Here is a 144,179-nt window from a genome sequence, read left to right as displayed (position 1 = left end):
CGTGTATATATTTACAAAGCTCTTTGTTTCTTTTTTGATTTGTAAATGTTTTAATGCAGGGGTATAGCATACACAGACGTTTCGGCTAACAAGTCTCTTCAGTGTGTAGGTTCAGTAGTAGTTTGGTAAAAACAACACATTTGATATAGACTACTAGTGAACAACAGGTGAGCAACATGTGCTTCAGTTAGCTGATTTAATTAGGATTAGGTCCTGTATGACATACAGTATTACAGATAAAACACAAAATACAACAAAAGGATACTGTGAAAAGAAATGACCAAAGCCAGCACAGTTTGGTTCAGGTTGTCACACTGGTTTGGAAAGGGTGTGATTAGCATTATTAAAATAATGGAAAAAATAGGGGAGATTATTATGAATATGATAATCAAGGCAATGATTAGGGCTGTGATTATACATTTTGAAACGTGTTTCTCAGGGCTCAATTCCGGGTAGGTTTGAATATTATGGACTCACTAAGTTTCGTGGTAAAGTGCTACCAATCATTTTTTACCACTGGAACAGATCATCTTTAGTAGTCGGGATTCGTAACCTCACTATCCAGCTTGAAATGTCTCCATCTGTGCTATGGAATTGCTATCGTTTTGGTGGCGCAGCTGGCTAGTGGCTAAATTAGTGATATTAAATTAGTAGTTACAGTCTTGTCCCATGCTGCAACTCCCGTATGGACTCGGGAGAGGCAAAGGTTGAGAGCCATGCGTCCTTCTTGACACACTGCTCGCTTAACCCGGAAGCCAGACGCACCAATGTGTCTGGAGGAAACATCGTACAGCTGCCCCCTGAAGTCAGCATCCATGCGCCCAGCCGCCACAAGGAGTCGCTAGAGCGCGATGGGACATCCTAGCCGGCAAAACCCTCCCCTGACCCGGATGAGGCTGGACCTGTGTCGCGGCCGGCAGCAACACAGCCCGGGCTCGAACCCGGATCTGTAGTTATGCCTCTAGCGCTGCGATGCAGTGCCTTAGACTGCTACACCACTTTTCGCCAGGCATAATGGGACCCATGTCATCCAAAAAGTTCTACTTTTTACTCATCTGTCCATAGAACGTTCTTCCAAGAGTCTTGATGATCATCCAGATGCTTTTTGTCAAGCTTGAGTCAACTTTTTGGATGAAATGGGTCCCAGTATGTCTGCCAAAATCAAACATTGCATTCCACAGTAAGAACCTCATATCAATGTTCAAGCATGGTGGTGGTAGTGGGATGGTTTGGGGATGTTTTTCTAACTCATGACCTGGACGACTTGCCTTAATAGAAGGAACCATGAAATCTGCTCTGTATCAGAGAATTCTACAGGAGAATTTCAAGCGCAGCTGGGTCATGCAGCAAGACAAACGATCCAAAACACACAATTAAGTCTACATGAAAATGGTTAAAAACTAACAAATTTGAGGTTTTGCAATGGTCTAGTCAAAGTCCAGACCTAATCCCAATTGAGATGTTGTGGCAGGACTTGAAACGAGCAGTTCATGCTTGAAAATGTTGCTGAGTTAAAGCAGTTCTGAATGCAAGAGTGGGCCAAAATTCCTCCACAGCGATGTGAGAGACAGATCAACAACTACAGGAAGCATTTGGTTGCAGTCATTGCAGCTAAAGGTGGCACAACCAGTTATTAAATGTAAGGGGGCAATTACTTTTTCCCACAGAGAAATTGGGTGTTGCTATAACTTTGTTAATTAAATAAATAAAATTAGTATCAATTGTTTTTGTTATTTGTATACTCAGGTTCCCTTTATCTAATATTAGGTTTTGGTTGAAGATTGGATAACATTAAGCATAAAAATATGCAAAAATAAAGAAAATCAGAAAGGGGGCAATGCTTTTATACACGGCACTGTAAATGATGTGCTCTTCTGGCACGAGACAGTAAAGATACAGTACATGCATATTTCATATATTAGTTCAATTATATTAATATGTTTTATGTTTGATACACACCCTAACATTTGTTTTAGGTACCTGTGACCAACAGATGCATATCTGTATTCTAAGTCATGTGAAATCAATAGATTAGGGCCGAATGAAGGTATTTAAATGTCCTGATTTCCTTATATGAACTGTAACTCGGTAAAATCTTTGAAATTGTTGCATGTTGCTTTTACATTTTTGTTCAGTGTATATATATTTTATAAACAGAACAGATCTAATGGGTGTACGTGCCCCTGTGCCCCTTGGGGCATGACACCTCTGCCTTGGCCATTATGCCAATAGATCTGAACCTCATGACGATGTCACTCGGTGTTGGGTTAAGGTTGCAACAATATCCAAACCTCTTGATCAGTGTTGCCCCTCACCTTGTTATGTATATTTTTGTTTTAGAAACAAACAAGAAATACACCGAATTAATTCAAAGAACTGAATTTTGGCATCTGGGCCCATTCACATCTTTTGGCGCATGACGCCACTGGGTTTAACATTCCTAAAGGAACAATTACGTACTCACAAAGTTAACGGCTCTAGTTAATTGCAGAAATTTCATAGGCGCAAAGATTTTTGTGAAACTAATGTGAAGTTCTAGATTAGAGAAACTTCATACTCGAATGTGGAGGACAACACCAACTCATTCAAGGGTTTTTCTTCATTTTTACTATTTTATACATTGTAGAATAATAGTGAAGACATCAAAACTATGAAATAACACATATGAAATCAAGTAGTGACCAAAAACGTGTTAAACAAATCAAAATATATTTTAGATTTGAGATTCTTTAAGGTAACCACCCTTTGCACTGATGACAGCTTTGCACACTCTTTTTTATCAGGTTTTTCAGGGGGTGATGCAGCTTTGCTAGTAGATTGGGGAGCAGTTTTGTATCAGAAAGCCAGTCAGTATCTGGTGTGACCACCATTTGCCTCATGCAGCATGATACATCTCCTTCACATAGAGTTGATCAGGCTTTTGATTGTGGCCTGTGGAATGTTGTTCCAATCCTCTTTAAATGGCTGTGCAACGTTGCTGGATATTGGCAGAGACTGGAACACACGGTCGTGCATGTCGACCCAGAACATCCCAAAAAACATACTCAATGGGTGACATGTCTGGTGAGTATGCAGTCCTTAAAAGAACTGGGACATTTTCAGCTTCCAGGAATTGTGTACAGATCCTTGCAACATGGGGCTGTGTATTATCATGCTGAAACATGAGGATGGCGGCAGATGAATGGGCCTCAGGATCTCATCACAGTATCTCTGTGCATTCAAATTGCCATCGATAAAATGCAATTGTGTTCGTTGTCCGTAGCTTATGCCTGCCCATACCATAACCCCATTGCCACCATTGGGCACTCTGTTCACAATGTTGACATTAGCAAACCGCTCGCCCACAGGACACGATACACGGTCTGCCATCTGCCCGCCACAGTTGAAACTGGGATTCATCAGTGAGGAGCACACTTCTCCAGCATGCCAGTCGCCATCGAAGGTGAGCATTTGCCCACTGAAGTCGGTTACAACGCCAAACTGCAGTCAGGTCAAGACCCTGGTGAGACCCTGGTGAGGACAATGAGCACACATATGAACTTCCCGGAGATGCTTTCAGTTTGTGCAGAAATGTTTCAGTTGTGCAAACCCACATTTTCATCAGCTGGTCTCAGTCAATCCTGCAAGTGAAGAAGCCGGATGTGGAGGACCTTGGCTGGCATAGTTACACGTGCTCTGCCGTTGTGAGGCCGGTTGGACGAACTGTCAAATTATCTAAAACGACATTGGAGGTGGCTTCTTGATATGCCACAAGTGTCATTGTGGATTGTCTTGGCAAAGGAGAAAGGCTCACTAACAGGGATGTAAACAAATTTGTGCACAAAATGGTAGATATAGGCTTTTTGTGCGGAAGGAAAATTTGTAAGATCTTTTATTTCAGCTCATGAAACACTTTACATGTTCATATTTTTGTTCAGTATGTACAGTACATCACAAAGTGAGTACACCCCTCAGATTTTTGTAAATATTTGAGTATATCTTTTCATGTGACAACACTGAAGAAATGACACTTTGCTACAATATAAAGTAGTGAGTGTACAGTACATCACAAAGTGAGTACACCCCTCACATTTTTGTAAATATTTGAGTATATCTTTTCATGTGACAACACTGAAGAAATGACACTTTGCTACAATATACAGCTGTACAGCTTGTATAACAGTGTAAATTTGCTGTCCCCTCAAAATAACTCAACACACAGCCATTAATGTCTAAACCGCTGGCAACAAAAGTGAGTACACCCCTAAGTGAAAATGTCCAGAATACTTATTTAACAAGAGTCCTGGCCAAGAAGGGAGCTCAATAAAAAACACATAGATCAAACAGATTTCAGTGCATGCGCAACACCCAAAACATATTAAACTGTGAATTGAGTTGACAGTCCACTTGTCCGTCAAGTGTCTACATCCCATTTGGCCTTCGAATGGCCCCTTAGCACAACCGAGGCCACTCTGCTGCTTAGCTACAGGAAGCTAATTAAGGTTGAGAAAAACGGAAATGTTTGTATATCACAGGAATGCATTTCCTTCACTGTCTGCCTGGCTGCATGCCTCCGGTCAAACCCGCTGGGTTGTGGGTCAATTACTCAGGATTATTCCAACATCATCAAGAGGTCCAACAGAGCAGATATGGAAGGGGGGGGGGGTCACAAGGTTTGAGTGCACGTGATTAATATGATCTGGGTTCAAGTAGTTATTTGTTTTCTTTAAAATACATAGAGAGAGTTTCAATGAGCCTGCCTGTAGAGCCAGATGGGAGGGGTTTGCACTTTTGGGAGGATTCAACTGGTTCAATTGTCGGAGGCATGCTCAACCAAATGCAGATATAGTGTTTGAAAGATAACCAGAATGATTTGAATCCAGGTTTAGACAAATTACGGTTCTTTTCAATAATTTTGGTGTAATTTTTACAAGTATGTGATACATTTTCACAAATCTAAGCACAAAAATGGAAGCCAAATTCTAATCTTTTTTTCAATTATTGGCAAAAGATCTGATCTGATTGGTCAAAAGACCAATTAGTGAAAAATATATTTAAAAAACTGGGCTAGTTGTATCTGCTTTTCAAAATGCAATATTTACTTTACTTTCGATATGTTAACAATCGAATTAACTATAATTTAATCAAACTGCTCAAAATGTATAACTACTAAAGCAAAATGTAGTGCCTAGTTAACATATCTAGTTTGATAACTTATGAACACTATAAACGTCTATATTTTTACCATACCATGTATCAATTTGGCATAATTTATTTTGGAAGGTAAAACCAAATCATATATGGATATGGCAGTAAATACTACATCCATGCAGTATATGCCAGCAGCAAACCACCTGTAACGTACACGCAGGGAGTCAGGAAGCAGAAGGTAATAATAAACATGACGAAAATCCCAAACCCGAGAAGCGTACGGAACATAGCCAAAACCAATACTGCCTGATGACTGGATGGTGATAAAGTCCAGGTGTGCTTAATGATGGTGAGCAGGTGTGCGCAATGATGGTTGCCAGAACCTTTGGTTAGTAGACCGGCAACATCAAGCACCAGAGGGAGGGAGCAGGAGTAGGCTTGACACCACCCTGCATCCCCCTGCTGACTTCCCTCTGAAGCTTAACAGGTTTGATCCTGCTTGGTTCCTGGATGGGAGACCAGATGGTGTTGGAATTATAGTGTGGTGTACAATGCACTGCTGTAATGAATTTCAAGCAGAGAGACAGGCTATACTGCATCAGTTGACATGTAGAAATGGTAATATTGCACTATGTTGCACAGGGCAGAACTGGCATACAGCACTGTGTTATGTTTTTACAGTAGCCAACTGTTTTACAATACTCCTATTTCTGATGATTTGTCCAACATTCAGTGTGTATTGTTGGGTTCTGAGAATATGAAATATACGTTTTCATGTCACTGAGTGAGAGAGGGTAATGTATAACGTTTACATTATGTCAGGATATGTTATTGTTAGCCATCAGGGATCCTATGGGAGGGATCCTCTGGGAGGACACAGTCTGGTACCAGGCACCATGACAACCGTGAGTTGGGGAGGAGTGAGCACTTTGGGGCAGAAGTTAGGTCGGATGAAGTGAGGAAGAACAGATATCACTAAGGTTCTGTCTAGCAACAGAGACGAGTTGGCTGTTCAGATGTGTAGGAGGAGACTCATGAGGAAGGGTTAAATATCAGTGCTTGTGTGAAATGTCGTTGTCTAATGCAGCTGTATTGATCTTCTGGGAAGAATTAAACTTGGTTAAGCTTTCATAGTGTCTGTTGAGTTTTTTTACTCTGAGAATTAGAACCGTTTTGTATAAGGATAATAAAACTGTAAGAATAACATATTTCTCAAAATGCTCACAACCTGCCATTGGATACAAATTATTGAAAAGAAATTGCAAAAATATTAATTGTAAAAATTTATATTAAAAAAGGCAACACTGATCAGGAGGCTAAGGGATTATTGTATTATAGCAATCTTAGCCCAACACCTAGTGACCTTGTCAAGAGGTTCGGCTCTCTTGACATAATGGCTGAGGTGTTGGGTTGACAGTCGTTAGGCCCGGGTTCTTCCCACCCAAATTCGATATACAATATATAAAGGGAGGAGGGAACAAGGGATGTTCTAATGTCCACACTAGCATACCACTAAGTATGAAGCAATGTATGTATAGGTCTGCATAGGCAAGCATACTGAGTCCCATTGAGGTCAGAAGACCTCTTTTATGAGGAAGAGCTGGCTAAGAGGGCATCTCAATAAGAACACATACTGTAGATCAAACATACTACAGTGTATACACAGCACCCCACCCTTACGATAATTTTGTTTGCTGATTCACATGTCAAAATCCCATTTACATGACAGAAGCTTTCAAATGTGAAAATCTAACATTCACATGTGGAATTCCTAGTTCACGTGTGAAAAACAAACATATGTGTTTTTGTTGAAGTTTCCCATTCACATTTGAAAATCTAACTTCCACATGTGAAATTGCAAGTTTACATGTGGGGGTGAAATATTGTTGAATTGAATTTGAATTGAAGTAGTAAACAGGATACTGAATTGCAATTCAAAATTAAATTCAATGAAATATAATTAAAATTCAATGAATTTCAAATGCCTCTTCTATTGTATTTTAGGTGTAGTCTATACAGATATGCATCTTGTACATAAAACATATACGTTATATAAAATATTCGTTATATACGTTATATAAAATATTGTTGAAACAATTGATTTGCAGGACAAACTTAAAATTAATGTTCAAGGAAAACAAAATATGTATGCAAATATATTATATTTCATTAATCACTTGAATTTAGTTCAATATGGGGAACATACTACATTTCCCAGAATGCATTAGTTAACCCTCAAATTGACCCTGAGGCCTTCAAAAAGAAGCCAAACTAATTAAATAGTTAAATGGCTATTCTAAGAACTAAGGTTAAAAAAAATTATATGAATATTGTTTCCAAAGAATAGTGACATATTCTTTGGTATCTGGAAGTGTGACCTGTCAGATTCAATAAATGTTCTATGAGTGAAATTTATTTCAATTACCCTAAATAAAATTCTACTTCCTGTCACTCAAACTCAAATTCCTATTATAGAATTCCAAAATTCTGAATTGAGCCCAACCCTGGTAGCAATCTTTCCACATTCTGCAAATTCTGTAATGCCCTTCTGTTAAAAGGGAGACTGTTGTGAGGGCAAGAGAGTGGAGCGAGTTTGCAACTCAATGTTATGAATGTGTTCCTAATGTTTGGTGTACTTAGCGTTACGACTAGGAGGAGGCATTTGGAATGTTACTGCTGCGTGCGCACACGCCTCTCTTCATCATATGTTAGTCTGTGACCATTGGAAGAAGCGTATTGAAAAGAACAGAGAAGATGGCTCTCTGTATTTCCTTCATTTTGATCCTGTCTTCTGGTTTGTATGCATGGTTATATTTTCCAAATCTAGAGATTCCATGTTTAAATAAACTGTGATGAGTTTTCTGGTCATAAGATGTACTATTATATTGTTTTGACTGAGTGAAAAAATAGTGATATTTTCCCCTTTGCATGTGTAGCCAAGCTTGTGTATGCAAGTCAATGAAAACTATATGGCGTCTCGGATGATTTTTAAAATTTCCGTTATAAATGTTTTGGCTCATCAATGGTTTTATTTTTTACCAACAAGGGCTCATAGTGAGTGTATTTATTTGCATTTACACTCTTCTTATATATTTATTTTCGAAGGTTCATTTGATGGAATTTTTATCTAATGGTTGCATGCTAATTGCTAACCACTAGCTAGCCTGCCATGTTGTCGTAGCTAGCTTTTTTACCTTTTGATATTGTTAGCTGTCCATTGGTTTTAATGCACAGGCCTTTTTTGATGTATTTTAAAATGTATGAATGTGATTTCTATTGGAATTAATCTACAAGAAGATTAACTTGAATTGAACAGTCAATATTCTGAGCGAAATTGATATGTAATTTTTATTTGAATAATACATGTGAAAACCACACATTTTATTTATTTTTTTAAATCTGGAGATCTTTTTTTTAAAGTCTCACATGTGATGTTTAGTGTAAGGGCAAACACATTAAGCTCAAACTATGTGTTGAGTTGACAGTCCACCTGTCTGTCAAGTGTCAACATCCCAGTTGGCCTTCTATTGGCCCCTCACCCACAACACAACCAAGGTGACTCTGCTGCTTAGCTACTGGAGGCTAATTAAGGTTGAGAGTTAAAACACTGTATATAGACACATGACATTTCAAATGTCTTTATTCTTTTGGAACTTCTGTGAGTGTAATGTTTACTGATCATTTTTATTGTTTATTTCACTTTTGTTTTATCTACTTCACTTGCTTTGGCAATGTTAACATATGCTTCCCAAGCCAATAAAACCCTTGAATTGAATTGAAACGGAAATGTTTGTGTATCACAGGAATGCATTTCCTTCACTGTCTGCCTGGCTCCATGCCTCCGGTCAAACCCACTGGGATGTGGGTAAATTATTCAGCTTTACTCCAACATCATCATTAAGTCCAACAGAGCAGAGGGTTACTGATTTTTATGAATACAAGGTTTGAGTGCACGTGATGAATATGATCTGGGTTCAAGTAGTTATTTGTTTTCTTTTAAATACTTTGGGAGAGTTTCATTGAGCCTGCCTATAAAGCCAGATGGGTGGGGTTTGCACTTTTGGGATGATTGCATTGGTTCCACTGCACCAGGCAAACTCAATCAAGCACAGATAGTTCTTGTTCTTTTGAACACTATCTGAACCCAGGTTTAGACATAGTAATAGTTGATGCCAGAAGATTTGCTCATGATGTACTGACTCAATGAGGTTTTGCTGTTAAATTGCCTGATAATGAAACCCAAAATAACGCTTGATGGTGTGTGAATACTGAACACAAACTCAACCAAGAGTAATCCTTAGAGTAGTGCAACTATACCAGGTGAGGAATGTGTGCATTCATGTGCGAGTGTGCATGTGCGTGCATACGTGTGTGCATGTGAAGTTTCTGTAATCTGGTTTTGAAAGAGCAGAATCTTCTCTTATTGTGGATTTCAGTCACACTTCACATTAGTTTTCCAAAAACCTGTGGGCCTATGCAATGACTGCAATTAACTGGTGCAGTTAACTTAATTACATAATTGTTCCCACTGAAAACAGATAATGCATTTGTACTTTAGAATTACATAAGCTGTACACCAGTCCACAGTCCAGACACAGTATACACGCTTCTCCACTAAGTGAGTGTTATCTGTTCCTCTAGACAAAGTATATTACAGTACCATGCTGTGTACATTTACAATGAAAGTAATACTATTCCCTGTTAATACCTGAAATTTTATTTTTATTTCATCTTTATTTAACCAGGTAGGCTAGTTGAGAACGAGTTCTCATTTACAACTGTGACCTGGCCAAGATAAAGCATAGCAGTGTGAACAGACAACAACACAGTTACACATGTAGTAAACAATAAACAAGTCAATACACAGTAGAGAAAAAAAGGGGAAAAAAGAGTCTATATACATTGTGTGCAAAAGGCATGAGGAGGTAGGCAAATAATTACAATTAGATTAATACTGGAGTGATAAATGATCAGATGGTCATGTACAGGTAGAGATACTGGTGTGAAAAAGAGCAGACAAGTAAATAAATAAAAACAGTATGGGGATGAATTGGGTGGGCTATTTACCAATGTACAGCTGCAGCAATCGGTTAGCTGCTGAGATAGCAGATGTTTAAAGTTGGTGAGGGAAGTCTCCAACTTCAACGGTTTTTGCAATTCGTTCCAATCACAGGCAGCAGAGAACTGGAAGGAAAGGCTGCCAAATTAGGTGTTGGCTTTAGGGATGATCAGTGAGATACACCTACAGGAGCGCCTGCTACGGGTGGGTGTTGCCATCGTGACCAGTGAACTGAGATAAGGCGGAGCTTTACCTAGCATGGACTTGTAGATGACCTGGAGCCAGTGGGTCTGGCGACGAATATGTAGCGAGGGCCAGCCGACAAGAGCATACAGGTCACAGTGGTGGGTGGTATAAGGTGCTTTAGTAACAAAACGGATGGCACTGTGATAAACTGCATCCAGTTTGCTGAGCAGAGTATTGGAAGCTATTTTGTAGATTACATCGCCGAAGTCGAGGATCGGTAGGATAGTCAGTTTTACTAGGGTAAGTTTGGCGGCGTGAGTGAAGAAGGCTTTGTTGCGAAATAGAAAGCCAATTCTAGATTTGATTTTGGATTGGAGATGTTTGATATGAGTCTGGAAGGAGAGTTTACAGTCTAGCCAGACACCTAGGTACTTATAGATGTCCACATATTCTAGGTCGGAACCATCCAGGGTGGTGATGCTATTCGGGCGTGTGGGTGCAGGCAGCGAACGGTTGAAAAGCATGCATTTGGTTTTACTAGCGTTTAAGAGGCCACGGAAGGAGTGTTGTACATGTGAAAACCACACATTGTAATCTCCAGCTTCTCTCTCCTGCTTTTTGTACGACTTACTGTGACATTAAGGAGCATACCCCAGCAGCCTGAGAACAATAAAATATACAAATTCAAAGTACTACCAGCATACATATTCAAATGGCTTTCTCACTAACAGAAAAGGTACTAATCCAGAATTCTTTCAATGTGTGCGCAATTACAATGATAATTTAATGTGGTACATTTCTGAAAATGTGATATAACATAAACATGGTGTTGACAAGTAGGCTATGGTGTAATAAAATGTTTTGCCTTGTGTGCTAGGTTTAGTTGGATTTACACTCTTATTTAGGTGTCAGTACCAGCCATAAAACAATGCAATATATGTCACAACAGGCCAAAATATACAGTTGGAGTCGGAAGTTTACATACACCTTAGCCAACTAAATTTAAACTCAGTTTTTCACAATTCCTGACTTTTAATCCTAGTAAAAATGTCCTTTCTTAGGTTAGTTAGGATCACCACTTTATTTTAAGAATGTCAAATGTCAGAATAATAGTAGAGAGAATGATTTACTTCAGCTTGTATTTATTTCATCACATTCCCAATGGGTCAGAAGTCTACGTACTGTACACTCTATTAGTATTTGGTTGCATTGCCTTTAAATTGTTTAACTTCGGTCAAACGTTTTGGGCAGCTTTCCACAAGTTTCCCACAATAAATTGGGTGAATTTTGGCCCATTCCTCCTGACAGAGCTGGTGGAAAGGAGTCAGGTTTGTAGGCCTCCTTGCCTGCACATGCTTTTTCAGTTCTGCCCACATATTTTTGATGGGATTGAGGTCAGGGCTTTGTGATGGCCACTCCAATACCTTGACTTTGTTGTCCTTAAGCCATTTTGCCACAACTTTGGAAGTATGCTTGTGGTCATCGTCCATTTGGAAGACCCATTTGCAACCTAACTTTAACTGATGTCTTGAGATGTTGCTTCAATATATCCACATCATTTTCCTACCTCATGATGCCATCTATTTTGTGAAGTGCACCAGTCCCTCCTGCAGCAAAGCACCCCCACAACATGATACTGCTACCCCCGCCGTGCTTCACGGTTGGGATGGTGTTCTTCGGCTTTCAAGCCTCCCCCTTTTTCCTGCAAACATAATGATGGTCATTATGGCAAAACATTTTTATTTTTGTTTCATCAGACCAGAGGACATTTTTCCAAAGTATGATATTTTTCCCCATGTGCAGTTGCAAACCATAGTCTGGATTTTTTTATGGCGGTTTTGGAGCAGTGGCTTTTTCTTTGCTGAGCGGCCTCTCAGGTTATGTTGATATGGGGCTCGTTTTACTATGGATATACATACTTTTGTACCTGTTTCCTCCAGCATCTTCACAAAGTCCTTTGCTGTTGTTCTGGGATTGATTTGCACTTTTCGCACCAAAGTACGTTCATCTCTAGGAGACAGAACGCGTCTCCTTCCTGAGCTGTATGGCGGCTGCGTGCTCCCATGGTGTTTATACTTGCGTACTATTGTTTGTACAGATGAACGTGGTACCTTCAGGCATTTGGAAATTGCTCCCAAGGATGAACCAGACTTATGGAGGTCTACATTGTTTTTCTGAGGTCTTGGCTGATTTCTGTTGATTTTCCCATGATGTCAAGCAAAGAGGCACTGAGTTTGAAGGTAGGCCTTGAAATACATCCACAGGTACACCTCCAATTGAATCAAATGATGTCAATTAGCCTATCAGAAGCTTCTAAAGCCATGACATCATTTTCTGGAATTTTCCGAGCTGTTTAAAGGCACAGTCAACTTAGTGTATGTAAACATCTGACCCGCTGGAATTGTGATTAAGTGAAATAATCTGTAAACAATTGTTGGAAAAATTACTTGTGTAATTACTTGCACAAAGTAGATGTCCTAACCGACTTGCCAAAACTATAGTTTGTTAATTAACAAGAAGTTTGTGGAGTGGTTAAAAAACACATTTTAATGACTCCAACCTGAGTGTATGTAAACTTCCGACTTCAACTGAATGTGCCATGACAGTGTGATGACCAAAATATGACATGTTATGACCAGTTATGTCAGCTGTTATGACATATTAAGACATGGTTATGGCCGTGTCTTAACATGTTATGACACTGGGTGTCAAGTAAAGTGTCACCGAAAAGACAATTAGAAGAAAGTTGGTGAGCTAAGAATAAGAAGAAGAAGAAGACGCATAAGATGAGTTACAACAACACCTTTGGGGCTCCATTATCTAGGCAGTGGTAGGGGCTGTCTAATCAAAACATAAACCGGTTATGCATACACTACAGGCATATAGTGGTGAGATGTTTTACTCCGCCCAAAATCTGTCCACCAAAATAAGCCCACGAAGTGAGCAATTTTTGTATGGAGGTCAATGAGAGAGTTGTCACGTTCTGACCATAGTTCTGTTATTTTATTCTTTGTTTTAGTATGGTCAGGGCGTGAGTTGGGGTGGGCAGTCTATGTTTGTTTTTCTATGTTGGTTTTTGTGTTCGGCCTAGTATGGTTCTCAATCAGAGGCAGGTGTCGTTAGTTGCCTCTGATTGAGAATCATACTTAGGTAGCCTGGGTTTCACTTTAGGTTTGTGGGTGTTTGTTTCCGTGTGAGTGTTTGGGCCACGCGGTACTGTTTCGGTTTTGTAAATTCACGTCATCGTCATCATTGTTTTGATTCAGTGTTCAGTGCTTTCTTTAATTAATATCATCATGAACACTTACCACGCTGCGCTTTGGTCCTCCTCTCTTTCTCCCGACGACAACCCTTACAAGAGTGTCGAATTTGGTCAACAAAATGTTTTATTGCTAATTTGCTACGTGAGGCTCTTTTGGTCGAATAGAAGTTCCATAATGGTTAGATTGTTAGAAATGTACTGACATAAGTGGACTCACGTGGCATTTCGGCAACAATGAAAAAATGGATTTCATATCGAGGTTGTGCCTGTTGTCATAGAGATAGATAAGTTATATGCATGATGAGTCCTCTATCTTTATGACAACAGGTACACGCATTTTTTTGCATGGACATTGCCACTGAGGGCTTTCACCATTTTAAAGTAGTCAACTGGGTGGGGATTCTTATGAGTTGGGAGCAATGGGCTAATGAAGAAGAACATTGAATACTTTAAAATGAGATAGCATGGGCAGCGCTATTGAGGCAGTCACAGTATTTTCATCTGTTATCAAAATGAAAAGAAACCAATAAATACATGTAATGAATAAAATGTTATATTTTGTATATTTTGGCTCCCTCACTGCAGTTCCCCCACGACCCCAACTTTGAATACCACTGCCTTGGAGTGAAGCAATGTATTGGACCCTGCATTCTATGTGGTAGGTCTATGCAGGTATGGACATTATATTGTAGCCTGGAGGGCATCGGGTTTGGTAGGGAGTGAACATCATATTGCCTATGTATCCCTATCTGTATCTGAAGTCGAGCACATTAAGTTTTCCGTTACTTCCATCTCTTCTTCCTGCCTGCTCTCACCACCAATCAATCAGTCAATCAAATGTATTTATAAAGCCATTTTTACATCAGCAGTTGTCACAAAGTGCTTCCACAGAGACCGAGTCTCAAACCCCAGAGAGCAAGAAATGCAAATGTTGAAGCTCAGTGGTTAGGAAAAACTCCCTAGAAAGGCTGGAACCTAGGAAGAAACCTAGAGAGGAACCAGGCTCAAAGGGTTGGCAAAGTCCTCTTCTGACTGTGCTGGTTGGAGATTACAAGAGTACATGGTCATTAAGTACATGGTCATTAAATAAAGGTTAAATAAAACAATAAAAGGCTAGATTGCTCTTCAAGATGTTCAAACATTAATAGATGACCAGCAGGGTTAAATAATAATCACAGTAGTTGTAGAGGGTGCAACAGGTCAGAACCCATAAATTGATGAACAGAATAGGGTCTACCCACTTCACCTAAATCAAACTTAATGAATTCATAAAAAATGCATCAGCTGTTTTCTAATGCAATTACTGAGTAGCCTACCCTAATTACAATCTCACATTTAGCATACCAGGAGTGATGCTCACATAAATTGAATGATTACACAAGAGGGATCAATGTTTCACTGGCTCAAATGTCTTTTCGACCAGTTCGATGGTAATGATTTGAACAATAAGCTGTAAGAGGAAAACCAATCATCAAGCACTTCAGTAAAGCAGCGCACCTGCGCTGGCTGGGACTCGGTGGGTGGAAGGTTTAACGCCATGACGACCTGTGAGCAAAGGCTTATGCCGAGCAGGGCGCGGCGGGAACTTCCCGTCCTTTCAGAAACGCTCTGGTAAATGCAAGTGACAGGGGCATTGGAAGAGATTTCATGGCTGTCACTCGGGTTCTGATGAGGCGAAGAGTTTTCTCCCTCCCTGTCTCGTTCGTTACGCACTGACTGCCCAAAATGGATATTGCCAAAGTGGAGGGGAGTTAGGAGAATAATTGCTTAAATCCCCCTGATCTAATATCCACTTTGCTGCAGTGGCGCAGGCGGGTTTAAACCCATGCCTTCTGGGTCAATGTGTAGTCCATAAAGGACCAGGTCCCTTGGAAGAAGCCAGCCTGTACTTGCTTATAGCAGGGACATTACAATAATCTGATAAAAATCTGTTAATTTTTTCTGCAGTCTGAACAGCCAAAAAGCACATGGAATTAGATATTTCAAGCCACATTTCAAACCAACTCCGTAGTCCATGGCAGGCATTGTTGTCACCTTAGTTTGCTACATAACTTCTGCGTGATAGGAAGCATGAGCACCACCACCCATCAGCCTACACCACTGCGCAAACAAACGTTGTTACTATGACAACTAGCGTAGCCATGTCGGCAATGACTACAGTCTGAACACAGATTAATCTGATTTGGTCACTTGTAATTTGCTGTTTGGACAGTCAGTATTCCAAAATGTTTTTGAAAAACAAAACTTATTTGAGGCCTGCAGTGTGAAAAAAGCTTAAGTGGTCTTGAGATACCATCAAAACTACAGGTCATGCACCCCACTACAAAAGTCCGATTTTCAGTCCACTTTCCAAATGCTACGGCCATGTTATATTCATTCAATTCATTTAAGACTCCTAAGGCCATATTGTGCAGCAGTGTGTGTTAACTCTGGTTTTCTCACAGATATTTCAATACTGTGGTACTGCTCTAGACCCAACACCCAATCATATCCATACTGTAGGAGAACACAATTAGGTCTCCTTTGGGAAATCACCTCCTGATTTTATTTTGCATACCATTTATCCTATCCACACTCTAGAGAGGCCATGATTCTCTCACCATGTGTTGAATACATTTGTGTCTACAGGGGCATTTCTCAATATTACCTTTATTTAACAAGGCAAGTCAGTTAAGAACAAATTTTTATTTACAATCACGGCCTAGGAACAGTGGGTTAACTGCCTTGTTCAGGGAAAGAACACCAGATTTTTGCCTTGTCAGCTCAGGGATTCAATCTAGCAACCTTTCGGTTACTAGTCCAGCGCTCTAACCACAAGGCCACCTGCCGTCCCTATTACCAACACAAAGGCTACTATTCCTTTCCACGAAACAATGTTAGCTAACTAACCAACACACAAAATTAGTTAAATGGGTTGGGTCCTTTGCACCAAGGCAGAATTATAGGGATGAAAAAAAGTAGTTTATCGTGATGAGAGTAAGGGCCGAAGAATGGGCTAGAACAGAGCCAACTAATTACCTCTTTCTATATTGTGTGTACTTTATGTGGGCGTGTATACAGTATAGCCCAGTTGTAAGCCTACATACAGTATCTATGAGAGCCTTGGTTCTATATTAAAGAGGTAGTCAAGCATAACGGTTGTGTTCCTCAGGCACCAAACAGAAGAAAGCGGACTGAAATAGGGAGGGACTACCTGGACTAAGAAATCGTTTTTGTTCTTAAAAGGTTTTGCTACGGTGTGCTTTACTGAACACCACAATGTCTTCTGAACTGACATGCCTGGTTAAATAAAAAATGAAGTGGAGGCATATGGGTCTTCCAGGAACCACAAACACTCAATATAAAGGAGGCCTCTAGATGAACTCGTTTTCAAGGGATAATATGAATGTTAATGTTGAGCTTGAAAGGGAAAAAGACAAATAAGGAGGTCTGCATAACTTATACGTAAACTGACAATTTACGAGGAGATAGGAGCAGGTCAGGTCTTCCTAATGCATAGAATGAAAAGAATTAGGATAATGAATGAAAATAATTAGGATAATGACACTGGCATCCAATCCATACGGTTGAAATGTTCTTCCAATGTATTTTATTGTTAACTAAAATATAATTTGGACACAAAAGAAAATACAGATGAAGAATTAGTCTAGTCCGAGATAATAACTCTCTTCGAAATACAATTAATTCACATAACAAGCTACTGCAATCCACATCGATATGGCACCTCGGGGAACTATGTGAACCGCACTTGGCCCCAAATGAAACGTGCTTCTGATCTTAAGACTCCCTTCTAGGCTGCTTTTCATTTCGGGCTTCTGTGGTTATTACTGTGTCTCAAACGACCCCAAAACAATACATTAGTGGAATGAAATGAGTGTCCCTGTGTGTATGCTCCTTTTCCTGTCTGTTTCATTACCGTACCTTTAGCCCAGGCTAGCCTACTTCTCATTATGTCCTGCTGTGCTTAGTTATTAGGCCTACTGTGACTCAGTTAGGAAGCTAAAATGCTACATTGGTGAGTGAAGATTGTTGCATGCTCCCTCAGAGTCTGTCTCCTGTCTGTATCATTACGGCAATATGAGATATTTCAAAGCAAGAGCTAAAATGGTACTTTCAAACTACCTGTTTGACGTCACTATCACCAGTCGGATTGCTGCAGAGGGACTCTGTCGGTGGAGTCTCACTTTGAGCCACCGAGGAATCAGGGATGAATGTCCAAATAGGCTGTTAAATAGAATAGGCATTCTTTCCCTCATAGTCAATGCTCGGCTGCACTCACATCAGCCACCGTTATCTATGCTGAACAAAATTATAAACGCAACATGCAACAATTTCAAAGATTTTACAGTTCATATAAGGAAATCAGTCAATTTAAATCAAGTCATTAGGCCCTAGTCTATGGATTTCATATGACTGGGAATACAGATCTGCGTCTGTTGGATATTAACGGGAACTGGAACATGCTGTCGTACACGTCGATCCAGAGCATTCCAAACACGCTCAATGGGTGACATGTCTGGTGAGTATGCAGGCCATGGAAGAACTGGGACATTTTCAGTTTCCAGGAATTGTGTACAGATCCTAGCAACATGGGGCCGTGCATTATCACGAAATATAAGGTGATGGCGGCGGAGGAAGGGCACGACAATAGGCCTCAGGATCTCGTCACGGTTTCCCTGTGCAGTCAAATAACCATAGATAAAATGCAATTATGTTTATTGTCAATTTATGCTCTGTCGCCATCTGGTTTAGATTTTCGGTCCCATGGCTTGGATCTCCTGGGTAGACCCCCTGGCAGTGCAGCAGAGGTGTGATACCATCACTGATAAATTGTGTTTTTACCACAGTGGTGGTGGGAGATGTAATCACTATTTCTTGCTGTTTTCTATCATAGTCTTTGTCCTGAAGTTACCTACACATGTCTGTAACAAACTCAGTGTTGAAAATGTATTTTCCTACACTTGTCTAATGACAAAAGCAATGTACACATCTGCACAAATCTGCACAGATAACATATACCCACACTAAAATAAAACACGCACACACACATTTGGCCTGCACCAAGGCTAGAATAAACAATCAAATGTTTCCTTGAACAGGAAAGAATGCAGCCAGGGTGTCACCATGTAAAGCAATGTACTTGTACATGTTTTTTTTTGCTGGGGAAAATGGTTTTAAACATTCATGTGAAGTGCAAAATAATATACACGTACACACACACACACATGCATGCACACACCAGTTTTTCTCTTTCTTCAATACTACGTAAACTTTAACAAGACAATTATTTGAACCAAAGGGCTTTCTCTGGTTTCTATGAATAATGACAAGGCAATTGAGGAAGAATATAGATTCATTAATGAGATTCATACTGGGGCTTCCCACGAGATGTGAGACGGGACCTAATGCCCTGTGTTACGTCTGTCATCCTGGGTAATTGTTTAACTCCTCTCTTCTCTCCCACCTATCAGTTTTTGCCCCTAAACACATTAAAGTTAATGGCCAAATACGGCACGGCAGTAAAAGGATGTGGAGCTGAGGATAGTTACACTAACAATGGAAGCATTACCATAAGGTAGAGGTCCTTATACTATGTGATTTACAGTCAAATGTGAGGCTATTCGAGCAGCATATACAGTGCCTTCGGAAAGTATTCAGACCCCTTGACTTTTTCCACATTTTGTTGTTACAGCCTTATTCTAAAATGGATTAAATAAAATAAAATCCTCAGCCATCTACACAAAATAACCCACAATTACAAAGTGAAAACCATATTTTTTAATATTACCAAATGTACTAAAAATAATTAACAGAAATACATTACTTACATACGTATTCAGACCCTTTGCTTAGAGACTCGAAATTCAACTCAGGTGCATCCTGTTTCCATTGATCATCCTTTAGATGTTTCTACAACTTGATTGGAGTCCACCTGTGGTCAATTAAATTGATTGGACATGATTTGGAAAAGCACACACCTGTCTATATAAGGTCCCACAGTTGACAGTACATATCAGAGCAAAATCCAAGCCATGAGGTCAAAGGAATTGTATGTAGAGCTCCAAGAAAGGATTGTAACGAGGCACAGATCTGGGGAAGGGTAACAAAACATTTCTGCAGCATTGATGGTCCCCAAGAACACAGTAGTCTCCATCATTAAGTGGAAAAAGTTTGGAACCACCATGGCTCTTCCTAGAGCTGTCCGCTCAGCCAAACTGAGCAATCGGGGGAGTAGGGCCTTAATCAGGCAGGTGACCAAGAACCCGATGGTCACTCTGACAGAGCTCTAGAGTTCCTTTGTGGAGATGGGAGAAACTTCCAGAAGGGCAACCATCTCTGCAGCACTCACCAATCAGGCCTTTATTGTAGAATGGCCAGATGGAAGCAACTCCTCCTAAAAGGCACATGACATCCCGCCAAAAGGCACCTAAAGAACTCACAGACCATGAGAAACAAGATTCTCTGGTGTGATGAAACCAAGACTGAACTCTTTGGCCTGAATGCCAATCGTCACGTCTGGAGGAAACCAGGCACCATCCCCACGGTGAGCCATGGTGGTGGCAGCACCATGCTGTGGGGATGTTTTTAGTGGCAGGGACTAGAAGACTAGTCAGGGTCGAGGCAAAGATGAACGGAGCAACGTACAGTGAGATCCTTTATAAAAACCTGCTCCAGAGTGCTCAGGACAACGACCCTAAGAACACAGCCAAGACAAGGCAGGAGTGGCTTCGGTACAAGCTTGTTGCATCATACCCAAGAAGACTTGATTCTGTAATTGCTGCCAAAGGTGCATCAACAAAGTACTAAAGAGTAAAGGGTCTGAATACTTATGTTAATGTAATATTTCCAATTTTGTAATAAATTTGCAAAAATTTGGAAAAAACATATTTTTGCTGTGTCATTGCGGGGTATTGTGTGTAGATTGATGAGGGAAATAGCGATTGAATCAATTTTAGAATACAGCTGTAACGTTACAACATTTAGAAGAAGTCAAGGGGTCTGAATACTTTCCAAAGGAACTGTATATTATATTCAATAACATCAGCCCAGTTCACAATTATAAAAGGAAACCATTGGGAGGAGTTGAGATTAAAATCAGATTGAAAATGTGAGTTGAGGAGTTGTAGGATGTTGTTCAATCTAACACGCACACACAATAAGAATTCACTGGAAAACGCTTCAATATTAGCAAAATTATCAACTTAATTCTTAATTCTTATCAAAACATCATTAGACATGTAAATAATGTCATCTAAAATAAAAATACCAAAATACACAGTTATTTTCGGAAAATTCTGTCAAATGAATTCTGCCATGTTAAATATAGATTTTTCCTTTATATAATGTGCATCTTTTTTCCAAAGTAGAATCCACATAAGTACTATGAAGAAGATTTACCATAATTTCATTGTTGTATCATTTAGTTTTTAGAATTTATTTAAAAAAACACATTTTGTTATATTTACAGTGGGGCAAAAAAGTATTTAGTCAGCCACCAATTGTGCAAGTTCTCCCACTTAAAAAGATGAGAGGCCTGTACACTTCAACTATGACAGACAAAATGAGAAGAAAAAAAATCCAGAAAATCACATTGTAGGATTTTTAATGAATTTATTTGCAAATTATGGTGGAAAATAAGTATTTGATAAATAACAAAAGTTTATCTCAATACTTTGTTATATACCCTTTGTTGGCAATGACAGAAGTCAAACGGTGGAAAATAAGCATTTGGTCACCTACAAACAAGCAAGATTTCTGGCTCTCACAGACCTGTAACTTCTTATTTAAGATTAATACACACAGCACAGTTGTTCACAGGTCTACCAAGTATTCATGCCATTGACAGACATTTATGAGCTGTTTTTACTCCAACTAAGCATATATCTAAGGCAATTTAGATTTTTTTATGCGATCATACTTAGTTATAACCAAAGGTGAGTACATAACATGCTCCATCTTTGCAGGTGATCTGTCTATCAGGTAGAGATCACTCCAACAGACCCCCCCACTAACCACCCACCCTCTGAGGATATGTAGAACTTAATAATATGTCACCAAAGAAACCAAGATTCAAATAAATACATTTTTAGATTTGCCCAAGAATAACTTGTTTTCCGAGAATACACATCGATACAGGTCTCTGTGTAGATTCAGAGCGCATTCGAGTTCTGTATTGCAATTCTATCAATTATACAGTATATACCATTGGAAGACTTCGTATACCATTGTCAGTTTTTAATATGCACAAAAATACAATAATCTTGGTTTTGTACATGATATGTGGTATAGAAAAGTATGTTCTTAGATGAGTACATGGGGAGCTACATCACTGCAGATGATTTGTCTATCTGTTAAAAATCACTGATACAGGTCCCCCTCCAACCTCTGGTGTTATTGATAACTTGTTATTATATCTATAGATAAACCTAGATTCCAAACAAGGTCCTATCTATCAAATTACAATAGGTGGAATTAGTTGTTTTTGGCTGGGGTCGAAATTACCCCAAAATACTTGCCTTTTTTTAAAAAGTCCATATTGATTCCAAAACACTAACCAATGATATTGATGTATTAAAAAAACATTGATTGACAAAGTCATGAAACATTTGAAGAATTTAATAAACTAACTTTGGGCTATGCTAAAAAATATTGATAGTAGTTTGAGTAGTTTGAGGGTTAACTACAGCACAATAGTCAAGCTTGGGCAGTATTGCTTTCAGACTGGCAGTTTGCCAATTCATATCATATACTTTCTTCATGTGGTCAATTTGTGTGTTACACATGGGGTCTAAACATTTAAAAAAGACCCGTGTGAAAGTGGTACATGTAGTTTTATAGCCTCTGGTGCCCTCTAGTAGTTGAATTATCTTAATAAAAATAGTGTAATAAGTCTGTTACATCAGCTTTCAATAATCATAGATTTCCCAAAAGCTGAAAACCCTTCAACCAGAAAAAAATAGCCTTTTGTTTTAACCAATATTCAACCAGACTTCAATTCAAGCAGTTTGTATTTTTCTAATGGTCTATATCCAGTTAGCTCAAATTGGGTTAAGACCACACAAAAAAACGTTTTTTTTTTAATCTCACAAAAACTCTACTTCTTCTCCTCCTCCTCCTCCTCCTTCTCCTCCTCTTTCTTCTCTTCCTCCTCCTCCTCTTTCTTCTCCTCATCCTTCTTCTCTTCTGCCTCCCCTTCCTTTTTCTCCTCCTCCTCTCCCTCCTTCTCCTCCTCCCCTCCCTCCTTCTCCTCCTCATCTAGGTCCTCCTCTGCTACAACCTCTCCAGTCAGCCTCTCTATCTCAGCGATGCGTTCCCTCGTGGCCCTCTGGCTGGTGCTGTAGTCTCCCAGCAGCTTCTTCAGCTTGGTCTGCATCAACTCCAGGTTGCTGTACATGCGGTTCACCTTAATTTAAAAAAATAATAATAAAATGTCACATTTAGAATGCACTTTACGTTGTACAACATTTTTAAAGTCCTACAGTTTGTGCATTAAAATACTAAAAACAAGAAACAGATAACTGTACAAAAAGGCAGTTATGCAAAGGAAATGTATTTTAAGGTAAGTTTTAAAAGTTCCAACCTTTTCCTCGATTTCTGTGGTTTCGGGGATAATTTTGGAAGGGTCCAGTTCCAGCAGGCCGTCCTTCAGCAGGATCTGACGACCTTTCTCCTCCAGCATGCCCTTGGCTTCCGGGTACTCGGTCAATGACTCCATCAGGTCATCCTTGGACAGGCAGAAGAGATCTGAGTAGCCAATGCTGCGGATGTTGGCCGTCCTCCGGTTCCCTGCCTTAGAACCCTTTATCGCTAGGATACTAATCTCCCCAAAGTAGCTGCCGTCTCCCAGCACGCAGAACTGCTTGACGCCATCGTCAGCCACCACCGCCAGCTTCCCCTCCTTGACAATATACATCTCACGGCCGATGTCACCCTTCTTACAGATGTAGTCGCCAGGGCTGAAGACCTGAGGCTGCAACTTGAGCACCAGCTCAATAAGCAGGCCTGCTTCGCAGTCAGCGAAGATGCGGACCTTCTTGAGAGTATCCAGGTGGACGTTAATGGCGATTTCGGCCCTGAGCTTGTCGGGCAGGTACCGCAGCGTCTCCCTTTCGTCCTGAGCCTTGTCGTTGGTCCACAGGTAGTCGAACCACGTGATGACTCGCAGCTCCAGTTCCTTGTCCACCTTCCACTTCTGTAGAGGTGTTATAGGGAGAAATTGACTCGTATTCATGATATATAAGACCTACCGTTGTGACGCACCACTTGCCCTTCCAACCCCACAATGGGCGTTAAACATCATTTCTATAAAGTTTAATAGTGCACTAACATCCTTTACGAACCCCACACACGCACCTGCATGTACTGCTTGATGTTGTCGATGCGTGCCTGAAACTCGACCCGCGCGGCGCTTATGTTGGAGATCATGGAGCTGATGTTGCCCACCAGGGTGGCGAAGATAAGCACACCCACAAGGAAGTCCAGCACATGGAAGAAGAACTCTGAGTCCAGCTCCGGTGATGGCGTCTCGCCGATGGTGGTCAGCGTCAGCGTGGACCAGTAGAGGCTGAAGGAGTACTTCCTCCCCAGTTCCCCGAACTCTGGCTCTTCTGGGTCATTCAGGTCCGGGTAGACCCAGGGGTCAGAGCCGAAGCCGATGGACTAGATTAATTGATTAATTGATTACCCGATTTTTGTATAATAAATGTACACCATAAAAGCACAAAGAAATGAAAGCATTAAACAAGTACTATTGGGCATAGGACAAAACAGGTCTAAGAAATGCATATGAAAAGCAGACATTGACATCACAATAAATACATCCAGCAGCTGAGAAACTCAAAGACCTTAGAGAAGGAGTAGTAGAGGCAGGCGTTCCAGTGGATGATGATGATGATGTACATGACCAGGTTGGAGATGCGGAAGAGGTTGGTGTAGTTGGTCTTGGTCTCGGTGCGGGTGAAGAACTCCATCATACGCGTGATTCGGAGGAGCTTGTTGAGGCGGATCTCGGGGTAGTTGATCCCCAAGTAGATGTAAAACACATCGGTGGGCAGCATGGAGACGGCGTCCAGCTTGAACTGGAGGCTGCTGATATAACGCTCCAACAGCAGCTTCTTGTCTTTGACCAGCAGGCCTTGCTCCAGGTAGGCTGAGAAAATATATTGTAAGAAATAATAAAAGTAGCATGCGTAATAATAGAACTGCGACATGTGGTGTATCAATTTGAAAGAGCGGACATAAAACATTAAATGAAAGGAAATTAAAACACACACACACACACACCTGTCCTGGTCCTGAAGGCCATGTCAGCCAGGTAGAGGACATCAGAGATGTAATCCAGAATCATCCAGGTGACTAGGTGATTATGCTGCAGCTCCTCAAAGCAGGCCCTGACACACAGGACACAGAGCAGAGAAAACTGTTAGATGCTCAACCATGCTTTAATACAAGCATCTCTTAAACAAAATGTGACAGTCTTTAAAAGGAAATGCACTCGGTACTTCCAGTGGGAATTTACTTGCAGGTGAGTAAGAAGATAATGTGAAGTTACACAAAAGAAGAATTTACTGGAAAAGCTATTTTTGTCTTACACTTTGTTTATATAAAGTACCAGTCAAAATGTTGGACACATCTACTCAGTCAAGGGTTTTTCTTTATTTGTACTATTTTCTACATTGTAGAATAATAGTGAAGACATCAAAATGATGAAATAACACATTTGGAATCATGTAGTAAACAAAACAGTGTTAAACAAATCAAAGTATATTTTATATTTGAGATTCTTCAAAGTAGCCACCCTTTGCCTTGATGACAGCTTTGCACACTTGGCATTCTCTCAACCAGCTTCATGAGGTAGTCACCTGGAATGAATTTCAATTTACATGTGTGTCTTGTTAAAAGTTAATTTGAGGAATTTCTTTCCTTCTTAATTAACGCATTTGAGCATATCAGTTGCGGTAGGGGAGGTATACAGAAGATAACCCTATTTGGTAAAATACCAAATCCATATTATGGCAAGAACAACTCAAATAATCAAAGGGAAATGACAGTCCATCATTACTTTAAGACCTGACGATCAGTCAATGCGGAAAATGTAAAGAACTTTTAAAGTTTCTTCAAGTGCAGTTGCAAAAACCTTCAAGCGCTATGATGAAACTGGCTCTCATGAGGACCGCCACTGAGTTACCTCTGCTGCAGAGGATAAGTTCATTAGAGTTAAATGCACATCAGATTGCAGACCAAATAAATGCTTCACAGTGTTCAAGTAACAGACACATCTCAACATCAACTGTTCAGAGGAGACTGTGTGAATCAGGCCTTCATGGTCGAATTGCTGCAAAAAAAAACTACTACTAAAGGACACCAAAAAGAAGAAGAAACTTGCTTGGGCCAAGAAACATGATTAATGGACATTAGACCGGTGTAAATCTGTCCTTTGGTCCAAATGTGAGATTTTTGGTTCCAAACACTGTGTCTTTGTGAGACGCAGAGTAGGTGATCTCTGCATGTGTGGTTCCTACCGTGAAGCATGGAGGAGGATGTCTGATGGTGTGGGGGTGCTTTGCTGGTGACACTGTCAGTGATTTATTTACAACTCAAGTCACACTTAACCAGCATGGCTACCACAGCATTCTTCAGCAATACGCCATCCCATCTGGTTTGCGCTTAGTGGGACTATCATTTGTTTTTCAACAGGACAATGACTCAACACACCTCTATGCTGTGTAAGGGCTGTTTGACACTTACACAGAGAATGTGCGGTCCTCCACGGACACTTTGACCCATACTGGAGAAATGAGAAACTGCGACTCCGATGGCAGGAGGATGAAACTCGAGAAACGCTTTGAATTTGATACCATTGTGTAAAATATATCGAAATGTTACCTCTCACATATTATGAATGAAGGGTTCCCTGGAGTGCACAAAAAAAACATGATTTAGGACAATACATACAAACGGAGATATGTTTTTGAAAAATAACCCCTAATATGTTGTACAGTTTAATTGGGATCCATATGTAATTGGATATGTAATTATTTACCAATACTTGCATGTTATAAAATGCATTCTAATAAATAATAAGGTGAATAGTAGCACAAATTACGTTTAAACTGATGTCGGTGCAGATACGAGTGCACAGTTTCATATATTGTTTTCACATGTTTGTTGCGCAGAACTGTCAATGTGATAATGGCCCTGTCATTGTCAGTTACAATCAGGGTAATTACCACACCTGAATGTGTTACGCAATTGGGTAGCTTTGCCAATCAACTGAGTGGGTATTAAAAAGGCATGCAATTACAATGTGTAATGACGCATAATGGCTGCTTTGGCACTTTTGGAAGATTTGGCGAATGGAAGAATTCTGAGAGAGCGAATTTCCCGAGACCAAGATATACTGGCCAATGATGATGAGTGGCTTATGAGCCATTACCAAGCGCTGTTCTCTTGGATTTCTGTGCTGTAGTGGGCCAAGTTCTACAGAGAAGGACCCGCAGAAACCAAACCACGCCTGTCCCACTTCGACTCCTTGGCAACCTCATTAATAGCGTCGATGGTGACTCTTTTCCTTTGCAGGACTGCATCTGTGAGGACACGGCCTCTGGAGGGTTGTGACGCACGAGGTGCATTGGAGACACCGAGCCTGGGGGCACTCAGCTCCTGCTCAGCTGCAGCACCACCGACCCCACTGGAACACACAGTGACTCAATTTTGTTTGAAAATGTCACAATTGTTTGTGGAAATAAATATTTAAACACCAACTTCAATGCATTTGGTTTACTCTATTCAAATAAAAAAATGCTAATTGCATACCCGACTCATCCGGTGCATCTTGCCATGTCCCCCTCCATCTCCGTCACTTCTCCACTCAGGAGGGATTCCCCTATAATACTGGCAAGTCGCTCATTAAGGGGGTTGAGCTCCGGTGTCCCCTTTCCCACCCCTGTGGCACAAACACTTTGTCTGTGTAAGGCCTTTTGGCCTCCACTTTTATGTCGAACCACTTCTTATTTCGGAGAGGGTCTGACCTTCTGAGCCAGCAACGTTCATAGCGCCCGCCACATGCTACCACTCTAATGCAGTTTTGCCATTTGTAATGGCCACACCAAACAATGTATTTTTTCTTCACAATCAATGGGTGAAATATATATTTTTTGCCTTTCTGTCGGGATTTGCGTCATTGTCGTCATGCAGTCAGTATGGAAGAATATTAATTAGGGGTGTTTCACTGACTATTTATAGGCAACTATGGGCGTTAAAAGGGTGGGACAAGACGCTCGCCCACGTGCGCCAAATTTCGAGTTGATTGTGATTTATAAAGGGAAACCGGCGTGGGACGTGCGTGTGCACTATATTTTTGTGCATAGGCACATTCTATGTTTTGTCCATGCGCAATCTTTTGAAGTGAAATCTACGCTTAGTTTTATAAATGAGGCCCCTGGCCTCCACAATCATCAGACCTCAAGCCAATTGAGATGGTTTGGAATGATTTGGATTGCAGAGTGATACAAAAGCAGCCAACAAGTGCTCAGCATATGTGGGAACTCCTTCAAGACTGTTGGAAAAGCATCCCAGGAGAAGCTGGTTGAGAGAATACCAAGAGTGTGCAAAGCTGTCATCAACTACTACTTTGAAGAATCTCAAATATAAAACATATTTCAATTTGTTTAACACTTTTTTGGTTACTATATGATTTCATATGTGTTATTTCATGGTGTTGATGTCTTCATTATTATTCTAAAATGTAGAACATAGTAAAAATAAAGAAAACCCTTGAATGAGTAGGTGTGTCCAAACATTTGACTGGTACTGTATAAAAGGGGAAACTTTATAAAAAAATAAAAAAAATAACTTGTTTTATAGCCTCAGAATCCATTCCATGCCACTAACTAACCATATATTTTAAACAAACTACATATTTTAAACAGTAGATTTTTACCTGGCTATTATCATGGTCCAATTGTACATGACTGGTATTGTGATAATGAACAGCCAGTTGTAGTACAGACTGCCAGCTGGATTGATGAAAAACCCTTCTTTGGGCCTGCAAGGAAAGGAAGATGGAGAATGTAATACTTAATACTTAATAATATTTAATTTAAACATAGTCATATACAGATATCAATGCTGATATCAGTATATCGCTTCGGGTGAGATATTGCTATCATACACACCCCTCCTTTTTCTCTTTCTCCTTCTTCTCCTTTTCCTCTTTTTCCTTTTTTTCTTTCTCCTCCTTTTCTTTCTCCTCCTTTTCTTTCTCCTCCTTTTCTTTCTCCTCCTGCTCTTTCTGCTTCTTCTTTTCTTTCTTTTTCCTGAGAAAACCAATACAAGTTTTTGAAGCTTTTCTGCATGTAACCTCTCTTCTATCTAACTATGCAGCATTCATGGAAATGAGGGACAGAATAGGCGTTTACTCTTTTTTCTCTTTCTTTTCTTTCTTCTCCTTTTTCTTCTTTTTCTTCTCCTCCCTGGGGTAAAAGGACACATCTTATGACACACACACACACACTGAGAGTTGCCATGGCAGCCGTAATGGCTAGCAGACTGTGCTGCTGTCTCTGTAAATAATTTCTGATACATTGTAACAGGTAGGAATCCAAAAGGGTGGGCTTATTTCAGGCAAAGTGAGGGCTGCCCTTGGGGCCACCTGCTGTGGGGCCAATAAGCAAAGGCGCATATGGGTAGCCTATGCGGAGACAATATTTTCACCCACATTGGTCCCTCATCGTGGACATTTGCTAGGTAGCTACTAGCTAGCAAACTGACTATTTTTTTTTTTTTTTAATTTTACCTTTATTTAACCAGGCAAGTCAGTTAAGAACACATTCTTGTTTTCAATGACGGCCTGGGAACAGTGGGTTAACGACAGATTTGTGTCTTGTCAGCTTGAACTTACAACCTTCAAGGTTACTAGTCCAACGCTCTAACCACTAGGCTACCCTGCCGCCCCTAAGTAGCAGTGTTGTATTTTTAAATGCTGTGGCTTGAGGTTGAGGAGAAGACCGAAGCGGAAGGACAATTGAGATGGCTTGCGGTGATGGCAGAGGCTTGAGGACGGTAATAGCCTACTTTGCACTACTGATAAGGGGTGAGCTTTCTGGCGCCAGTGACATCACCCAGGTGGGTGCTACTTTTTGGTAGTGGAGGAGTAGCTGTCAAAGTCAAGTGGCTACGCTACGGGGTGCGCTGCTTAATGACTCTGAACCTATCTGACTTTGTCCCACGACCTCCCCCTGGCTGTGACCGCCATGCTTCATCCCTGTGACCGTGATGCTGCCTCCCACCACTCAGGAGGACATTTGACGCTACCAAAAACTAACTGCTTCAGCTCCCATCCTGACTTCGGGGCGGCAGCCTAGTGGTCAGAGCGTTGGACTATTAACCAAAAGGTTACAAGCTCAAATCTCAGAGCTGACAAGGTAAACATCTGTCTTTCTGACCCTGAACAAGACAGTTAACCCACTGTTCAAAGGCTGTCATTGTAAATAAGAATTTGTTCTTTACTGACTTGCCTAGTTAAATAAAGGTAAAATAACAAATAAACTTCCTGATTCATTTGACTGTTTTTGCTTACTTGTATGTGCTGTGTATGAATTTAGCTTTTTGTTGCCATTTATGGCCAACATGCAATGAAATAAAACTACTACTACCACCACTACACACACACAACACACAAACACACACACAGTATATGTGGACGGACTCACTCCTCATTGTTGTTACTGTTGTTCACATTGAACAGACGCCCTGGGCCAGGAGAGGTTTTATCTCTGGAAACAACAAACAATATTTAAAATAAAAACACGGCGACATCAAATTAAGTTCCGTATCAAACTACAATTGGACCAACAGGTAGCTATATACAGTTTTACAGAAGTTGGAAGTTTACATACACTTAGGTTGGAGTCATTGAAACTCGTTTTTCAACCACTCCACAAATTTCTTGTAACCAAACTATAGTTTTGGCAAGTCGGTTAGGACATCTACTTTGTGCATGACACAAGTAATTTTTCAAACAATTGTTTACAGACAGATAATTAACTTATAATTCACTGTATCACAATTCCAGTGGGTCAGAATTGTACATGCACTAAGCTGACTGTGCATTTAAACAGTTTGGAAAATTCCAGAAAATTATGTCATGGCTTTAGAAGCTTCTGATAGGCTAATTGACATAATATGAGTCAATTGGAGGTGTACCTGGGGATGTATTTCAAGGCCTACCTTCAAACTCAGTGCCTCTTTGCTTGACATCATGGGAAAATCAATAGAAATTAGCCAAGACCTCAGAAAATAAGAATTGTAGACCTCCACAAGTCTGGTTCATCTTTGGGAGCAATTTCCAAATCCCTGAAGGTACCATGTTCATCTGTACAAACAATAGTATGCAAGTATAAACAGCATGGGACCAAACAGCCGTCATACTGCTCAGGAAGGAGACGCGTTCTGTCTACCAGAGATGAACATACTTTAGTGCGAAAAGTGTAAATCAATCCCAGAACAACAGCAAAGGACCTTGTGAAGATGCTGGAGGAAACAGGTACAAAAGTATCTAAATCCACAGTAAAACGAGTCCTATATCAACATAACCTGAGAGGCCGCTGAGCAAAGAAGAAGCCACTGCTCCAAAACCTCCATAAAAAGGCCAGACTACGGTTTGCAACTGCACATGGGGACAAAGATTGTACTTTTTGGAGAAATGTCCTCTGGTCTGATGAAACAAAATTATAACTGTTTGGCCATAATGACCATCGTTGTGTTTGGAGGAAAAAGGTGGAGGCTGGCAAGCCGAAGAACACCATCCCAACCGTGAAGCACGGGGGTGGCAGCATCATGTTGTGGTGGTGCTTTGCTGCAAGAGGGACTGGTGCACTTCACAAAATAGATGGCATCATGAGAACGGAAAATTATGTGGCTATATTGAAGCAACGTCTCAAGACATCAGTCAGGAAGTTAAAGCTTGGTCGCAAATGGGTCTTCCAAATGGACAATGACCCCAAGAATACTTCCAAAGTTGTGGCAAAATGGCTTAAGGACAACAAAGTCAAGGTATTGGAGTGGCCATCAGAAATCCCTGACCTCAATCCCATAGAAGTTTTTTGGGCAGAACTGAAAAAGCGTGTGCGAGCAAGGAGGCCTTCAAACCTGACTCAGGTACACCAGCTCTGTCATGAGGAATGGGCCAACATTCACCCAATTTATTGTGGGAAGCTTGTGGATGTCTACCCAAAATGTTTGACCCAAGTTAAACAATTTAAAGGCAATGCTACCAAATACTAATTGAGTGTATGCAAACTTCTGACCCACTGGGAATTTGATGAAATAAATACAAGCTGAAATAAATCATTCTCTTTACTATTATTCTGACATTTCACATTCTTAAAATAAGGTGGTGATCTTAATTAACTGACCTAAGACAGGGGATTTTTACGAGGATTAAATGTCAGGAATTGTGAAAAACTGAGATTAAATGTATTTGGCTAAAGTGTATGTAAACTTCCGACTTCAACTGTATGTATTGTTTACATTTCATCCTGACTGTCCTCATCTGTGTCTGTGGCCATGTTTGGAGAAATGCGAGGCGCAACCGCCAGGAACGGACGAGTGCTTGATGTGCTGATCATGGCAGCCAATATGGGTAACCTGTCAAACACAAAGCAAATGGAGACATATTGTCCTTATGCCAAAAACACAAATGTTCTTGCATTGTGAAACTGCATGTTTAGATATAATGAATGTATTCAATACAACAGGGTTTACATAATGACAACAAAGTAGATAAAAAAATATATTTTGTGAATTACAGAGGTGTACTCGACATCCATATATTACTGCTAATGTTGTTATGGTTTTATCTTGACAGCAGATGAAAAAAATATCACAATTACAAGGACCACAACTTTGTTTACTGAATAAAATACTACATTCAGTTTCATGTAGCCTTACCCTTACCTCTAGTCAGCATAGTGCACTGTCCATAGTCATCACAGACCTCAAGATAAGCAGTCCTAGAGTTCCCACTCCACACAGACACTTAATCCAAGTGTAATGTAAATACAGATGAACAGCCTTTCAAGTTATATATCACACCGATGTACAGCTAATTTGATGAATGGATACAAAATAAGCATGGGTGCAGTAGTGGTGTCATTGAGTCCTCCTGACCCTGAGTGGGATTTGAGGATTATGGAGCTGGATGAAAGTGGCTGTGGTGGCAAAGTCTCAGGGCGGTCACCCTCCTCCACTCCCTTTCTATGTTTAGGGCCCTTTGCGGCACCACTCCAGAATGAATGCATTTTATTTGACAATAAATAATAAAATACATCAAGTTGCCTCGTCCATCCAACAATACACAAAACACAGAAATTGATCTTCCCTTTCACAGCTTCTCACGCTGTCATAACAAAACATCAGTGGGGGTGTGACACTTTGAAACTCTGGGATTGCTGCTGATACACAAGGGCCATCTCAATAGTCTAAAGTGGCTTCCTATCCCCGCCCTATTTCCTTTGTCTGAAAACACAGAGGGTAAATCTGCGTGTCGGATACCGTTGAGGAGCCTGTGCTTTTCACTCTCCCAGTTCATTTTAGGGCAGATGAAGGAAAGGAGTTAAGAGGAGGACACAAAAGTATTGAGATTAAACCACAGGCTTTACAAATGGTATAAACCAGACAGTTGGGTTGCTTTTGCATGCCTGCTACTATACCACACCTGTGTGTTGCTTAGCTCACCTTGAGTCCCTGAACAGTGGGGAACAGACAGTGGAGTAGGATTTAGTCTCAGGAGGGGCCAGCTTTAACCCTCTCTCCTGCTCTGCCAGCACTTTCTATTCTATCCCCCTGATCCTATTAAAACAAGCCAGCTGGGTCGAAGTTGCCTTCAACCACAGATCTAGGATCAGATGACTCGTCCTTAAATTCTAACATACACTGAGTGTACAAAACATTAGGAACACCTTCCTAATATTACATTTCACCCCCTTTTGCCCCCAGAACAGCCTCCTCTCTTCTCCAGACCATTTCCGGAGACCTTCTCCCTTACCTCACCTCGCTCATCAACTCATCCCTGACCGCTGGCTACGTCCCTTCCGTCTTCAAGAGAGCGAGAGTTGCACCCCTTCTGAAAAAACCTACACTCGATCCCTCCGATGTCAACAACTACAGACCAGTATCCCTTCTTTCTTTTCTCTCCAAAACTCTTGAACGTGCCGTCCTTGGCCAGCTCTCCCGCTATCTCTCTCAGAATGACCTTCTTGATCCAAATCAGTCAGGTTTCAAGACTAGTCATTCAACTGAGGCGCTCCGCACTGCTAAAGCTAACTCTCTCTCCTCTGCTCTCATCCTTCTAGACCTATCGGCTGCCTTCGATACTGTGAACCATCAGATCCTCCTCTCCACCCTCTCCGAGTTGGGCATCTCCGGCGCGGCCCACGCTTGGATTGCGTCCTACCTGACAGGTCGCTCCTACCAGGTGGCGTGGCGAGAATCTGTCTCCTCGCCACGCGCTCTCACCACTGGTGTCCCCCAGGGCTCTGTTCTAGGCCCTCTCCTATTCTCGCTATACACCAAGTCACTTGGCTCTGTCATAACCTCACATGGTCTCTCCTATCATTGCTATGCAGACGACACACAATTAATCTTCTCCTTTCCCCCTTCTGATGACCAGGTGGCGAATCGCATCTCTGCACGTCTGGCAGACATATCAGTGTGGATGACGGATCACCACCTCAAGCTGAACCTCGGCAAGACGGAGCTGCTCTTCCTCCCGGGGAAGGACTGCCCGTTCCATGATCTCGCCATCACGGTTGACAACTCCATTGTGTCCTCCTCCCAGAGCGCTAAGAACCTTGGCGTGATCCTGGACAACACCCTGTCGTTCTCAACCAACATCATGGCGGTGGCCCGTTCCTGTAGGTTCATGCTCTACAACATCCGCAGAGTACGACCCTGCCTCACACAGGAAGCGGCGCAGGTCCTAATCCAGGCACTTGTCATCTCCCGTCTGGATTACTGCAACTCGCTGTTGGCTGGGCTCCCTGCCTGTGCCATTAAACCCCTACAACTCATCCAGAACGCCGCAGCCCGTCTGGTGTTCAACCTTCCCAAGTTCTCTCACGTCACCCCGCTCCTCCGCTCTCTCCACTGGCTTCCAGTTGAAGCTCGCATCCGCTACAAGACCATGGTGCTTGCCTACGGAGCTGTGAGGGGAACGGCACCGCAGTACCTCCAGGCTCTGATCAGGCCCTACACCCAAGCAAGGGCACTGCGTTCATCCACCTCTGGCCTGCTCGCCTCCCTACCATTGAGGAAGTACAGTTCCCGCTCAGCCCAGTCAAAACTGTTCGCTGCTCTGGCCCCCCAATGGTGGAACAAACTCCCTCACGACGCCAGGACAGCGGAGTCAATCACCACCTTCCGGAGACACCTGAAACCCCACCTCTTCAAGGAATACCTAGGATATGACAAGTAATCCTTCTCACCCCCCCCCCTTAATGATTTAGATGCACTATTGTAAAGTGGCTGTTCCACTGGATGTCAGAAGGTGAATTCACCAATTTGTAAGTCGCTCTGGATAAGAGCGTCTGCTAAATGACTTAAATGTATGTAAATGTAATTAGCCGGTGCATGGACTACAAGATTGTAGCATCTACAGGGATGCTGGCCCATGTTGACTCAATGCTTCCCACAGTTGTGTCAAGTTGGCTATGTGTCTTTTGGGCGGTGGACCATTCTTGATACACAGGAAAATGTGGAGTGTGGAAAGACCCAGCAGTGTTGCAGTTCTTGACACAATCAAACCGGTGCGCCTGGCACCCACTAGCATACACCGTTCAAATGTTGTCTTGCCCATTCACCCTCTGCATGGCCCACATACACAATCCATGTCTCAATTTTCTCAAGGCTTGAAAATACTTCTTTAACCTGTCTCCTCTACACTGATTGAAGTGGATTTAAAAGGTGACATCAATAAGGGATCATATATTTCACCTAGATTCAACTGGTCAGTCAATGTAATGGAAAGAGCGAGTGTTCCTAATTTTTGTACACAAATTATAAGGGGTTGAAAATACATATAATCCTGGGTCAGTTTTTTTGGGCATCCTCTGAGTGCCTGTGAATGTGTACTAATTTATTTATTTTACCTTTATTTTACTAGGCAAGTCAGTTAAGAACAAATTCTTATTTTCAATGACGGCCTAGGAACAGTGGGTTAACTGCCTGTGCAGGTGACAGATTTTGATGACAGATTTTGTACCTTGTCAGCTTGGGGATTTGAACTTGCTCTAACCACTAGGCTACCCTGCTGCCCCATCCACTGTGGCCCTAGGACTCCTCTCGGTGGTCGTATTGGAGATTGATTTCCCTGTTTATTGACAGCAGGGTTTTACTACGGCCGGGGTTAAATACGATTAACAGTAAATCCACCTTAAATAGATCATGATTTGTAAATGCCATAATGTATTTATTTGTTTAGGTTCTTTTCCCAATTAGCTGAAATCATTATTTTTCAAAGCCATTTCAACTGTCACTCTAGCTGTTTGTTTCAAACAGATTCACAAATCATGGGACTTTGTCTCTCTATGCAGACCTAGTCTTCCTCCCAACCCGCCCAGACCAAAAGTTTGGACACACCTAATCATTGAAGGGTTTCCCTCTATTTTTCCTATTTTCTACATTGTAGAATAATAGTGAAGATCTCAAAACTATTAATTAACACATATGGAATCATGTAGTAACCAAAAAAGTGTTAAACAAATTGAAATATATTTTATATTTGAGATTCTTCAAAGTAGCCACAGCTTTGCACACTCTTGGCATTCTCTCAACCAGCTTCACCTGGAATACTTTTCCAACAGTCTTGAAGAAGTTCCCACATATGCATAGCACTTGTTGGCTGCCTTTCCTTCACTCTGTGGTCCAACACATCCCAAACCATCTCAATTGGGTTGAAGTCGGGTGATTGTGGAGGCCAGGTCATCTGATGCAGCACTCCATCACTCTCCTTCTTGGTCAAATAACCCTTACACAGCCTAGAGGTGTGTTGGGTCATTGTCCTGTTGAAAAACAAATGATAGTCCCACTAAGTGCAAACCAGATGGGATGGCGTATTATTGCAGAATGCTGTGGTAGCCATGCTGGTTAAGTGTGCCTTGAATTCTAAATAAATCACTGACAGTGTCACCAGCAAAGCACCCTCACACCATCCCAACTCTTTCTCCATGCTTCACGGTGGGAACTACACATGTGGAGATAATCCGTTCACTTACTCTGCGTTTCACAAAGTCCCAGTTGTTGGAACCAAAAATCTCAAATTTGCACTCATTAGACCATACAGATTTCCACTAGTCCATTGCTCGTATTTCTTAGCCCAAGCAAGTATTTTATTTTTATTGGTGTGGTTTCTTTGCAGCAATTCGATCATGAAGGCCTGATTCACGCAGTCTCTGAACAGTTGATGTTGAGATGTGTCTGTTACTTGAACTCTGTAAAGCATTTATTTTGGCTGCAATTTCTGATGCTGGTAACTCTAATGAACCTATCCTCTGCAACAGAGGTAACTCTGGGTCTTCCTTTCCTGTGGCGTTCCTCCTGAGAGCCAGTTTCAGCACTTGAAGGTTTTTGCACAGCACTTAACCTCTCTGGGATATGTGGGACGGTAGCGTCCACCTCGTCAACAGCCAGTGAAATTGCAGGGAGCCAAATTCAAAACAACAGAAATCCCATAAATAAAATTCCTCAAACATACAAGTATTTTACACCATTTTAAAGATAAACTTGTTGTAAATCCAGCCACAGTGTCTGATTTCAAAAAGGCTTTACGACGAAAGCACACCAAACGATTATGTTAGGTCAGAAAAACAGCCATTTTTCCAGCCAAAGAGAGGAGTCACAAAAAGCATAAATAGAGATAAAATTAATCACTACCCTTTGATGGTCATTCATCAGATGACACTCATAGGACTTCATGTTACACAATACATGTATGCTTTTTTTCGATAACGTTCATATTTATATCCAAAAATCTAAGTTTACTTTGGCACGTTACGTTCAGTAATGTTTTGCTTCCAAAACATTCAGTGATTTTGCAGAGAGCCACATCAATTTACAGAAATACTCATAATAAACAACTGTTACGCATGGAATTTTAGATCCACTTCTCCTTAATGCAACCGCTGTGTCAGATTTTTTTAAACTTTACGGAAAAGCATACCATGCAATAATCTGAGTACAGCGCTCAGACAACAAAACAAGCCATACAGATATCCACCATGTTGTGGAGCCAACAGAAGTCTAAGGCCTAGGAAGTGCAACACTGTGTATTCAATAGGGGCTGAAAATCGACCAACCTTAGATTTCCCACTTCCTGTTTGGATTTCTTCTCAGGTTTTTGCCTGCCATATGAGTTCTGTTATACTCACCGACATCATTCAAACATTTTTGGAAACTTCAGAGTGTGTTCTATCCATATATGCATATATTAGCAACTGGGCCTGAGTAGCAGGCAGTTTACTCTGGGCACCTTATTCATCCAAGCTACTCAATACTGCCCTCCAGTCCCAAAGAAGTTAAAGAAACTTTCAAAGTTCTTCAAATTTTCCAGATTGACTGATCTTCATGTCTTAAATAGACCTATATCCATAATGGTTATAGGCCTATTTCCATCCTGCCTCGCCTTTCTAAAAAATTTCGACAGCCAAGATAACAAACAGATCACGGACATTTTCGAATCCCACCGTACCTTCTCTACTATGCAATCTGGTTTCCGAGCTGGTTATGGGTGCACCTCAGCCACGCTAAAGGACCTAAACGATATCATAACAGCCATCAATAAAAGACAGTACTGTGCAGCCATCTTCATCAACCTGGCCAAGGCTTTTAACTCTGCCAATTCCCGCAGTCTTATCAGTAGACTCAATTGCCTTGGTTTCTCAAATAACTGCCTCGCCTGGTTCACCAACTACCTCTCAGATAGAGTTCACTGTGTCCTATCAGAGGGCCTCTGGCAGTTTCTATGGGGCTGCCACAGGGTTCAATTCTCGAGCCAACTCTTTTCTCTGTATATATCAATGACATCGCTCTTGCTGCTGTTGATCCACCTCTACGCAGACGACACCATTCTGTTTACATCTGTCCGTCTTTGGACACTGTGTTAACAAACCTCCAAACGAGCTTCAATGCCATACAACACTCCTTCCGTGGCCTCCAACTGCTCTTAAATGCTTGTAAAACTAAATGCATGCTCTTCAACCGATTGTTGCCCTCACCCGCCCGCCCGACTAGCATCACTACTCTGGACGGTTCTGACTTAGAATATGTGGACAACTACAATACCTAGGTGTCTGGTTAGACCGTAAACTCTCCTTACAGACTCACATTAGGCATCTCCAATCCAAAATTAAATCTAGAATCGGCTTCTTATTTTGCAACAAAGCCTCCTTCACTCATGCTGCCAACATACCCTTGTAAAAATGACTATCCTTCAGATCCTTGATTTCGGTAATGTCCTTTACAAAATAGCCTCCAACACTCTACTCAGCAAACTGGATGTAGTCTATCACAGTGCCATCCGTTTTATCACCAAAGCCCCATATACCACCCACCACTGCGACCTGTATGCTCTCGTTGGCTGGCCCTCTATACATATTTGTCGTCAAACCCACTGTCTCCAGGTCATCTATAAGTCTTTGCTAAGTAGAGCCCCGCCTTATCTCACTTCACTGGTCACCATAGCAACACCCATGAGTAGCACACTCTCCAGCAGGTGTAGTTCACTGGTCATCCCCAAAGCCAACACTTACTTTGGCTGCCTTTCCTTCCAGTTCTCTGCTGCCAATGACTTGAAGGAATTGCAGAAATCACTGAAGCTGGAGTCTTTTATCTCCCTGTCTAACTTTAATCATCAACTGTCAGAGCAGCTTACCTGTACCTGTTCACAGCCAATCTGGAAATAGCACACCCAACTACCTCATCCCCATATTGTTATTTATCCTCTTGCTCTTTTGCACCCCAGTATCTCTACATTTACATTTACATTTAAGTCATTTACTTGCACATCATCATTTGCACATCTATCACTCCAGTGTTAATGCTAAATTGTAATTATTCTGCCTCTATGGCCTATTTATTGCCAAACTTCCCTACTCTTATACATTTGCACACACTGTACATAGATTTTTCTATTGTGTTATTGACTGTACGTTTGTTTATGTGTAACTCTGTGTTGTTTTTGTCACACTGCTTTGCTTTATCTTGGCCAGGTCGCAGTTGTAAATGAGAACATGTTCTCAACTGGCCTACCTGGTTAAATTAAGGTGAAATAAAAATGAAATCAAATATAAATTAAATAAAAAATTTAATTAAAGTAATGATGGACTGTCATTTCTCTTTGCTTATTTGAGCTGTTCTTGCCAGGAAGGAGCTGGTACGATGTACATCACTGTCGGTTTTAGATTTTAGTGATGTTATATATATATATATGCAGGCCTCAGCCACTACCTTGAGAGCACTTGATTCAGTGTATCATGCAGCCCTCGGGTTCATTACAAATCAGAAACGTCTAACACATCATTGTGATCTCTACAGCGCTGTTGACTGGTCGTCATTGACCTTGCGTAGGCTTAAACACTGGTATACACTGATTTACAAGACCATATTGGGTAAAATGTTATCTCTGTTCTTTTTTAGCCAGGTCCGTAAATAAATATTAATTACGGTCCCATTCTGATTTGTTTCTAACAGTACCAAAAATTAGAACAGGTCATGGTAGAAATAGTTTTAGTTACTTCGCACCGTGGTCCTGGAATTCTCTCCTGAACATTTTAAAATGTGATGATCTCGTTTCGTTGGTGGAGTTTCAACACTTGATCGATGTTTATATCATAGAAGAGTGTAATTGTTTTTAGGCCAGCTGTTTTTAGTCAAGATGTTCGTCTTTTTAATGTAATATGTAATTGCTGTACTGTATGTGTGTTTAAAGTTTTGTTTAATGTTGTGTTGGTGTATGTAAGTTGTTTTGTCTGAAACGTTGTTCCCCCTGCTGCTATTGGACCAGGTCTCTCTTGGAAAAGAGATATTATCTCAATGAGAAAAAACCTGTATAAATAAAGGTAAAATAAAAAATAAAATTTTTATGGACTTGGTCTTTTACCAAATAGGGCTATCTTCTGTATACCACCCCTAATTTGTCACATCTCAACTGATTGGCTCAAACGCATTAAGAAGGAAAGAAATTCCACAAATGAACTTTTATCAATGCACACCTGTTAATCGAAATGCATTCCAGGTGACTACCTACCATGTCACAACACAACTGATTGGCTCAAACACATTAAGAAGGAAAGAAATTCCACAAATGTAACCGACCGGCTCAAATCAGTCTTATGTAGCAACATTTGAAATGGTGATTTTTACATTTGATAAAAGTAGAGACTACATAAGCTACAAAATGGCATATCATACATTGCATTTTTTGAGGAACAATGGGAAAGTAATTCTGCTTTGATCAAAAACTCACTTTTGAAAAATGGCCTTTGAATGTTTTGGTACATACTGGAGAGCTCTACTTTGTCTACACCCATTCAGCATTGTTCACAACCTCTTAAAAGCCAGCCCCACACATCTCTTTAAGGATTCACATGTGAGGTCATGTAGTGTAGAAAAGATTAAGAGTGGTAAAGTGGTAAAAGTAGTAGCCTACAAGGACAAATTCCAGGGAAACAGAAAGTGTCCAGATACATGTTTTAAATAAATATTAGATGACGCTTACCCAGACACACTTGTCTAAATTGATCGGTCATGTGAAAGAAATGCTAAAAACCCTAGCCACATCTGGCCAAGTGGATGGGTCTTTACAGAAGGTGTAATTGGTACAGCCCAATGGTTACTTGCATAGTAGCAATATCAGAAATAGATAGTGTCAATATAAATAAAATAATATACAGTATGTACAATAACAATATCAATAACAATAGCAGTGGTAGATGAGGAAGTTATATGCATACAATCAGGGATAAAGTGGCTGAGCAGCAGGATAAAAAAAATGTAGCAGCAACGTGTGTTCGAGAGTCATTTGAATAGAGGCACTGCAGATAGTGCTGACTGGTCCGTCCAAGCCACGCATGAACAAGGGAATCTATATTTGGAGAGCCTGCTTCTGTCCTCCCCTTGACTTTGGTGCAGGGCATGTGATGTCCGTAGCCTCTACGTCGCAAAACTCCCTGATCTTCTCTATAAACATATGTTTGTCTAGCTGTGTCCAGTCCAGGTGGTGCTTCTACAGGCAGACCATCTATGGGAGGAATGATGTCAGCGCTGCGCTGCAGCTGAAACCTGGTCCCGACTGAGTACGAACACTCCTTGGCGACAAAAACACCAGGCTCCAGAGCATCGAAGCTGTAAAACAGGAAATAACAAAAAAATTGAGAAGACATTACAACCTTAAACAACATCAATTCACCTCCCAAGTTTAGATCAGACGGATGACCTCATACAATGCAATTTTAAAAGGATATTCACCTTATGTGCTGGTACTGCTTGAACTGTGGCACCGGCCTGAAGTACGGAGTCAGGTGTTGTCGCCAGCCGTAGCTTTCCACCAGCACTGTACCATCTTCCAGTCCAACAAGCTGTGGGATGGTGACCCCTGTCACAGTGCTGTCTTTCACAACACCAGAAATCTCAGACAAAGTGTTCACTCTGGTCTTTCTGATGCGCTGCTTGATGAGGCTGAAGCACCAGTCGGGGGTGTGGCCTGTGATCAGGAAGTGAAGGCCCAGATTGTAGGGGAGCACGTGCATGGTCCGCCAGGCACAATACCAGAGCACAAACTTGTTCTTATTTTGGCAGTTGCGAGAGTTAAAAACTAGATGGAAGCTGGCTGCATAGGGTCAGAACGATAGTGCACCTGCAAACAACAAAATAACATTAAGTTAATGGAAAGAAAATGTAACGTGAAAGGTAAATATAATTTTTTAATGCATCATTATCAAGTAAGTTTCACTTACCTACAAATGTGCAGAGCAGCAGCACTGCATACAGACACATCATCTTGGAAACTGGAAGTTAATAACACTGAGCCCGGCTACACGTACCTCTGGAAAATACAAAATTATGTGAGATCAAGAAAAGTAGATCCAATCATGTTGGAGGTCAATTAAATAATCAAAACATGTTGTTTATGCTTTACATACCAAGTGTTGTCATCGATTCCGTGTAGAGACGCCACAATGCTGCTTTGTCACATGGGACGGCAGCAGCTTTCCACCAAAGGGTTTGTGTCCTGGGTGGCGTCCTGGTAATACTATTGCATTATTATCTACGTAGTTGTTGATGAAATTCACCACTCGCTGCAAGTCCTCATGCTTCAGCTGTAACCTGTGCTTGCTTGGGCCAGCTCTCTTTTTGATGGGAGGCATTAGACCATTCTCAATGTATGACTGGTGGAGGAGAGTCAGGCGTGTTCTACTGATGCTGAAAGCCAAATTCCAGATACAAATATTTTGGCATTATTATACAATAGATAGCCGTAATCACTGTCAGACACACCTGGCTAATTCGATGGGTCATGTAATCATCTGGCGAAGTGGAGTCTGTTGTTAGACATGCTAGCTAAACAACTAACCATAATCCTAATCCATCGAGTACTAGCAATACAAACCGATTGTCATAGCTAGCTAAAGTTAAGCAAATAGGTTCAATGTTAGCTAGTTAGCTAGCTAACATTAGGCTATAACTAGCAGAAACATATAATATCTGTAACTGTAGCTAGACTCTTACCCATAAACATGGATGAATGCTTCACGGCAGACTGCAACCCCTTTCATTATATAAGATGTCCTGTGTCATTTCCGTTTTGTATGTACAGCTTGCTTGGCCCATTGTTGTGTCAAGCAACCCCACATGAATGGTCTCAGGATGCTTTACTGTTGGCATGACACAGGACTGATGGTAGTGCTCACCTTGTCTTCTCTGGACAAGTTTTTTTCTGGATGCCCCAAACAATCGGAAAGGGGATTCATCAGAGAAAATGACTTTACCCCAGTCCTCAGCAGTCCAACCCTGTAACTTTTGCAGAAAATCAGTCTGTCCCTGATGTTTATCCTGGAGAGAAGTGGCTTCTTTGCTGCCCTTCTTGGCACCAGGCCATACTCCAAAAGTCTTCACCTCACTCACACCTGCTTGCTCCCATTCCTGAGCAAGCTCTGTACTGGTGGTGCCCCGATCCCACAAAAAATGATGACGGCACGTGTTTCCTTGCAGGTAACCATGGTTGACAGAGGAAGAACAATGCACCACCCAAGCACCACCCTCCTTTTGAAGCTTCCATTCGAACTCAATCAGCATGACAGAGTGATCTCCAGCCTTGTCCTCATCAACACTCACACCTGTATTAACGATAGAATCACTGGCATGATGTCAGCTGGTCCTTTTGTGGCAGGGCTGAAATGCAGTGGAAATGTTTTTGGGGGATTCAGTTCATTTGCATGGCAAAGAGGGACTTTGTAATTAAGTGCAATTCATCTGATCACTCTTCATAACATTCTGGAGCATATACAAATTGCCGTCATACAAACTGAGGCCGCAGCTCTGGACTGGGAATCGTCGCCGGAAGCTCTGGACTGGGGAGGCACACTGGAGGCCTGATGCGTGGGGCCGGCACAGGTGGCACCGGGCTGGTGACATGCACTTCAGGACGAGTGCGGGGAGCAGTACATGACGTACTGGGCTGTGAAGGCGCACTGGAGACCTGGTGCGTATAGCCGTCATCAAATATACCAGAACTTTAACACACTTCGCACGGTGAGTACGAGGAGTTGGCACAGGACGTACTGGGCTGTGAATGCGTACTATTGACTTGATGCGTAGAGCTGGCACAGATGGTGCCGGGATGAGAACACGCTCCTCAAGGCAAGTGTGGAGAGCTAGCAGGACGTACAGGGCTGGGAAGGCGTACTGGAGACCTGGTGCGTGGAGCCGGCACAACTTTCAAAAGACTGATAGCACACTCCTCAGGACGAGTACGGAGAGCTGACTCAGGTGGCATTAAACCGATAGCACGCTCCTTAGGGCAAATGTCGTGCATCCTCCAGCAATTCAATAACTCTCTCATTTCTCTCTCCTCCAAATTCTCCCTCAACTCACTGACGGTCTCTGATTTTCGGGCTGTTTTTTGGGCTTTCTATGTGGCCGCGAACCCCTGTGTCATCGCTGTCCTCCCTCATAACCTTCCGTCTGCCGCTCCTGCCAAGGAGCGGAAGCCTTATTCATACAGTTTTGTTGAATAGGAAATACATCATCAAATGTTTTATTTTCATATTTGTACTTTTGCGCTTGAGGTTGTGTCCTCAAAAATGACTACACCTCAGCAATTTATAACTATTATTAAAGGAAAGGTGAGATTTTAAACTTTTTTGGAATATGCAGCATTACAAGTTATTGTTTACGGCCCTCTCATAATAAATAATTACTTTTGAAAATTAAGTAGATTACATTTTCGATTACATTTAGTTACATGTAACTGGTTAATGATGCAATACAAATGTAATGTAACTAAAATAAAAGAGCATTTACTTGACTACAATGGCCAACTGTTTTTGTGATTTTGACAATAACTAGACTAAATCATGTTTGAATCAAAATTGTTTTCACATCCTTTCAATGAAATGAAGTTGAACCAACATGGAATAGATGTTGAATTGACGTCTGTGCCCAGTGGGTAACACTTAATAATATTTTTTGTCAAAATTACAATTATTTTTTTTTATTTTTTTTAAGAATGCCAAAATTAAAACTGCAATTATTGGAACTATTTCATATAAGTGTTGACAGAGATTTTTCTCCTAAACATCCACTGGGATGCAGACACCATTCAAATATGTGCAGACTCATTACAACTTCAGCTTCAAGCACAAAGTTATTTCATACATCTGTGACCAAGAAAATGTGATCTTATTTCAATTTGATTAAATTATTTAGTATTTTTTCATGTTGAGAGTTCTAAATCCAGCTGAAAATATAACAGTGAGATGGCGTGAGATGGGGAGAGCAAGGAGAGCAGTGAGATGGCGTTTTCTGGCACGATAAGACACGGGACCCTATGACATACACAGAGTGCATTGTACACCAAAACGTAAGTCGGAACCAGTCCAGAACCACTTAATGTCCCCCATATTTGGGGACTTAACATCTAAAGGATGTCTTAGAGGTTAAACATCTAAACCTGTTATATTAAATGAAGTGCCCTTTAATGTGAACCACATGGAAAATTTGATAAATCTCATTTCCTCTGTCCTGTTTATAGATTTTAACTCACATAACCCCAACATGTTTATATGTTTTCACCATCATTGTAAAGCCGTAGTTATTTTGTTGCTTTGACAAAAGCCATTTCTCAAGATTATTCTTTAGTGAAAGTGATTACTTAATTTACATCTCCCTAATTTTAAGGTCAACCCTATTACGTGAACTGAACTCTCATTTTATTATGGTGCAACTATTGCTTTTCAAAATAAACATATTGAACATTTAATTGTCAAATTATAGTGTAAGAGCCGGTGAGCTGGCTCTTTTTTGGCAATTTTCTGGTGTTTTGTAGTGAAACCTGAGCATCTCGAGCATAACACGTCAACCCTGTTAGATAGGCACATTTTGTTATTAACAATTTCAAAAAAATATAAATAGCATTCAATTGCCACACCCTGTTACACAGAACAAGCTTTCCTTCCCCCTGTCCACAAAGGGACTTATGGCTGATTCAAGATTAAATCCTCTACCTTGTTACTATCAACCATGTTACTTTAATTGGCCCCTAATTGACAACTAATATAGTCTTTCTTTCTCTCTCTTGAGATGGGAAAACATGTTTTACGAAGTTGACGTTAGACAGACCAAGTACTCTTTAAGACAAAGTTAAAATTAGGTGAAATAAATAGACTACCAATAAATAAATAAATTACAATACCCAAAAGGCCTCGTTTTTGTTTTTTGGGGAGGGTGCCCTTTTTTCACTTTGAGCACCTGCCCCCTCAACTGGTAGTTGGTATAAGCTAAAGTGAGTTTGTGTAAAGACACAATCTAGGATATAATTGATAAATCTACCTAGACTGACACTATTTGTTCATCCGCATGTGGAATTTGAATTCCGTTGTTAATGTTGTCGGAAACCTTCCATACATATGCAATGAGTACTTGTTTAATAACCTCTACTGGATTGGGCTCCCTAAATCGGGACAGTTGTCGCTCAATATGCGATAATGTGACTTGAATGAAGTTATAAACAACAAACTACTTCCCAGGACATAGACATGTCTTATATTGGCAGAAAGCTTAAATTATTGTCAATCTAACTGCAGTGTCCAATCTATAGTAGCTATTACAGTGAAATGTAGGAACAGTCTGACCCTACTGCTGTCTCTGGCTCCACACCTGCCCGGCCCCGGCCATCTAGATGTGTGAAGGTTAGTGTCTTTTCTGTAGGGAAGCTAATGATCCATGATGTATGACATTCCTGGGAGTACTGTATACTTTAATTTTGTATTACGATAGCATTTTTGTATGTTCTCTGTAGTTGTGTAATTGAAAATGTATCAATTTACCCATTAGGCACATTTGGGCAAACTCATGAAGGACACCTGGCAGACTTGATACAAAATATTGTGTAGTGATGTAATTCTTCAAAAGATCAGTCTGAAACGTTCTACACACACTGCTGCCATCTTGTGGACAACGTCTAAATTACACCTAGAATCTACACTGTTTGGCCTTTCCCTTGCATTTCAAAGATGATGTAAAAAAAAATGTTTACATTATTGACCAGTTTATAATAGGAATAAGGTACCTCAGAAGTTGGTGGTATATGGCCAATATACTATGGTTAAGGGCTATGTCCTAAGAACAACCCTTAGCCGTGTGTCAAATCGGAGGGCATGTTGTCCGGTCCTCTGGCAGTCTCTATGGGGGTGCCACAGGGTTCAATTCTCGGGCCGACTCTTTTCTCTGTATATATCAATGATGTTGCTGTTGCTGCGGGCAATTCCCTGATCCACCTCTACGCAGACAACACCATTCTGTATACTTCTGGCCCTTCCTTGGACACTGTGCTATCTAACCTCCAAACGAGTTTCAATGCCATACAACACTCCTTCCGTGGCCTCCAACTGCTCTTAAACGCTAGTAAAACCAAATGCATGCTTTTCAACCGTTTGCTGCCTGCACCCGCACACCCGACTAGCATCACCACCCTGGATGGTTCCGACCTAGAATATGTGGACATCTATAAGTACCTAGGTGTCTGGCTAGACTGTAAACTCTCCTTCCAGACTCATATCAAACATCTCCAATCTAAAATCAAATCTAGAGTCGGCTTTCTATTTCGCAACAAAGCTTCCTTCACTCATGCCGTCAAACTTACCCTAGTAAAACTGACTATCCTACCGATCCTCGACTTTGGCGATGTCATCTACAAAATAGCTTCCATTACTCTACTCAGCCAACTGGATGCAGTTTATCACAGTGCCATCCGTTTTGTAACTAAAGCACCTTATACTACCCACCACTGCGACCTGTATGCTCTAGTCGGCTGGCCCTCACTACATATTCGTCGCCAGACCCACTGGCTCCAGGTCATCTACAAGTCCATGCTAGGTAAAGCTCCGCCTTATCTCAGTTCACTGGTCACGATTGCATTACCCACCCTAGGCACGCGCTCCAGCAGGTGTATCTCACTGATCATCCCCAAAGCCAACACCTCATTTGGCCGCCTTTCCTTCCAGTTCTCTGCTGCCTGTGACTGGAACGAATTGCAAAAATCGCAGAAGTTGGAGACTTTTATCTCCCTCACCAACTTTAAACATCTGCTATCTGAGCAGCTAACTGATCACTGTAGCTCTACATAGTCCATCGGTAATTAGCCCACCCAATTTACCTACCTCATTCCCATACTGTTTTTATTTATTTACTTTTCTGCTCTTTTGCACACCAGTATCTCTACCTGCACATGACCATCTGATCATTTATCACTCCAGTGTTAATCTGCTAAATTGTAATTATTCACCTACCTCCTCATGCCTTTTGCACACAATGTATATAGACTCTTTTTTTCCTACTGTGTATTGACTTTTTTTATTGTTTACTCCATGTGTAACTCTGTGTTGTCTGTTCACACTGCTATGCTTTATCTTGGCCAGGTCGCAGATGTAAATGAGAACTTGTTCTCAACTAGCCTACCTGGTTAAATAAAGGTGAAATAAATAAAATAAAAATATTGACCATATACCACACCTCCTTGGCCTTATTTCTTAATCACAGCAGTCAAAAAAAGTTAAATCAACATCCATCGACGGAAAATGATCTGGAGAGTTTAATAAGGGCGAGTTATCTTTTCTCTTGCGACATATTTTAAACTCGTAATAATTATTATATTGATGGAAAATTGAATTTTGCTTCTTAGCCTACATTGTTAAAAATCACTTATTCCTTATTGCTATACTATTCATATATTCCTTCTTAATTTGCTCGATAACATTATGGAGAAGGGTTTCATGGAAAATATGTCAAATCCCCTGTTCCTTTTTGGGCTAGTTTTCAGGCCTCGTGGGTGGGTTTTCAGGGGATAATGGGCTAGAAATGTCAGCTAGACCTGGCAACCCTGGTGGCTCCTCCTGCAGGCAGAAGCTACGGTTACTGTCGTGTGGTAATGGCTCCCTTTTGAGTTGCATGTGTCATCTCACAGTCAAGAACAGGGAAGGCTTCAATTCGTTTGTTTGTTAGTAGGCCGAAGAGGCAGATGTATGTAGCAGAACTTCAACCACAGTTAATGCCTAGTTTCAACAGCATAGCTAACAAGATAGCTAGCTAACTAGCTAATTTACATCATCTACCTACATTCACTATGATAGCTGATAGCCCACCCCACTTTGCCCTCTCTTTGAGCAGTAAACTATAAGCTTGCTTACAGTCATATTTTGCAGAAAATAAAGCCCTATGCTAAACAAATACATTTTGAAAATTGGCTACAGGATCATTAGATAATTAGCTATGAAGGTAAGAAATGTACATTGCCACTATAATATATTTGTTCATCCTCATGTGGAATTAGAATTCTGTTGTTGATGTCTTTGGAAAACCTTCCATGCCTCTGCAATTAGCCTTTGTTTAACATCCCTAAATCACACACTTTCATAATTCAGTTCTATATTTCACAAGTTATATTAATTATCAATACATTTCTTCCAAGATTAGTGAAAATGAAAACAGTCCGGTTTATTAAACTATTCTGTTGTTTGATTTGAAATGGTAAAACATTGTATCAGGAATGAAGAGAGAGATCAGTCGGGCAAAGGGTTAATTTTGTTCCAGAGCACATGCTGTACATAGAAGTACTGGGTGGGGAGGAGCATGTCAACTAAAGTTGATAGATGTATTGGACTGTATGTTGCGCACATGAGCAAACTATATCAAACTCTTTAGAAATGTGTCTTTATTTATGTTGATAATACTGTTTAAACTACAGACAAAATCAGAGGACGTACACACACTCTCACAAGCACACACAGACAGGTGAGTTGAGATTTACAAGTACCGATTATTTTTACTGTGTTCATCCTACTGTAGTTTCCTGTTTTTTATCTACAGTACCTATGTTTCCCTCACTTTGGTAATTTAGCAAGTTTATGCTGACTTTTATCACAACTTTATTCATGGGACCAAAACTATCGAGAGCTGACTCATTCCAGGAAATGATTTACAGTTTCACTTTCTCTGTCTAGATATGGCTTCATCCAGCAGTCTCCTGTCTGAAGAGCAGTTCCTGTGCTCTATCTGCCTGGATGTGTTCAATGAGCCAGTATCCACTTCATGTGGACACAACTTCTGCATTGCCTGTGTCACAAAGTACTGGGATAGCAATGACCTGTGTCAATGTCCACTGTGTAAGGAGACATTCTACACACGACCAGAGCTTCGTGTCAACACAACATTCAGAGAGGTTGTAGATCATTTTAAAAGGATGACAGACGAAGGTAAAGATGATTGCCCTGCCAATCCCGGAAAAGTGGCCTGTGATGGCTGCACTGGGACGAAGCTCAAGGCCCTGAAGTCCTGCCTGGTGTGCCTGGCCTCTTACTGTGAGACTCACCTGGAGCCTCATCAGATAGCCCCACCCTTAAAGAGACACAAACTGATTGACCCTGTGGAGAACCTGGAAGACAGGATCTGTAAGAAGCATGACAGAGTCCTGGAGCTGTTCTGTAGGACTGACCAGACGTGTGTGTGTCAGTTCTGCACTGAGGCAGACCACAAGACTCATGACACTGTCCCTATAGATGAAGAGTGTAGAGAGAGGAAGGCTCAGCTGGGGAAAACTGAGGCAGAGTTGCAGCAGATTATCCAAGAGCGACTGCAGAAGCTAAAGGACATCAAACACTCAGTAGAGCTCAGCAAGAGAGATGCAAAGAGAGAGATAGCAGACAGCATGCAGGTATTCACTGCTCTGGTTCGATCCATTGAGAAAAGCCAGGTTGAGGTCATTGAGGTGATTGAGAAGAAGCAGAAAGCAGCTGAGAGGCAGGCTGAAGGGCTCATTAAAGAGTTGGAACATGAAATCACTGAGCTGAAGAGGAGAAGCACTGAGCTGGAGCAACTCTCTCACACCGAGGACCACCTCCAACTTCTCCAGAGCTTCACATCTCTAGTGTGCATCCCTCCATCCACCAACAAGGACTGGTCTGAGATCAGTGTTCACAGTGATCTGTGTGTGGGGACTGTGAGGACAGCTGTGTCTCAGCTGGAGGAAATGCTGAATAAAGAGATGGAGAAGCTGTTGCCTGAAGTCAAACTGAAGAGGATTCAGCAGTATGCGGTGGATGTGACTCTGGACCCTGACACAGCACATCCCGATCTCATCCTGTCTGAGGATGGGAAACAAGTGAGATGTGGAGAAACAGTACGGAAACTACCGGACAATCCAAAAAGGTTTGATCGTTTTGCCATTGTCCTTGGAAAGGATTGCTTCTCCTCAGGGAGATTTTACTATGAGGTGACGCTTAAGGGGAAGACTAAGTGGACTTTAGGAGTGGCCAGAGAGTCCATAGACAGGAAGAGGAATATCTCACTGAGCCCTGAGGATGGCTCTGGACCGTGTTGCTAAGGGATGGAAATGTGTACAAAGCCAGTACCTATCCCCCTTTCCTCCTGTCCCTGAAAGATAAGCCCCAGAAGGTGGGGGTGTTTGTGGACTATGAGGAGGGTCAGGTCTCTTTTTATGATGTGGAGGCCAGGTCTCATATCTACACTTTCACTGGCTGCACCTTTACTGAGAAACTATATCCATTATTCAGCCCCTGCAATCATGCTGGTGGTAAAAACCTAGCCCCTCTCATCATCTCTCCTGTCAACCACACAGACTGATTAAACAATGGAGTTTTCCACAAGTCATTTACAATTTATATCTACAAATCATTACATGTATAAATATATTTACAAATATATTTAGTCAGGTTGACATGTCATATGATTAGACTGTCCATGGAAGTCCTTTGAAATTGGAAACTGTGTACATCTTAATATAAATAATTGCATTTGCTGAAAATTAATATTATCAACTGGAATGACCTTAAATAATAAGTAAAAATTGAAAATAAATTATGTTGTTTTTTAATTATTCATATCCTTTATCTCTAATGCTGAACTGCCCTTGAGCAAGGCAACAACAACTGCTCCCGGGCTCTGATGAAGTGGACGTAGACTAAGGCAGCCCCCAACATCGCTTTGATTCAAAGGGGTTGTGTTAAATGAGGAAGACACATTTCGGTTGAAAGCATTCAGTTGTGCAACTGACTAGGTATCCCCTTTCCCCATCATTGACATTGACTATCCCACAAAGTGATACTCGTTTTCTCAACCTCTCATTGTCTCTTTAAGCGAATCTGATAAAGCAAAGCACATTCTTAGCCTTTGAACTGGTTTTGGAGGTAGGTGAATGAGATAAAGAACGCACTCTGTCTTTAAGCTGGTTCTTGATACTTTATAAACAAATAAGATAAAAGTCATACACAGCCTTTGAGCTGGTTCCACAGTTTTGGATGTAGATGAGAACAATAAACAACATACCTTCCCTTGGATCTGTGGATCTAAGACAGTGAATATAATAAAGGACGCACTTTTCCTTTGAGCTGGCTGTGGATGTAGGTTATTGTGATAAAGGACTTCCCGCAGGTTGTTGGTTTAGGACAGTGAATATGATCAAATGAGTCATTTTCCTTTGAGGTGGCTGTAGAAGTAGGTGAGGATGAGGGAGTAATCTCCACCAGGGTGGTGATGAAGGAGCCTTTGGCCCCGGTGCCCAAATGGTAGGGGCCCAGATGCAGCATAGACAACAGGATGGGGGACAGTTGCAGCTGAAAAGAAGAGGAAAAGAAGAGTTAGAAATAGTATAAGTGATACGAGACAGACCTGCGTTCAACTAGTATTTGTTTTCTGGGTGGGTTAAATGCAGAAGACACATTCCAGTTGAATGCATTCAGTTGTACAACTGACTAGGCATCCCCATTTCCCTTTCCCTTTCTTTCAGATACGTTGAGTGTTTGATTGTATGGAGTGCCAGGGTGGTGGGGTTTACACGTTTGGGACTATTTTATTGGTTTCTTTGCACCATGCAAGCTCAATCAAGTGCAGCTAACGTATTTGAAAAACAAATACTTTGATCCCTGGTCTGATACAGGACTATTTCCGAGGGAACATTTCACCACTTAGCATGTCATTACATTTACCACAACACTCTCTCCTGACCTGGTGAAGTAGTAGGTGACCACAGCTCCCGGCCACAGTCATCTGCTGGCATGCCAGGATGAACTGACTGATCCAGATCTATTTATTTTTATTTAACCAGGAAAAGCCCATTGAGAGAGGAGTCTCTTTGGCAAGGGAGACCTGGCCAAAAAGGCAACAGCTAACATTACAAAATGTAAAACACAATACAATTAGTACAACAATGCAATCCGACCTACAGGAAACATTTACACTCCTTCTGAACAGTTTTTTTTACCCAATTTTTAAACTCATTGAGAGTTACAGAAGAAGCCCACAGTGTGGTAACATAACATGTACTGACACGGTACTACACCAGCCCTGTCTCCTCACTCTGCACTGGGCTGCCTAGAGGGGTTTACACACAGCCAGGGTTAGGGGTAGCTCTGCACAGGGTACCCTATTGGGGCTCACAGCTAAGGTTATGGGGTCAATCTCATTCTTTACTGGGGTCCTATTGGATAGGACGTAATAGACAGGGCTAAGGTCCGATCACACATGAGCTGTATTAATTTTGTGACTTGAAAAGCTCCTGGTAGTCAAATGCAAATCCAAACACTTATAGCAACAATACAGCAAGGTGGTGCTATTTTACAGCAAAAAAAGACTTCAGCTCAGATGAGTTTGGTATGGGCCATCTCTTATTCAATCTTATCTGGTTTATCCGACGGACACAATAATGCTTTCTATTGAAAGGATGCTCTTTGTTGTTGTTGATGATGATGGATTTGGTTGAAACAAACAATTTCTTTGACTCTGTGCCGGAACTGCCACCCACAGCGTTAGACTGACCCAAGAATCCAAATAAGAGTGGCTGGTTGAGTCGTGTCCGTGGCAAAGCAGGAGAAGAGCATGTCCATCACGATTTCAAAGACAAACAGAAGCAGCTGGCCACCAGCAAGGTGAACAGGTAAATTATTATCAGGGGCAGCAACCACACTGTGTAATCCCCTTACAGAGACTACACACAGACAGGGTTAGAGGTTGCTCTACTGGGCTCCCTATTGGAGCACACAGCTAAGGTTAGGGGTCAATCTCAATCTTTACTGGTTCTCTATGGGGGCACACCATATAAAAGTCATGGTTAGGGGCTGATACCAACCGAATTTCATTCATGGATCATGATTTTGTACCAGCTCCTGGTAGAATTTAATAGACTGGAGTCAAATGGAAATCCTGATAGTTACAATACAGCAAGGTGGTGCCATTTTGCAGCAAAAAAAAGACTTCAGCTCAGATGAGTTTGGTTTGAACCCTCTCTTATTTAAGGTTTTCTGCTTTATCACACTACAACACAACAACATCCATGCAGAGCCAAAAGGCAGGCAGGGAGAAATAGTGGGCAGACCAAAATTCAACAAAAATGTTTTGTATTTGAGGTTGCTCTGTTGTTGTTGGTGATGGAGAACATGAAGAGAGTGGGTCGATTTCAGAGATAAGCATTTCTTTGACTGAGCCCGAGCTGCCACCCACAGCACCAGACTGACCCAAGAATCCAAATAAGAGTGGGCGTTGAGTCATGCCACTCTATCCATACGCTTTCAGGTCCAAAATGTCACAAGTTTGTTAAGCAAACTAGGAGGATGAAATGCACCAAACAGTCCACATGTACAGTATCCAAACGTTTGGAGAAGAAAAAAAATCTAACATAAGAATCTGAAAAAAATGTGTGTTCTCGCCACAATGGTCTATTTAGTTGTAAATATCTTATTGACTGGAGTCAAAAGCAAATCCAAACACTTATAGCAACAATACAGCAAAAGACAAAAGACAAATTTCCGTTTCATAATGGGACAATGAAGTCACATTGGATTATATTCTGAGCTGTGGGTCTGCAGCACAGCAAACTAGGACATCCAAAAGAGCATGCGGCTACGATATAAATGAACGGTAATGCTGGCTATCTGAGAATAGAGAGAGGAATCAAGTTGAATGTGTTATACAGTATATTTATTCAGTGCTAGTTATCGAATGAAGATAGGGTATGTAGGAGTGGTGGAGTGGTGGATCAGGTCATTTCTGTTTGTGTTATAGACCAAACAGTCTGAGAACATGTTTTGAGGCTATATACAGTGCCTTGCGAAAGTATTCGGCCCCCTTGAACTTTGCGACCTTGTGCCACATTTCAGGCTTCAAACATAAAGATATAAAACTATATTTTTTTGTGAAGAATCAACAACAAGTGGGACACAATCATGAAGTGGAACGACATTTATTGGATATTTCAAACTTTTTTAACAAATCAAAAACTGAAAAATTGGGCGTGCAAAATTATTCAGCCCCCTTAAGTTAATACTTTGTAGCGCCACCTTTTGCTGCGATTACAGCTGTAAGTCGCTTGGGGTATGTCTCTATCAGTTTTGCACATCGAGAGACTGAAATTCTTTCCCATTCCTCCTTGCAAAACAGCTCGAGCTCAGTGAGGTTGGATGGAGAGCATTTGTGAACAGCAGTTTTCAGTTCTTTCCACAGATTCTCGATTGGATTCAGGTCTGGACTTTGACTTGGCCATTCTAACACCTGGATATGTTTATTTTTGAACCATTCCATTGTAGATTTTGCTTTATGTTTTGGATCATTGTCTTGTTGGAAGACAAATCTCCATCCCAGTCTCAGGTCTTTTGCAGACTCCATCAGGTTTTCTTCCAGAATGGTCCTGTATTTGGCTCCATCCATCTTCCCATCAATTTTAACCATCTTCCCTGTCCCTGCTGAAGAAAAGCAGGCCCAAACCATGATGCTGCCACCACCATGTTTGACAGTGGGATGGTGTGGTCAGGGTGATGAGCTGTGTCTCCCAGGTGGCTTGTGGCAAACTTTAAACGACACGTTTTATGGATATCTTTAAGAAATGGCTTTCTTCTTGCCACTCTTCCATAAAGGCCAGATTTGTGCAATATACGACTGATTGTTGTCCTATGGACAGAGTCTCCCACCTCAGCTGTAGATCTCTGCAGTTCATCCAGAGTGATCATGGGCCTCTTGGCTGCATCTCTGATCAGTCTTCTCCTTGTATGAGCTGAAAGTTTAGAGGGACGGCCAGGTCTTGGTAGATTTGCAGTGGTCTTCCATTTCAATATTATCGCTTGCACAGTGCTCCTTGGGATGTTTAAAGCTTGGGAAATCTTTTTGTATCCAAATCCGGCTTTAAACTTCTTCACAACAGTATCTCGGACCTGCCTGGTGTGTTCCTTGTTCTTCATGATGCTCTCTGCGCTTTTAACGGACCATCATCATTAGTCATTTAGACGGCACTTGTGAAGGTGGTAAATTACATTTTAATGGCATCGGACCGAGGCTCTGCATCTGTCCTCGTGCTCCTAGACCTTAGTGCTGCTTTTGATACCATCGATCACCACATTCTTTTGGAGAGATTGGAAACCCAAATTGGTCTACACGGACAAGTTCTGGCCTGGTTTAGATCTTATCTGTCGGAAAGATATCAGTTTGTCTCTGTGAATGGTTTGTCCTCTGACAAATCAACTGTAAATTTCGGTGTTCCTCAAGGTTCCATTTTAGGACCACTATTGTTTTCACTATATATTTTACCTCTTGGGGATGTTATTCAAAAACATAATGTTAACTTTCACTGCTATGCGGATGACACACAGCTGTACATTTCAATGAAACATGGTGAAGCCCCAAAATTGCCCTTGCTAGAAGCATGTGTTTCAGACATAAGGAAGTGGATGGCTGCAAACTTTCTACTTTTAAACTCGGACAAAACAGAGATGCTTGTTCTAGGTCCCAAGAAACAAAGAAATCTTCTGTTGAATCTGACAATTAATCTTAATGGTTGTACAGTCGTCTCAAATAAAACTGTGAAGGACCTCAGCGTTACTCTGGACCCTGATCTCTCTTTTGAAGAACATATCAAGACCATTTAAAGGACAGCTTTTTTCCATCCACGTAACATTGCAAAAATCAGAAACTTTCTGTCCAAAAATGATGCAGAAAAATTAATCCATGCTTTTGTCACTTCTAGGTTAGACTACTGCAATGCTCTACTTTCTGGCTACCCGGATAAAGCACTAAATAAACTTCAGTTAGTGCTAAATACGGCTGCTAGAATCCTGACTAGAATATTTGATATTTGATCATATTACTCCAGTGCTAGCCTCCCTACACTGGCTTCCTGTCAAAGCAAGGGCTGAATTCAAGGTTTCACTGCTAACCTACAAAGCATTACATGGGCTTGCTCCTACCTATCTCTCTGATTTGGTCCTGCCGTACATACCTACACGTACGCTACGGTCACAAGACGCAGGCCTTCTAATTGTCCCTAGAATTTCTAAGCAAACAGCTGGAGGCAGGGCTTCCTCCTATAGAGCTCCATTTTTATGGAACGGTCTGTCTACCCATGTCAGAGACGCAAACTCGGTCTCAACCTTTAAGTCTTTATTGAGGAACTTTCACAAGCATTTCGCTACACTCGCATTAACATCTGGTAACCATGTGTATGTGACAAATAAATTTGATTTGATTTGATTTGATTTTTTTACTGAAGACTCATCTCTTCAGTGGGTCATATGATTGAGTGTAGTCTGGCCCAGGAGTGGGAAGGTGAACGGAAAGGCTCTGGAGCAACGAACCGCCCTTGCTGTCTCTGCCTGGCCGGTTCCCCTCTTTCCACTGGGATTCTCTGCCTTTAACCCTATTACAGGGGCTGAGTCACTAGCTTACTGGGGCTCCCTCATGCCGTCCCTGGAAGGGGTGCGTGACCTGAGTGGGTTGATTCACTGATGTGGTCATCCTGTCTGGGTTGGCGCCCCCCCTTGGGTTTTGCCATGGCAGGGATCTTTGTGGGCTATACTCAGCCTTGTCTCAGGATGGTAAGTTGGTGGTTGAAGATATCCCTCTAGTGGTGTGGGGGCTGTGCTTTGGCAAAGTGGGTGGGGTTATATCCTTCCTGTTTGGCCCTGTCCGGGGGTGTCCTCGGATGGGGCCACAGTGTCTCCTGACCCCTCCTGTCTCAGCCTCCAGTATTTATGCTGCAGTAGTTTGTGTCGGGGGGCTAGGGTCAGTTTGTTATATCTGGAGTACTTCTCCTGTCCAATTCGGTGTCCTGTTTGAATCTAAGTGTGCGTTCTCTAATTCTCTCCCTCTCTCTCTCTTTCTCTCTCTCGGAGGACCTGAGCCCGAGGACCATGCCCCAGGACTACCTGACATGATGGCTCCTTGCTGTCCCCAGTCCACCTGGCCGTGCTGCTGCTCCAGTTTCAACTGTTCTGCCTTATTATTATTCGACCATGCTGGTCATTTATGAACATTTGAACACCTTGGCCATGCTCTGTTATAATCTCCACCCGGCACAGCCAGAAGAGGACTGGCCACCCCACATATGCTCTCTCTAATTCTCTTTCTCTCTCTCTCTCGGAGGACCTGAGCCCTAGGACCATGCCCCAGGACTACCTGACATGATGACTCCTTGCTGTCCCCAGTCCACCTGGCCGTGCTGCTGCTCCAGTTTCAACTTCCACCTGACCGTGCTGCTGCTCCAGTTTCAACTGTTCTGCCTTATTATTATTCGACCATGCTGGTCATTTATGAACATTTGAACATCTTGGCCGTGTTCTGTTATAATCTCCACCCGGCACAGCCAGAAGAGGACTGGCCACCCCACATAGCCTGGTTCCTCTCTAGGTTTCTTCCTAGGTTTTGGCCTTTCTAGGGAGTTTTTCCTAGCCACCGTGCTTCTACACCTGCATTGCTTGCTGTTTGGGGTTTTAGGCTGGGTTTCTGTACAGCACTTTGAGATATCAGCTGATGTACGAAGGGCTATATAAATAAATTTGATTTGATTTTGATTTGATTTGACACCAATAAACAGAAAGAGGAAAAGGGATCAGTGGCAGCTAGTAGGCCGGTGACGACGACACCCGAACAGGAAGGGGAGCCACCTTCGGTAGGAGCCGTGAACAGGTGATGAGATAGATTACTCCCTTGGTCTTGCATGAGATGATACCCCTTACAGGGATTTTTTGACCTGTATGTGGCTGTCTAAAGAAGAATGTTTTTATAGTGCTATTGGACTGTGCGCATGAGCCATGTTTGTAGTTCCCATTTGGAAAGGGTGTCAGGAGTGTCTGAGTGGGCTGAGGAGGCATGTCAGATCTCACCATGCTATCTCCAATATTGCAACCACACTTAGACCACCAGTGTGGGTACCTTGAAGAGGTGTGCGATTTTTGTTTTGTCTGATTGCAGAATATGCCAGTGCTAATTACATTGGTAACCAGTTTATAATAGCAATAAGGCACCTCAGGGGATTGTGGTGTATGGCCATTATACCAGGGCTAAGGGCTGTGTCCAGGCACTCCGCATTGGTTCGTGCTTAAGAACAGCCCTTAGCCGTGGTAAATTGGCCATATACCACACCCCTCGTGCCTTATTGCTTAGTTATTATATGTCATTGAAAAAAATGTATCAATAGGAATTGCATGTGGACATGGCCTCTCTGTCCCGGTCTGCACTGCTGGCAGGCCCGGTGGCGCTACAGTGGCAAAACCGGGCAAGGTCATACATATACTATTTTTTATGTTTATGGTGAAACAAAACTGGGGGTGCACAAATTATCTGAGTGGGGTGGGCCCAAGCCTTTTGGGGGCCCTCCCACCTTGCTGGGAAAGCATTCTAGTCGACACCCTCTCGACGGCAGAGAGAGAAAAAAACAAGTTTAGAGTTAATTTCCTGCAATTCTCTCTGTGCTAATTTACCAATCTTGTCACGGTTTTCTGTAGGTGAAAGAGAGTCAGACCAAAATGCGGCGTGTCTATTGCAATCCATGTTTAATGAAACTGAAGAAACACAAATAAATACAAAAAATGTAACGAAAACAGCCTAATACTGGTGCAAACTAGCACACAACAGACAAAAGGACAATCACCCACAAAACCCAACACCAAACAGGCTACCTAAATATGGTTCCCAATCAGAGACAATGACTAACACCTGCCTCTGATTGAGAACCATATCAGGCCAAACACAGAAACAGACAAACTAGACACACAACATAGAATGCCCACTCAGATCACACCCTGACCAAACAAAACATATAAACATACAAAGCAAACTATGGTCAGGGTGTGACAAATCTACATTTTTTTTTGCTGACATTGGCAGATTGAGTAACTGTCAGTTGTTTTCCTTCCCATAACACCGGGCCTGATGAACTAAACAACCAGTAACCATCACATAATGTGACACACCTTCACAGTTGAGAACTGCTTTCTGTTTCAGCTATTCTAATAAAAGTTTGCTCAAACTCTAAAGTTCCTCACGTCAATAGTATTAGCCTATGAATGTGACGGACTATTTTCTGCACTGAAACATCCATGTTGCAAACTGGAGACAATGAGTTCAGTACTTTTGAACAGGCCTCAATGGGATAAGAACACAAATATAATTTGACAGTTTGTCAATCAAAGTTAATTGTTCTTACATGCCTACAAATGCCTGAATACTATGTATGTACATGTTGTATTGTAACATAAACCAGACAGGTGCAGTGAAATGTGTTGTTTTACAGGGTTAGACATAGTAGTACAGGACCCCTGGAGCAAATGAGGGTTAAGTACCTTGTCGGCTCGGGTATTCAAACCAACAACCTTATAAGTTACCGACCCAATGCTCTAACCACTAGGCTACCTGCCACCTGCACAACGGTTGTGAAAAAAATATCATGCCCCCCTACAATCTGACATTTTATTTTCTAAGTTTTATCATTGGAATGTGATATAAAACGAGGCACCGGTGTGCCTTAGGACCACGCGGACACCTCCAAGCGGTTGGGTAGGCTGTTTGGAGTGTTGACCCGACTGGATAACCCCCCCCACACTTCTAAAACCAAAGTTGCTCCACTGACTATATCACAAACATTGTGTCAAATGTGTTTTACATTACAGGGCCTCAGATATACAGTATCTTATTCAGCAGATTCTGAATACAACAGGTGTCCCAGACCTGCACTGTATCACATTCTGTCTGAATAAATGATATGTTCTCTGTTTTAGACTCTTTACTCACTAGTCAGAGATGGTTTGGACAGCTGACCTCCTCTCCAATCAGCAGACTCACCTCTGAGAAAGCAATAATCCTCATTGTGATTGTCATCGTCATAATGATGATGATATGGAGGATGAGGAGGAGGAAAATGATCATGTGGATTGTGATGAAGATAGTGGTGATGGTGATGACTGAGGGTTCTCTTAACGGCATTGAAAGGTCCACTCTGTAAACTACAGACACTGAGGTCAGTATTAGTTTTTCAATAAAAAAAAACATGTTCTGACACATTGGGTGTTTCTCAATATGCATACTACCGTGCTCCACACTCTCATACACTGAGTGCATTCTACGACCACGTTCTCTTGAGTACGTTCTTGTGAGAACGAGTGTGGAGAATGGCTAAAACAATATATTTGAGAAGCACTATCACTCCCCCTGCTGTATTACCTCACTCCCATTCACTGGACCTTCTTCCAGCCAGGTCAATGGCAACAACAGACAAAACAATATATAACCCAAGCAAATGTATTACTTCAGAATGATCAGCTAGAGATCCTAATAATGTAGCTAACCAGATAGTTTAATAGGAAGAAATGACCTAAAACTAATATTAAGCAAGATAGATGTCAATAATTTGTGGGTAGCTAGCTAACAATTCTTCGTGGCTATATGGCTAGCTGGCAGTACTACTAGCTAGCAAGTTAGCCCTATTGACTTATTATGGGCTTGCTATGTAGACAGGTAAACATGCCAAAATGAACACAGAATGTATTTATTAACATATGAAGATAAAAATTGTTTTCAGGCAAAATATGAGAAGTAGGAGTGTACTTTCTCTCGTTTCGGCTCAAATAATGGCCGCCAAAGATTTCATTATATTTTTAATAATTTCTTACATGGTTGCTTCATATGTCTTTACATACTTTCTGTTGAAGCTTGCATTGATGCATGCCTCAAAATACAGTGCCTTCGGAAAGATTTCAGACCCCTTTACTTTTCTTATGTTACAGCCTTATTCTAAAATGGATTAAATACAAAAATGTCCTTTATTAATCTACACACAATATTCCATAATAACAAAGCAAAAACAGGTTTTTAGAATTTTTTGCAAATGTATTAAAAATAAAAACAGAAATAACTTATTTATATAAGTATTCAGACCCGTTGCTATGAGACTCAAAATTGAGCTCAGGTGCATCCTGTTGAGATGTTGCTACAAATTGATTGCAGTCCACCTGTAATAAATTGAATTGATTGGACATGATTTGGAAAGGCACACACCTGTGCCATAAGGTCCCACAGTCGAAAGTGCATGTCAGAGCAAAATCCAAGCCTCAGGTTGAAGGAATTGTCTATAAAACTCTAAGACAGGACTGTGTCGAAGGCACAGATCTCGGGAAAGGTACCAAAAAATGTCTGCAGCATTGAAGGTCCCCAAGAACACAGTAGCCTCTATCACTTGGAACCACCAAGACTCTTCCTAGAGCTGGCCGCTCCGCCAAACTGAGCAATCACGGGACAAGGGCCTTGGTCAGGGAGGTTACCAAGAACCCGATGTTCACCCTGACAGACTTCCAGAGTTCCTCTGTGGAGATGGGAGAACCTTCCAGAAGGACAACCATCTCTGCAGCAATCCATCAATCAGGCCTTTATGGTAGAGTGGGCAGACGGAAGTAAAAGGCACATGACAGCCCGCTTGGATTTTGCAAAAGGCACATAAAAACTCTCAGACCATGAGAAACAAGATGCTCTCGTGTGATGAAACCAAGATTGAACTCTTTGGCCTGAATGCCAGAAGTCACACCTGGAGGAAACCTTGCAGCATCCCTACGGTGAAGCATGGTTGTGGCAGCATCATGCTGTGGGGATGTTTTTCGGCGGCAGGGACTGGGAGACTAGTCAGGATTGAAGCAAAGATGAACAGAGCAAAGTACAGAGAGATCCTTGAAGAAAACTGGCTCCAGAGCGCTCAGGACCTCAGACCGGGGCGAAGGTTCGCCTTCCAACAGGGCAACGACCCTAAGCACACAGCCAAGACAACGCACAAGTCCGGACTTGAATTCGATGGAACATCTTGGGAGAGACCTGAAAATAGCTGTGCAGCAACGATCCCCATCCAACCTGACAGAGCTTGAGAGGATCTGCAGAGGAGAATGGGAGAAACTCCCCAAATACGGGTGTGCCAAGCTTGTAGCGTCATACCCAAGAAGACTTGAGTCTGTAATTGCTGCCAAAGGTGATTCAACAAAGTACTGAGTGAAGGGTCTGAATACTTATGCAAATGAGTGTTTTTGATAAATTAGTGAACATTTCAAAAACATTTCTTTGTCATTATGGGTTATAGTGTGTAGGTTGATGAGGAGGAAAACGATATAATACATTTTAGAATAAGGCTGTAACCTATCAAAATGTGGAAAAAGTCAAGAGGTACTTGACTTTCCGAAGGCAATTTCCTCTACGTGCCCTTTGGTTTCCATGGTCTTGTCGATTATTGTTACTATGTCCATTGGTGCGTGTGAGTACCTGTGCTGTGTGTTTTGGGCTTTCGTACCCTTGTGGATTGCGCAGATGATTACGGGTCTCGTCCCATGTAATCATTGTGTGCTTGTGTTATTTATTCAAGGTACTCCTCGCTCTTGTGTTTGGCTTTTAACCCTGTGTTTTTTTGCCTTTACACAGCACGCTGTAAACTGTGGCTTAATAAAAAAAAAATATTACGCATTCCTGAGCCTGTCTCCCAAATCTCTTCATACCAACGGGACAATGAAGATGTTTCAGCCTCCGAGCAGAAGCTAACGACTCTTCTCCTGCAGCTTTTTGTCTTGTTACTTTGTGATCCATTGTCATTCTGTGTTCATCCGATAGTCTGTCTGCGCAAACAGCAGAGATCAGAACGTTGGCGTTGAAAGAGTCAACCATCACCCACAGAAATAGCTCATAGGAGTCTAAAAAGCAGATCTAGGAGCTGCATATGTAATTGTGTTTGTTGAAGTGAATTTGTACAGCTTGTAACAAGCAACGATCACTATTAGACAAGAACATTGAAATGTCTGGGATGAAAATGAATGATTTAAACCTGTTCTGTTCTTCTCAGATGAACCCTGGATGCATTCAGAGGGACAATTTCATTTCAAAAGGGTACAATCTGTGACAATTTAATACTTCTTCAAATGTAATATGACAACCAAGTGTGCTATTATCAAACGAGCCGATGAGTTTCTGAAGAAAGAAAGCAATTTAATTTATGCAATTTTTTAACAAAGGCTTCAATAAAAGAAATTAACAAGAAATCACATTCATACAATGTGGTCAGAAATGACAGATGCTGTTTCATGAACAAAGTCTGCACAGGTATTGTAGGTTCACTCTGTCTCAAAACCCCTGTGTCGGAACACTTAGCCCCATATATGGCTTTCTTAAAAGAGTGTGTACGTGCACTGAATTAATTGGTTTATTCAGGGTCATGTGATAAAATAACTTTTGCAGCTGCACCATCAAGAGCATTCTGACAGGTTGTATCACTGTCTGTTATGATAACTGCACCACTTTCGACTGGAAGACCCTACAGAGGGGGGTGCGGACGGCACAGCACATCATTGGGTGTGAGCTCCCAGCCATCCAGGATGAACACGCCAGGCGGTGTCTGAGAAAAGCCCCAAAAATTGCCAAAGACTCTATCCACCGAGACATGGACTGTTCTCCATGCCAGCAGGTGCATCAAGCAGTGCATCAAGGCTCAGACCAACAGACTCCTGAACAGCTTCTATCCCTTCTATCTATAAGACTGTTGAATAGCAAACAACTACTGCTCTCCCTCACACCTACTCTGCTGCTCAAATTGTTATTGATTAGATTCTATTCTACTGTATGTTAGTCTATGCCGCTCCGACAATGCTCGTCCAAATATTTATACATTCTTAATTCCATTCCTTTACTTTAGATTTCTGTGTATTGTTGTGAAATTGTTAGATATTACTTGTTAGATATTACTGCACTGTTGGAGCTAGAAACACAAGCATTTCGCTACACCTGCAATAACATCTGCTAAACACGTGTATGTGGTAAATAACATTTGATTTGATTTAACACACACACACACACACGCTTACATACACCCACTCACCACCATGCACACACCCACCCACCACTTACGCTGCTGCCATACTATTTACTAGTATTATTATTTATTATTGTTATTATTATTATTTATCCTGCTACCAGTCACGTTCTGCTAATCTTTACCTACATGTACATATCTACCTCAATAATCCAGTATCCCTGCACATTGTACATTTGGTGCTGGTACTGACCCTGTATATACTGTAGCTTCCTTTCTTATTTTTTATTACTCTTGCTTTTTTCGATTTTTTTCTTATTAGTTATACTTTTTGGATATTAAATAGTGCGTTGTTGGGTAGGACTTGCAAGTGAAACATTTCACTCGACTTGTGCAGGTGACAAATACAACTGGAACTAGACTGTTTATAAATAGGGAGACACTGGTTTGGTGCTGGAAGTAATGAGGTTCAAAAGTGATGAAGTGTCCCTTTAAACAGACCATGGAAAAATGTAGATACGACAATGTGCTCTCCTGCTGATGTGGCGTGTTGGAACAGCAACGTTCTCCTTCACTGTGTTTCACTATTTAAATGCAGGAGCATGATGTCCTAGTTACTCACATGCCGTTATCCTCCTATCTTCCTATTCTGCCATAATCTACAAGTACTGTATCTACAAGAGATGTTATTTTCCTAGACTTGGAACTCCAGTCCCAAATGTGAACCAGAGTCACATCAGAGTCAAAAGACTATCTGCCGTTTCACTTAAAGTGGCCTTCTGTAGTTTAAACTATAAAAAAGCAGCCACCCCACCACTGATTTGGTGAACATATGTGTGGAAATGTAACCTCTCTCAAATTCATGGAGTTATGGATGGAAGGCCTGACAATCCATGAGATGAAATGTATAGTTTTAACCATGTTTTGAGGCTATACAGTGTTTGTTTACAATTGTTTATAAACATTGGAGTAAAAAAGTTTATATTTTAGGTTCTGATGGGGTATGACAGTTGGACTAAGCTCATGAAGCATTCGTAAGTTATATTCTTCAAGAGTCTGGTTATATACTGTCACATTAAAATAAATAAAACATTGACTTGCAATCGCAGATTGACTCTTTAACAGAAAGTTTTACCACAGAAAAGGGAAGAGTTTCAAAGGTCCTTTGTAGCTCAGTTGGTAGAGCATGGTGCTTGTAACACCAGGGTAGTATGTTCGACCCACCCAAATGTAAAATGTATGGTTGCTTTTGGATAAAAGTGTCTGCTAAGTGGCTTATATTATATTTTTACTTAGATGCAGTGAGAATTTCAATCATTACAGTGGAATGGGGGAAAAACTTATTTCAGGATACCTTTGGCTCCTAAAATGGTATTTAAGTCAATTATACTGGTGAAAGGGATGGTAACATAAGTGTGATTATGTTCCTAACTATTAACTTTAGCAACATTATAGCACAAGTAATAAGGAAATCGGTCTAGTTTTGGTGATGTGAAACAAGAATATTTTAAAACTGGCATGGTTTAATGGCTATAAATATGACACTATGTTTGGGGCACAAGTACAGGCATGAAAATGAAAGCTGTGTGAATGTCCTGGATGTCTGGAATATACAAACAAATCCTCTTGTGTTTCCTTCTAAAGCCTGACCAGAGAGTCTGCTTTTACCACATGACCCTGAATAAACCAATTCATTCCCCCTTATCTTTGTGTGTGTGTGTGTGTGTGTGTGTGTGTGTGTGTGTGTGTGTGTGTGTGTGTGTGTGTGTGTGTGTGTGTGTGTGTGTGTGTGTGTGTGTGTGTGTGTGTGTGTGTGTGTGTGTGTGTGTGTGTGTGTGTGTGTTTGTGCGTGTTAAAAACCGCAGCTTTTGCACTCTCCTCTATCAGCCTTGTTTGACAATCTGGGCCCCCTGTTACCACTGCCCACTTCTCCTTTCTTACCACTGCCCACTTCCCCTTTCTTACCACTGCCCACTTCCCCTTTCTTACCACTGCCCACTTCCCCTTTCTTACCACTGCCCACTTCTCCTTTCTTACCACCGCCCACTTCCCCTTTCTTACCACTGCCCACTTCTCCTTTCTTACCACTGCCCACTTCCCCTTTCTTACCACTGCCCACTTCCCCTTTCTTACCACTGCCCACTTCTCCTTTCTTACCACTGCCCACTTCTCCTTTCTTACCACTGACCACTTCTCCTTTCTTACCACTGCCCACTTCCCCTTTCTTACCACTGCCCACTTCCCCTTTCTTACCACTGCCCACTTCCCCTTCCTTACCACTGCCCACTTCCCCTTTCTTACCACTGCCCACTTCCCCTTTCTTACCACTGCCCACTTCTCCTTTCTTACCACTGCCCACTTCTCCTTTCTTACCACTGCCCACTTCTCCTTTCTTACCACTGCCCACTTCCCCTTTCTTACCACTGCCCACTTCCCCTTTCTTACCACTGCCCACTTCCCCTTTCTTACCACTGCCCACTTCTCCTTTCTTACCACTGACCACTTCTCCTTTCTTACCACTGCCCACTTACCCTTTCTTACCACTGCCCACTTCCCCTTTCTTACCACTGCCCACTTCTCCTTTCTTACCACTGCCCACTTCTCCTTTCTTACCACTGCCCACTTCTCCTTTCTTACCACTGCCCACTTCCCCTTTCTTACCACTGCCCACTTCCCCTTTCTTACCACTGCCCACTTCCCCTTTCTTACCACTGCCCACTTCTCCTGTCTTACCACTGCCCACTTCTCCTTTCATACCGTTGCCCACTTCTCCTTTCTTACCACTGCCCACTTCTCCTTTCTTACCACTGCCCACTTCTCCTTTCTTACCACTGCCCACTTCTCCTTTCTTACCACTGCCCACTTCTCCTTTCTTACCACTGCCCACTTCCCCTTTCTTACCACTGCCCACTTCTCCTGTCTTACCACTGCCCACTTCTCCTTTCATACCGTTGCCCACTTCCCCTTTCTTACCACTGCCCACTTCTCCTTTCTTACCACTGCCCACTTCTCCTTTCATACCGTTGCCCACTTCCCCTTTCTTACCACTGCCCACTTCTCCTTTCTTACCACTGCCCACTTCCCCTTTCTTACCACTGCCCACTTCTCCTGTCTTACCACTGCCCACTTCTCCTTTCATACCGTTGCCCACTTCCCCTTTCTTACCACTGCCCACTTCTCCTTTCTTACCACTGCCCACTTCTCCTTTCATACCGTTGCCCACTTCTCCTTTCTTACCACTGCCCACTTCTCCTTTCTTCCTCCAGATCTACAGGAGACTTGTCATGTGGTCGTCATGTTGTTCCCTTTCCTCCTCTGCTACCCCATGAAAGACACTGACCTTTACAAAACCCAGTGCATGTACACTCTCTTTTAAGGAAACTCAGAGGCGGACCACTCAAGTGGAGCTTTTTATGGGGCTAAGTGTTCCGACACAGGGCTTTTGAGACAGAGTGAACCTACAATACCTGTGCAGACTTTGTTCAAGAAACAGCATTTCTGACCACATTGTATGAATGTGATTTCTCGTTAATTTATTTTGGTCTATTGGTAAACAAACAAGGGGAGAGTACAGTCCATACGCCCATAGAAATAAAAATGGCATCCGCCAACCAACATTGAGATAATTTTCGATTACATTATTTTTAATTGAAGCGTTTGTTTAAAAAAATTGCATGAATTTGATTGCTTTCTTTCTTCAGAAACTAATCGGCTCGTTTGATAATAGCACACTTGGCTGTCACATTACATTTGAAGAAGCATTACATTTCACAGATTGTACCCTTTTGAAATGAAATTGTCCCTCTGAATGCATCCAGCGTTCTGACGAATGTCATCTGAGAAGAACAGAACAGGTTCAAATCATTCATTTTCATCCCAGACATTTCAATGTTCTTGTCTAATAGTGATCGTTGTTTGTACAAATTCACTTCAACAAACACAATTACATATGCAGCTCCTAGATATGCTTTTTAGACTCCTATGAGCTATTTCTGTGGGTGATTGTTGGTTGTTTCAACGCCAACTTTCTGATCTCTGCTGTTTGCACAGACAGACTATCAGATGAACACAGAATGACAATAGATCACAAAGTAACAAGACAAAAAGCTGCAGGAGAAGAGTCGTTAGCTTCTGCTCGGAGGCTGAAACATCTTCATTGTCCCGTTGGTATGAAGAGATTTGGGAGACAGGCTCAGGAATGCATAATAGTTTTTTAAAATTATACCCCAAATTACGGCGTGCTGTGTAAAGGCACGGGGACGAAGACCAAACAAACACGTAACAACAACACAGGGTTGAAAGCCAAACACAATAGCGAGGAGTACCTCGAATAAATAACACAAGCGCACCTACGGGACGAGACCCTCATCTGCGCAATCCACAAGGGCACGAAAGCCCAAAACACACAGTTGGATTGCTATAAGAGTGGCCCATAAGGCCCTATTTTAAGTTTCTATTTTAGCTGACTGAAGAACGAAGTTGAGTCCAGAGAGAGGTTGGATGGGGATCGTTGCTGCACAGCTATTTTCAGGTCTCTCTCAAGATGTTAGATCGGGTTCAAGTCCGGACTCGTGCGTTGTCTTGGCTGTGTGCTTAGGGTCGTTGCCCTGTTGGAAGGCGAACCTTCGCCCCACTCTGAGGTCCTGAGCGCTCTGGAGATGGTTTTCCTCAAGGATCTCTCTGTACTTTGCTCCATTCATCTTTACCTAATTCCTGACTGGTCTCCCAGTCCCTGCGTGCTGAAAAACATCCCCGCGGCATGATGCTGCCACCATAGGGACGGTGCAAGGTTTCCTCCAGGTGTGACTTCTGGCATTCAGGCCAAAGAGTTCAATCTTGATTTCATCACACGAGAGCATCTTGTTTCTCATGGTCTGAGAGTTTTTATGTGCCTTTTGGTAAAATCCAAGTGGGCTGTCATGTGCCTTTTATTTCTGTCTGCCCACTCTACCATAAAGGCCTGATTGATGGATTGCTGCAGAGATGGTTGTCCTTCTGGAAGGATCTCCCATCTCCACAGAGGAACTCTGGAAGTCTGTCAGGGTAAACATCGGGTTCTTGGTCACCTCCCTGACCAAGGCCCTTGTCCCGTGATTGCTCAGTTTGGCGGAGCGGCCAGCTCTAGGAAGAGTCTTGGTGGTTCCAAGTGATGGAGGCTACTGTGTTCTTGGGGATCTTCAATGCTGCAGACATTTTTTGGTACCTTTCCCGAGATCTGTGCCTTCGACACAGTCCTGTCTCAGAGCTTTACAGACAATTCATTCAACCTCAGGCTTGGTTTTTTCTCTGACATGCACTTTCAACTGTGGGACCTTATATAGACAGGAGTGTACAAACAGAGTACGCATTCAAGAAGTGCCCTCCGTGCTCCGTTTTGCATACTACGATTTGGACTCATACTCCGATCCCTCCCGTGCTCCAATTTGCATGCTCAGAGCACGGAAGCATGCATTTTGAGAAACATCCATTGTTATTATTTTCTGTCACAACTATTTTACTGGGCAGTGGGCAGTCATAAGCTTACAGATACATATGTGGCCCTATGAATGCATACATCACATTAACATGTTAATACCCTGATTACTGTCCAAAAGGAAAGAACATATAAGACTCTGTGTACAACAGGTACAGTATGTATAATATCAATACCACCACTATTGTATTCACAGTTTATTCACAGCCATGTAGATACAGACATACACGATTAAAAACTACCCAACTTGTTGACACTTTGTGTTGCCTTCACCAATCATTTGTCCTCATATTGACACATGCACTGCTGGGAGCAAACTTACCATAACATTTCAGATAGACAGGAGCTCCTAATTTCATTGCATTTAGGATTTGGTCTCATATTTCACTTCAACACTGGATCTGAGTAACATTGACTTGCAAGATTCAGGAGTGGTGCTGCTCTCTGCTGGACTGGGGAACCTGGAAATACTGAGGTCAGGGCTTGTATTAAAAAAAACTTGTAGCTTTAAGCCTAGTCCTGGACTAAGAAGCACTTAGAGTGGTACTTTATAGGCAAAACTAGGCGGTAACATGAAGCTTATTAGGCCATAAGGATCCATATTTCGGAAAAATCGCATGTGCTCATTCATTGGTAATGTTTCCTCAACATGCTATTATGTGTTATTGGCTGTTCCTCAGCATGCTATTGGCTGTTCCTCAGCATTCCGGACACATTCAATCGACATCATTGCGTTTCCTTTACTTTAGTAGAAATTGTCATAATCATTAGCTGGAATGTAATTGCTTTAACTCTACCTGAACAGCTTCATAATATGGTCCTGGTATTTTAGTCCAAACGTTGTTTTTACCGTAACTCTGAGATGTTTGATGATTAGTGACCCAGTTCTCATCACCAGAGGAAGTTGTTGTAAAATCATGATGCTCTCTCTCTATAGGCTGGCATTCTGTGGAGTCACAGAGGAAGGTTGTGCTTTCCTGGCCTCTGATCTGATCTGATGTCTTCTCCCACCTGAAATTGCTGAAACTGAGCTTCAATCACCCAGGAGATGCAGGTGTGAAGCTGCACTCTGCTAAACTGGAAGATCTACACTGTAGAAACTCAAGTTAGTAAAGGGACTTTTCAAAATGTTTTGTTTGGGTGTACCTTTACAACTTGTTTCACAGTAATAAGAATTCTGATTGAATTCTTGTTGTGGCAATCGTGAATTCTGACATAAATAATGGCATCTTTCTAATAGAAATAATGTAACTGATGCTGTAGCCTAACTTATTGAACTGATATTGTGTCTAGAACTCTTACTTCCCACTGGGCACACATTGGTTGAATCAACGTTGCTTCCACATCATTTCAATGAAATGACTTTGAACCAACATGGAATAGACATTGAATTGATGTCTGTGCCCAGTGGGTTTGTCATTCTACTAAACTGCAGTTTATACACTGGCTGTGTCTGTCACTCACTGTCTGTTCTACTGCCTCTCCCACAGTATGGATAATAATGAAGAGTTCTGAGTGAGTATGTGTGTTTGCGTGTTTGATATAAGAATTTCAAGGCAATAAAAGCGTTTCCTTAATTTCATACACAGACACAGGTTCTGATCCAGCAAATTCACTCTTCTCTAAATTATTTTCTTATCAACAGAGGCTTGTGATCTCACACTGGACTCAAACACAGCCTTTGATGGCATCTTTCTGTCTGAGGAGAACAGAACGATGGAGATGTTGTTTACACAGTGTCTGTGATATCCTGATACTGTAATCCAGAGAGATTTGACTTCTGGGCACAGGTGCTGTGTAGACAGGGTCTGACTGGATGCTGCTACTGATAAGTAGACTGTGAAGGGCCAGGGTTGTGATAGGAGTGACATGCACTATCGTTCAAAAGTTTGGGGTCACTCTGAAATGTCATTTTTTTCTAAAGAACAGCTAAAAAAGTTGTCCATTAAAATAACATCAAATTGGTCAGAAATACAGTGTAGACATTGTTAATGTTGTAAATGACTATTGTAGCTGGAAACGCCCAATTTTTTATGGAATATCTACATATGCGTGCAGAGGCCCATTATCAGCAACCATCACTCCTGTGTTTCAATGGCATGTTGTGCTAATCCAGGTTTATCATTTGAAAAGTCTAATTGATCATTAGAAACCTGTTTTGTAATAATGTTAGCACAGCTGAAAACTGTTGTTCTGATTAAAGAAGCAATAAAACTGGCCTTCTTTAGACTAGTTGAGTATCTGGAGCATCAGCATTTGTGGGTTTGATTACAGGCTCAAAATGGCCAGGAACAAAGCACTTTCTTCTGAAACTCGTCAGTCTATTCTTGTTCTTAGAAATGAAAGCTATTCCATGTGAGAAATTATAAAGAAACTGAAGATCTCGTACAACTCTGTGTACTACTCCCTTCACAGAACAGAGCAAACTGGCTCTAATCAGAATAGAAAGAGGAGTGGGAGGCCCCGGTGCACACATGAGCTAGAGGACAAGTACATTAGAGTGTCTAGTTTCCATATGACTGCGCAATCCACTGTCTCATCAGCTCAGCCAAGCAATTTATAAACTCTAGACATTATATCACATTACTTTTAGACTAACATTTATTTTTCAACAGCAGAGATTTGTATAAACCTTGCTGTCTGTCTCTCCGACATTTGCAACATTGTTTCAATGTTCAAATTCGATCTTCAGCTTTGCCATAGCAATGCATGTTTTGGGAGTTGGGATGAGACAGACAAGCAGGTAGGGTTTCTTAGCCAGTCGAAATCATGAATCAGCTGGCCTTATTCTTATGCATATAAACAAAGAAATGTAATTTGAAAAAAAGGTCAAAAGAAACGAAGTGCAGTTCGTTTGCAGTCTTTTTAGCTTCTGTTTAAAGTGACTGTGTTTGCTGTGTTGTTGGCTAGCTCCTCTGAACAACAGTGACTGAGTGAGCAGTTTCTATGCCAGGAGAAATCTTGCCTCATTGTTATGAAAGTATCGAAATAAATGTCACTAGAAAACAGCTTAAACAAATGCAAATGCTGCTACTTTGCTGTTATTTCGGATGCACTTTTGACGTGACTGTAAGTTAGCCGTTGGCTAGCTAGCCAGCAAGGGACAAGAACGTTGCCAGCCAGTATGACAATAGAAAATGTGGAAAGAACATCTGGGTCACGTCCATTGATACTGAACAAATTAGACTGAATGACTAGCAACCGAACCGATAGGACGAACTACCAGCCGCCTTGGGTTGCAACTCTAGATTTGTGTCGGGACTATATCTTGTGGAAGGATGAAATAGTATGAATACATTCATTATTTTTTTTTTTTAAATGTATGAAAATATGTGAATCATTATTTGAATATGTTGGTAACCTGTTTTATAAACGTGATAATATCTCGACTTTGTCTCGGGCCTAACAACACCCGTGCCAATATATCCTCCAAACACCGGTTTCGGGGGCATTATCACTTAAATGACATCTCCACTGATACAATGACCCATCTGTACACATTCCAGACCATAATCACTGAGCCCCTTCTACCCAGCATTTGGGGGCAGACATGATGCGTCCACAGTAGAACTAATGTTCATACTCCCTCCCTGCTTCTGTGTCCCTGTGTCAGGTAGAGTAGCCTCCTGTGTCCTGTAGAAAACACCTGAGTCTCCATGGAAACACCCTCTTGTTGTTATCCAACCGTGTGACATGATAGGGTGTTGTTGACAGTGTTGTTCAGTTATGGACATTGTTCCAGATAAAGTTGTTGAGAGTGATCATGACACCAGATACGGACATAAATAATCACAATGAGGTTGTAATGACATGAGTGATTGTTATATTCCTGACTGTGCATCCCTTTTCTGAGGTGAAAGGCCTTTATATCTAAGTAGGAGACATTTAATAATTGTGTTGTTGTTAAATCAATGACACTGATCAAATCTATAGCTTGCAAATATTACTGTTTGGCAAATGACTATGTTGAATAATACAGACAACATACAACACACTTCTCTGTCTTATTACCGCAAGAGAAAAAAAAGCTTTTATGAAAGAAACTGTGTGTGTGTGTGCGTCCGTGTGTGTGTGAAATCTTCTGCCCTCTTCACCTCTTCCTAATTTCACTTGTCCAACTCTTTCAGATCTTTGTAGATCACAGGTGTCAAATTAATTCCATAGAGGGCCAAGTGTCTGCCGGTTTGTGCTCATCCCTTGCACTTAATTGATAAATTACGGTAACTGAGCCCCTAGTTGTCAAGGTCTTAATTGGAAATAACAAAAAACAGCAGACACTCTGCCCTCCACGGAGTTTTTACACCCCTGGTGTAGATGAAGGTAAGAGACAAGGTGAGGAAGCCCCTTTTGACATGGGGGAAGATGGGTTGGGCAGGACGCCTTTTGATTGACACCTAAAGTGGCAAATAGCCAGGTGTTTTGTGGGGACTGATGATTTGTTGACAAATGCAGAATTTTAGCTCATCTTAACCCAGGTATGGACCGAAGTGAGTTTACGTAACATGTTAGGAGAACTAACGAGGCAGGTTAGGAGAATTAATGTAGCAGATTAGGAGAATGAGGTTAAGGTCAAGGTTAAGAAAGGGGCTGGGCTTCGAACACACCGACTGCGTCATTGCATCACTGCTGCGTAACATTTTGCGCAGCGAGGCAACTATACTGATGCATATACCTTTTGCAGATAGTTGCATGCGGTTGGACACATGGAGGAGAGAATCATTTTCGCAGTATCCTCAAAACCGTGTCTTTTTTACACAACTGCTGGCAGCGATAGGGACATAAACACAAAAAAAAATGCTACTTGGAGACAAGTGTCCACGATAGTAGGATTGCCAGGTCAGTTTAGCAGTGAGCTTGTGCTAGATGTGGCTAGCTAACCTAGCCAATGAGGTGTGTGTGTGAAATAAATAGTCAAATAAATTATGCTAGTTACTACCCCTGATAACTTTACCAAATAATCGTGTTTGAAAGAGTGTGAGTGTATGCTAGATTAATAGAAATTGTAGATACTACTGTACCCCTGATAATTTGGTCAGATAACCGTGTGTGTGTGTACAGTAGGTGACATGTCCATGATAGCTATCTAATAACTATAGTTATGCTAGGTAATGGGTTGGCTTATCATGTTCATGTCTATGTAGCAGAAAACTGTAAGAGGAAGTGGATAGGACTCAGGGACAGGTATCAGAGAGAGAGAGAGAAGGGCAGAGAAAGAGAAGAAGAGGTCTGGGTCAGCAGCCACATTCTTTCTTTTCTGGATCCATTTATTGTGCCTAGGGCAATGAGTGGCAATTTTACAGCCAGACCCTCTACTACGTCATCCACAAGTCTTGTCCCCACCGGTGCATCAAGACCCTCTACAACGTCTACATCATCCACGAGTATGACCACCACCAGTGCAGTCATGGAAGATTATGAAATGGAGGAAGCACCTCTGGATCTAGGACCACCTGAGATTATTATGAACCTCACGGAAGTGACCGCTGAGGACCTCGTTGAACAGCATGTGGCCCGTGGAGAGAAACGAAGAGGAACAACATCTGTAGCAGCCCCCAGATCCACTCAACTCATTTCAGCAGAGGCTCCTCCAAGCTGTCGAGAGGGATGCAGCCCAACCTGATGCTCACAGGAAGGAGGATGAAGAGACCCTCTTTGCCATGAGCCTAGTTCCAACCCTGGAGAGGCTGCCTTAGCAAAGAAAAGCAGCAGGTTAAGTTTTTTTTTCTCTCCACATCACAGGTAGTGTCATAAGTGTTGCGACAGTAAAGTAGGTCATTTTTACAGTTTACTTATGTAAGTTAATTGGTATTTCAGATCAAAGTATAAATATGAGGAACATGTATAGCTGTTGTTTCTGGCTTAGAAAATATCCTAAAACAGTTTGCTGTCTAACAATTTGCCTGTCACATTCATCTTTTGATCTGAAATACAAATTCCATGAGTAAACAGCAAGTATTACCAACTTTACCACACCGTTACTATATTTATGCCACTAACTACACTATACAAGCAGTATTTAGTTAACATAAATCTCACCTTTTATGGTGTCATATTATGTTAAGCTTGTATGTGTTGTTTTTCTCTTCCCTTTCAGAAATGGAGTCAATTTAGCCAACCAGCTCACAGGAAGGACAGGAAGAGGAGTTGTCTGGTTGTTGTTTTGACCTCCCTCATTCTACCTTTCTTTTCACATACGTCAGTTCCGTTTCAATTCAGTCAATTCATAAAGTCATTTCTTTATAAAGTCTTAGGATAGCATTCATTATTAGTGTTACATAGATTTCTGAATTGAAACTCGCACACCGGAGAATTCACAGATCCCTTGTTGGTCTCTTACGAGACTAAAGGTGAATATATTTCTTTCATTTAAAAGCACTTGAAAACCAGTGTGTTGAAACTGTTTGTGAAGTTATGTTCCATCGACTGGTCCATGACGTCCAGGGGCCATTTGTTTGTTTAGCTATGTTATGGTTACACCTTATTTTTACAGAGACACACACCTCTTCTCCACTCCTCTCTGTCCCCCAGATCTCCAGTGCCCTGCCCTCTCTCTTTATGGCCATGTCTGAAGTTCCCCTACTATGTCTAGTCTTTATGAGTTGTCCCTGTATCTGTCTGCAGTTGTGCCAAAAATACATGCTCTTGTTGTTCTCTTACAGATTACAGGCTACACATTCATTTGATGTATTTTTTACATGCGCACACACACACATCTTTTAATAGATCTATTTTTTTTAAACATTTTTATAACACACATACCTGTCATGTTCTTTCCTGTACTTGAATACTAATTAAATAATGTTTTCATAGTCAGTTGTTTCAGTTGTTTATTAATATCTCATTTAGACTTAATATGCTTATTTCTTGATGAAAGTAAAAACACATTCTCTTCCTAATTAGTTTTTTTTCCACCTGTATTTTGTCAGGCCAGTGAACATGGTGGTGAGGGACAATGATACATAATGTAATCTGGGGGAAAAATGCAACTTAATGGACAACGGTGGATGGTTCTTAAAATAACCTTTGTGTTATGGGGCTCTTAAAAGAGCCGTTTCACTCCACGGCATACTGCCATGGGACATCACCTGCTAGCGATGAGAAGTAGGTGGTCAGTTTCTCCCTCACCTGGAGTGCCTGTCTGGGGGCGTTGTTAGCACCTGCCCTGGTGACATCAGGAAGGTGACCATTTGGCGTGCCCATCTCCATCCGGAGCGGCTCCTGGAATGACCTCCGCAGGTAGTTGTGGAGAACACGTGTCCTTCACAGGCAATCGACATTTGAGGGGCTGAGACCAAGTACTCTCCAATACATTCTCCATCGGGCTTCCAGAATCCCAAAGACGCATTCAACAACTAACCTTGCCCTAGACAGTCGTTTGTTAAAGATCCTTACAGGCTTTGGCAATGGCAGCAGGCGTCCAGCGTAGGGCCTCATGAGGTTGGGTCTTAAAGGGAAGGCCTCATCGCCGACGAAGACGTGGGGGACAGGTCCCAGGTCTTCAGTCCCAGGGAGTGATGCAGGTGGTGGAATATCCAGGGTCCTGAATATATATCCTGAAGTGCCTGGCCAAAGGCAGTCTCAAAGGGTCCCGCCATCACTTCCCTTGCCGTAAGCACCAATATCGACAACACGGAAACAGTAGATGGCATCTACTACAGAGTACAACTGAATATGTACCCTTGTAGTTGTAGAATTGCGAACCTGAGCACGGTGGAGCCTGGATTACTACATGTCTCCCTTCAATGGAGCCAAGACAGTTGGGGAAATTGCACCTCTCCAGGAACTCGGCAGCGATGGCCCTCCAGTCTTCCTCCTTGGGGACAGGCATGTATTCACCATCCAGACAGTCCCAAATGGCCTGTGCCACAGAGGGGACAATGGCTGCCACCGTGGACCATCCAACTCAGAAGCTGAATCCTATGGTCCTGTAGGAGTCCCCTGTTGCCAAGAATCTAAAATATAATTCAAAAATAATGATCAATAATTGTGTATAACTTCAATTCCACCCACATATTATATCTACTCTTTGTTTATTATGCTTTACTAATTATATTGTAATACTCATCAACCATCATTAAAAATGCCTTGAAACAGTACAATTTAGTCTATGACTATATCAATAAACTGTAGTCCAGGCCAACTCTACTCTTAGAAAGAATGGTCATATATACTTAAAAGGGTTATCTGGCTGTCCCCATAGGAGATCCCTTTTAGGTTCCAGGTAGTAACCCTTTTGGTTCCAAGTAGAACCCTATTGGGTTCCATGTATTAAGTATTATACCTGGAACCAAAAATGGTTATCCTATGGGGAAAGCAGAAGGACACTTCTGGAACCTATTTCTCTTAGTGTATGTGAGTCCAATAAGAATGTAATGAATGACTGTAACTGTCTTGAACAACAATGGGTCCTGGAGAAGACTAGCCTACCTTCATCAGGGCAGAAGACACCTTTCTTTTCATTTGGTAACATTGCATAATTATAAAAGGATTATAAACCAACTTTGGGAAAAGATATAGTCCCAATGAACATTCTGTAAAAGTATATCTGATGTCAAATAGGGACTATTAACTAGAGCCCTTTAGCTAGCTAGGTTGCACATAAAAACAATGTATCAAATATCAATCAATTATGGTTGAGGCTTTAAAAATGTAGCTTACCGGAGACAAATCGCCAGGCGTTCAACTGGGCTGATGGACTCCCGGTAGTTGGTATCCATCGGAGTGATCCTGGCTCCAACCATCTGGAGCAGGTGATCGAACTTGCTTCGGTCCAGACGAAAGTAACTTCGGAATTCCTGTCCAAACAGTCGAAGCTCTTGAATTAGATGGTGGAACTCCCCTGCCTGCTTTCGGGACTTTAACCATCTCTGGACCCACACAGACCTGCGCTTTCGGCGGTACTGGTCCCGGCCCAACAGCGCGATCAAGACCACCTTCCTCAACGTTGGTCTCATTGTTGAAAGAGCCTACTCTGCTATCTTGACTATTTATTATTGCATTTTGCTCCAAAACTGCATTTAGGAGGGAAATTATACTATGGCTATCACAATTAATTTGTGGATGTCATCGAATAAATAATATACTTGGCAAATAAATTAATAAAAAATGTGAAGAAATTGTGCAATCAAACTGTTTTTATGTAATCCCACATTTTTACTGAATATGTGTGCAAAACAAAAATCTACATTCACATTTTGCTACTTTCTGTCAAGTCTACACATACAATTTGATGCATACGTTCGATTTGCAACTGCCTCTGCAACGCAATGCTGCAAGGCAAATGCAGCGTTCCATTGGAAATGAATGTACTTCTGGTGTATCGAAACGCAAAACACAGTCGGACTGAAACGCTACAGCTGTCAACAACTGTTATCCCTGACATGACATCTAGATGGAGCTGTACTCCATCTAGACACAAACAGACAAAACATCAGTATCTTAACAGGGTGCCCAAAACCAATGCCCATTCTCCAAAACACTGAAAATTATGAACTAATGATAGGCTGCTACATTGACAGGCACTGTGAAAGGCATAAAGAGGTATAAAGAGGTATCTGCATTTTAACCCAAGTGCCATGACAGAACATATCAGTAGATATGTTCTCTACAGAAGTTTTATCAGGCACACGAATATTGCTAGGTTAAGAATATTGCATCTATAACAGTAGATGACAGAACATCTTAATAATTATGATTAGACAATTATGAACAGCAGAAATAATACGTGTAGGCCTACATTTAAGATAATACACTTCAAATGATGTGACTAATTACAGTACCATCTTTTGTGCATTAATATTACTTGCATTAGATTTTCTGGGGACTTTGACATTTTCTTTAACTTTATCTAAACACAATTTATTCAACATATTTTAATCGGATTAAATAATAGCAACAACTAACATATGTGCTGATGAATTTAACATTCCATCTGGATGTTTAAAGGTTAAATACTGTACCTCACGTGACCTAATTAGAGCTGACAGGCAGTCAAGGCCACCGACACTCGCGTCATTGAAGGTGCGTGCTGCGCGCTCTAGTTGGGTTGCCCGTAGTACCAGCGTGGTTTCAGTGTGTATTCTTACCCGACGGATTTCGGGGCATTAATATTTTTCCAATATTATAAATATTTCGAGGGACTTAATCATATTACGTTAAATAAACTGTGTAACCATGTTTTACATGTTGAAGAGTGAACTATCCTCTAACCGAGCGCAAGGATGTGTTGTTACTTGTCCTCATTTCGAGTGTCTGTCTGAAACGTGAGTAACGTTATCTTCAAGACTCGCCGTGTTTGAGAGTCATTTTACACGGAAATATGTAAATTAAACTTCGGAATATAAAATGTCGAGGGCAAGAATTAGCCGTCGAAATGCGGTGGCTTTATTTCAACTATTTGCTGTGTGTCTTTTGTGGGAGCGCTCATTTGCTCAACAGGTGTACAACCTCAGTCTCTCAATTGAAGAGGGACTACCTGCGAGGACTATTGTTGGGGATATAAGAGCGGGGTTACAGACTCCAAGCAGTGGATTTTTTATATCTGAAAGTAGAGATTCTTATGTTTTTAAAGACTTGGAAATAGATGCAGACACTGGAATAATTTCAACAGCTGTGGTGCTGGACAGGGAGAGCAGAGACCAGTATGAATTTGTGGCCGCCACTCTCACAGGTGATGTGATTAAGGTAAAAATAGTGGTTAAAGATGTAAATGACCATTCTCCTGTATTCTCCACTAAAAAGGTGGAGTTGAATGTGTCAGAATTAAGTCCTCCAGGAACTCGCTTTGAGTTTGAGGGGGCTAAAGACAAGGATGAGGGTGAGTTAGGAACTCGGGGTTACCGCATCACTGAAAGTGAGATGGGAAATATTTTTAAGGTGAAATATCGTGAGGGGGTTGGAAATCTATTCAACCTGGACCTCATCCTCACTGACAAATTGGACAGAGAAACAAGAGATTTTTATTCCCTGACCATTGAGGCATTTGATGGGGGTATCCCGCCTAAAACTGGGCTACTTCAGGTGTATATCCATGTCTCGGATGAAAATGACAACCCACCTGTGTTCAATCAGACTGAATACCAAGCTTCTGTGTGGGAGGATGCTCTGGTAATGACACCTGTGTGTCAGGTCTACGCCACAGATCTGGACCTCGGCGACAACGGGCTCGTAACCTACGAGATCAACCGACGCCAGAGTGACCCGAATGAATTCTTTGTCATCAACGGAACTTCTGGTGTCATCCATGTAAACAAACCCTTAGACTTTGAGACACAGCCGTTTCATGAGTTGATTGTCAGGGCGAGGGATAATGGTGCCCAGCCGGAGTATAGCAGCACCTTTGTAGCCTTGAGGGTACTAGACATCAATGACAACAGCCCCATTATCAACGTATTGTTTCTGAGTGAGACTGGGGAAGCCGAGGTGTCGGAAGGGGCAGGTATGGGGGAATACGTTGCGAGGATATCAGTCTCTGACCCCGACCTGGGGGAGGTCGGGAGGCTCAGGGTCACCCTCGAAGGTGGCGAAGGGAAGTTCACCCTGAAACAGACTGATGACTTCCTGTACGCCTTGTGCGTGGATGGCGAGCTGGACAGGGAGAAAGAGGGGCTGTACGAGTTAAAAGTGGTTGCCTCTGACTTCGGTAGCCCACCATTGAAGAGTGAAAGCACATTGGTGGTGAGGGTCACCGACACCAACGATTGGCGGCCGGTTTTTGACCAGGACATCTACACTGTGTCTGTATCTGAAGATGTACCCCAGGGTAGTTCCCTACTGAGTGTGCAGGCCAGAGACTCAGACGACGGGGTCAACGCAGCCATCCTCTACTCCATCCTACAGTCAGACCAAGACCACCTGGTCAACGTCGACCCAGAATCAGGCCTCATTACCACAGCAGCCAGGTTGGACCGTGAAAGGGAGACAGAGGTGCGGTTCCTGATGGTTGCGGTCGACGGGGGGTCACCAGCCATGTCCTCCACAGCCACCATCACCGTTATGGTTGAGGACGTCAATGACAACGAGCCTGTGTTCCAGCAGCAGCTGTATAATGTGTCCATCCCGGAACACACCCAGATTGGGAACTGCTTTTTACAGGTATGTTGGCTAGTTTAGTTTGTGTGTTGCATAAATTAATGTGAAAAAAATATTCTGGGCAATTTCCATGTAAAAGGACCCATGAGCACCAACGTCAAGTTCATAGGAGCACATCAAATTGGTTGTCAAATTAAATCAAAAGCTTTAAGGTATTTGAAATGCATCAAAACACAATGTTAAGGCCCTTGCCAACCAACATCAACATTTTATATCTAATTTTGCAGAAATGATTTGCCTAGTGTATTGTCATTCTGTTACAAAACCCCACATACAGTTGAAGTTGGAAGTTTACATGCATTTAAACTCAGCTTTTCACAATTCCTGACATTTTAATCCTAGGTAAGATTCCCTGTCTTAGGTCAGTTAGGATCTCCACTTTATTTTAAGAATCTGAAATGTCAGAATAATAGTGATTTATTTAAGCTTTTATTTCTTTCATCGAATTCCCAGTGGGTCAGAGGTTTACATACACTCAATTAGAATGTGGTAGCTTTGCCTTTAAATTGTTTAACTTGGGTCAAACATTTTTGGGTAGACTTCCACAAGCTTCCCACAATAATTTGGGGGAATTTTGGCCCATTCCTCCTGACAGAGCTGGTGTAACTGAGTCAGGTTTGTAGGCCTCCTTGCTCACACACGCTTTTTCAGTTCTGCCCACACATTTTCCATAGGATTGAGGTCAGGGCTTTGTGATGGCCACTCCAATACCTTGACTTTGTCCTTAAGTCATTTTGCCACAACTTTGGAAGTATGCTTGGGGTCATTGTCCATGTGGAAGACCCATTTGCAACCAAGCTTTAACTTGCTGACTAATGTCTTGATGTTGCTTCAATATATCCACATAATTTTCCTTCTTCATGATGCCATCTATTTTGTGAAGTGCACAAGGCTCTCCTGCAGCAAAGCACCCCCACAACATGATGCTGCCACCCCTGTGCTTCACGGTTGGGATGGTGTTCTTCGGTTTGCAAACACATTATGGCCAAACAATTCTTTTTGTTTCATCAGACCAGAGGACATTTCTCCAAAAAGTGCAATCTTTGTCCCCATGTGCATTGCAAACTGTAGTCTGGAGTTTTATGACGGTTTTGAAGCAGTGTATTCTTCCTTGCTGAGCGGTCTTTCAGGTTATGTCGATATAGGACTCGTTCTACTGTGGAAATATATACTTTTGTACCCGTTTCCTCCAGTATCTTCACAAGGTCCTTTGCTGTTGTTCTGGGACTGATTTGCACTTTTTGATGCGTGGTCCCACGGCTGCATGGTCCCATGGTGTTTATACTTGCGTACTATTGTTTGTACAGATGAACGTGGTACCTTCAGGTGTTTGGAATTTGCTCCCAAAGATAAACCAGGTCTACAATTGTTTTCTGATGTCAAGCAAAGAGGCACTGAGTTTGAATGTAGGGCTTGAAATACATCCACAGGTACACCTCTAATTGACTCAAATGATGTCAATTAGCCTATCAGAAGCTTCTAGAGCCATGACATAATTTTCTGGAATTAGATGTCCTAACTGTCTTGCCAAAAGTATAGTTTAACCCCCCCCCCCCGTGCTGCTATTACAGCCTCCATTCTTTCCACTAGATGTTGGAATGTTGCTGAAGGGACTTGCTTCCATTCAACCACAATAATTAGTGAGGTCGGGCACTGATGTTGGGTGATTAGGCCTGGCTCGCAGTCGGCATTCCAATTCATCCCAAAGGAAATTTGACAAACTGAATTGTAGGAAAGGTGGCATCCTATGATGGTGCCATGTTGCAAATCACTGAGCTTTTCAGTAAGGCCATGTTTCTTTAGACCTGACTAAAATAAATCATGGATTTATTGTGATTTGGTATATTAAATTGATTTAGACTTTTTAGATGTAGACGTGCCATCAGCCGCTTGTATGCAGGTTGTATGCGTGGAGTCCTGTCGTTATGAAGTCTTTATGTTAATTAAATGTTAAATTACCATGAGACCTGAATCGACTTTTGCATGACAATAACCGGCTGAGGAAATGTCATGACCGCCACAGCCCTGTAAATAGATCAGATATCCTTATTTATGCATTTCTATATAGTACAGGCACCCATGATCAAATCAAACTTAATTTGTCACATGCGCCGAATACAAGTGTAGACCTTACCGTTAAATGCTTACTTACAAGCCCTTAACTAACAGTGCAGTTAAAGAGTTCAGAAAATATTTACCAAATAAAGAAAAAAACAATTCAAGTAACATAACGAGGCTATATACAGGGAGTCAGTGTGCGGATGTACAGGTTAGAGGTAATTTGTACAAATAGGTCGGGGTGAAGTGACTATGCATAGATAAACGAGTAGCAGCAGTGTACAAAACAATTGGAGGGGGGGGGGTCAAGGGAAGTTAAGGAGCCTTTTGGTCCTAGATTTGGTGTTCCGCTTTTTGAGGATCTGGGGACCCATGCCAAATCTTTTTAGTCTCCTGAGGGGGAAAAGTTTTGTCGTGCCCTCTTCAGTCTTGATGTGTTTGGACCATGATAGTTCATTGGTGATGGGGACACCAATGAACTTAAAGCTCTCAACCAGCTCCACTACAGCCCAGTTGACGTTAATGGGGGCCTGTTCGGGCCCGCCTTTTCCTATAGTCCACGATCAGCTCCTTTGTTTTGCTCACATTGAGGGAGAGGTTGTTGTCCTGGCACCACACTGCCAGTTCTGACTTCCTCCCTATAGGCTGTCTCATCGTTGTCTGTGATCAGGCCGACACTTTTGCGTCGTCAGCAAACTTAATGATGGTGATGGAGTCGTGTTATGCCACACAGTCGTGGGTGAACAGGGAGTAGAGGAGGGGACTAAGTACACACCCCTGAGGCGCCTCAGTGTTGAGGCTCAGCGTGGCAGACGTGTTGTTGTCAACCCTTACCAAATGGGGGCGGCCCATCAAAGAAGACAAGGATCCAGTGGCAGAGGGAGGTGTTTAGTCCCAGGGTTCTTAGCTTAGTGGTGAGCATTGTGGGCACTGGTGTAGTCAATGAACAGCATTCTCTCACAGGTGTTCCTTTTGTTCAGGTGGGAAAGGGCAGTGTGGAATGCGATTGAGTTTGCGTCATCTATGGCTCTGTTGGGGCGGTATGCGAATTGAAGTGGGTCTAGGGTATCCGGGAGGATGCTGTTGTGAGCCATGATCAGCCTGTCAAAGCTCTTCATGGCTACCGACTTGTGTGGTAATCATTTAGGCAGGTTACCTTCGCTTCCTTGGACACAGGGACTATGGTGGTCTGCTTGAAACATGTTAGTATTACAGACTCAGTCAAGGACAGGTTGAAAATGTCAGTGAAGACACTTGCCAGTTTGTCCACACATGCTTTGAGTACACGTCCTAGTAATCCATCTGGCCCAGCGGCTTTGCGAATGTTTACCTGTTTAAAGGTCTTGCTACCAAGAGCGATATCACACAGTCATCCAGAACAGCTGGTGCTCTCATCTATGCTTCAGTGTTGCTTGCCTCGAAGTGAGCATTAAAGGCATTTAGCTCGTCTAGTAGGCTCGCGTCACTGAGCAGCTCGCGTCTGGGTTTCCCTTTGTAGTCCGTAATAGTTTTCAAGCCCCTCCTCATCCGACGAGCATCAGAGCCGGTGTAGTAGGATTCAATCTTAATCCTGTATTGATGCTTTGCTTGTTTGATTGTTCGTCTGAGTGCATTGCGGGGTTTCTCATAAGTGTCCGGATTAGTGTCCCGCTCCTTGAAAGCGGCAGCTATAGCCTTTAGCTCATCGTGGCTGTTGTGTTATGTACGTATGCTCACTGTGGGGATGACGTTGTCGATGCACTTATTGATGAAGCCGATGACTGAGGTGGTATACTCCTCAATGCCATTGGATGAATCCCGGAATATATTCTAGTCTGTGCAAGCAAAACAGTCCTGTAGCATCTGCGCCATTTGACCACTTCCGTATTGAGCTAGTCACTGGTACTTCCTGTTTTAGTTTTTGTTTGAAATCAGGAGGATAGAATTATGGTCGGATTTGCCAAATGGAGGGTGGAGGAGAGCTTTGTATGCATCTCTGTGTGTGGAGTAAGGTTGGTCTAGAGTTTTATTTTTATTTTTTATTATTACTATTTTTTCCCCCCCTCTCTCCCCCCCTGGTTGCACGTGACATGCTGGTAAAAATTTGGTAAAACTGATTTGTTTGCCTGCGTTTAAAGTCCCCGGCCACTAGGAGCGCTGCTTCTGGGTGAGCATATTCTTGTTTGTTTATGGCCTTATAGAGTTGGTTGAGTGCGCTCTTAGTGCCAGCATCGGTCTGTGGTGGTAAATAAATGGCTACGAATAATATAGTGTGGTCTACAGCTTATCCTTAGGTACTCTACCCTAGGCGAGCAATACCTCGACTTCTTTAATATTAGACATCGTGCACCAGCTGTTATTGACAGACACATATCCCCACCCCTCGTCGTACCAGACATAGCTTCTCTGTTCTGCCTTCGCATTGAAAATCCCTCCAGCTCTATATTCTCCATGTCGTCGTTCAGCCTCGACTGTGTGAAACACAGGATATTACAGTTCTTAATGTCCCGTTGGTAGGATAATCGTAGGTCATCCATTTTATTTTCCAATGATTGCATGTTAGCAAGTAGATTTGGTGGAAATGGGAGTTTACTTGTTCGCCTACGGATTCTCAAAAGGCAGCCTGATCTCTTTTCCTCCGTCTTTTCTTCACGCAAATGTCGTGGATCTGGGCCTTTTCCCGGTAGAGCAGTATATCTTTCTCGTCAGACTCGTTAAAGGAAAAAGCTTCTTCCAGTCCGTGGTGAGTAATCCCAGTTCTGATGTCCAGTAGTTATTTTCGGTCATAAGAGACTGTAGCAGCAACATTATGTACAATAGAAGTTACAAACAATGCAAAAAAATGAACAAAATAGCACAATTGATTACGGGCATGTAATACGTCAGCCATCCTCTTGGGTACCATTTTAAATAACTGATGTCAGTTACCATCATTCTGTTATCAGATGTTAATGCACTCGACTTGTTGTTCAATAATAAAAACAAGTTGTCAAATCACAACGGGGACACAATTCTTTCTGCAGACATTTAAAGTTTTTGGAAAACTCTGTTACAAAGCTTTATATCTGCGCTGTTCAAGTATGTGTTTTTGTCAAATTCAGTGAATTTTTGTAAAAAAAAATTGTCCTTGTGCATGGTTGGTTTAACTTTGCAACCAATGGCTTTTGTTTAGCATGCATTTTAAAGTGAAAAACCTGAGTCTCTGTGTCACTGTTACCATGGGATTACCCTAAGCACAGCAGTATAACATTCAATTCCCACAAGTATGTTTCTATGAAATTATTGTTTAAATAATATGGCCCTTTATTTTAAAAGGTGAGGCCTATCAGCCCAAATGACAAGATTGTGGACAAATTAATCATCAACTCTTGCGGGTACGAGCGCTCGCTCTCGCTCTCGCTCTCTCTCTCGCTCTTGGGACAGTGGCATGCATTCTCTGTGTTCACAAAGCCACCAGTGTTGTCCAGGCTGGATCCAACACACTGACCCAGTCCAGCCCAGTGTTTATGTGATATGACAGATCTGATGCTTGGTACCACCTCCTTAGCTTGGCACAAGTCAAGGGCCATGACAATGAACCATTAATCACAAAGTCTGTCTGTGTAGTTGCCAATGGGCAGGTTTGAATGGTGGAAGAAACAAGGACAACAAAATTCAGTTTCAGCAATATTGGGATGCTATTAAAAGCACCGTCCTTAATTTTTTTCCAGCCACACAGCACTTGCTATGCTGAGGAATGGGGTTGAAGAAATAGACATTAACACTCAAATTGTGTTCATGGGTTGAACAGTAAGACAGCTGTTATAAAAGGGCCACGACTGGGCATGCTGATCCTGAGCCCATTTTCTGCCGTCCCTCATTAGAATTCTTCTGAGTAGGACAATCTGTTAACAAATTAACTTCCGAAACGTAATTGCGGAAGACTAATTGCTATCAGAGGGGAAGACCGTGCACAATAAGTAGAAAAACACAAATTGCGAAAGAAATGGCAGTGGAACTGGGGTATTATGAAAATGAGTAAGGAGTCCGTTTTTCCTGATTCAAGGTGCACTATGCTCATACACACACACACACACACACACAGAGTGCCGGAAAGTATTCAGACCCATTTTTTTGTTACAGCCTTATTCTAAAATGTATAAAATAAAATCCTCAGCAATCTACATACAATACCCCATAATAACATATCACGTCTGTTGGAAACCTGGCACCATTCCTACGGTGAAGCATGGTGGTAGAATCATGCTGTTGGGATCTTTTTCAGTGGCAGAGACTGGGGAAACTAGTCAGGATCGAGGCAATGATGAACGGAGCAAAGTACAGAGAGATCCTTGATGAAGGATCTCAGACTGGGGCGACGGTTCACCTTCCAACAGGACAACGACCTTAAGCACCCAGCCAAGACAACACCCAGCCAAGACAACACGAGTGGCTTTTGGATTGGTCTCTGAATGTCCTTGAGTGGCCCAGCCAGAGCCCGGAATTGAACCCAATCTAATGTCTCTGGAGAGACCTGAAAATAGCTGTGCAACAACGCTCCCCATCCAACCTGACAGAGCTTGAGAGGATCTGCAGAGAAGAATGGGAGAAACTCCCCAAATACTGGTTTGCTAAGCTTGTAGTGGCATACCCAACAAGACTCGAGCCATCGTTGCCAAAGGTGCTTCAACAAAGTACTGAGTAAAGAGTCTGAATACTCATGTAAATTTAATATTTCAGGTTATGTTTTAATAAATTGGCAAACCTTTCTAAACCTGTTTTTGCTTTGTGATTATGGGGTTGTGTGTGTGAATTAAGGGGAGGGAAACAATTTAATACATTTTTAGAATAAGCCTGTAACCTAACAAAATATGGAACAAGTCAAGGGGTCTGAATATGCACTGTATATTTCCACTTCCACATTGTTTTTCATTTATGATAGCACTGTCTGATACACGACTATACTCACCAGTAAATGAACAACTTTATAGCTTATACATTACATCAACAAAAAAGTCCCTAGAAACAGTATTAGGAAACGCTTGTAGTATTTCCCCCTCATTCCCCTCGATTCTATGTATACAGTGTCCCAGCTGTCAACTGTAATACAGCTGGACACGGTCAAAGAAAAGAGCCATGCAATGTCACACAAAATGAGGCAGAACCTCTGCTTGGGCTTTTCAATGTGATTGCATTGTTGTGCGTATAGTGTTAGCTGGTATGTCAAACAATGGGGTAGTTCTCCTGCCAGTGTGCCCTCTGTGTACACACACAGAAAGGGGTCATTACATTTGCATGCATATGAGTAAGCAACTAAAAACTGTTGCAGACCTTGACCTGTATCTAACACCTCATCTCAGTCAATAAAGCCCGGCATGATATCACTTTTATGGTGGGAAGGGAAGGGCACCATCAAATGGGGACGGTGAGATGAATCTGTCATATACGTTCTGAAACGTACCTGCAATCTCACATGTTTTGCGTTGGGTGTATGTGTAAGACAAATGGTCATAAACTCCCATCAAAGAATCCCCAGGTTCAAAGGCGGTCTTTATCTAGCTTCTTGGCTCCACTTTGCCTGTATGTGGATTCACACTAGATCTTTACTGGTAAATATTTGCTGCAGACATTGTGCAAGTCCTTTACAAGTGAGTGATGTCTCACATGGTCTTTGCTTTGATCCAGGTCTTCTGCTCATACTCTTTTCCCCTGGGATAAGGATGGCTATTTATAGTCTTGTCTCACTGTCTCCAACCAGCTCACTGTGCCTAGTACCACCAGTTATGGGAGAAGAAACTTACGTACCTACAACATTTTTTTAAATGCCCTCATTCAGAAATATGATATTTGTCAACCCATAGTGTGTGTGTGTGTGTTGGTTATAATAGATGGCGCCATATCCACAGAGATGATACAATAACCTCTAAGATGAATAGGTCAAGGTGCACCAAACACCCCTGCCTTACGCTTGGGTTATATCATTAACGATCTAATGTCCAGCTCATGAAATGTGCATACTTGTAAAGGAAAGGGTATCTGTAAAGTGGAGATTAATACGACAAGGTTTATGGGGAAAGAACATCAGATTTAGGCAGACCTGCCAAGTAGACACGTCATTGTTAAAGCCCCAGGTGATATTGTCAGACCTTGTCAGAGGTAGTAGCACAGTCATTATTAAAAATTAAATGTATAACATAAGTTGCTAAAACTCTTTTGTACTATTCCTGAATGATGCTTTTCCCCCCACATAAAGGACAGTAGAAAGTGTTGCGGTGTCTTCTTGCGGTGTCTTCCCCTTTCAGGTAGAAGTTAGTTTATAGGATGCTAACTTGATGTGATGCTGTCCTCTGACCTCCATAATGTGACCTGACAAAACATGTTGTGATTAGGGTTTTGGCACCATTCCACCCAACTCCCTGGCTTTAGCGCTAAACCCAAACTTCAAAGCGATTTGCAGGTAGAGCTCCTGGAAAAGGTGCCCTCATCCTCTACCTAAGCAACTTACTACATTTGCCAAAACCATGGAAGCGTATTACGCACACCTCTTGTATGGCCACAGATTACTGTAATTCCTCCGTCAGAGCCAAGTCGAGGTTCTCCTGAAGAGCTATACCGGCGTAAATACGATTTCGGTTACAACCACATGTTCAATCCCTTCACGTTTCCACTACCGTACACTCAGAATCTGCTTAGGTAATCCTTGGTGGTCATGATCCTTAGGGTCATTATCCAATTGTTTTGTCATGTGTTTCCTGTGCCCCTTGCCACGAACCCTCCCCCATAGCTAATGTCTTAATGAGATAAAGGAAGCAGCCCAGATGGGCAACCTGGTATCTCTCGTCAACCAACACATGGCATCAAGATTGAGCCCCATCATAAAGGTCATAGGCCACATAGGAGCTTATGGATCAGCAGCTAAAATACTGGGCCCTGAAAACAACATTTATGAGAGAAACTAAAGGGCCTTACCTGGACAACAAACACGTGAAGTCAATTAAAATAAATAATTGTGGTGTGAGTCACGCCCCACTCCCTTTAGTTTGCGACCACAAGCTGAATTGCTAGAATTGGTTACATTCCTATGGATATTTTAAAATATTCCAACTACAAAGACCTATATAAACCTGTGTTTAAAACTTTGACTTACAACCCATGTGATGGAGGATGTTTTCTTACCCTCTGCAGGTTGTGGCCACTGATGTGGATGGCAGGGATTTCGGTACGGTGCGCTACTCCATCTCTGACGGCTTTGATAAACAGGACACGCACCCTCTCTTCCAAATCAACCCAGACTCTGGAGAGCTTTGCATCTCACAGGATATCGACAGGGATTCAGGCCTGGCGACCTATGATTTATTAGTGAAAGCTGAGGATCAGGTGAGTTGAGAATGATCAAGTAGTTATATTAGTAGTTCTACACTGTGTACAAAACATTAAGAACACCTTCCCAATAGTGTGTTGCTCCTCCCCAACCCTTTTGCCCTCAACAGACTCAATTAGTCCAGCATGGGCTCTAAAAGGTGTCGAAAGCATTCTACAGGGATGCTGACCCATGCTTCCCACTGTTGTCATGTTGGCCTGATGTCCTTTGGGTGGTGGACCATTCTAATATAAACAGTACCAGTCAAAAGTTTGGACACCTACTCATTCAAGGTTTAAAAAAAAAACTATTTTACATTTGTCTATGAAATAGCACACATGGAGTCATGCAATAACAAAAAGTGTTAAACAAATCAAAATGTATTTTATATTTGAGATTCTTCGAAGTAGGCACACTTTGCCTTGATGACAGCTTTGCATTCTCTGAAGCAGCTTAATGAGGTAGTCACCAGGAATGCATTTCAATTAGCAGGTGTGCCTTGTTAATTTGTGGAATTTCTTTCCTTATTGCGTTTGAGCATATCAGTTGTGTTGTGACAAGGTATGGGTGGTATACAGAATATAGCCCTGTTTGGTAAAATACCAAGTCCGTATTATGGCAAGAACAGCTCAAATAAGCAAAGATTAGGAAAATAACACTTGAACATGCATGAGAGCACCAGCTGTACCGGAAGACTGTGATCACTCTCTCTGCGGCCGATGTAAGACCTTTAAACAGGTCAACATTCACAAGGCCACAGGGCCAGATGGATTTCCAGGACGTGTACTGCGAGCATGCGCTGACCAACTAGCAAGTGTCTTCACTGATGTTTTCAACCTGTCCGAGTCTGTAATACCAACATGTTTTAAGCAGACCACCATAGTGCCTGTGCCCAAGAACACGAAGGTAACCTGCCTAAATGACTACCAACCCGTAGCACTCATGTCTGTAGCCATGAAGTGCTTTGAAAGGCTGGTCATGGCTCACATCAACACCATTATCCCAGAAACCCTAGACCCACTCTAATTTCTAATGATGCAATCTCTATTGCACACCACACTTCCCTTTCTCACATGAACAAAAGGAACACTTATGTGAGAATGCTATTCATTGACTACAGCTCAGCATTCCACACCATAGTTCCCTCAAAACTCATCACGAAGCTAAGGACCCTGGGACTAAACACCTCCCTCTGCAACTGGATCCTGGACTTCCTGACAGGCCGCCCCCAGGTGGTAAGCGTAGGTAACAACACATCCGCCACGCTCATCCTCAACACATGGGCCCTCAGCGGTGTGTGCTCAGCCGCCTCCTGTACTCACTGTTCACTCATGACTGCACGGCCAGGCACGACTCCAACACCATTAAATTTGACTATGACACAACAGTGGTTGGCCCGATCACCGACAACAATGAGACAGCCTATAGTGAAGAGGTCAGAGACCTGGCTGTGTGGTGCCAGGACAATAACCTCTCCCTCAACGTGATCAAGACAAAGGAGATGATTGTGGACTACAGGAAAAAGAGGACCGAGCATGCCCCCATTCTCAACGACTGGGCTGCAGTGGAGCAGGTTGAGAGCTTAAAGTTCCTTGGTGTCCACATCACCAACAATCTAACATGGTCCAAACACACCAAGACAGTCGTGAAGCGGGCACGACAAAACCTATTCCCCCTCAGGAGACTGAAAAGATTTGTCATGGGTCCTCAGATCCTCAAAAAGTTCTACAGCTGCACCATCGAGAGCATGGTTGCATCACTGCCTGGTATGGCAACTGCTCAGCCTCCGTCCGCAAGGCACTACAGAGGGTAGTGCGAACGGCCCAGTAAATCACTGCGGCCAAGCTTCCTGCCATCCAGGACCTCTACAGCAGGTGGTGTCAGGAGGCCCTAAAATTGTCAGACTCCAGCCACCCTAGTCATAGACCGTTCTCTCTGCTACCACACGGCAAGCTGTACTAGAGCACCAAGTCTAGGTCCAAGAGGCTTCTAAACAGCTTCTACCCCCAAGCCATAAGACTTCTGAACAACTAGTCAAATGGCTACCCAGCAGACTCTATTTGCATTGCCCCCCCCCCCCACACACACACACACACTCATTGCACCGCTCTGTTGTCATCTATGCATAGTCACTTTAATAACTCTACCTACATGTACATATTACCTCAACTAACTGGTGCCCTCGCACATTGACTCTGTACCGCCCCCCCCCCGTGTATATTATTTTTTACTGCAGCTCTTTAATTACTTGTTATCTCTTATCTGTAATTTTTTTGCAACTGTACTGTTGGTTAGGGGCTCATAAGTAAGCATTTCACTAAAGTCTACACCTGTTGTAATCGGCGCCTGTGACTAATACATTTTTTTTATTTGAATTGCGCAAAGAAACCGCTACTGAAGGACACCAATAAGAAGTTGCTTGCGCCAAGAAACATGAGCAATGGACATTAGACTGGTGGAATAAAATTGGTTCCAACCGCCATGTCTGTGAGATGCCGAGTAGGTGAACGGATGATCTCTGCATGCGTGGTTCTCACCGTGAAGCGTGGGGGTGCTTTCCTGGTGGCGCTGTCAGTGATTTATTTAGAATTCAAGTCCCACTTAACCAGCATGCCTACCACAGCATTCTGCAGTAATATCCCATCTGGTTTGTGCTTAGTGGGACTATTATGTTTTTCAACAGGACAATGACCCAACACACCTCCAGACCAAGAAGGAGAGTGATGGAGTGCTGCATCAGATGAACTAGGGTCTAATTTATAAATAGTGTGTAGGCACAAAAGAAGGCATACACCACTTTCTAAGCTAACTTTGAGATTTATAAAAAACAAACTTGACAGGAGAATGTGCGGTCCTCCACGGACACTTTGACCCATACGTATGCACATAAACTGGAGAAATGAGAAACTTAAACTCCGATGGCAGAAGGATGAAACTCGAGAAACACTTTGAAATGGATACCATTGTGTAAAATAAATCAAAATATTACCTCACAAACTCAGCAAAAAAAATATCCGCTCACTGTCAACTGAGTTTATTTTCAGCAAACTTAACATGTAAATATTTGTATGAACATAAGATTCATCAACTGAGACATAAACTGAGCAAGTTCCACAGACATGTGAGTAACAGAAATTGAATGTGTCCCTGAACAAAGGGATGGTCAAAAGTAAGGCAGGTGTGGCCACCAGCTGCATTAAGTACTGCAGTGCATGTCCTCTTCATTGACTGCACCAGATGTGCCAGTTCTTGCTGTGAAATGTTACCCCACTCTTCCACCAAGGCACCTGCAATTTCACAGGCATTTCTGGGGGGGAATGGCCCTCGCCTTCACCCTCCAATCCAACCTGTTCCAGACATGCTCAATGGGATTTAGCTCTGTCTTGCAGGAAATCATGCACAGAACGAGCTGTATGGCTGATGGCATTGTCATGCTGGAGGGTCATGTCAGGATGAGCCTGCAGGACGGGTACCACATGAGGGAGGAGGTCTTCCCTGTAACGCACAGCGTTGAGATTGCCTGCAATGACAACAAGCTCAGTCCGATGATGCTGTGACACACCACCCCAGACCATGACTACAGGCCTCGGTGTAACTTTCATTCCTTCTACGATAAACGCGAATCCGACCATCACCCCTCGTGAGACAAAACCACAACTTGTCAGTGAAGAGCACTTTTTGTCAGTCCTGTCTGATCCAGCAACGGTGGGTTTGTGCCCATAGGCGACGTTGTTGTTGTGATGTCTGGTGAGGACCTGCCTTACAACAGGCCTACAAGCCCTCAGTCCAGCCACTCTAAGACTACTGCGGACAGTCTGAGCACTTATGGAGGTATTGTGCGTTTCTGGTGTAACTCGGGTAGTTGTTGTTGCCATCCTGTACCTGTCCCGCAGGCGTGTGATGTTCGGATGTACCGATCCTGTGCAGGTGTTGTTACACGTGGTCTGCCATCACTACATCACGTCCGTCCTGTCTCCCTGTAGCGCTGTCTTAGGCGTCTCACAGTACGGACATAGCAATTTTGCAATTTATTGTCCTGGCCACATCTGCAGTCCTCATGCGTCCTTGCAGCATGCCTAAGGCACGTTCATGCTGATGAGCAGAGACCGTGGGCATCTTTTCTTTTGGTGTTTTTCTGAATCAGTAGAAAGACCTCTCTTTAGTGTCCTAAATTTTCATAACTGTCAGTAAGCGGTTAGTGTCAACCTCTTGATACTCCCCATCCCGGATCCGGGATCGTGAATAAAGCCTCAGGCTCATTAGCATAACGCAATGTTAACGATTTCTGAAAATCGCAAATAAAATGAAAATAATGCGCCTGCTTTTAGCCTTTTCTTAACAACACTGTCATCTCAATTTTCAAAATATGCTTTTGAATCATAGCAAATCACTAATTTGTGTAAGAGTATGCGAAGCTAGCTTAGCATTCTGAGTAGCATTTAGCACGCAACATTTTCACAAAAACCAGATAACCAAATAAATAAAATAATTTACCTTTGAAGAGCTTCGGATGTTTTCAATGAGGAGACTCTCAGTTACATAGCAAATGTTCAGTTTTTCCTGAAAGAATCTTTGTGTAGGAGAAATCGCTCCGTTTTGTACATCACATTTGGCTACCGAAACGAACCGAAAATTCAGTCACCAAAACGTCAAACTTTTTCCGAATTAACTCCATAATATCGACCGAAACATGGCAAACGTTGTTTGGAATCAATCCTCAAGGTGTTTTTTCACATATCTCTTCATTGATATGCAGTTCGTGGAAGCCTGCTTTCCCCTCAGAATCGCATGGAAAAATACCAGCAGCTGAAAAAGACGCACCAATTTCGACGGAGGACACCGGGCGGACACCTGGAAAATGTAGTCTCTTATGGTCAATCTTCCAATGATATGCCTACAAATACGTCACAATGCTGCAGACACGTTGGGGAAACGACAAAGGGCAGGCTCATTCCTCTCGCATTCACAGCCATATAAGGAGACAATGGAAAACGGAGCCTCAAAAATCCTGTTGGTTTCCTGGTTGCCGTTTCATCTTGGTTTTGCCTGTAGCTCCCGTTCTAGGGCACCCACAGAGAATATCTTTGCAGTTCTGGAAAATTCAGAGTTTTCTTTCCAAAGCTATCAATTATATGCATAGTCGAACATCTTTTTGTGACAAAATATCTTGTTTAAAACGGGAACGTTTTTCATCCAAAAATGAAATTGCGCCCCTAGAGTTTCAAGAGGTTAACGACCATTCCACAGGTGCATGTTCATTAATTGTTTATGGTTCATTGAACAAGCATGTGAAATAGTGTTTAAACCCTTTACAATGAAGATCTGTGAAGTTATTTGGATTTTTAAGAATTAATTAAGACAGGGTCCTGAAAAGGGGACGTTTCTTTTTTTTGCAGAGTTTATTATATTAAATTAAATATTTATTATCAGAGTTCCCTGGAGTGCATACAAAAAATTATGATTTAGGACAATAAATGCAAACTGGGATCTGTTTTTGCAAAATAACCCCTCATATGTTGTACAGTTTAATCGGGATTCATATTTAATAAGGTGAACAGTAGGACAAATTGTTTAAACTGATGCCGTTTTGATGCCTCAGGCGGGCAGATACACGAGTGCACAGTTTTAATGTTGTTTACACATGTTCGTTACGCAGAACTGTCAATGTGATAATGGCCCTGTTACAATCAGGGTAATTACCACGCCTGAATGTGTTACGTAATTTTGTAGCTTTGACAATCAAATGGGTGGGTATTTAAAAGGCATTCAATTACAATGTGTAATGACGCATAATGGCTCCTTTGGCACTGTTGGAAGATTTGGCGAATGGAAGAATTCTGAGAAGGAATTTCCAGAGACCAAGATTTACTGACCGATGATGAGTGGATTATGAGCCATTTCAGATTACCAAGCGCTGTTCTCTTGGATCTCTGCTGTAGTGGGCCCGGCTTTACTGAGAAGCACCAGTAAGCAATTTGTTTTGTCCGTACGCCACCTTTTGACGTGAATCCTCCGCACAGTTTTATAAATGATGCCCCTGGCCTCCACAATCACCTGACCTCAACCCAATTGAGATGGTTTGGGATGTGTTGGACCACAGAGTGAAGGAAAAGCAGCCAGTAAGTGCTCAGCATATGTGGGAACTCCTTCAAGACGGTTGGAAAAGCATTCCAGGAGAAGCTGGTTGAGAGAATGCCAAGAGTGTGCGAAGGGTGGCTATACTTTGAAGAATCTCAAATATAAAATATATTTTCATTTTTTTAACATGATTCCATATGTTTCATTAGTTTTGATATCTTTACTATTATTCTACAATGTAGAAAATATGAAAAATAAAGATACCTTTTTTTGATTGGGTGTCTGTAATATACACTGCTCAAAAAAATAAAGGGAACACTTAAACAACACAATGTAACTCCAAGTCAATCACACTTCTGTGAAATCAAACTGTCCACTTAGGAAGCAACACTGATTGACAATAAATGTCACATGCTGTTGTGCAAATGGAATAGACAACAAGTGGAAATTATAGGCAATTAGCAAGACACCCCCAATAAAGGAGTGGTTCTGCAGGGGGTGACCACAGACCACTTCTCAGTTCCTATGCTTCCTGGCTGATGTTTTGGTCACTTTTGAATGCTGGCGGTGCTTTCACTCTAGTGGTAGCATGAGGTAGTGCAGGTAGTGCAGCTCATCCAGTATGGCACATCAATGCGAGCTGTGGCAAGAAAGTTTGCTGTGTCTGTCAGCGTAGTGTCCAGAGCATGGAGGCGCTACCAGGAGACAGGCCAGTACATCAGGAGACGTGGAGGAGGCCGTAGGAGGGCAACAACCCATCAGCAGGACCGCTACCTCCGCCTTTGTGCAAGGAGGAGCAGTAGGAGCACTGCCAGAGCCCTGCAAAATGACCTCCATCAGGCCACAAATGTGCATGTGTCTGCTCAAACGGTCAGAAACAGACTCCATGAGGGTGGTATGAGGGCCCGACGTCCACAAGTGGGGGTTGTGCTTACAGCCCAACACCGTGCAGGACGTTTGGCATTTGCCAGAGAACACCAAGATTGGCAAATTCGCCACTGGCGCCCTGTGCTCTTCACAGATGAAAGCAGGTTCACGCTGAGCACATGTTTCTGACGTGACAGTCTGGAACACCAAGATTGGCAAATCTGGGACATCATGTCTCGCTCCATCCACCACGTTGCACCACAGACTGTCCAGGAGTTGGCGGATGCTTTAGTCCAGGTCTGGGAGGAGATCCCTCAGGAGACCATCCGCCACCTCATCAGGAGCATGCCCAGGGATTGTAGGGAAGTTATACAGGCACGTGGAGGCCACACACACTACTGAGCCTCATTTTGACTTGTTTTAAGGACATTACATCAAAGTTAGATCAGCCTGTAGTGTGGTTTTCCACTTTAATTTTGAGTGTCACTCCAAATCCAGACCTCCATGGGTTGATAAATATGTAAAGAAAAAAGTATTTAATAAGAATATTTCATTCATTCAGATCTGGGATGTGTTATTTTAGTGTTCCCTTTATTTTTTTGAACAGTGTATACAATTGTGTACTTCTACCCCTTTTTCTCCCCAATTTCGTGATATCCAATTGGTAGTTAGTCTTGTCTCATCGTTGCAACTCCCGTACGGACGGGAGGGAAGAAAGTTGAGCCATGCGTCCTCTGAAACCCGACCTTGCCAAGCCGCACTGCTTCTTGACACACTTCTCGCTTAACCAGGAAGCCAGCCGCACCAATGTGTCGGAGGAAACACCGTACAACTGGCGACCGAAGTCAGCGTGCATGCGCCCGGGCCCGCCGCAAGGAGTCTCTAGAGCGTGATAGTAGTGATGTAGTGATGCGTCAAGCAATACGAAGCAGTGGCTTAGACCCCTGCGCCACTGGCGAGGCGGTGGCGCATTCTTGATACACACAGGAAACTTAAGCGTGGAAAAACCCAGCAGCGTTGCAGTTCTTGACACAAACCAGTGCGTCTGGCAGCTACTACTGTACCCCGTTCAAAGTAACATTTTGTCTTGCCCATTCACCTTTTGAATGCCACACATACACAATACAAGTCTCAATTATCTCAAGGTTTAAACATTCTTATTTAAACGGTCTCCACTTAATTTACACTGATTTTGAAGTGGATTTAGCAAGTGATATCAATAAAGGATCATTAGCTTTCACCTGGTCAGTCTCATGGAAAGAGCAGGTGTTCATAATGTTTTTGTATACTCTGTATTACATCATATTTACAGTTTCACATATCCCTTAGATTTAGTTCCTGTCACTGAATCTACAGATAGTGTCTATTTTGAAAAAGGGCCAACTTGCAATAACTGTGGTATCTGGTTGTTTTTTTTCCCTTAACTTGTTTTTTTCCCTTTTTTTCCCTGTGTTCTCTGTAAGTCACTGCGGTTATGCTAAATTACAGTACATGTAAATATATTTGAATATTGTTTGTCTGATTTTGAAACATGGTACAAGATTGCTGGTGTTTGTCACTGTCCTGAACGGTCTTACAGTTTGTTAATATTCTATCCTATAATATTCTTCTCTCCCTCTTTGCCCAACAGGGAGGTTTGAGTGCCCAGACGTATGTCCACATCGAGGTGGATGACTTGAACGACAACCCGCCGGTGTTCAACCCAGAGAAGTACGTGACCAGCGTCAGCAGCCACGCACAGCCCGGCACAGAGGTCCTCAACGTCATCGCCACTGACAGGGACTCTGGGGACTACGGTCACGTTACCTACCAGATCCTGGCCGGGGACCTGTCCTCCCTTTTCTCAGTGGATAAAACTACAGGTAGGATGACAGCAGAGATCTCTGGGGTAAGAATGAAACAGGGTTGTGGTCAAATATTTTTTTCAATTCACTGAATTAAGTCCTCGTAGAAAACCATGGGCGATTTTCAATACAGGAAGTGAATTGAAATTCACTTCTTGAATTGACTGAATTGACCACAACTCTATGTCTTGGTTGTTGTGTCGTGGAGGAACACAGTGTTAAGGGGCTGCTTATTGTAGTACTATGTTGTGTTTACCAAGTCCCCTCCCGTCCTCCACTGTATACCCAAACCACTTAGTATTCTTACTGGACTAATTGTGCCACAGCCCAACTCCACATCGCAAGCACAGCACAGGTAGTTGTAGTTTTACCAAGTGCTAATCAGGTTTTGCACTGAACTGTGTATATTACATCAGGTGTCTTTAAACCCATTTTGCCCAGGGGACACATTTGGTCTTCACCATGATCTGGAGGTGAATATTATTGCATTGCTGTCATTATCCACAAAATACCAAACTCCTCTGTACATAATCTTTTGAAAAAATATTTATGTTCCCTGACTTTCTAGCTTGTGGTGATTAGCTTTCTGGACGCAATGTTAACTACGATTACTGAAAGATTAAATTATTAACTGGTCCAATATCATTTCGATCTTGCTTGTCATTCAATTCTAGACTGTAGTAGGTTTTTTACTAAGACCACCACTCGCCACATTAAATTGTCTCGCAGGCTGCATCTTGCTCATGGGCTGCCAGTTTCAGATTCCTGTACTACACCTGTAATGTCAGTCTTATGTCAATGAATTAAAATCATTAATTTGTACACTACTTGTAGGTATGACTTGTGTCATCCTTCGAGCTTTCTAAATTCCACCACTATTTTTCAATACAAAATTAAGAAATACATTTGTGGATGACTTTGACAATGTAGTATTTTTCTTGCTTCATTTACTGTATTCACCTCAATGCCTTCACGCAGCTGGTCAGTCACATTGACCATGCACCAATAACATATAACCTGCAGCTAGAAGTCTCACTTGCACCCTGGCATCATTTGATGCAAGTAGCCACATTGCGATAAACGTGCTTACTCGGCATAAGCCCCCAGTAGTGGACATGATTGCTATAGTCACCTCACAGCAGGGATGCTGCAGATTTAGGAAGGCCTGCCCTTGAAGTCTGCAGTAGATAACATTGTCCTAAATGATGACACGCTACCATGATTAGGACAATTTAATGCATTCATAATGATATACGCCGGTGACCCTTTGAAAGGCACCATACAGTCATGGTGTTGTAGAGGGAGTTATTGCAGTTTGACATGTTTGTGTCATGGCGTCAGAAAGCACATGATTTTTACAGAGCCGACTGAACACATGACATCGTTGTAATAAAAGCATTATAATAATTCTAACCAATAGTTTCCAGAACAATGTCTATTTGCGTATTACTATGACGCAGGCTCATAAAAATAGTTTGAGGGTAAATTAATTAACTACAGCTAAGCTAATTGTTACCATTGCTATTGCTCCAGCCATCTGTGCAGGCCCTGTGGGAGCCCTTTTATTAACTGAGGCTTTCCAGTACAATACTGCCTGAAATCGGTGAGATTTGAGGGTGAATTCGGGTGACAAAATTAGCTGACCCCTGACCATATGTCCTGTGTCTGTTGTGCTCCACACATAGTCTATCATTCAAGAGAAGCCCAATTGTGAAGGTGCAATATGCAGAAATCATTCTGCCATTTCCTTATTGTTAAAATTCTAATAGTTTGCCTAATTTCAGTTTGTGTGACAAAGCAAGCACTCGGTGGAAGGAATCATTGTACAATCCAGACCGCTGTGAAATATCTTTTCAATAACCAAAAATATATTTTCAGCTGTTTGAAGCTGGCGTACAAAAACTAAATTTAAGACCAGGACGCATAGAAATAGGACACACAGAACAGATCTACCACTTCATAGACTTGCTTTTAATGAGAGTGACAGATCTATAACTCACATTTCCATGTGAATTTAGTCGGGTCGCCCAAAAAGTTACATATTGCAGTTTTAAGAGGCCCAATCATGTGAATAATCCTTCCCTACTATGGCAACAAGTTTAATATAGATTCACACCCCTGATTTAATTAATAAAGAAAATAGACATGTTGATTTAAATTATATTTTTTTCTCCAAATTTACAAAATGACAAATATAACTCTAGTAATTGATTTTCCCCTATTACTTCGAACAAAAAATCCAAAATGTTGACCGTCCTCATCCTTTTGCCTCTACAGGTGTGGTCTACCTGACCTCCACCCTGACCCACCTTGGCACTGCGAGCATCAAGCTGGCTATTACCGCCCAGGACAGTGAGGGTGTGACGTCAGCCCAACCCGCGGAGGTCACGGTGAACGTCCTGCGCAGTGCCCAGGCCCCAGCAGTTTTTCAGAGGTCACGCTATGCCTTCACCGTGCCTGAGAACGCCCTGCCTGGCACCCCGGTGGGAATCGTGGAGGCCCTCAACCCTGCCAGTGAGTAGTGGAGGGACGGGTGTGAGAGATGTTGATTGGGCTCTTATTGTGTGGGTTAGATCAGTGTAAACCAGATGGTAATGGCTCTTTCTTGTCCACTGGAAGACTAGGTGCAGTTCAACCATGTTGCTTACAGCGATCTAATCCATTCAGATGCGAAATGAGTCTAGTGGCCCAGTCACTAGTAGGTGGAAGTAATCCATGACTTGTTTGTTTTGTCAAAGTGACTTCTGTCACTCCCCTTTTTTTAACTGTCCCTCTTCTTCCTGACCAGGCTTAGTGCAGTTGTCAGCTGAGTTGGATGTAGGGTGAATATGCTCTTAGACCCTAATCTCGGTCAGTTTAGCATTTTCCCCACTAATGGTTAAGGTTAGGATTGGGGGAGGGGAAGTTGATCATAGATCTGTACCTAGGGGGAAACTTCACCCCGGAGCGCTTAGGTGAGTGCTGAGCAAAAGACTGTGGAGCAGGCCGCCTGCCAGGGCTGGTGGGTGGCAGGGGAGTCGGGGGGTAAGTCTCTCCCTCCTGGATGATCACACAAAGGGGATTTGGTAGGCTTTGGTGCTCTTCAGCACCTGGCAGGGCCATAGGTGAATGGGCAAATGATAGTGACACAATGTGGAATTTTTTGCCTCCTGTTAACTTCTCACTACCTATGGCTCACAACACCTTGCTATTAAAATATAAACAAAGGGATATTTTGTTATTACCCTTTACTGTGTTCTACCTTGTTTTGATTTGTCTGCTAAGCAGGTGTGTTAGTCTGTTTAGTGGATTGACTACAATATACAACTGGCAATGAGGTATTTGCCAACAAAGGCAATGAGTATTAGGCTGATATGAAAACCTGGTGTTTTGTCCTGTTCATGCTGCATGACCAAACTGAAATGGACAGAAAGGAACATTATCCAAAGTGAATTCCAATATACTGTAGGCTACTGCAACTTGCAACTTCTTCCCACGGACATTGTATTGTTTAAGAAAAGTTGCAACATAAATTGTAAGATGCAATGTTCAGAATCGCCTCCCGTAATGTGCCATCACATCTTTAAAAAAAAATATATTTCTCATGTGACGTGATTTTTCACCTCATCATTTAGCTGTACATGGGTAGCTGACACGGGCCCATATTCAAGTGTCTCCCTGATCTTCAATAATCCTAATGAACTAGCTTTTCAATAAGACCTGTACTTTTTCCAGGAGGAATTCCTTTGGGGATTCCCTTACTGTGGAGAGTTTCCCCACTTTTCAATTTCCCTGGTTTATCCCGTCACTGGCCACTCAGAGCAGTGTCACTCCTAGCTCTGGTCCAAGGCGTTAGTGTGGCTTGCTAACACCTGAAGGCTCAGCGTTAGCATGCACCGCACTAATGCCCTGGACCAGAGCTATGCAAGTCCTTTCAGTGTATCTAAACGACTAAGCCTTTCTTCAGCAGTAGACAGTCATTTAAGGTTGTCTCATTGGTTAACAGATTAACCCCTTGGAGATAAAACTGTGAAACATCAAGAATGTCTGCTTTGAGGGAGGGGAGGGAAAGCCCCCTCTTAAGCCCCCCTCAAAGCTTTACTCTTCCCCTTGGCTGTTACGTTATAGTTACTGTTAAAACACAAAGGAGGGGGGATATTCCCATTATCACATTTTGTGAAAGTTGAATTGGTTGCTTGAGTTATCGATTATGTTAATTGATTGACTAAATAGGAATAATTATACAGGTCAGCCAAAGATACCTGATATTGTGGGGCCTAGTTTTATTTTAATATTTATATCCATCCATAAATGTTTTTCTTGTCATCCCAGACTCAGTGGACTCCTTGTCGTACCGCATCTCGTCGGGCGACCCCCGCGGTCTGTTCTCTGTCCACTCCAGTTCGGGCCTGATCAGTACCAGCCATCCGCTGGACCACGAGTCCCAGCCGTATGCCCTCCTGGTGCTCCAGTGCCATGCGGGCACCGCCTCGCCCGTCTACAGCAGCACCCAGGTCAACGTCACCATCGCTGACATCAACGACAACGCACCTGTTTTCCCCAAAATGGCAGACACCGTTGCCGTGTCCCAAAGCACGCCTCCCGGAACGGTTCTGTTCATTGCCCATGCCCACGATGCAGACAGTGGCGCAAACGGGAGGGTGCGGTATTTCCTGTCACGTGGTAGTGCTAGGGGAGTGTGCCATTTTATGTGGATGCCGACCAGGGTACAGTGTACTTAAACCAAAGCTTTTCTCGGGACCCTCGACCAAAGTACACCTTCGAAATACTGGCGAAGGACATGGGTGAACCTTCGCTCACCGCCACGCTGATGCTCACGGTCAACGTGGCACGCAGTGCCACTGAAGACACCCTGGCCTTCGAGACACTAGTCTACCAGGTGGAAATGGGCGAGGGCACCCAGATAGACACCCGGGTCATCCAGGTGAGGGCGCATCAAAGCCGAGGAAGCAGCAGCCACCAACAGGGGTCCAACCCCAATCCAGTCCTCTCCTACTCCCTGGAGCCTGACCCAGACTTTCCCCCTCCACCTCTCCGAGTCCACCCCGCGAGTGGGTGGCTCTTTCTCTCCCAAAACCTTGACTACGAAACAGAGCCCATGTTTCGCTTCAAAGTCCTCGCCTCTGTTCAAGATGAAACAACACTAGCTATGGCTAACACCACCGCTACAACCAATGTTATCGTGCTTGTCCTAGATGAGAATGACAATGCACCAGTGTTCACCAGCCTGGCCTACTTCTTCACGGTCCAAGAGGGACCTTCGCCCCAGGGCCTGGTAGGGACGGTGCAGGCGGTGGACCGAGACTCCAGGAAGAACGCGCAGCTGTCCTACATCCTGCTGTCGGACGGGAAACACTTCCGCATTAACACCAAAACAGGTAAGAGGCCCTTTCCAAAGACTTGTGCATACTTCCTTTCATCCCGTCATTGAAGTAGTCCCTGATCTGACATGACTGGATGTGTTAAAACTATGAAGTGGGACCTTTGCTTTCACCAATCCATTTGTGATTGTTTCTCCTAGGAATGGAGCAGGTAAGGATTCATTTTAGCAGCATTTCAAACTGGGCAGAGTGATCATAGATCATGTTTAAGCCTATGATAGAAGAGGCATTAAATGGAAGTTTCCAGTTAAGTTGAAAGGGTAGCCTGCCATGGTGGTCTGGGCTGTCTAGTATGAAATCAAATTTGGTGCCCTCCTGACCACTAATACATTGATTTCACCTCAAATACACAGCTATACACAGCACCTCAAATACACCCCCCCTTGCTAAATGGCATATATTATAAGATTGTTTTCCCACAAAAACAGTTTGGGCTAGCTAGAGGCACACGGTTTTCAGTAAAGTAATGGTGAAACCAGGGCAGTGGCAAAGCTGTGCTTTGAATTTTTTCTATGGCACTCGGGCTGTGCAAGGTGGGCAAATCATGATTATAATTGATAGTTTATGACTTTGGAAAAAGTAGCTGGTTCAAAATGAGTCTATTACTGGCTATTTGGCCGATGACCAGCGCTTACGGAAAACACTGATTTTAAAGCTGAAATCGGTAATGGTTAAATTGCCACATCTGTTTGCAATATTACAACAGAAATTACTTCAGTCAACTATTGCGGATTCCAGCTTTAAGAATCTCATACAAGATTGCAGATACTTATATTTCCCTATGCCTACCCTATCTTTGGTAATGGGGTTGCAGGTAGCCTAGCGGTTAGAGCATAGGCGCTAGTAACTGAAAGGTTGCTAGTTCAAATCCCAAGACAACCAGGTGAATAATCTGTCAATGTGCCTTTGAGCAAGGGACTGAACCCTAATTGCTCTAGGATCGCCGTTGATTATGTCAAAAAGACAAATTTCCAATTCACACATTCATATTAATACACACTTGTACATGTAAAATAGGACCCACCAATAAGCACCCACCAAAATAATTATTTCTAACACTAATGCTTTCTCACTCTCTTGCCCATCCTGCTCTCCCAGGGGAGATAATCAACTGGGTGTCTCTGGACCGGGAGCAGCACGCTGGGCACACCCTGAAGGTGATGGTGACGGACCAGGGCCAGCCCCGCCTCAATGCCACTGCCACCGTTCACATCCTGGTCACCGACATCAATGACAACCCACCCCAGTTCACCCACCTGCCCACCTCCGGCAAGGAGCTCAACGTCCAGGTAGAGAGAGACACACACATTTTCACCAGGCAGCATGTCACATGAGCTGAAACAAGTAACACTTAAAATCATACTTTCTAACTAATATTATTAGATTATAAATGGCTGTGATAACCGGATGATGATGATGATGATTATTATATTATTAATTTGTATAAGTTAACTGCAGATGAATTAACAACTGACAGAAATTATAATTTTGAAATGTGATTAAGAAAAGTTACTATATAGTTTCTGTGAAGTCACTTGTACTAACTCAAACTATTCAACTTGACTGCATGTCCATCTGTGTTTTAGAATGACACACTATTATGAATGTTATTAATTATGCATGCAGTAGCATGTACATGTTTTGCATGCAGTAGCATGTACTTGTTTTGTTCTCTTGTTGGTGTTCATTTAGGTTTGGGCAGGCCTGCCCACAGGCTCATTGGTGACCACCATGTTTGCCAAAGACCTCGATGCAGGAGAAAATGCAACCGTCAGGTTTTCTCTTACCGCAGGTAATGTTTTCAAATCTTAACACAATTGTTTTACAGAGACGTCCTCTCTTTTTTGTGAACTTTACCCCTTTTCTCCCCAATTTCGTGGTATCCAATTGTTTAGTAGCTACTATCTTGTCTCATCGCTACAACTCCCATACGGGCTCGGGAAACTTAACGTGTAAATATTTGTATGATATCATAACACGATTCAACAACTGAGACACAAACTGAACAAGTTCCACATACATGTGACTAACATAAATGGAATAATGTGTCCCTGAACAAAGGGGGGGTCAAAATCAAACGTAACAGTCAGTATCTGGTGTGGCCACCAGCTGCATTAAGTACTGCAGTGCATCTCCTCCTCATGGACTGCACCAGATTTGCCAGTTCTTGCTGTGAGATGTTACCCCACTCTTTCACCAAGGCACCTGCAAGTTCCCAGATTTTTCTGGGGGGAATGGCCATAGCCCTCACCCTCTGATCCAACAGGTCCCAGACGTGCTCAATGGATTTGAGATCCAGGCTCTTCGCTGGCCATGGCAGAACACTAACATTCCTGTCTTGCAGGAAATCACGCACAGAATGAGCAGTATGGCTGGTGGCATTGTCATGCTGGAGGGTAATGTCAGGATGAGCCTGCAGGAAGGGTACCACATGAGAGAGGAGGATGTCTTCTCTGTAACACACAGCGTTGAGATTGCCTGCAATGACAACAAGCTCAGTCCGATGACGCTGTGACACACCGCCTCAGACCGTGATGGACACTCCACCTCCAAATTGATCCCGCTCCAGAGTACAGGCCTCGTTGTAATGCTCAATCCTACGACGATAAACACATCCGACCATCACCCCTAGTGAGACAAAACCGTGACTCGTCAGTGAAGAGCACTTTTTGCCAGTCCTGTCTGGTCCAGCGATGGTGGGTTTGTGCCCATAGGTGATGTTGTTGCCGGTGGTGTCTGGTGAGGACCTGCCTTACAACAGGCCTACAAGCCCTCAGTCCAGCCTCTCTCAGCCTATTGCAGACAGTCTGAGCACTGATGGAAGGATTTTGCGTTCCTGGTGTAACTCGGGCAGTTGTTGCCATCCTGTACCTGTCCCGCAGGTGTCCTGTTCGGATGTACCGATCCTGTGCAGGTGTTGTTGCACGTGGTCTGCCACTGTGAGGACGATCAGCTGTCCGTCCTGTCTCCCTGTAGTGCTATCTTAGGCGTCTCACAGTACGGACATTGCAATTTTTTGCACTGGCCTCATCTGCAGTCCTCATGCCTCCTTGCAGCATGCCTAAGGCACATTCACGCAGATTAGCAGGGATCCTGGACATCTTTCTTTTGGTGTTTTTCAGAGTCAATAGAAAGGCCTTTTTAGTGTCCTAAGTTTTCATAACTGTGACCTTACTTGCCTACCGTCTGTAAGCTGTTAGTGTCTTAACAACTGTTCCAGAAGTGCATGTTCATTAATTGTTTATGATTCATTGAACAAGCATGGGAGACAGTGTTTAAACCCTTTACAATGAGTATCTGTGAAGTTATTTGGATTTTTACGAATTATCTTTGAAAGACAGGTTCCAAGTTTATTTTAATTGGTCTTACTCGGATACCATACCAGACTTAAAGGGACAGTTCATCAGAAAGTTAAGATTTAGGTTAGTTCAGGCCCTTTAGGGTTTTAGAGCTCAAAGTTGGTGTTATGTTGCCATCATTCCAGGCCATTGTGTAGATCCAGCTATACCCATCAATCCAAAATAAGGAAGATGAGGCACCATATAATTTTTATCTGTCTGTATGATGTGTATTTTTCTTCTCTCTCCTCTTTCTTTTTTCGGTCTCTTTCTCAGATGAGGAACGGGGCCACTTTGAGATAGACAGTCAGAGCGGAGACATACAGAGCACAGAGCTATTCACCCAGAACGCCAAGACCCAATACACCCTGACAGTGGTTGCCACCGACAATGGAGCTGTCCCCCTAGAGGAGACAGCCGTCATTCACCTCCAGGTGCGCTGACCTTCCTTTTGCATAATGGGATTGATATTGGCCCAGTTCTCACGGAGTACTACTATGACATGCCTCTACATGTTTGTAATTTACCTTTACCAGTTGCGCTTGTCCAGGGTATCATGCAATTGTTATAGACAACTGATGATTACTGTGGATGGTTTGGAATTCTAGTGTAATTACTATAATTTAGTAGCATTTGTAACATGATTTGCGCTACTTGAGTCTGCATTGGCAATTAGACATTTAATGGTTTGAATTTAAGTTGAATTCAACCCATTTCCAGGTTCAAGCTGCAGAGAAACAACACGGCGGCACCCACCTCCAAAGTGTGCGACTCTTCTCCGTGAGGGAGGACACCAAACCCGGCACTGTCATCGGCTCCGTCCACCTCTCCCCATCGCCAACAACCAATAGCAGGCTGCGTTACTCCATTGCCGAGGGCGACGGGGTCCTTCACTTCGGCCTGGACAGCTCGTCCGGAGACCTGTACCTCAACCAGCCGCTGGACTATGAGTCTACATCACGCTACTTTCTGGTTGTACATGGCGAGGACGCCACCAGACCAGGGACGAACGTAACTGCATTTGTGAGCGTAGCGGTGGAGGACGTGAACGACCACGTGCCCTGGTTCCCCTGCGAGGTGATCACGTTGGGGTTGCTGGAGGACGTAGAAGTCGGAACGCGTGTGATCGCCTTCAATGCCAAAGATGGTGACGGGAGCCTGGCCAACAGCGGCCTGCGTTACTCACTGGCCTTTGATCCTGAGCTGGGCAGATCAGGAGGGTCATTGTTGTCCTCCACAACATCATCATTTCCTTTCCGCATCCACCCACTCACCGGCACTCTCACCACGACAACTCCCCTGGACCGCGAGAGGACCGTGAGCTTCACGTTCATGGTCACCGCCACCGACCAGGCAGCAAGGGCGGTCGACCGCAAGTTCGCGACTGTGACCGCTCAGGTGTTCCTGCTGGACGTAAATGACAACCGTCCGGCGTTTGTCTCCCAGGACACGGTCCTCGTGATGGAGGATGCAGAGGTGGGGAGCCTGGTGCATCGTGTGGTGGGCGTGGATGATGACGTCGGTGAAAGCGGCCAGGTCACCTATTGTCTTGTCTCTGGGAACAAGGAAGGGCTCTTTATTTTGGAGGAGAAAACAGGTATGCTCTTGGTCGATTTTCGATGAATGACGAAAGTTTGATTCTGGAAAATGTATGAGGAATCATTTACCTCACTACAGTCGTTACGTAGTTTAATTTCCAGGCGAAGCACAAAGGCCCCCCAAAGCATCCAGGTAGTCTAATGAATCACACTAAATTCTTCTGCTGCTCTGTTGTTCTCTACATACTTTAGTCTGAGACTGCCATCAATGAATTTGTTTGTGGTGACAAGGGGCGTTGTACAAAAAGTCCTCAGAGATTGGATTGTCACCAATCAGAGTATCAAAGCCAAAGATGAATTTTCAAACCACTGCTTTACCCCTGTGTCTGGCTCTGGTCTGACCAACCAAATTGGTGATTGGACCAATCATATGGCGCTGAATGTGTTTGCATTCGGTGAAGCGATACTCCGATCCAAACCCATTGAAAAGAATAAAACCAATTTCCTTGGGCGTAGCGTTTGCATAGAGCAAGGAGTCTGGGTAGCCAGGCAAACATCCAGATCCTCTGACATCAAAAATTGTCAAATAAATCCTTGATCTAAGAATCACTTTGCATCCTAAACAACTGCTCATTATGTGATCATGGCTCGATTCTGCGCCTTGCCTTGCTCTAACTGATCCCTTCAGACACACTGAATCTTTTTAGGGGTAGCAGCGCTGGGTAGTGGCCCGCCCTATCAATACAATGGCATGGGGACACTGCACAGTACATCAGTCTCAACTCGCCTCTTCTCCCCCCGTAGGTCTGCTGTACCTAGCATCCCCTCTGGACTACGAGCTCCAGACCTCCCACTCCCTGACCATCCAGGCCTCGGACCAGGGGCTCCCCTCCCTCTCCTCTATCCAGACCCTGATGCTGGAGGTAGGGGATGTGAACGACCAGCCTCCTCTGTTCCAGCAGGACGTCTACACAGCCAGCGTTGCCGAGAACAGAGAGCCTGGGGAGAGCGTGGTCACGGTGTCCGCCACAGACAAGGACTCCGGTACGTAGCACTCTGGATACTGTTATTTTTTTCAAATTGTGTTTCATTGTTCAGATGGAGAATACAGAGCAGAAAAACAAGTTGCACAGTTTTCTCTCCATTTGCAGTGCTTCAATTATTTATAGGAGATATTGTTCTGCGCTAGCTAGCGCATCATCTCAAAGGAAGAAGTAAGCTTTGTCCGTGCCAAAATGGTCTATAGGGTAGGAGCCTCATGTTTCTGTAGCATAAGGCAGTTTGGTGTAGAAGTACACCCCCTGGAGATCACAAGGCCTTTACCTACCCCCTTACGCCCAATCCATCTCCTTAATGCGTCGTGCCAAGCCAAGGCATTAGGTCCCATTTTTAGAGTTTTTATGAATCGACCCAGGATCAAACCCCCAACCTAATTCTCTAGATAACCTAGAGCCCACATCACTCATTGTAGACAAACCCATCCACAGTTTAGATTTACAGTGGTCACATTACAGTATGTCAGTTTAGCATCTAGGTGGCAGCATCAGCATATGAATTCTGCTTTGAGAGACCTTATGCGACTCTTCTCCGTGAAGGGAGGACACCAAACCTGGCACTGTTACCAGCTCCGTCCACCTCTCCCCATCCCCAACAACCAATGGCTGAGTTGTGCTGAGACAGATCCATCCTGCGTTTTAGTGGTTGACAAATACTGCTGATTATCCTTTCTAACCCAAAATCCTGACAATAAAATTGCATTTGATAATGTAATCAAGTTGGCTATGGTTTGGATTGCAGTTTGGGAAAAAATGTTATACTCAAATTTGATTCTTATGTTGCTCTCTCAAACTGTTCACTGTCCTATGGTAGGTTAAATTATTTTTGATATGACGTACTGTATCTACAGCAGAAAAGACACAGGAATCTCAAATGTTTCCATAAGCTATCTCAAATAAGTATCAAGTAGGTGCAACTATGTGGTAACCTTGTTCCCTGAAAAGCCACACAAGTCTACCATGAACCCCTCCCATTTTCCCTTTCACCCCCTGTCCATTCATGTCAATCACCAGTATATCACACTGACAGGGGCGCCATTAACTGACAATCCTCCTCAATCTGTGAGTTTTCAGTAGAACCCTAGAGGCCTGACAGGTCAAGAATTTCTACTTCTCTGTTGGTCCCATTCCATTTGGGTTGCTTCCCAAATGGCACTCTGTCCTCTACATAATGCACTATGGGCCCATATTTCCTATGGGCCCTGGTCAAAAGTAGTGCACTACATAGGGAACATGGTGCTATTTGGGATGTATCCTTTGGGTTTGATTGAAATTGAGGGAGAGCCGCAGTGCGCTCCCCTGATCTTGTCTTCTGTTTTCTCTCTGCACAGGCTAGTTCAAGCATACATCCCACCGAATTACACTCACGACTCAACTTAATCACGTTTGCACATCCACACATTGGCCCTTGTTTATTGTAACACTTTTCCCTGCAGTAGCCCGCCGTCCCCCAAATCACGTTTCTTAATTGCTCTCCCAAATATTGAAAGTTGAGGAAGAAGGTGAAGCAAGGGAGGGTGTGTGCTCTTTTTAAACACCAATGAGGTGTGTGTCTGTGTCTCAGCGTGCGTCCATGTGGGTGTATGTGTGCGTGAGACATTCTTGGGGGTGAGAACAGTCTCTAAGAAAAGCAAGCAGACCGAAAGCCCCCGCTCCTCCAGGAGATGTGAAAGGTCCCACCGACGATGAGTCCATAATCCCAACCATCTGTGCTAATAGGCCTTGAGTGTTCATCTGTCTCCTCCAATCACCTCTCTCCGGAGTGGCCTGAATCTGTGGCGTGCCTCAATAGCCGCTCTTTCTCCATCTGTCCCACAATTAAGTTGAGGAAAGTTGTATTTTATATATATATTTATTTTTGGCGTTGATCTTTGTCTTTTTCTTCAGTGTTGGAGAAATTGTGAGGAGAAAGAGCGACTGGTTGTTCAGTACTTCACTCCAAACCTTGCTTTAGGTACAGTTGAAGTCGGAATTTACATTTACATCACTTAGGTTGGAGTCATTAAAACTTGTTTTTCAACAACTCAACTCTTGTTAACAAACTATAGTTTTGGCAAGTCGGTTAGGACATCTACTTTGTGCATGACACAAGGGATTTTTCCAACAATTGTTTACAGACAGATTATTTCACTTATTATTCACTGTATCAAAATTCCAGTGGGTCAGAAGTTTACATACACAAAGTTGACTGTGCCTTTAAACGGCTTGGAAAATTCCATGGCTTTAGAAGCTTCTGATAAGACTAATTGACATCATCTGAGTCAATTGGAGGTGTACCTGTAGATGTATTTCAAGGCCTACCTTCAAACTCAGCACCTCTTTGCTTGACATCATGGGAAAATCAAAATAAATCAGCCAAGACCTCAGAAAACAATTGTAGACCTCCACAAGTCTGGTTCATCCTTGGGAGCAATTTCCAAACTCCTGAAGGTACCACCTTCATCTGTACAAATAATAGTATGCAAGTATAAACACCATGGGACCACGCAGCCGCCATACCTCTAAGGAAGGAGACGCGTTCTGTCTCCTAGAGATGAACGTACTTTGGTGCGAAAAGTTAAAATCAATCCCAGAACAACAGCAAAGGACCTTGTGAAGATGCTGGAGGAAACGGGTACAAAAGTATCTATATCCACAGTAAAACTAGTCCTATATCGACATAACCTGAAAGGACACTCAGCAAGGAAGAAGACACTGCTCCAAAACCACCGTGTAAAAGCCAGACTACAGTTTGCAACTGCACATGGGAACAAAGATTGCACTTTTTGGAGAAATGTCCTCTGGGCTGATGGAACAAAAATATAACTTTTTAGCCATAATGACCATCGTTACATTTGGAGGAAGAACAGGGAGGCTTGCAAGCCGAAGAACACCATCCCAACTGTGAAGCACGGGGGTGGCAGCAGCATCATGTTGTGGGGGTGCTTTGCTGCAGGAGGGACTGGTGCACTTCACATCATGAGGACGGACAATTATGTGGATATATTGAAGCAACATCTCCAGACATTAGTCAGGAAGTTGACGCTTGGTCGCAATGGGTCTTCCAAATGTTCAATGTCCCCAAGCATACTTCTAAAGTTGTGGCAAAATGTTTTAAGGCCAACAAAATTAAGTTATTTTAGTGGCCATCACAAAGCCCTGACCTCAATCCCATAGAACATTTTTGGGGAGAACTGAAAAAGCGTGTGCGAGCAAGGAGGCCTACAAACCTGACTCAAACCTGACTCAGTTACACCAGCTCTGTCAGGCCAACATTCCCCCAACTTATTGTGGGAAGCTTGTGGAAGTCTACCTGAAATGTTTGACCCAAGATAAACAATTTAAAGGCAATGCTACCAAATACTACTTGAGTGTATGTAAACTTCTGACCCACTGGGGAATGTGATGAAAGAAATAAAGGCTGAAATAAATCATTCTCTCTCCTATTATTTTGACATTTCACATTCTTAAAATAAAGTGGTGATCCTAACTGACCAAGACAGGGACATTTTACTAGGATAAAATGTCTGTAATTGTGAAACTGGGTTTAAATGTATTTGGCTAAGGTGTATGTAAACCTCTGACTTCAACTGTGCCCATCTTATATTTTATGGTAATAAAAGTAATAACATAGTTTTATTGTTGGAAAATACAAAATAATACTTTATTTTCTCCCCGAGTTTCCAATCTTTTACTGACATTTTGCGTGACTGTTTTTCTTGTTTCTCTTCACTTTGTTGTACAATTTATAGTATAGCAGAAATATGTGATGTTTTTCAATATGTTCCCACAAGTATTTTTTTTTTAGATATCTCAATGTCAACAGTGAAGAGGTGACTCCGGAATGCTGGCCTTCTATGCAGAGTTCCTCTGTCCAGTGTCTTTTGCCCATGTTAATCATGTATTTTTATTGGCCAGTCTGAGATATGGCTTTTTCTTTGCAACTCTGCCTAGAGGTCCAGAATCTCGCAGTCGCCTCTTCACTGTTGACGTTGAGACTGTTGTTTTGCGGGTACATTTTAATGAAGCTGCCAGTTGAGGACCTGTGAGGAGTCTGTTTCTCAAACTAGACACTCTCTAATGTACTTGTCCTCAGGTGTGCACCGGGGCCTCCAACTCCTCTTTCTATTCTGGTTAGAGACCGTTTGTGGCGTTTGTTCTGTGAAGGGAGTAGTACACAGCATTGTACCAGATCTTCAGTTTCTTGGCAATTTCTCATGGAATTCATTTCTCAGAACAAGAATAGACTGACGAGTTTCAGAAGAAAGGTCTTTGTTTCTAGCCATTTTGAGCCTGTAATCAAACCCACAAATGCTGATGCTCCAGATACTCAACTAGTCTAAAGGCCAGTTTTATTAATTTAATCAGGACAACAGTTTTCAGCTGTGCTAACAGAATTGCAAAAGTTTTCTAATGATCAATTAGCCTTCTAAAATTATCAACTTGAATGAGCTAACACAAAGTGACATTGGAACACAGGAGTGATGGTTGCTGTTAATGGGCTTCTTTACGCCTATGTAGATATTTGGTATAAAATCTGCTGTTTCCAGCTACAGTAGTCATTTACAACATTAACAATGTCTACACTGTACTTCTGATCAATTTGATATTTTAATGGACAAAAAAATTGATTTTCTTTAACAAACAAGTACATTTAACTGACCCCAAACTTTTTTGTGTGATAACTGTACAAAACAGTCCACTGTAATCACCGGGGTCGCTAGACAGGGAAGAGAATATACCCCACAGTCACCCCTGACAATTAGTAGTTGAGTTATATTTGTCCCGTGAAAGTGTGTGGTGATGTGAACCACATGCGAAGACCTGCTCTGGCTGGTGCCTGATGGGGCTGCTCTACCACCTGATCTCTGTCGGGAGGGCGGAGGGCTATAACTAGGTCAGGGACATCAGTCTGTATCTGTTTGGTACTCTACTAGCAGCACTTTCCCTACTGCCACCTCTCCCTGTTCTTCCTCGAAACCACCAATCTGGGTTGTGTTCATTAGGGCACGCCGTAGCAAAACGTTTTGCAATGGAAAACAAGTGTTTCCTATTGGACATGTACCTATCTGTTTTGTTGCCTGCGATTAGGGGGAGGCGAGTGTGATGATTGGGGGGGTGTTCAAGGTTGTTGTGCATGGGCGATCCACTTGCATTGAATCATGCCGCAGCACTTGGTGGGGCTCATGTGAAGGTTAGCTAAATATTTTCATTATTTTTTTTCCCTCTATTTAAGTGACGGATCATATCTCGAGGTGATTTACCCCTGTTAGCACTGGTTTCAATCTGGGAATCAGATAAGGCCCCTTGTCCCAAACGCCTCTTTCTCTCCAGACGGGCCCCTAAACATGGCACCGTATTCCCTGCCATTTGGGACGCGTACATGGGCTGACCTAACGAGATGCTAAATGGCGACATCAGAGCTGAATGTTTATTAATGCGCCCCTAAACTTCAAGTGTGAGTGTGTCCCAAATGGTGTAGTGCACTTCATTTGACCTATTTTGTATATAGTGCACTACTTTTGGTCTGGTCAAAAATAGTGTGCTATAAAGGGAATAGGATGCCGTTTAGGACACATCCCAAGATGTCTAAAAGGAGCCAAGTGGAATTTGCTGGGTTAACATCCATCATATTGCCAGAAGAAAAAAGTAGTTCATTGGTTTTGATGGAAAGCATGAGTGAATTTTGGTGGGAAATGTTGGAGGCTGGAGCGCTAGACTAGCTGTAGCAAGGGTTGTTAATATTGAAATGGATGGTTTTTATGCGCATACCTGCCATTTATTGAACAATGTCCTATTTATTACATGTTCCTTGTTTTGAATGCCTTTGATTCAAACCATGAGCTGGACGGATGATGCCATGGCTACGTGCCCTCAACCTTGATACTGTTTTCGTGTGTGTGCCAGACCAGAGTTCAAATAATGTTTTCTTTCAAATAGTTCATTTCTGCTTGATTGAGCTTGTGTGGCACAATGGAACCAGAAGTCCAAACCCTGCCTATCTGGCACTCAAGGCAGGCTCAAGCAAACACTGGAAGTATTTGTAATATTTTATTATTTTGTGTACCATGCATCTGATATTGATGTGAACAGTACTCCACCTGTAATCAACACTGTCCATCCATCTCTCTACCACAGAAGAGAATGCTGCGGTGTGGTACAGCCTGTTGCCCGGGCCGGGCTACGACTTCTTCTCCATCGACCCCCATTCTGGAGAGCTGAGTACCACCTCCCAACTGGACAGGGAGCTGCACCAGCACTTCACCCTCAGAGGTTCTACACATTACACACAGCAACTCATTACTGTTAAATGTGCAGTTTGTCACTTTCATTTCAGGCAGCAGTGACATCCTCTGTACTTTTTTGTAAATGGCGGCATTGAGTCAATCTTGAATGATTATTTTTGTGTGTGTGCGCGGACTGGCTTGTAGTTTGGTTCATTGAGGCTCTGGAAAAGTTGAAGATGCACTGCACCTTTCAACAACTGTTGAATTACCATGAAAGTTACAGTATATTTCTGTAGTTCTATTAGTCATAGTGCATTTTGTAAGTCAATCAATGCTCATCTCAATTACACGCACTCGCGCGTATATCAGTAACATAAATAATTAGCCACACTCAATTTAGTTGGTCGATATTTAATAAATTGTTTCTCTGCAGTGAGAAAGTTCCACCTGAAGACTGTATAATGGTGGATTGCAGTTCAGCGATGTCCAGAGTTGGGGTGGCGGGGGTGCAGCATATCTGGGGATATCAGCTAAAGAGTGGAATTGTAGCACCATTTTCAAATCAAATTGTATGTGTCATATGTGCCGAATACAACAGGTGTAGACCTTACAGTGAAATGCATACTTACAATGCAGTTTAAGGAAAATAAGTCTCTTATAGTATTTACTCAAATAAACTGAAGTAAAATAACAAATAATTAAAGAGCCAAAATAAAATCACAGTAAATGAGGCTCTATACAGGGGGAACTGGTGCAGAGTCAATGTGCGGGTTAGTCAAGGTAATTGAAGTAACGTGTACAGTACCAGTCAAAGGTTTGAACATCTACTCATTCCAGGGTTTTTTCTTTATGTTTTACTCTTTTCTACATTGTAGAATAATAGTGAAGACATCAAAACTATATGAAATAACACATGTGGAATCATGTAATAACCAAAAAAAGTGTCAAACAAATCAAAATATATAATATTCTTCAAAGTTGCCACCCTTTGTCTTGATGACAGCTTTGTACTCTTGGCATGTATTTTGATTTGTTAAAAATAAATTGGTTTACTACATGATTCCATATGTTATTTCATTGCTTTGATGTCTGCACTATTATTCTATAATGTAGAAAATAGTAAAAAATAATAAACGCTTGATTGAGTAGGTGTGTCCAAACTTTTGACTGGTACTGTACGTCCCCGATTATCTCGTCTATTCATGCAAATGACGAGGACTTTTGGCCCTTGTCTGGTGCCTGAAGTGATTCCTTTGCATCAAACTCACTAATATTTAAAAGCCCCACCATGCGATACGTGGAGACAGTTATCCCATACGGCAGTCCTCTCTCATTTAGGGCACCTCTCAGCTTGTCACATCTGTTTCCACCATAGGGCTTAATAAAATATCTAGAATTTTTTTCCCCCTCTTGCTCCTTCTCTCTCCCCCTCTTTATTGCTTTCTCTTTCTCCCATTCTCTCTTTCTCCTGCTCACTCCTTCCTCGCTCTCTTGAGCTGTCCCTCTCTCGCGATTTGCTCACTCTCGCCTCTGCTCTCTCGCCCTCTTTCAATCTCTTTTTTGTTGTTGTATGGTTCACAGCCAGAGTCATAAAGAACTCGGTCTACCCACTTTTTGAAAGCAACATTATTCACCAGCTTTGATTTATGTTGAGGCTAGAAGTTACAAGGGTACGTCCAAAATGGTACCTGATTCCCAACATCGTGCACTGCTTATAGGGAATAGGGGGCTATTTAAGACTCTCGGCTTTGTTGCTAGACTCATGTTCCATGGACTGTTTCATGCCTTGGACTAGGGTATTTTTCGTGTGCTCCCCCAGCCTCCCCCTCTTTACAAGAATACAATTACATCCAAAATATGCAATAATATTTTGTGATAAACTGCTTTCAGATGTGCACATGACGATATTTGTACAGTCTGGAGGGAGTTTGAACAATTAAAATCTAAGGAAATATAATCGCAGGAAAGCCGTGATTTGAAGTCATGCCAGAATCGACCCGGTGATGATTGTGAAATACCAAGAGACGTCGGGCCAATTTTCCACTGGTACGGTCAGATTAAAACAAGGGGGAAATTGAACCCTGAAAAAAAATCTGTTTCATATCAGCATTTTTGGGGGGAGGGGTGGGTGGGCAGTGTAAGATGTTGGTACAATGTAGAGAGAAGCTGTGAAAGTGGTACGTCTTCAGTTATGACTTTCAAAGGACAGTTTATTTTGCTAAGTTGTTGGTCTGTTAAATCTGAAGGATACAAAACGTAGAACTCATGAAATAAAGAAAAATGTTCATGCTGATGTTTGTGGGGGAAAAAGAGCATTTGACTGAAGTGGTGAAAACCACAAAGTTGATCCCTTGCTCCCACCTTTCCAAATGTTAGTTCAGCTATCACATCAAGGAGGGGTGGCATACTGTTGCATTTTTATTCAATTCTCACTAGTACTAACATAACTATCTATTCATAAAACCACGGCTATTCTCGAACAATGCTTTACTTGCAATGATCGTGATATATGGCCGTCTTATCTACTTTTGTCAAATGCACTGATTGCATGTCACTCTGGATAAGTCTCCAAAATGACACAAATTTAATGAAGAAATTTTGAACAATATTCAAACAACAAAGTTGTTTCAGAAATTCCTATTTAAAATCATTGTTCCTGTATGATTCTGGGAATCTTCCAACTGGGATTTCTGGAAAATCTAGGAATTTCGCAACCCTATTCAAACAGGACCTAAACTATCACCCTCTCCCTAAACCCTCACCTTCCTCTCCCTGTTGTCCCTCTGCATCATCTCCCTCGTCCCCCTCACCAGTCCAGGCTCGGGACAGCGGCGTCCAGCCCCTCTCCAGCACATCCACGGTGCTATGCTCGGTGCTGGACGACAACGACAATGTCCCCGAGTTCATGCAGGCCTCCTTTCAGCTTAGCCTGCCAGAGAACCTGCCCCCCGGGGTCATCCACACATCCCAGGCCTCGGACCCAGACCACGGAGCCAACGGCACCATCACCTACGCCATACAGGGTGAGATTCCTAAATGGAGCACCTCAGTGTTTCAGTGGAAAATTACTTGGTGGTTTCAACAAGATTTAATCTAACCGGAGTGTATTGACTTATCCCTCCAGGCGAGGACTACGGCGGGCGCTTCACCATCCACGCCACCACTGGCGCCGTCAGCACCATGCGGGCCCTCGACCGGGAGGAGCGGCCCAGCTACACCCTCTGCATCCAGGCCAGCGACGGTGGCCAACCCTCCCCCCTCAGCTCCTCAACCCAGCTCCTGGTGCTCCTGCTGGACCAGAACGACAACAGTCCGTCGTTTCACCGCAAGAGTTACCGCGCTTCCTTGGCTGAGGGGCTCCCCGCAGGGGCCGAAGTGCTGCGTCTGGAGGCCCGAGACCCGGACCAGGGTCCCAACGGCGAGGTGACATTCTCTCTGGCCGAGGACACCCTGGGGGCCTTCTCGGTAGAGCCCACCACGGGGGTAATTCGGACCACCCGGCCCTTGGACAGGGAGAGCCGTGCTCAGTACACCTTCAGGGCCGTGGCCACCGACGGCTGTGCCAGAGGTCCACGGAGCTCCGCCACCGCGGTTACCGTGCAGGTGGAGGACACCAACGACAACGCGCCTGTCTGCACGGAGAACCCCATTGTCGGCTGGGTCACAGTGGAGACGATCCCAAACAAGATTGTCGCCACGGTGACGGCAGTGGATGGTGACCGTGGTGAGAACGGGACTGTGTGGTTTAGCTTGGTGGAAAACAACCCTTTTTTCACCATCAACGGTAAATCGGGAGACATACGATTGAATGGTTCCATTAGTCAGAGTTTCTTGGGTGCTAACCTGCAGGTGTTGGCTGCAGACCAGGGGAGGCCAGCTCTCACCTCTACCTGCCTGGTCATTATTCACGTGAAGGGAGAGGACGAGCCACTGCACTTCACTGAGACGCTCTACGAAGCAGTTGTGGTGGAAAACAGCAAAACTGGTACGGAAGAACTGCTCTAATATCAGTATATGAACAACTATTCAAGACAAGTGCATTGATATGTACCAGATCTGGTTTCAACTAATATTTGTTTTCTATCATATATATGTTTGAATGAACTTGGCTGCTGCAATGGAGCCAATTGAATAGTCCTAAAAGTTGGATCCCAGCCCGTCTGGCTCTCTAGTCAGGCTCAATCAAACACTTTAGTCTGCTGTGTATGTTCAATACTTTATCCAAACTCTTTACTGGCGTCACGCTATCTATCAAACCCTTTGAGTTCAGGTTAGGGCTAAAAGCCATTGAGTTATCTTTTTTTCCATCTCTTCTCCTTTCACCTTCAGGCGCGTGGGTGGGAAACGTGGTGGCTCACGACCAGACCGACGACAGACGGAGAATCGAGTACAGCATTTTCAACGGCAACGAGAACGGCGCCTTTGCCATCAACCGACACACGGGTATGAACCTTTCCAATACTAAACTATATTTCTCATGTGGTCCAGTGGTTAGTGCCACCATCCCCGGCACACATATACCAGAGTCAGAATGTGTTTAAATCCACCTTTTTGATTCACAATCTCTCCCACCTTTTTTGTCTCTTCACTGTCCTAATCTTCAATAAGTACATTTCAAACCCTGAAATAAGTTGTTCTCCTCACCAGAACACTTCTCTGAGGCTGGAATCATAGACATAGCTTAGGCTCCAGTGTGCTTGTTGGCATAAGCCAGCTAAGATTCTTCCATTAGTTGCCTGCAGCAGGAACTTAAAACCATGCTTGTCTTTTCTTCCTTGTTTGTTTTTCAGGTAATTTTTTGACTCCAGCGACACACCAAAGCCAGAACCTCCACCTATCCCTGCATCCATCTGTCTAGTTTTCTGTATCTCCATCCAGGCTATTAACCCTGTATCTCCATCCAGGCTAATAACCCTGTATCTCCATCCAGGCTAAACCCTGTATCTCCATCCAGGCTATTAACCCTGTATCTCCATCCAGGCTATTAACCCTGTATCTCCATCCAGGCTAATAACCCTGGCATTCCAGACTCCTCAGATCCCTTTCCCAAACAAGACTTTACTCCATTTTCTTCCAATTAGCGCGACTAGCCTCTCAATCCCTTTGGACCATCGCTCGCTCGATCGTTCATTTCCACGTAACACATTGGGGGCGATGAACAAAGGAAGGAACTGAAGAGGGCGGGGAGACTGTTGGGCAATGCGAGCTTGGACGACGGAGCGTGAATAGGGTGTAAAAACACGAGTAAATCAGCTCAAAGTGACTTATTTCAGAAATCTATTCCCACGCACAAAGAGACATGATTGTATGCAAGGTTTGAAATAGAAATAATAGTTTTAGACAAACATATCTGTTTGCAGTCTACAAATAATTTTTTATTATCTTCTGGCCCCCCGACCATCTGCTCAAGAAACAAATCGGCGCGCGGCTGAATCTAGTTGATGATTCCTGCACTATAGTTTTCAGCCACTACTGGATTGTCTGTAGATGCCTAGCCTGCTTGCTTGTGTAAACAACGTCACGCTGCTTAGTGAGTACCACTTCCTCCTGATTCGGACCATACCTGGCACAAACTCGGGACCTCTGCCTCACACATGACTCTCCTCCCTCAAGCATCTTAGCCGATCGCGCCACCTCAAAAGCTAGCTAATGAGGCTACACAAGCGGGACACTCAAGGCTGTGGAGTATGTGTCTCACATCCCCATGTGCTACACTAGCACGCACATGAGGGTGACGCTAGAGTGGCTATCCAAATTATCGTGTGGAAATCCCCTTTTAGGATTATTGAAGGCATTCTACTACAGCAGTCAGGAGGTTGTTTTCCCATATCCCCCTGTTCAGAGAACTGGACCTTTATCCCAAATGGAACCCTATTCCCTATGTAGTGCACTACTTTTGACTAGGGCCCATAGGGCTCTGTTCAAACACAGTACACTATATAGGGAATAGTGCGTCTTGCGGGACGCATACACAGGCTTTGCTGTGGATTATGGACTGCTTGCCTTAGCCAGCATGGATTCATTATGGCCCAAACTCTCCCTGAGCCCCTATATACGCAGCGTGGCTGAAGTGGAACGGGTGGAGGGGGACATCAAAGTCCAGATTACATTCTTGTTTGGATACTCAGAGGAATCAAGTTGTTAATGGAATGTGTACATATGTTTTGAATGCACAACTGCAAAACATGGATGCAACATGGTGCTAGAATAGGCTCACGCGCTTCATAACTCCCTGTGAATTCTATGAACTTTTTATCGTACATCCATCATACAATCTTTCTCATTTGCGCTCACGCTCTCCATCTCTTCTCCCACTTTCCTGTCTCTCTTTCTGTTTGTTCGCTCGCTCAATCCCTATCTTTCTGTTCCCTCTATTTCTCGCTTTCTTTGTCTTTCCACCCCTCTCCCAGGTGACATCACAGTGTGGGACCAGGCCAGTCTAGACTACGAGGCCAACCGGAGGGTCCACCTGGTGGTGCTGGCTGACGGTGGCCCCATGCGCACAGCCCACTGCCGGGTCACCGTCATGCTGCAGGACGTCAACGACAATGCGCCGGCCTTTGAGCAGGGCCACTACCGCACGGCCGTGTGGGAAGGCCAGGTACACAACACCTACGTCATGCAGGTATGGATTGGAGGCCAGCCATTCGAGTTGTTACTTTGTCATTTTGAGCTAAGGCAGAAACATAATTTGTCGTTACCAATCAGTTTCTTTTGAGCTATGTTCCTCTCTAGGTTTCTTCCATCTCGGGTGTTTTTCCTGGGCACTGGGCTCTTGCTTTTGCTTTAATTGATTGATTGAAACATGGCTGTAAAAAAAAAAAGCATTTACAATCCATTTCAAATACCAAATGCATAGCATTATTGTGTATTTTTTTTTCGTTAAGTGTTGTGTGGCCTGTAACAGTCTGAAATGACTCTTGCAAATGTTATTTTTATATTTGCAAATGTGCCATGCTTACGCTGGGTATTGGCTATGTAGAAATAAGCTTCCTAACTCTATAATGCCTTTCTTCCTGTTGTAGGTGTTTGCCTCTGATGCGGACAGCGGTGTGAATGGTCAGATTGATTACTCCATCTTGTCTGGTAACCAAAATGAGGCGTTCATCATCGACTCTGTGCTTGGGATCCTTGCCACCAACACTGTTCTAGACCGGGAAATCACTTCCTCTTACAAGTACGCTAGCTTCCATTACACTTTACGCTACTATTAGAGTTGTCACTTGCTATGGTAATGTATTGTGTGTATCTAATCCTACATGCTAGACAAAAGATTTCAGTGCCCTTGAACGGGGTATGGTAGTAGGTGTCAGGCACACCGGTCTGTGTCAAGAACTGCAACGGTGCTGGTTTTTCATGCTCAACAGTTTCCTGTGTGTATCAAGAATGTTCCACCACCCAAAGGACATCCAGCCAACTTGACATAACTGTGGGAAGCATTGGCGTCAACATGGGCCAGCCTCCCTGTGGATTGCTTTCAACACCATGTAGAGTCCATGGCCTGACGAATTGAGGTTGTTCTGAGGTCAAAAGGGGGTTCAACTCAATATTAGGAAGGTGTTTATAATGTTTGGTGTACTCAGTGTTTTTCTATACTGAACAAAAATATAAATGCAACAATTTCAACAATTTTACTGAGTTACAGTTCATAAGGAAATCAGTCAATTTAAATAAATTCATTAGGCCCTAATCTATGGGTTCCACGTGCCTGGGCAGGGGCACAGCCATTTGTGGGACTGGGAGGCCATAGGCCCAGCCACTTGGGAGCCAGGCCGAGTCAATAATAATTAGTTTTTCACCACAAAAGGGCTTTATTACAGACAGAAATATTCCTCAGTTTCATCAGCTGTCCGGGTGGCTGGTCTTGAAGAAGCTAAATGTGGAGGTCCTGGGCTGGCTTGGTTACACATGGTCTGCGGTTGTGAGGCCGGTTGGATGTACTGCCATAGTCTCTAAAACAATGTTGGAGGCGGCTGATGGTAGAGAAATTAGCATTAAATTCTCTGGCAACAGCTCTGGTGGATATTCCTGCAGTCACCATGCCAATTGCACGCTCCCTCAAAACATTAGACATCTGTGGCATTGTGTTGTGACCAAACTGCATGTTTTAGTGGCCTTTTGTTCCCAGCACAATGTGCACATGTGTAATGATCGTGCTGTTGAATCAGCTTCTTGATATGCCACACCTGTCATGTGGATGGATTATCTTGGCAAAGGAGAAATGCTCATTAGCAGAGAAGTAAACACATTTGTGCACAAAATTGGAGAGAAATAAGCTTTTTGTGCATATGGAACATTTCTGTGGTCTTTTATTTCAGCTCTTGAAACATGGGACCAACACTTTGCATGTTGCGTTTTATATATATTTTTCAGTATATACAGTACATGTCTATCGATCTCTATGTCTTCTACCTACACTGGCTAGTTGGAGTCCTAGTAATGTAATGGTGTGCATTTCCTTGTGGTGTTTTTTCCCAGGTTGGTACTGCAGGCGTCAGACAGGGGTAGCCCTCCCCTTAGCAGCATCACCATCGTCCGGGTCCAAGTGGTGGACATCAACGACAACAGTCCCGCTATTCCCCCCATGGAGCCTGTGGTCATGGCAGAGAGTAAGACACCACCCCTCTCAAATGACACCCTTTTCCTGTTACAGTACACTACTTTTGACCAGGGCCAATGGGGTAACCATTTTCGATCTACATTTTCTAATCAGAATTTTTTTTTTAAGTGTTTCATTTATTTAAAGCATCTTCACAGTAGGCCAAGATTTAGTAGCTGGCGCTGAAAGGATGAAGTCCCTCGTTGTAACAGTCCCACAGGCTGTTGTGCCTGAGGCAAAGCTCTATCCTTATGCCACTGTCCTGAAGGAGTGAAGATCACTTCCTGAAACAAATTGCTTGGGAGACAAGCCCACCCAATGAGCAAAATTAGTTGAAATCGGTACATCCAACCAAAAGACGTCTTTCCAATGTATTTTGCTCATAGGGCAGTTTCCTGCCCCTCACTGACACACTGATTCAGCTAACCAAAGTTTTTATGATTAGTTGAATCAGATGTTATAGCAGAATTTTTTTATTGATTGACAGAGATTTCCAAGAGAATTGTCAACTTCAGATAATGTTTTGGTTTAATTTGTAATACTAAATACCTGTAGAGATGAAGTAGGACCTGTACACACAATTTCTCTTCGGCTCAGGCCAGATCAGTACCCCCTAACAAGTTGTGTGCGTTTGACTATATAGACTATTTGGTACTAAATACTTCTTACACTGTTATCTTGTTGGTCACCAGACCTCCCAGTGGGCTACATGGTGACCCAGGTAAGCGCCAACGATGTGGACCTCAGCTCCACCGTGACCTTCAGTTTTTTGGACAATGCCAGCACTGCCGGGAGCTTTGCCATTGACCGCTACACGGGCGTGGTGACCTTGACACAGATGCTTGACCATGAGGAACAGACGACGCACAGGCTGGTGGTGTGGGCCTCGGACTCCCTCCACCAGACCACGGCCGAGGTCCTGGTTCAAGTGCTGGATGTAAACGACAACGTGCCCGTCTTCTCACAGGACTCCTACCAGGTAGCTAGAACTGCAATCGATTTTGTATTTCACTAATGATGCATTACTAGACACAGTTATAGTTATGGAACACAAATCCCTCAACACACACACACGCACAGCTTTGTGGTGAGCCTTTCCACATTAGTAAAACATGATTATTTAGGAGGCAGAAATGAAGTCGTTTAAAATGTTAACATGACTGACTCACTGAGAGGATGAGGGGATTTGAATGTCAAGTTGGACAATGTCTGATCTATCCATTTGACACCATTGTACTCCCTCAGTGATGTCTTGTGACTCCAAGTTCTCCTTGAGTCCTTAATGAGATGTTTATAAATGCATGTAATTCTTCCTGGCAATTGACATGAGATGTTTGTGTTTGTTTGTTTGCACCATCAGGTGAAGTTGCCAGAACTGTCTCCTGCCAACATGTTGATCCTGACTGTGGCAGCCACGGACCGAGACTCTGGGCTTAACGGCAAACTCGGCTACAGACTCCTCTCGTCACCTCTACACGGCTTCTACATACACCCAGACAACGGTAAGCACTATTAGATTAACCAATTAGATTCAAATTAAATGAATAGCTTTCATCAGAATTAGCCAGATATAGTCAACTCGCCTGTTCTAATTACAAAATATATTTACTTTAGTGTTTTTATTGAAGAGGGAAATTATGACCGAGATTGGAGGGAGAATGTGCCATTGTGAAGAATGTGTAGGCCGGATATCACCCAATGCCGACACGTACATACAGTATGCGTACCAGAGACTACAGCCCTAACCACTGTACCATCCAGTCCATTCTAAATCAATTTGAATCAAATTGAAAGGTAACAATGGAAGAACTTATTTAGGCACGAAGTCTCTAAAGTGCAAACTCTTGGCAGAGGCATCGTGAAAATGTTTTTAATGGACCCAGGACCATTATCCCAATCATACCCAGAGTCCAAGGATGAGTCAGTCAGTCAAATTCCAAGGCTGAATCAATATAGCTGCTGCTAGGTCTTGAAGAAATAGGCCTAATCCTCCCGCGATGCTACAAAATGTGCTTCTCTTAATTCCTACGATTGACTGTCAAAATGTAGTAGGAGAAGAAAAGGTACCGCCACATGCTTTCCAAGGTTCACGTCTTAAGACTGTCTGGTAGCCCATTTTTCATATTAATCTTTTATATTCCCTTGTTTAAAATCACATTTTTCTGGCGCGACACGCTTATTTTACACATGTTGGCCAAGAAATGGGGGTTTGCGCCAACAGTAAGTATATGCCCAGTTCTGCATGGTTCTACACATCAAGGGTTATTCAGAGTATTCACACTGTCAGTAGCATCAGATTCTCCATCCATCCTTTCTCTTTTTACGGGCTTGGATGTGTGAAGGAGTGCGGTGGAGGGGGAGAGAGAAAAAAGAAGGGGTGAGTGGGAGAGATTGCTGATGAGAGGTCACTAATATAGAGGTCTGCTTCAGAGCCGGGTCTGTCCTGTAATATCCAGTCTCGGGAAGCAAAGTCTTCGCCCTCCCCAACCCGACAAGTGAAGAAGACTAATTGAACCCGACGAGGCTAAAAGAGTACTACATTCTCAAACTCTCTTTTTTTTCTTGAAACATATTTTTGGGGGGCCACCTTTATTAATGTCACTGGCCCTCGAAAGTAACATCTGAGAAATGCGTTCTGTGTTTTGTGGTGCAAGTAACTAATAGGAAGTGAAATTTTGATTGGTGTCAATATTAGAATTGAGCCTCTCAGAATCGTAACTAACTCGAACCAGAAACTAGATACTGGCTCGTTCTTTTGTTTCCTCATGTTTCCAGCACTCATGTTTTAACTTTTGTTAATTATGTGTTTCAAGATAAGTTTCAATATTACAGGAGGCTGGGTGATATCCCAAACTGATTGACTATACAGTAGTGCTCGATTCTATGTAATGAAAAATGCCAAATCTTGCTCGTTTTCAGTCTCAATTTACTGTGCTCACATCAGTAAACTCATTAGATAGTTAAACATTCTCAAAAGAAACTTCAGCAAAAAGCCTACAGAATGCACTTCTATAGAGCATTAAAGACCCAATCCTGAATTTGGATTTCAGTCAAAAGGCGGCCCCGCCACTCGGTTTGCTATGAAGCTGAGGAATGGGGCTGGAGAAATGTAATTACGCTCAGATTCCTAGACTAAGCTATGGCTGCAACTCATGAGGTAGTGAGTGATATTATTCCACTGTACAGGTTGCCAGGTCTCCCTTGTATAAAAAATAAAAAAAAGTTTCAATCACCAGGGACTTTCCTGGTTAAAGGGGCAAACCACCAACTTTGCTCTATTTGATAGGGTGTTCTTTACCATAATAACAGCTAGAGAGCTGTGCGTTATTAACAGGCAGCATGGTAAAGCCTCCCTCATGGTAGCTGTAGACTGAGTGGACAGCTGAAACCCTACATTAGACAATGTTAAATTAGATCAGTTTGAGTGTTTGTCTAATAATTATAACATTTTTATTTTGAATGTGCTTTTAAATTCTGCATAGCAATAAAGTGATATCTAAAGGACCTGCAGCACTTTCAGTTGATTAAAAACACTAGTAAGATGTTTTTCACTGTTTTCAAATCGGAGACGATGGCTAACTCCAAACCCATTTGTCTTGTAGGGTCGGTGTTCACCAACAAGCCCTTGAAGTATGTCACCAACGGTAACGTGATCCAGCTCCTGGTGGAGGCCAGAGACTGGGGTGACCCAGTCCGCTCTACAGTCACCTCCGTGGACATTGTGGTCCTGGATGCCAATGACCACACCCCGCTCTTCCAGCATGACGCTTACACGGTCAGCCCGCTTGAGGATACCCCCGTCGGCACCACCTTGATGACCCTCTGGGCAGAGGACCTGGACTGGGAGTACGAAAACACCCACCTGGACTTTGTCATTGCCAGTGGCAACGAGGACAGGAGGTTCTGTATAGAGGTAGGTGTGGTTGAAACAGAGAGCCAGCAGAGGACTGCTGGGAGTCTGGTTCTGTGCCAACTCCTGGACCGTGAAACCACTGAGGGCTACATCTTGACAGTGATAGTTTCTGACCGTGGCTCGCCTCCGCTCAACAGCTCGGCGGTCGTGGTGGTGACCGTAGCGGATGTCAACGACAACGTGCCGGCTTTTGTCAGCACAGAGTACCATGCTCAGGCCAGCGAGAGCAGCCCAGCAGGGACCAGGTTGGTTCAGGTGACCGCCCAGGACCCTGACTGCGGAACCAACGGTCTGGTCCGGTACGACATCATCTCAGGCAACAGCAAGGGTCACCTCAGGTTAGACCCCCACACCGGCGCCCTGGAGGTCAACCACAGTCTTGACTACGAGGAAGACTCCAAGTACGCATTGACTGTCCAGGCTTCCGACGGGGGCGAACCCGGAAACCGTAAAGTAGCTTTCACCGTGGTCTTTGTTATGGTGTTGGACGAGAATGACAACTCACCCTACTTTATCTTCCCCGTAGTCAACTGCTCGGTGCCGGAGAACCTTCCTGCCTTCACCCCCACCTGTTCAGTCCATGCTATCGACCAAGACGCTGGGCCCTATGGCCAGCTCACCTACTCCATCATGTCCTCCTGCTTCATGGACTACGGCAGTGGCAGCCCTGACAGGAAGGAGGCCTTTGCCATTGACAGCCTCACTGGGGACATCCACACCCGGCAAACCTTTGACTTCGAGCGGGAGAGCGACTACTGCTTCATAGTGGAGGCCAGGGACAAAGGCGAACAGGCGGCCACCGTGCGGGTCCAGGTGGCCATCGGAGGGGCAGACGAATTCAGTCCTGTCTTCACCCAGAGGCAGTACAGTTTCATTCTCCCAGAGAACGCCAAGGCGGGGCAGACGGTTGGTCATGTTATGGCCATGGACCATGACGGAGGCCTGGATGGCATGGTGGAGTACTCCCTTGTCAACCCCTCACAGTTGTTCTCCATCAACAAAACAACAGGCGCAGTGTTCGTCTCGGGCCCAGTGTACCGCAAGAGAGGAAGTTTTTCCAACGAAGACATGGTGGAGCTCTTGGTGACAGCCGGCAGTCCCAGAATGGACTCCAGGTCCACCACCAGCCTGGTAACAGTCAATATCTCCAATTCGGCTGAAGCTCTGGTCGGGGTGGCCCTTGGTGTCCAGACAGTCACTCTGGGCGTGTCGCTGGCCATCTTCCTTCTCCTACTCGTCAGTTTCGTGGCCCTTGTTCTGAGGTACAAGACCAAAGAGGCCGCCATCAAGAAGGCCGCTGCCCTCGCAGCCAACCTAAACACCGGCACGTTCGGCAGGACCGGCGGTGCCCAACAGCACAACTGCATCGGCTTGCGGGAGCTGAGGGCGCCCATCACCATCCGAGTGAAGAGGGAGATATCCCTCCCTATCCGGAACTCTGACTCAAGCGGCCGCGGCTCTGCAGAAGGTGAGACGGCTGAGGACCATGAGATCAAGATGATCAATGAGTACCCGTGCCGCAAGAGGGCCGACTCGGCTAAGAGCAGAAGGGTCCCTGACTCTGGCTTGCCCAAGGACTCGGACCAGCTTTCCTGCCATTCAGAGGATGGAAACCCAGGAACGGTCGTAACCACGTTCTCCAGCACATGTCTGGCCACAGGGATGCAGAGCTCCGAGAGCCTCCACACCTTCAAAGAGGAGGGAGGGGGGAGGGGATGCTACTGCGGGTCAGGGTGAGAGACATGGAGGAGAGCATGAGGGGCTACGTCCCTCTCTCGGATAGCCAGGCCTCAGTAGACGGCTCCTTCAGCTCGCTGTTGTGTCCGGAGGAGCAGCTCCGGGGCAGCTATGGCTGGGACTACCTGCTGGACTGGGAGCCGCGCTACCACACGCTGGCCTCAGTCTTCACCGACATCAGCCTGCTGCCCGACGAGGACCTCCAGGGGGGCCACGAGGGCCTGGCGTCCGAAGCCTGCTGTCTCATGCATCCACCACCACTCATCACGGGCGTGGCGCAGCCAGGCCTCAGAGCCGTGCCACCCCGGATGCCCCTGAGCAGCATGCACACCCTGACCCGGAGGCCCTCCTACCCCAAGTATGCCTACGCGCCCCTGACCAGGAACACAGGGCTCACCCCGTCTGCCATGACGCCCAGTTTCTCTCCCTCGCTGTCGGTGCTCACGCTGCGGACCCCCAACGCCTCCCCGGTGGTCTCAGAGACTGGGCTGGGGGTCTTCAGGCTAGACGCTGGCAGCCTCCTGGAGGGAGAAATACAGGTGTAGACTTGCGGACCTTTTGATATTGACTTTGAAAAATATTGTATGATAGATGCCAAATACTAGCATTAAATAATTTGGTTCTCAAGCTTATTTTAAATCTGATTTTAACATCACTATTCAATGAGTTTCTTCAATTAGTTTCTCAACATAAAGGATCTACAAATCAATATTGGCTCATGTTGAACATTTGGACAATATTCTGTTGATCTGTTCATCTGGCACATCTATTAGTAAGGACATTATACAATGCAGATGCATGGGTGAAATCAGACATTTATTAAATGTCTTTGTACAATGAATGATTTGCATTGTGGTGCATTTAATATTTTCATAACTTGCTTTTGTAATAAAGTTATGTATGCAAAAGCCTGAAGTCTGGTTTGCATTGCAATAGCACAACGCAGCACTCTGTACACGAGTGGATGTTTGAATCCACAATTAATGAACAAATGTATGGTCGTAAAAATGTTTGCATGCTAGAGACAATGAAATGCATTTTTATTTCAGTTGGCTATAGCTTTTTGACTTGGCAAGTATGCTTGTTGTTCTGTAATTTAATTATGTCAGAGTACCATGAGCCCATATTCTGTGAACTACTACATTTCAAATACCTACAGTATTTGAAATGTCATTAACAGCTGTACAAAGAGCCGGTGCAGTTGGTGTGGGACCAGTCTTTTGATATTGATGTGTGCGCTGGTTGTGTACTATAGATACTAACGGCAGTTTTGTGTGTAACATTTCAAAATGAAAAGTGTTTTCTCTCAATTGTAAAATGTATATAAGCAAAGGTCAGTTTAAGTGGGTAAAACAATGTCCTGCTATCTTTTAGCTCTATGGGGCAGTTCTAACTAACTTGAACAACAATTAGTGTACGATTCAATTCCACAAAGGTTTGTGACTTTCTCTTCATTCATTTTCATCGTTGAACTGATTTGTTAATGTGGTTCATAAATTAAACAATTCCAATGGAAAATGTGTTTTTCTTACGGAGCAATTTTTCCAGACTCCCTCTGCAATTAGGACATTCTAAATAAGACTAAACTATCACATTTCAGAAACCTATTGATACCACATGGAGAACAAAACCCCCATAAGCCATTATTGTTGTTCTTCACATGGTGGATCATGCTTGTTAAGAAACTGGAAGTCCCACTCTTTAGAAATGTCTTGGAATCACGATCGAATAGCATTTTGGTTCCATCCAACATTCTTCCACAAACCCATTTTCCACATGGCCACCCTGAATGTTTCCTTTAACTCAGTGTTGGAGAAGGAGGTCTGATGCAAAACAATTGTTTTAATCAGTTTCAAATGGAATCCAGACACCCCCCCCCCCCCCCCAAAAAAAAAAATAAGAAAAGTGCAACCATTCACTGGCTAATAGAATAGTTGCAATTTTAAAGGGTGGAATAAAAACCAGGTTTGCTTGTGGCTCTCTGAAAAGGTCCAACGTGAGAATCCCAAGCTTCAGAGGCTGGTATCGTTGCTCGGAGGTTATACAGTAGAACATGTTTTCCATGACACTAGATCTCGTTCCTCGCACTTTGAGGTCTTTGTCAATTTTCTTCCTCACAGCTATGGGGAAAGTGCCAGATGAAGACACAGTATGCTTCATTCTTTCCAAGGGTTTAGGCCATGGCAGCATAAACGGTGTCTGAGCTCGGGGGACCTAACACTCCTCGGCTTGGCTTGAAAGCATCCTTAATGTTGATCAACTGTTTCCTCACTTTCTGGTCACAGTGACAGAGATGATGCATCAATTGTTTTTGGTTGGAGAGCAAAAATCTATTGAAAGACCTTTGGTCTGTTGTGAAAGCTAGTGTGGTAATGGGGGGTCTCTTACTACCCCAGAGATCCTTGAAGCACCCAAACCCTTCTTCAGAGCCTCTGTCTCAAGATTAACATATGGATTTACTGTCGATACATTTGGCCACTGTGATGCGAAAATATGGAATTGCTTTTGGCCTTGAAACCCATTTTGGAAAAAAGTGTAAGGATTTTGAATTAGCCTTTCTCAATGTGTTTTTTTACTCATTTTCAACTCAAATGAGACTCCACACGATTTTACGTCGAGGCTATAAAATGGCATCAGAAACTGCTGGTGAAAGACTCGTGGAGAAGTAATAGGCCCTGGCATCCAAGTCTAATAAGGTCTGATGACTTTCAGCCATTTTTCCCTTGCGCCCACCCAAGCGTCCCTTACTGTCCATAACGGCCATCTGAACACCCACGCATTCCTTTGCTCCAAAAGCAATAAATAAAATGCAGGGCGATTTGACACGGCTTCACTTGGGCAGGTACTAATCCCCCCCCCCCCCCCCAAAAAAAAAGTATCGGTAGAGGTCTGAGCCCTTATCACGAAGCTTAAAATAAGGATAATAAACGTTTGCGTGGCTCGTCGGCTAGCTGTGCAGGCTTCATACGTCATACGAGTATAGGCCATGATAGGCATCTTATTTATTGACTCAGTTTTGGGTCACTCCTTCCTGCCAGGTTGGTTTGGACTACAGCTCTGCTCGCTGATATTTGTGATTTCGGTGGGTATTTGGCTTTAGGAAGCACAGACGATGGAGAGATCTCTCCTGTGTCATGATCTGGTAAAACAAGCATCTGCATGTCTCGGCACATACTGTAGCTGAGCGAGTCAGGGGACCCCGACAGGAATATAGAGCTCCTCTGAGATGTTCCATCACCACTCCTTCAACGTCTGTCAGTCAGCTGACAATGTTTTGGACAGAGACCGGAGAGGAAGCCCGTTTTGGTAAACTTTCACCTTGTGGTATTTCTTCTGGAAATTTGACTGTTTTAATGGATTTTTTAGATAGTTTTATAAATATGATAAATGCTTTGCAGATGTAAAACCTCTTTTCATCCTTGAGTTATCAGACATTCTAGGCCAAACAGCCTTAGTATTAAGCACTTGTTTATCCCCCCCACTACTGTCATAAATGCGCTGTTACCTGCGTAATGTCAGTACTGGTCTGCTCTCTCATATCGTAATTTGAGAAGAGGTCGAGCTTCCCCAGAGCTGCCTTGCCTTCCGAGCACAGTAAAACAATCTCCTTGCGTCAGACACGAGCAGTTCATGCTCATGATTATGCAGGTCCGATGTTTAGTTGGACGGGGATGCGTGTTGGTAAATTCAAGACAGCTGCACTCTAACCTGGCTTAGATTTCATACTACTTCGCTTGATATTGAAATATGCATTGGCTTCTAAACAAGTCCTGCATTGTCTGTTTTCTCAGCGATTTAGCTCTGTAACGTCTCAAGGTTCGTGGGGGTGGGGGGGCTTGAGTCATCCGCTGCAAAATCTAGATTGCGTTTGGATTTGGCGGAGGAACACTCACTGAAGGGGGGGGGGTGTACAGTCCGGGTGACAAGTTGTTTTATAAGGATTCGGTTTCTGGAGCGCGATTAAAAAGCAGTGGTGAAATATTTAATCCAACGCTAAATCTGATCATGTTAAAACAGCTCTACATATTTGATCAGGCAGAGCAGACTCTTGCCTCTTTCAATGTTTTCAAGTAACAGTTGACCGCCCTCACCCTTTAAACGTGTATTCTATTTTTGGAAGCCAACAGACTTTTAATGTGTGACTCATTTGTCAGTGTTCAACAAAGACTTTAAAAGCAGATGTTCTAACAATGTGAAACACGAAAATATAATTTTCTGTGGGCCCGCATCCAAAAGGTGATGTGGCTACAGAGAGAGATACTACAAAGCAGGATCAATGAGTTAGTCAGGTAACTTGCCTAAATAATCTGAAATAAAAAAATTTTTTAAAGACCAGCTTTAAATGGGCATCATCAAATTGACTCATCAACCAAAAACAAATTAAAATGAACTATTGATTTTCTGATTAGTTGAAGAAGTTATTTGTTTATCAAAGTTAACAGGCTAACTCGTTGATCCTATATAAAGGTTAAATCAAAATTAAAATCATTCTTTGTGGTATACCCCTCTTGAGTAGCTTACACAGTGTTATGTAGCATAAACTGTTCATTACTGTTTCCTCCATACTGTAAGTATATTTTGGAAATAATTAATTTGAGTTACCTTCAACAGAGTCTAGCTCTGTTCATTATGCAGTCATCTAAGCAGCTGGCTAGCTTTCGTAAAGAGATCGTTTGGACACTAAGGCTACATGTCTTTATGTCACGATTATGGAAAATAAATATCCCCAAACTAACTTTACTGGCGATTCTAAAATAAACACGGTTACACTGCGGGCTCTTAAAGTCTTTGTTTTCAAACACGGGCAACTAGAGTGATTTTTTTGGGGCTAGACCATATAGAATATTTTACTCAGCCTTTGGAATCAAAATGGCCACCTCAGCTCTTGCATTTTATTATTTATTTAACTAGGCAAGTCCGTTAAGAACAAATTCTTATTTGCAATGACGGCCTACCCCGGCCAAACCCGAACAATTGTGCGCCGCCCTATGGGACTCCCAATCACGGCCGGTTGTGATACAGCCTGGAATCGAACCTGTAGTGACGCCTCGAGCACTGAGATGCAGTGCCTTAGACCACTGCGCCACCCTGTGACCAATTTAATCACTCTAAACACGCTTTTCCCCCCCCCTAGTTATTAAAATCTTCAACTTTAGTCATATGTTGTATTAAATCATAATTATATAAATGTAATAATTCCATTACCTGTTGAAAACATTGACATACACTTTAATTCAACATGGTCCCCTATACTGTAGAAACACTTCCCTGTGCAATATGAATCAGCTTTTGTCATATAGACTTCAGAAAATACAATCTTGAGTAAACTGTTGAAAATGTACACATCTGCAGTGGATTGAATATAAAATGGTAAAACACATCAAACGCAGATAAATGACAGTCTAGATTTACAGCAGACCCTGTAATCTGTTTACTGTCTTTCAACACTACTGTAGTGAGGAAAATAAATTGGGTCTGCTCGGTCATAAATCAACGCTAGGCCCTTTTAACTCCAGACACTCAGCATTTGGGCAAAAAGTCAACATCGTTGCCTTAAATCTGTAAGTTGGCCTTCCTCAGCCCCTTTGCCCTCATTGAAGACGTATACAAATATGTTCTTCGGGACATGCTTTGTGCTTCATTTGTGAGCTTGCCACATTCCTAAATTTGAATGTTTTCTTTCATTTGTCTTTTTCTCTCTCCTCCCCCAGCTACCAAATAAAAGCAACATGGTTGACAAACAGCTTGAGAAGAAAATGTTTACTCTGTGAGCGTGGAGTGGAAGTAAGATGGAGCGTTCCCATACCACTGAGGCATTAATGAGAGAAACTTTGTATACATTTTTTATTCATTTTAAAAATCTTAGAATGACATCTCATTGTTGTGCATGATTTAAATGTACCGTCTCGCAGTTACTAACTTCACCTACAAGTACTTGTAAAAGATTCGATATAAAGGAGGTATTAAACCTAATTGATAACATAGCATTGTCCTTATTTGAATACAGTGTGTACTTACAGTATTTGTTATCATTAAAACGGGTGACATGAAACCTGTTCAGGAAGGGCACCAGTACTGTAACAGTACCATGGAGAAATCATTAGAACAGTCGAGAGCTCTTCACTCGGTGACCATAGCTCACCTCCAGTCCTTATCGAAACCATGTGGAACATCCCCTCTATGGCTTTCAGATGTTTGACAAGTGTGTGGGGAGATGGATGCCAGAGTGCGTGGCAGTGCCCGTACCTGGGAGTCTTGAGGAAAATGAACACAGACGGGATACGAGTTGGAGAAGTTTGAAAAGAGTGAACAGGCCCCATGCTGGAGCTGGAGTTCACGGTGTTTCACAGGGCAGTCATGGTCTTTTTTCATTTTTTATCTACTGACTAAAGCTAGATGGATTTTCCAGCTTGAATAAGTGTCTGGGGGCCCAGATAGTTTGCTACTATACGCCTCGCGTGTGCCGCTCGCGTGGGGTGCAGTTTCCCTTAAGCACTGATCTGAGGTCAGTTTTGCTGGTTTACCATCTCATACTAATAATTTATTAGGTTGTATGGGGCACTGAAAAAAACATGCGTAGGAGCAACTTGTTCAATGAGCCCAGCAAATACGGCTGTGACCAATTTAAAGATTGCTAAAGGGACTCTCGAACAAGACTGTTTGGGGGAGAGACTGAGAGGTGTGTGTGTGTGTGTGGATGGATGGATGGATGAAGCATCACATTTGCATCTAATCACCCTAATCACCCCAGTGATGTTTTTGTTGGCCACCGTATGTAAAACAGATGTACAAATAGATGGAGGGGGTTCTTCAGAATGTAGCCTCTTTTTAGAGCACAAAGCAGTTAGATGTATTGAATACCCTGGTCTCTTTTAATGATTCAGATAATATATTCTGATCCAGAAAAGTGATATTCAGTAGGATGGTTTGCTTTTTTCACACACTGTGGAATAGCAGTTGTAATCTTTTTAAATCATTTACCCTCTTCTAAGTCCCAGGTCTTTGATATTGGATCGTTTTAAGATCAAAATCGGTGAAATCTGAAGATTCATATTGATCTCTTTTGCCTTGGATCTACAGAATGTGTGGCTTTGCGGTAACTTACCACAAACTGTCCGTTTCTCTACGCCGGCCTAATGGATTGAGCACCAAGTGAATGTGTCTTAACGTGAATGTCGGACGTGCCGAGTTTGTCTGACTTTGCCTCCCACCCTCCACTGTGGAGTTGCCCGACTCACGGGCTTAACTAGAGGGGGCTGAGGCCAGGAGCGGGGGCTAGCTGAGAGGTGAGGTCCCCTTGAGGCAGGTGTTCGATCCTGGGTGTTCTCTTGACAGCTGCTCCCCCAGTGACGGATGAATCTGGCTGTGGATGCCTGGCCCCCATGTGGCGGGATCACCCAGCAGGGGAGGCCCTCATCTGGGAATAGAATGTCAAGACTGGCCCTAGAGGGAGATTTACACCCCCAAGCCCCCAAACTCCGGTTCAAATGGCCGTCTGTGTCACACCATAGGGAGGGTGACACCGACGAACCAGTCCTTACGGGCCAACCGTAGGGCCTGGTTCTCTTTCGGCTCTCTCTCTCTCTCTCGCTCTCTTCCACACCCAAAAAAAGAACAAAGAGGACATCCATTATTGTCTCTGGGTGCATCTGGAGGTCCACGGAGATCAAACATCTTGGGGTCAGGTTTTTCCAACCCCACTCTTTGCTACGAAGCAACAGACGTGAGCCATCAATCTATCAAGCTATAGTAGAGAGACCACTGTTTATACATGTCTAGTGTAGCTAAATTACGCTGCTCTCTGACTATGGTTGACAGTCTAGTTGAGTCGATTTAATGGTTGTCTGATGGTGCAGTACGTAGCAAAAGTATAAGGTCAGTGCTCTGCACTGTACAGTGTCTTCAGAAAGTATTCACAACCCTTGACTTTTTCCACATTTTGTTATTACAGCCTGAATTTAAAATGGATTATATTGAGGTTTTGTGCCACTGATCTACAGTACACACAATACCCCATAATGTCAAAGTGGAATTATGTTTCTTAGAAAAGTTTACAAAAGCTGAAATGTCTTGTTATTGGCAAGCCTAAATAAGTTCAGGAGTAAAAATGTGCTTAACAAGTCACATAAGTTGCATGGACACTGTGTGCAATAATAGTGTTTAACATGATTTTTAAATAACTACCTCATCTCTGTACCCCACACATGCAGTGCATGTAAGGTTCCTCAATCGAGTATTGAATTTCAAGCACAGATTCGACCACCAAGACCAGGGAGGTTTTCCAATGGTTCGTAAAGGGCACCTATTGGTAGGTGGTTAAAAAACTCAAAGACATTGAATATCCCTTATTCAGTTGCCAGAGAGGAAGGAATCCGCTTAAGGATTTCACCGTGAGGCCAATGGTGATAAGAAAACTGAGGATGAATCAACAACATTGTAGTTACTCCACAATACTAACAAATGACAGAATGAAAAGGAAGTGTGTGTACAAAGAAATCTACGGAATACAGTTATGTTTGTGGCAAATCCAACACATCACTGAGTACCACTCTTCATATTTTCAAGCATGGTGGTGGCTGCATCATGTTATGGGTATGCTTTTCATCGGTATGGACTACGGAGTTTTGTAGGATAAAAAGAAACGGAATAGAGCTAAGCACAGGCAAAACCCTAGAGAAACTTGGTTCAGTCTGCTTTCCAACAGACACTGGGAGACAAATTCACCAAAAACACAAAGACAAAAATACACTGGAGTTGCCTACCAAGACGATGTTGAATGTTCCCGAGTGGCTTAGTTACAGTTTTGACTTAAATCTATGGCAAGTCTTAAATGGCAGTCTAGCAATGATCAACAACCAACTTGACAGAGCTTGAATAATTTAATGAAAAATGGACAAATATTGTACAATGCAGGTGTGCACAGGCTCTTAGTCTTACCCAGAAAGACTTTGGCAGCTGTAATCGCACATTTTATTTTTACCCCTTTTTTGTGATATCCAATCTCTAGTTACGGTCTTGTCCCATCGCTCCCGAAGGTTAAGAGCCATGGGTCCCCTGAAACACAACCCTGCCAAGCCACACTGCTTCTTGACACAATGCTCGCTTAACCCAGAAGCCAGCCGCACCAATGTGTCGGAGGAAACGCCATACAACTGGTGACGGTGTCGGCGTGCATTGCGCCCGGCCCCCCATAGGAGTCGCTATAGCGCGATGAGACAAGGACATCCCGACCAACCACATCCTCCCCTAACTTTGAGGGTTGTGAATACCTTCTGAAACCAATGTACATGTCAACGGATGAAGAGACCTATCTGGAGACTTTCTTAACCCCCCCCCCCCCACACACACACACACACACACACCTATCTGAGCATAGGACCTATGCAGTGAGTGGTCGTTCCCAAAACCGTTCTCATACATTCGACAGCTTGCCTTTCCCAATCCACCCCTCCTCGACACACACCACTCCCCCGTGCCAGTGATGGAAAAAACCCAGGTGGCGAGCGGCACGAGTTCAGAACCGCTGACCAATGAAATTTTGCATTGGTTAGACCATGCTAACGAGACTCTGAGGCCTCTGCGGTCTTTGAAGGGCCTATTAGTGCTTTGGCTGCACTGGGAGGTTGGCGGGAGAGAGGTATCAAACAATTAGGGCCGCCGACCCAGATGTGGGTAGAGGAAGAAGGAGAGGGGGGGAAGAGGAGAGAGAGTGTTGGGGCTTCACAGGCCTGAAGAGTGGCTTATAATGGGGCTGAGAGCGTAGCTAGCTTTAGCTTCATGTGGCACTCATTTCACTCTTCTCTCTCTCAGAGTATCTGCAGGCATAAAATGCACAAGACCTGGGTGCTTTACCAACGCAAATGTAGCATATACTTTCTTTGAGGCCCCAGTTTGGCCCTCAGACAAGGCTGTTAAAGAGTAGAAAAGTGTGTGCTACTGTATGTGCTATTGTTACAATGAGCTTGCTACAATGTTTGTGGGCGCTAATTGTGTTTTGATAGAACCAGTTGCGAGCTCTTTGGGAAGCCTCTTGTGACAATGTAACAAACAGAGCACTTATGTAATTATCATTTGACCGAGAAGTCTTTTTAACTAATATTTCAGCTTTAGCTACAGAGTGATAGTAGCTACTAATAACAGTTGCCTGTATACAAAAGGTTTTCAAAGGACCAGAAGAAAGTATTCCCTCGTCTACTTCCCCTGACATGAACTTCCTCCTATAAAGTATTGATTTGTAAAAGTATTTGATGTACAGTACTGTTACTCACCTTTCTCACATACTCACAATACAGTATCACTTCCACTCTAAATTGACAATGAGTGGTTGAGATATCAATGAGATTAGGAGAGTTTGGAATCTTTAAAGACCATAAGTGTTCTCCCCTAAGACAGGAGACCCAAAGTGAACCATGGCTTTTTTGTCTTTGCATGTTCCCTCGCCACACCATCTACAGAAATACAAACAATACCTCAAGATTCCTGCCTCGCTAGCAGCGAGATCAGGTTTCTGCTGAACTATGTCCACTCGTTCTTTAATATATTGTTTACGAACAGAGATACTTTCCATTGGAGTGTGACTGAGGCGTGTTTTGCTCAACAGATCATAATTCTCCCTTTGAGAATAAGGCGAATGAAAGAAAGCCCCATTGTCTTGAGACTGAGTAAGTTTGTCACTTGTTATTTTCGATTTTGAGCAGCCCTAAAATTCAGACACAGTCGTGAACATGGAATGGATTAAGATAACAACATGCGTCCAGAGCTTTCTGTAAAATGGTTATGTCATCTTGAGGGCAACTAGGGTCTACTGAAGGATAGTGTCAGGGAAAGTGTTTGGTTGGGGCCATTGTGATCTAAACATGATTATGATGTCCATGTATTGTACAGTAATTCCTTGGATTTGAATATAAGTCCAATGTTCTGATCATAGTCATAAGGTTTGTTTGAACACCAGTTGGAGAGAAGCGGGCCTACCACAGCCTAGTGAACACTGATCACAATGGTGCTGCTTACCGTGACTAGTGGTTACCAACCCCGGTGCAGGTTTTTGTGTGGGCCTACCCCGGGTTTGGCCAGGGTTGGCCGTCATTGTAAATAAGAATTTGATCTTAACTGACTTGCCTAGTTAAATAAAGGTGACACAACCTTGACCTTAACACTAACCTTGATTTTGTTCTGT

At 43.0% G+C, this 144,179-nt stretch overlaps 3 protein-coding genes, 1 long non-coding RNA gene and 1 pseudogene across 4 annotated transcripts; 3 read left to right on the top strand and 2 right to left on the bottom strand.

The window, feature by feature from the left end:
- Positions 1-22,731: 22,731 nt before the first annotated feature.
- On the bottom strand, positions 22,732-42,439 carry cnga1a (cyclic nucleotide gated channel subunit alpha 1a). Its single transcript, XM_064925833.1, has 11 exons — positions 42,159-42,439; positions 41,929-42,035; positions 30,350-30,389; positions 29,057-29,110; positions 28,814-28,987; positions 28,579-28,683; positions 24,921-25,027; positions 24,482-24,786; positions 23,991-24,296; positions 23,218-23,829; positions 22,732-23,040 (listed from the first exon to the last, which is right to left on the bottom strand). The coding sequence occupies exons 1-11, from the start codon at positions 42,437-42,439 to the stop codon at positions 22,732-22,734; spliced, it is 2,400 nt and encodes a 799-aa protein (XP_064781905.1).
- Positions 42,440-50,016: 7,577 nt separating this feature from the next.
- LOC135506687 (zinc finger protein RFP-like) lies at positions 50,017-52,760 on the top strand (annotated as a pseudogene).
- Positions 52,761-52,889: 129 nt separating this feature from the next.
- On the bottom strand, positions 52,890-68,719 carry LOC135506445 (uncharacterized PE-PGRS family protein PE_PGRS54-like). Its single transcript, XM_064925832.1, has 3 exons — positions 68,040-68,719; positions 67,450-67,955; positions 52,890-53,035 (listed from the first exon to the last, which is right to left on the bottom strand). The coding sequence occupies exons 1-3, from the start codon at positions 68,717-68,719 to the stop codon at positions 52,890-52,892; spliced, it is 1,332 nt and encodes a 443-aa protein (XP_064781904.1).
- A 6,911-nt stretch (positions 68,720-75,630) lies between these two features.
- LOC135506500 (uncharacterized) lies at positions 75,631-77,794 on the top strand. Its single transcript, XR_010450522.1, has 2 exons — positions 75,631-76,690; positions 77,076-77,794. It is a non-coding gene; the product is annotated as an uncharacterized LOC135506500 (long non-coding RNA).
- A 3,232-nt stretch (positions 77,795-81,026) lies between these two features.
- dchs2 (dachsous cadherin-related 2) lies at positions 81,027-134,516 on the top strand. The gene is given in 22 exon segments (XM_064926011.1): positions 81,027-83,074; positions 92,273-92,464; positions 101,023-101,254; positions 103,514-103,750; positions 105,548-105,904; positions 105,907-106,614; positions 107,716-107,906; positions 108,310-108,409; positions 110,232-110,389; positions 110,676-111,552; positions 112,298-112,537; positions 118,666-118,800; positions 121,568-121,777; positions 121,879-122,739; positions 123,084-123,197; positions 125,165-125,379; positions 125,780-125,931; positions 127,233-127,363; positions 128,046-128,332; positions 128,714-128,855; positions 130,956-132,974; positions 132,977-134,516. Coding segments are annotated over 22 exon segments (9,879 nt in total). The 5' UTR covers positions 81,027-81,325; the 3' UTR covers positions 133,549-134,516.
- The last annotated feature ends 9,663 nt before the right edge of the window (positions 134,517-144,179 follow it).

This window comes from Oncorhynchus masou, chromosome 20 (genome assembly GCF_036934945.1).
Source record: "Oncorhynchus masou masou isolate Uvic2021 chromosome 20, UVic_Omas_1.1, whole genome shotgun sequence".
In the NCBI taxonomy this organism is placed as follows: Eukaryota; Metazoa; Chordata; class Actinopteri; order Salmoniformes; family Salmonidae; genus Oncorhynchus; species Oncorhynchus masou.
This window is presented reverse-complemented; position numbering and strand designations above follow the sequence as displayed.

Coding starts and splice junctions, on each gene's coding strand:
- cnga1a (XM_064925833.1), bottom strand. CDS start 42,439: ATGCACGTGCTCCCCTACAATCTGGGCCTTCACTTCCTGATCACAGGC. Junction 28,684..28,813: donor GAGAAAGAGAAAAAGGAGGG/GTGTGTATGATA, acceptor CTTTCCTTGCAG/GCCCAAAGAAGGGTTTTTCA. Junction 23,041..23,217: donor CCACAGAAATCGAGGAAAAG/GTTGGAACTTTT, acceptor TTTTAAATTAAG/GTGAACCGCATGTACAGCAA.
- LOC135506445 (XM_064925832.1), bottom strand. CDS start 68,719: ATGAAAGGAGAAGTGGGCAGTGGTAAGAAAGGAGAAGTGGGCAGTGGT. Junction 67,956..68,039: donor GTGGGCAGTGGTAAGAAAGG/GTAAGTGGGCAG, acceptor GGAAGTGGGCAG/TGGTAAGAAAGGGGAAGTGG. Junction 53,036..67,449: donor GAAAGGGGAAGTGGGCAGTG/GTAAGAAAGGAG, acceptor TCTTCTTTTCAG/CTGCAACTGTCCCCCATCCT.